Here is a 121,896-nt window from a genome sequence, read left to right as displayed (position 1 = left end):
CGTGGACGACTTCGAAACATTGTCGGACCACCGGTATATCGAGGTGGATGTAACGGTGGGCGGGGGGGGGGGGTGCCCCCGGGGGATGGGCGGACCGGCGCCGGGGCGCGCCCGGACCGTTTAAGAGGTGGGCCGTGGGAAAGCTGGATGAGGACCGGCTCCACGGCTTCCTCGCGGCCGGGACGTGGGCGGACGCCGGGGGTCCTCCCCTTGGGGCGGTACCGCGAGCACTTCGCTCGCCTTGCGCCTCGCTTGGGGAGGGCCGCGGCGGCGTTGTCGCGGCTGCTCCCCAACGTGGGGGGGGGGACCCGACGGTTGTACGCGTCGGTGATCCTCTCCATGGCGCTCTACGGAGCGCCAATCTGGGCCCGTGAGGGGAGGGGTGGCGACCTGGACTGGGCGATGGCTCCCCTGCGTTCGACCGAGCGCAGGGTGGCCGTGCGCCTGTCCAGGTCGTACCGTACGGTGGCGGCGGCGGCGGGTGCCGTCTTAGCGTGTGTCCCGCCCTGGGACCTGGTCGCGCGGGCTAGGGCCGACGCGTACTGGGCCCTCAGGGCGGTGAGGCTGCGCGGGGGCGGGGTGGCGACGGCGCGGGCCGTCAGTGAGGTGAAGGAGGTCGCCCGCCGGGAGATGATGGCGCGGTGGGAGCGCCGGCTCCTGGCGGGGGACCTCCGTTACGGCCGGAGGGTCATCGAGGCGGTCAGCCCGCTCTTGCACGGGTGGATCGACCGCGTGAGGGGGAGGATGACCTTCCATGCGGCGCAGGTGGTCTCCGGGCACGGGTGCTTTGGGGACTACCTGTGCCGCATAGGTAAGGAGGATGGCCCAGGGTGCCATCAGTGCGGGGACGCGGCCGACTCAGCGCAGCACGCCCTGTCGGCGTGTCCCGCGCACGACGAGGCGAGACGGGTGATGGTGGAGGCTATTCGCCCGTCGGACCTCTTCGCGAGGGCCGCGATCGCCTCCGGGGAAAACTGGAGGGCGTTCGCCTACTTCTGCTCCGTGATCACGGAGCGGAGGGAGGCGGACGAGAGGGTGAGGAGGGGGGAGGTTAGTCCGCCCTCCTCGCCCTCTGCGGGTGGGCGGGGCGGTGACGAGGGTCGCCGCCGCCGCCGCCGCTACCTCCGGGGGGTCCCGGCGCATCTTAGGGATGCGGAGATCACCCGGAGGGGAGAAGGATGACGGCGCGGGGGGGCTGCGGGGGGGATGGCCGGGCGCGACTAGCGTCGGGCTCCCCCCATCGTTTGCCTCCCCGCCGCCGATCGGATGGTCAGGGGGGGCCCTCGTTGCGTGAATGGGGCCCCGTACTCGGGATGGTCGATGGGGGGAGGAGTGGGGGTGTCTGGCGCCCGGGCTCGTGCGCCTCCTTTGTGGGGGGCGGGCCCCGTGCCTCCCCCCTCCTCTCCGCGCTGGGCACGCGCCGCTCCGGCCTGATGGGAGCGGTGACGTTGAGAGGTGGAACGGGCGGGGCGGCGCTGCGTCGATAGCGTCGACGACGGCGGCGCCTCCCGGCCCTCCCCCGGCCCGCGTCGCTGGAGCTTCGACGCTAGCCGGGGTGTGTAGGCGGGTGGACGGGCGAGCGCGTCGTGCGATGCCGCCCGTCCGCCCGCCCCCCTCCGCCCGGTCCCGGGGAGTTGGGACAGGGCGAGAGGCATGATGCTGCGCGCCCCCCCTCTGATTCTCTCCCCCCTGTCGGGGAGCGGAGGGAGGGGTGCGCGGTCGGGGGAGGCGGCCTTCGCGACAAGTTCGGGGCGGGGACCGGGATCCCCGCTCGGCCGACCGACCCCGGCGAGAGGTAAACCCGGGGGGTGGATGGCCCCCCTCGGGTTGGGGAGGGGCGGGAGGGGGTTCTGTCTCCCTCCCGTCCCTCCACGGGAGGAAGAGTCGCCGGACCCATGGGGCGCGGGCTCCCCGGAAGTAATGCTACAGCGGTTCCCGGGGAGCCCGATGAAACGCCCAGACGGCCATCCAGAGTGGTTTTAGTCGGTAGGCCTGCCCGTTGCACTCCGAGGGAGCGAGACCGCATAGGTCCGATTCGCACCCGAGGGGGCGGGAGTCCGACATACCCCGGGCTATTCCCGGAGGCCCGGGGATCCATGAGGATTTCCACTCCGTAAAAAAAAAAAAAAGGTTAGATTACCAAAAGAAAAAAAATGACAACAAAAAAAAAAGGTTTACGAAAACGACGAAGCGTCGGTCAATTTTGCGTGTTGCCATATGTATGTCACGACATTACACGTATGCAAGTGTTGAACTGATGAAATGTACTGTGTAACCGCCGCTCGCGAGCGACGGCCAACTTCGCCTCCGTCCCTGGTCGCGGCCCTGAGCCGCCCGGGTGTCGGAGCGACGATCTTCGCGAGGTTTCCCGACGTCACACTAAGTTGGGCGCCAGGTACGTTAAGCGTACCACTCTGTGTGAACCAACTCGCAAACAAATGTTACAATACTTGAATCTCGGGAAAGACGGGCGCACGCTAGGCGACCGGGGCGTTAGCGGCTCCGAGATCCAGCTGCTCAGCCCTCAAATGGCAGAGGGGGAGGTTCGGTGCGGGCGGATGGAATCGGGAAGGCGAGAGAATTACATACACGACACAAATGTAACAGAAAAAGTAACAGTTGTATTTGACCGTAAGAATTACAGTAGATGACGACTCTGCGGAGCGGTGGCGGCTCGCGCGCGTTACCAGCTGGCATCCGCTGGGTATCAAATGCGAGAACGGTATATTGAACGAGCGGGTTATGATGCGTACGCAGGAACTCTCCGACTTGTCTTACGCTTAACCCGGCGTCGTTGGAGGACGCCGACTCCCGCCAGGATGACCTCGCCAAGGGCGAACGGGACGGATCGCAACTCCGAGCCCGCGCGGCGCGCGACGGACTCGTGTTCTCCCGTGCTCTAACAATTCTCGCGAAAGATAAGCGCAATAATTATGAGTTATTCGACAGTCCGACGGTCTACGACGATTGCGTCGATAACTATCAGAGTACACTCCCCGAAGGGGCTCGCAATAACGGTGCGATCGACCAAATTATACAAAAGTAACAACTAAATTTTTCCACGACGCGACAAGAAACAGCGCGGGAATAACCCGCGACACGACGACCGGACGAAACGACAATTGACTCGGCTGCGGATCGGAACGCACACGCAACGCGAAACTATCACGAAATACACAGCACGTAGCGAAATCACGCGGACGGGCGCGATCGGGCGAGACGACGATGCCCCGTTGAATCCGCGAGTTCGGGATTCTCATAAATACGCCGAAAGATTTTGCGATAAGTACGCGATTTCCTCGCGGCTCGCCCAACCCGCGAAATCGGTGGCTTTACAGTATGTGTGACGCTCGTCTCACCACTTCGCCTCTCTCCTGCGGGCCTCCTCCGGGTCGGGATTGCTTCCGTCCCTGCGTCCTTCCGTACAATTCGGCTCGGGATGGTGGAACGCACACACAGTTTTTAGGTCTACTTCCGCAGCACGAGTGAGGAATCCTGGATCTCGCGGGGGCCGCTCGGCGGCGCGCCCCACCCTCCGGCGCTCCTGGCCCTTATTGGTTGATTTCGCGAAAATCGATTTTCGCGCAGAGCGCGGTGCCCACGCTGTCGCCGGCTGATCGATCCACGCACGGCGGTCGATGATTATGGGCCCCGGGCACGGGAATCCTGGCGCTTTCTTGCGCGCCCGACTCTTTTCTCCTCGCCCGGCGTATCCTCCGCCATCGGGGCGTCGTCTCCTCCTCGACGGGGCGTCGGCGTATCTTGAGTTGTCGTGATTCTTTTGCCGCACTTCCCGCGGTATCGGGTCTGCAATCGCCCCGTCGGGATGTCGGCATAATTATATGGATACGTATATGGATACGCATATCCATACATTTGCGGCGTATATTGCGGCGGCGGCGGCGGCGGCGGCTGGACCGGAGACGGTGTTGGTGCCTGCAGTTGATATGCTGGAGGAATATACGTAGTATGTGGATACGTATATCCTCCAGCATATTTTCTTCTTTCGTTTTGTATCGCCCGCCGCACCGCATGGTTAAGTTGCTGCAAAACAAAAAAGATATAAAATAAAAGGATGAACAAATAGACAAATATGTATAAACTAATGTTAAAGATTACTTACATTTCTTGTTACAAGGCCTCCTCTTCCTCTTCCTCCTCTTCCGCCTCCTCTTCCTCCTCTTCTACCGCCTCTTCGTCCTCTTCCACCTCTCCCGCCTCTTCTGCCTCCTCTTCCTCCTTGTCTTTCTTCTATTTCATCTTCAAAATATTCTTCTCTTTCTTCTTCTTCTTCTCCTTCTTCTCCTTCTTCTCCTTCTTCTATTTCTTTTTTTTCAGGAGGTGCTGTCGATTTGCGTACGGGCGCCGCGGCCGTCGATTTGCGTACGGGCGCCGCGGCCGTCGATTTGCGTACGGGCGCCGCGGCCGTCGATTTGCGTACGGGCGCCGCGGCCGTCGATTTGCGTACGGGCGCCGCGGCCGTCGGTTTGTGTACGGGCGCCGTCGACTGCGGCATCCTTGCATCCTTACTACATGTGTTGCAGTGACGGCTCCGTGTAATCACGGCACCGTCACTCCTCGCTGTAATAAGAAAAAAATTATTATTCTCTAAACAATAAATAATTGCACACACACCCATACACCAAAATGACACTGCGGTTCACTCATCTTGGCGAGAGTATCCGACTTTTTATCACTTGTCTCTCTCTCTCTCTCTCTCTCTCTCTATATATATATATATATATATATATATATATATATATATATATTCACTTTAAACCCAGTGACCTTGAGTCGGCCCTGGGGGGGATCAGGGGGGACATTGCTGCCGTCGAGCGCTGGGCCGAGCGGAACCATCTATTTCTAAACGCCCGAAAAACAAAGGCTATGCTTCTGGGCAGCGCCAAATACATTAACGGTATAACAACCTCCCACAACATCGTGCTTGAACTAAGCGGCAAGCTCATTGAGCTGGTCAATCAGGCAACCGACCTTGGAGTCACGCTAACTAGCACCCTCAATTGGTCAGAACACATTAAAGTCTCTGCCAACAAGATCAACTGTATTCTCTGGCGACTAAAGCAATTCAAAAACAGCCTTGCTACTCCGCTCCGCGTGCAGATGGTGTCCTCCATGATCTTCCCCATCTTCGATTATTGCGCTGCTGTCTTCACCGACCTAACAGGTCAACAGAGGCTCAGGCTGAGGCGACTCTTGAACGCGTGCGTGCGCTTTATTTTTAGCTTGCGCTGGGACGATCATGTCTCGTCTTACTACGACCTACTGGGCTGGCTGTCCGCGGATGATCGAAGAACATATCTGACTGGCTGCTTCCTCTTCTCTATCATTCACTCCGGCACCCCATCTTACCTTACTTCCTTGTTCCGTCCCTACATTCCCCCCCGCTCCCTCTCCCGCTCTCCTCCGTGCCTCATCGTTCCCTCCTGTCGTACCACTACCTACCAGCAATCTTTCTGCAGCGTCGGTTCCTCGCTCTGGAATTCCCTCCCATCTACCATCCGTGACTCGGACTCGCAGGGATCCTTCAAGCGCAAATTCTTTGATCATCTGCGACGGCGTGAGTCCGTATGAGTTGCGGCCATTGCCGTATGCATTGTGCTATTTTTCCCCCTGCCTGAACTATACCGTATTAATTTTTCTATAATTTTTCTTTAACGTTTCTGACTCGAACTTTTATGCGCCTTCTGTTCTGTGTTGCACCTCCGCCCCGGCTCTGCGTCTCATATGCTGACTATTTTAATCTTAATTTAATTTAATTTAATTTAATTTAATTTAATTAATTTATTTTATTTTGTATCATATTATTTCTACGCGCCGATATATTTTGCTCTGTCCATGCGTTTATACCTATAAATCTATTTACTATTGATGTCTTTTCGAACGTCTCCGTATAATCCGTATATACATTGTTCTCATTGTTCTCGTTATTTCTTTATTTGTTATCTCATTATTTTGTTAGTCTGTCTGCACTATTTGTCACAGCTCAACTATTACTTTGTATTCTCTGTCTGGTACGTTCTTAGAGGGCTTGCCCTAGAACGCCTAATAAACGCTTTTCTCTCTCTCTCTCTTTCTCTCTTTTTCTCTCGCACGCAAGCATGTATGTGTGTGTGTGTGTGTAACATATAATATATAATATATAACATATAACATATAACATATGTACTATAAATTACTTACTTTTACGTGTAATCGGTGGCGGTTTTTTATCCACCACATCTTCTTCACCTCGTGGCATTTTTTGATCCTCGTTCACGTTCTCCTCGCGAGACATCTTGCGAAGTTGCAACAATGACTACGCGACACTTAGATGCGAAAATCGCGAGGCCTACCCGAAAAACAAAAGAACATCGTTGCTCGGCCAGCTTGTCGAAAGTATAGTTAGAGTGAGAGAAAAAGAGAGACATACAAAAGATGTTATAATAAATACAGAAACATAAAATCACATTGTCGGAACGTAGCGGCGCGGTTACACTAATACTAAAATGTGTTGTATTTGTAACAAATATCACATAATTGTCGCAAATATCACATATTTTTCTAACAATGTTGGTGTATACTTATTATTATCGCGCAGGTTCGATTCCTTTTATGGTGCCATATAAAAGAATTTAAAAAAAAAAAATGAGAAAATATAAGGGAAAACAGATAGTATATAACAAAATAATATAATTAAATTACATGGATTATAAATTACTTTTTCTTTATATTTTTGCAATTATAATTATTTTATTTTAAAGTACTTTATTTTAGAGTATTATTTTTGTCAAAAGTTTATATATAAAAGCTTCACTGATAAAAATTTAAAATAAAAGTGTAAATAAAAAATTTTTTTTAAATAAAAATTAATGGTTTTTCTACCACAAAGTCATGTTTTTGTATTCTTATAAAACATTTATTTTAAACAATTATTAAAATAATTTTAAAAATGAACATTAAAAATAAATTTTTAAAAAATAAATATTTAGTTAAATTTAAGTTTTTTAATTTATGAATGTATTCTATTTACAAAAATATATTAAATTAATATAATATATTAAATTAATTGCATATAAAAAAATATTATTTTTGAAAATAAAAGACTAAAATATTTTGACTAAAATATATGTAAAAAAAATTTTTTTTTAAGTGTAATTATTATTTATTTAAATAACTTTTTTTTTCAAGAGACTATTTTTTAATTTAAATAATAATTACTTTTTTACAAAAAATAATATATTTATACTTAAAATTTGTATTTAAAAAATGTTAAAATAAATTTAAAAATTTTATAATAAACACCTTAGATGCAATTTTGTAAAAATTATGGATTCCGATTGTTCGTTACTTTTCCACATTTGTCTATAAAAATTAATTACATGCTATGAACAGTACGAAATATTGTACTGTATAAATGAATAACGCGAAGTTTTACGTGTATACATTTACATGCATACACGCTACTATCCAGGCAATCGATTCTGTATTTTTGAGTGAAAATGTGAAAAGCAACAATGATTGGTGTATATCGTTAATCCTAAAAGTATACACCAATCAGTGGAGACAATGCTGCTCATTTTTTAAATTGTCACTTTCTTTTGAAATCGACCTTCTAAGGATCAATCGTGTAATTTTCTATGTAAAAAGTTTCACGCGAACTCAACGATTTTAACCAATGAGATAAAAGTTTCACGCGAACTCACTGATTCCATTGGTTGACATAGTTGAGTTTAAGTGAAACTTTTCACATGAAAAATTACACGATCAATTCCCTGCTGTAACAGAGGGTGCGTTCTTAAATTCGCAACGGATGTAGCTGGATACACTGGTTGCGTTCAGGACACTCAACAGTTGTACAACAGTTGAGTAATTCGCTAATATAATTGGTCCAAATTTAAAGATTTAACAGTAAGGACCAATAATCACTGATCGCTCACTGATCACTTGTGTTTCCTGAACGCAACCACTGCTATCTTTGTTCAACTTTCCATAAGTAACAAAGATGGAATGATACTCTGGCGTGTCTGGCTGTATCTGTTGCGAATTTAAAAACGTACCCAGAGTGACAGCCATATATAAAATCTATGGTGATAGCAGAGTAAAAAGAGTCAGTTCACTATACGGTACGTATTGGCAACGATAGGAGCCGGCACTGACACAATTGGTCTGTTCGTTTTCGCTGCACTGCTGCACTATTGCAATAAGTTAGAATAAAACAAATGAATTTTGTCAAAACGAACAGACCAAATGTGAACCAACCCTAATAGAGTGCGACAGCGGCGTGGCGCGGCGCAACGCGACTTTACGTTGACAACAATCAGATCACATAGATCTGTCACAAAAGTATATTTATATTGAGTGCGATATATTGTGAAATAAAAAAAAAAATTATTTACAACGTGTACACAGTGCAAAAACAGTGCCTCTGTTTGCCACCAGGCTCTCCCGAAAAAAAAGATGGATATAAAGGTTAGTATATGAATAAATGTAATGTAAGATATCAGACGTTTGACAAATATACAGACAGATAAATAGATAGACAGACAGACAGACAGACAGACAGACAGACAGACAGACAGACAAACAGTCTGTATCACAATTTTTTTGTATAGAAAAATTTTAAATATTTGAGAGAAAGTATCCATATATCACATCTTTCAAAAAGCTTTCTGAAAGATATCTGACAGAAGACACCTGTTAGATATCTTGAAGGATTTCTGAAAGATATGTGCCGTGTGGGTAATGTGTAACAATCTTACCATAATTATCTCTCAAATTACTTGTTCGAAAAAATGTTTTGAGTAAATCTAACTACAGAATATTTTATTATTTGCACAAATATTGTTTGAGTAAAGTACAAGATTACAAAGAAATCTTTAACTTTTATATTAAGTTTTATATTTTATTATGTATGTTGATTTTTATTGTAACACACTTCTCTGTTTATTATTGTATATTATATGTTTATTTTTTTCGCAGGTGGCAGTTATTAAAGAAGATAAATACAATGGAGCTTTGGAGAAACTGTACTCAAGAAATAAGTAAGAATAAATATTTTAACCAGATGCATTTATTTATACGGCACAGGTAAAATTAATAATTCCTGAAGCATCTGTTTAGATGGTACAGGAAAAAGTATTTAAACCAGATGCATTTATTTAGAAGGCACTGGTAAAATGAATAATTTCTGAAGCATCTGTTTAGATGGTACAGGAAAAAATATTTAAACCAGATACATCTATTTAGACGGCACAGGTAAAATTAATAATACCTGAAGCGTTTATTTAGATGATACTGGAAACAAATATTTAAACCAGATGCATCTATTTAGAGGGCACTGGTAAAATGAATAATTCCTGAAGCATCTGTTTAGATGGTACAGGAAAAAGTATTTAAACCAGATGCATTTATTTAGAAGGCACTGGTAAAATGAATAATTTCTGAAGCATCTGTTTAGATGGTACAGGAAAAAATATTTAAACCAGATACATCTATTTAGACGGCACAGGTAAAATTAATAATACCTGAAGCGTTTATTTAGATGATACTGAAAACAAATATTTAAACCAGACGCATCTATTTAGACGGCACTGGTAAAATGAATAATTCCTGAAGCATCTGTTTAGATGGTACAGGAAAAAATATTTAAACCAGATACATCTATTTAGACGGCACAGGTAAAATTAATAATACCTGAAGCGTTTATTTAGATGATACTGAAAACAAATATTTAAACCAGATGCATCTATTTAGACGGCACTGGTAAAATGAATAATTCCTGAAGCATCTGTTTAGATGGTACAGGAAAAAATATTTAAACCAGATACATCTATTTAGACGGCACAGGTAAAATTAATAATACCTGAAGCGTTTATTTAGATGATACTGGAAACAAATATTTAAACCAGATGCATCTATTTAGATGGCACAGGTAAAATTAATATTTTTTGAAGCATCTATTTAGATGGTACTAGAAACAAAAATTTAAATCAAATGCATCTATTTAGACGGCACAAGTAAAAATAATTCTTGAAGCGTCTATATTTAGATGGTATTGGAAAAAATATTTTTTGTTTATATACAGAGCACAACATGTATATGTATATGCTGCTCTACATCAAGTCTGTCCAGATTCAGATTGAGAACCGAACACATTTTCATTTCTCGATAGAGACGGAGATAGTCTATCCTTTTTGGTTTACTCTCTCTCTCTCTCTCTCTCTCTTTCTTTCTCTATCTCACTCTATCGAGATTGAGTTTGGACACAAACCTGTTCTGCATGCATAATTGGAGGGTAATACAGAGCGGAATTAAAAATGTCAATAAGTTATCGAATTAAAAATGTCGATAAGTTATCGATTTTTTAATTCCGTTTAGGCGGCGCTGCAACTCCGTCAGAGTTCGGCCTCGACTTTAGGATCCCCTTAATTCTTTGTTTCACTCAGATTTCATAGGGTACACTGTCGATTGCGCTTTGTCTTTAGCTTTATAAAATTATCCGTTCCATTTATTCCTGCGATTTATAATAACTTTAAAATAGCGCGTATGCATGTACATGCAAAGACGGTATTGCGATCGTCGGCGCCGTAAAGCATCACTAGATTTTGATGCATAATCGATGTTTTGAAATTTGTCTACCGTACATCATACGTCAGAAGTATCTGTAATGTTGATGAAGTGTTTACCCCTAACCGTAAATTATAATGTAATGCATACGCTTGTCTCACCTACACAGTAGGAAATGTTTTGCTTTTCAAAGCATTTCCTACTGTTGCGAGTGGATACTTACCAACCCAAGTAGGGTTTTTTTTTATTAAATAAGATTTAGGAATTACTTTCAAATCTACTCGAAGTGCTCTAATGTAAAAAATCGTAAACCTTATGTAGCGTTGAACAGCAAAGTCGTTCCTTTAATTGATACAATGTTATGTTGGATTGTCATTTCTTAGAATTTTACAAGTATTTTAATTACTTACAGCATATTGCCTTGAAAAAAGCATAACATTTCTTACTGTTGCGGGTAGCATCGTAATCCAGCAACGGCGAGTATTTTGTTTCGTGTACCTCCGTTTTTTGCAATACCGACACTAACCAATCCAACTAGGATTTTTTTTTAGTTTTTCTGACAGTTTGGAATTACTTTCAAATACAATCATAATGTTCTAATGCCTAAAGAATATGTTATACTACTGGACCGCGAAATTGTTGTTTCCGTGCAAGTGATAAAATGGTAAAAGAAGGAAAAAAATTAATAGTCTCAAAAAATAAACGATTTGTATTAATAAATTATAATAACGTTGGGATATAATTTGCGGGCAATAATATGCTGAAATAAAATTATGTTTGTTTAAAAAAATAGTTTCAAAGTCGTCTATTATGTCCTATATTTTTTCATTAATAAGGATCATACTATGCGCATTGCGTGGTCCAATATAGTATATGTGATTTAAGTTCTTTAAAATAAGCATTAGAGCATTTCGATTGGATTATATAAGTATCTTGCTAACGTGAAATGTGGATATACACGCGTAGCGTGTATCCTCAAGAAGCTGTAATATTGGACTAACATTGGACAGTTATTAAAACTTATTTTGAATATTGCAAGGACTGATACAGTGAAAAAATAGTTGTTAATTAGTCTAAATTTTTCAACTTGATTAAATTTTTTCAATTCAATTATTAATGCATTTCTTAAATACATAAAATATTTAAACTTCAATTTAAGTACTTATACATTTAACTGAGATACATGAATAGTATTGAAAAAATGTAATCAAATTTTTTGAACTCAATTTATGCATTTCACATAAAATACTTGAACTTCAATTCAAGTATCTACATATTTAACTGAAATACAGTAGTTAAATTGAAAAAATTTAATCAAATTTAATAACTTTTTTCAGTGCAGCAGTACTTTAAAATAAGTAAATTACTGGTCAATTGCATTTTTATAACAGCATGCGATTGTAACAAAATCTGCGTTTTATCGCGGAAGTTATTCTTCGTTTTAGTCAGGTTTCATAGGGTATACTGCCGATTGCGCTTCGTCTTTAGCTTTATAAAATTATCTGTTCCATTTATTCCTGCGATTTATAATTACTTTAAGATTTCGCGTATGCATATATAGGATAGTATTGTAATTGTCGGCGCCGTAAAGTATCACCAGATTTTGTTTGCATATTCGATGTTTTGACATTTTTTTGTTGTATAGGCCACGAGTATTTATAATGTTGCTGGGGTGTGTACCCCACAATTGGAACTGTTCAAAAACCAAATTGTAATGTATATGTGATGTATATGCTAGTTCCACCACTAACAGTAGCAAATGTTATGTCGTGAAAAGTTTTTTGTAATAATAAATTTTACAACAATTCCTGAATGTTATAAAATTATCCCTTCCATCCATTCCTGCGATTTATTATTACTTAGATAGCGCGGTGCGTACGTATGTAGAGTGTAAAATTTGTCTTATTGATGTAATAGGTGTTTTTCAAATCTGAAATTTAAAAAAATAAAATATTTTCTATCTGTAACATTTATTTTCCTTTATTTTTTTTTAATGTGTGCAGGGTCTTATACTTGCTGCAAGACAGAACATTTTTAGTAATAATATCTTTTTTATTATTTAGAAAGTATAAATATATTATTTTGTGTCACATTTTATCATGATATCAATAGTTTCAGCGTATTGTTCCATTATATAATTCTTTTTGTTTTATTTTTATCCATTCTTGCTACCCGTACCGCTGGTGCGTACACTTAGAGTAAAAGCACAGACTTTTTTTGTATAACGCATAAAAGAATCAATCAATTAAAATCGTCTACTTCACTTTTCAGGATAGAAATAAATATATCTAATTTATTAATTCTTTTATGTGTTATGCATTATGCAGAAATCTGTGCTTCCGCCTTTAGATTGCGCTCCAAAATTCGCTAAAATGTATAGCTTATGTCATCTACGCTATAAGTTTTGAGGTACTAGTAATAAATTTTGAAACGCAGCTTGCAAAACATTACCGTATTTTTTCATATTTATACCTCCTTCTATCTTTATGAGGGTTGACCTATATATTTTCCGACATCTTGTATAGCGTCGTGTGAGTGCAGTCGATAACGCGGTCGATAAATCATTATTACCTAATATTTCTCGTCTAAATGCACTGCCATCTATCACGATACTCGGAAACTAATTTTGTGCTGTTTATGCTCTACTTTTATCAGTCTTTCACGTATGTAAACACGTATGCAAGCACAAATTTTCGTTTAACATTTATTTCTCAATTAGGCATCAAAACCTAATTTTCGAAAGTCGACAGTGTTTGTTCATGTCGTCTATCAGTCTGTGGATACGAATTTTGTAAGTACAAACTGTAGATCTTTTATATTAAGCAGATATGTTTACAATGTGACAGCTCCAGACACCACACTCGACTAAAAATACCGCAAATTAACAACTTTTTTTGGTTTTTGGTATAAACTCCACCCCACAGACTGGTAGTAATGCGTATATTTTCATTCTGAAGAAGGATTTCCAAATACTTAAAAGAAATAAAAAGATATTATTAAACAAAAATTATTGTGTTTTTGTCGGTAAAACAGACGACTCCAGCATCCCCTTAAATATATTATTTTCACATTGGTTTGATTTACATGATAAATCATGTGAACGTTGTGAAGGAAATGAATTGTTATTTAAAAAAGAAATAAAATTGACAAAACAAATAGTAATTATACGTTTAAGTCTATTTTTATTACAAAATGGTAGTTTAATAAAAGTACCACAAAAATTTAATTTATGCGCTATCCCGACAAGTAAAATAATAATAGCTGGACAAGTATATAAAGTTATGAACGCTATATTCCATCGTGGTTCATGCATTGAAGAGGGTCATTTTACAAGCATGTGTAAAGAAGGTTCGTATAGCAATTGGATTGAAGCAGATGATGTGCAAGTTACAAAAAAGCAATGGCCTAGAGGTGCTAAAGATATTTATATATTATTCTTAGAGAAAGTTGATGATAAATAATATATATTTAGCAAAGTATATATTTATTGTTAATTTGATAAATTATAAATACAAATTTTTATAAATATGTTTAGCAATGTAATCGTAATTAAAAATTTTGAAGCGAGTTTCTGATTGATATGTTCAGCAATGTAATTATAAAAAATTGATTCCAAGTTTTCGATTGAGCCTAGTTAGAAGTCGATCGGTTTAGCCGTTTCTGAGATCCGATAACCTCGGATGCTCGCAAGCCGCGTACTCGCGTAAAGAACACGGTCGATAAATTGAGAAATTTTTAAGAGTTTGATTGATTATTTGCATTATGTGTAAATGTTCTTTTTATTCACAATAAAATTGTATAAAGTTATATTTGTGCATAATGCAATTTATCAATCAATGATTAAAATATTCGCTTTAATTTAATGAAATTCAACCTAAGTGGTACATACTTTTGGATAGAAAAAATCAAATTTATTTATATATTAAATAAATTCAAGCTGATACTTTGATCAAATTTAAACCTAAGTGGTTTACAAAAACAATAAAATGCGTGATATCCAAAACAAAATTACCTTTTTAAAAAAGATAAAAAAGGCGTCAAGTGTATGGTTTTTCTTTGATCAAATTCAAACTAAGTGGTACATACCTTTGAATGAAAAAAATCAAATTTATTTATATATCAAATAAATTCAAATTAATACTTTTGAAATCAAATTTAAACCTGTGGTTTAAAAAAACACAACAAAATGCGTGATATCCAAAACAAAATTACCTTTTTAAAAAAGATAAATTCAAGCTAATACTTTTGATCAAATTCAACCTAAGTGATATTTTCTTTTAAGGAAAAAAATCACAAATTCAAGATAAAACTTTAATGATTTAACCTAAGTGGTACATATCTTTGGATAGAAAAAATCAAATTTTACATATTTTATCAAATTCAATTTAATTCAACTCAAGTAATATATGCTGTATGGGCTTCTTTAAGGAAAAAACCACATAATCTAAGATAATACTTTTGACAACTCAAGTGATATATATATATATATATATTTTTTTTAAAGAAAAATTATATAACCAAGGTAACATTAGTTATACTTAGACACAAATTAACTTCTCTACAAAAATAATGATATCTCTAAATTTTTTGCGCCAATTATACACTGAGGAAAAAAAAATATTTTTGATCAAATTCAACCTAAGTGATATTTTCTTTTAAGGAAAAAAATTCACAAATACAAGATAAATTTTTTTCAAATTCAACCTAAGTGGTACATACTTTTCTGGATGGAAAAAATCAAATTCATTTATATATCAAATAAATTCAAGTTAATACTTTTAATCGAATTCAACCTAAGTGATATTTTCTTTTAAGGACAAAAAATCACACATTCAAGATAAAACTTTTCTGATTTAACATAATGAGGAAAAAGAATAATACTGGATTCAAATAAATATTTATTTGAATGGTATTAATCATACATTTTATTAAAAATAAATAATGAATATTTATTTCAAACAAATAACATTTTTTTAATTATAAAAAGTATTACTTTTTTGAAATAAATATTTATTTTTAATAAAATTTGTGATTAGTACCATTCAAATAAATATTTATTTGAATCTTTTTCCCTCAGTGTAAGCCCACATAGTATATATATTACTTGGGTTGAATTAGGTTGAATTTGATTCGAAGGTATATATCACTTAGGTTGAATTAAATTGTTAGGAAGCATATCGACGAAAAATAAAAGAGATAATAAATGCAAAAACAATTGTCAAGAACTATATTGGCAAGAAATAAAGGAGATAATATTGAGCTGGCAAATAAGTTTTAATACAAATAAATTATAGATATTACAAATAAATACTTTAATACAAATAAATATTTTACTACAAAAACTTGGCGCTGCTAAACCGAATAATTTGCCAGCTCTTTTCCTTTTTCTCTTTTGTGTGTGTGTGTGTGTGTGTGTGTGTGTGTGTGTGTGTGTGTGTGTGTGTGTTTAGTATATAACTTAGTTTATAAGGAAGCGATTTACTTATTTAAGTTTAGTATGTAAATTTAGTTTATAAGAAAGCGATTTACTTTTAAGAAAGCGATTAATATTTGTCTCTTAAGCGTGAGTACGTTCGAATTCCGCACTCTCTATCTCTCTCCTCTCTCTCTCTCATGCGTGTGTATATGTATTATTTTAGTATGTAAGTTAGATAGATTGTAAGAATATGATTTTGTATTAAAGCAAATTATTCGGTTTAGCAGCGCCAAGTTTTTGTAGTAAAATATTTATTTGTATTAAAGTATTTATTTGTAATATCTATAATTTATTTGTATTAAAACTTATTTGCCAGCTCAATATTATCTCCTTTATTTCTTGCCAATATAGTTCTTGACAATTGTTTTTGCATTTATTATCTCTTTTATTTTTCGTCGATATGCTTCCTAACAATTTAATTCAACCTAAGTGATATATACCTACGAATCAAATTCAACCTAATTCAACCCAAGTAATATATATACTATGTGGGCTTACACTGAGGGAAAAAGATTCAAATAAATATTTATTTGAATGGTACTAATCACAAATTTTATTAAAAATAAATATTTATTTCAAAAAAGTAATACTTTTTATAATTAAAAAAATGTTATTTGTTTGAAATAAATATTCATTATTTATTTTTAATAAAATGTATGATTAATACCATTCAAATAAATATTTATTTGAATCCAGTATTATTCTTTTTCCTCATTATGTTAAATCAAAAAAGTTTTATCTTGAATGTGTGATTTTTTGTCCTTAAAAGAAAATATCACTTAGGTTGAATTCGATTAAAAGTATTAACTTGAATTTATTTGATATATAAATGAATTTGATTTTTTCCATCCAGAAAAATATGTACCACTTAGGTTGAATTTGAAAAAAATTTATCTTGTATTTGTGAATTTTTTTCCTTAAAAGAAAATATCACTTAGGTTGAATTTGATCAAAAATATTTTTTTTTCCTCAGTGTATAATTGGCGCAAAAAATTTAGAGATATCATTATTTTTGTAGAGAAGTTAATTTGTGTCTAAGTATAACTAATGTTACCTTGGTTTGTAAGCGAGTTACACGTCTGAAGCTTTTGTATGAGTCTGTCCGTGCGTATGTAAGTCTGTTCGTGTATGGGCGAGAGGCCTCGTGCGAGGACTCGAGAGAGGGCGCGGGAGAGAAGACGACAGTGAAGCAGTATGGCGGAACGACCGGCAAGACACAACGTGCGTCGATCTGACTCGGCAGCCCGATTATAAAGATAAAACTCACAGACGCGAGATTAATAAAATTATACATTACAGTTCTCAGAAGTGGGATCTGAGCTGCGTGATCGAAACAGTTCGGCGAGTCCGTGGGAGCTGTGTGCCAGCGGATGTTCGAAGGAAATCGTTACGAAGAAGAGAGAAACTTCTAGAACGCGGGCGTGACGCGTCGTTGCTGTGTGCATCGAGGACGGCGTGTCTCGTGCGTGTCAACTGTGTGCTTTGCGAGTCTGCTGTGTGCGTCGCAAGCGTTTTAAAAAATTCGGCGAATCCGTGGGAGCTGTGTGCCAGCGGAGACTCAAAGAGAAGTTGCGAGAAGGAGAGAGAAACTTCTAGAACGCGGGCGTTACGTGCCGTTGCTGTGTGCATCGAGGACGGCGTGTCTCGTGCGTGTCGACTGTGTGCTTTGCGAGTCTGCTGTGTGCATCGCGAGCGTTTCGAAGAGATCAGAGACGTTACAAGGAGGGTTTACGTGCGAAAGAGATAAAGTACATTCTCAAAGAAAGTTGTGTCAGTGAGAAACCGCCATTATGGACCCGAACAGTCTTACGGTGGTAGAACTAAAAGGCGTGCTGCGCGAGATGAACTGCTCGACGAACGGGTCCAAGAATGAGTTGATCGAGAGATTGAAAGCCGCAGATCCGTCCGGGGCATGGATGAACAAGGTGAGGAAGGGGAATCCTCACGACGAACAGCAACATACGCAAGGTGCAGAGAGGTTAGGGGACGGAAACGAAGCAGGAGGACCGAACCCTACCGAATGTACCACCATCCTGATGCGTGAGTTGGAGATACGTGAGAAAGAGAGGCGCCTGATGGAGCGAGAGTTGGAAATCGTCCGTCGGGAACTGGATATGATGCGAAGTGCTAACCTGCGAGATGTGTCCACACCTGTTGTGCCTTCCGGGTCAGAAGAGGTAGAAGCTAACTCTAGGCCCAGGGTAAATATCAATTCGGTCGCCGAGTTATTACCACCTTTCAGCGGAACAGACGTAGACTTTGATCGATGGGAGCGTCAACTGAGGTTGCTCAAAGCAACGTATGCGCTAGATGATAAAGCAACGAGATTATTGATTGGCTCAAGGCTCAAAGGTAAAGCGCTTGACTGGCTATTCTCGAAATCTGAATTTTTAGAGATGTCTTTAGAACAGCTGCTGGCGGAAATGAAGAGTATGTTTCGACACAAGGTTAGCAAGATGGTCCTCAGGAAGGAGTTTGAGAAGCGCATATGGAAGCATGGAGAATCATTCAGCGAATATCTCCACGACAAAGTAATTTTGGCGAATAAGGTTCCTGTAGAAGAAGAAGACGTCGTGGAATATATTATAGAAGGGATACCCGATACTACACTGAGGGACCAAGCTCGTATTCAAAAGCTCAAGTCCAAAGAAAGTTTACTGGAGGCCTTTGAAAAAATCACGATGCGACAGAAGACCGGACCAAATGTTGGTCCCGTTATCAAGAAGAAGTCGAATAATTCCATTGCCAAAGATGATAAGGCTAGCGGCACAGACGACGATAAGGCGGCGAGAGGGGTCATTCGCTGCTACAACTGCAACAGTCTAGGACACCTGGCAAGGAATTGCAGGCAGCCGAAAAGGGAGCAAGGTGCCTGCTTCAGCTGCGGTGCTCAGGGCCACATCTCGAAGAATTGTAAAGCCGCCGCAACCCAGGAGAAATCAGAGACCAAGGAGCAAGTGTCAAACGTAGAGGTTATGTCTTCAGAAGGAGACAACTATATACGGAACGTAAAGTACGAACTGTCAAACGAACCTAATTGCGTGAGTCTAGAACTTGATTCGTTATTCGATACCGGAAGCGCCGTAAGTTTTATCAAAATAAAGTCTGTACCCCATAATATTATGCGAAATGCGGAAGGGTTAAGTACCCGATTTTGTGGAATCAATAATTCTCAACTAAGAATTTTAGGTGCTGTAAGAGCGAGAATGTCCTGTGATGGTACAACTAAGGACGAGACTACCCTGTTGGTAGTCCCGAACGATACTATGAAGCCGACAGTAATTCTGGGACGTGATGCGCTGCGATCGCTAGGTTACACTCTGCAAAAGCGCCAGGATCAATTGGAGGCATGTGTGGAAGAAATTTTAAGTATCGATGTATCTGACGAAAGGGATCAACCGTCCCATGCGTTGAACGTCAACCCGGAATTGCCAATAACTGTACAAACCGAGATACGCGAAATTTATGAGAAGGAGTACGTAAGGCCAGAGCGTCCTGAAGCTCCAGTGGTAAACGCGGAATTAAAGCTAGAGTTAAAAGAACACCAACCCTTCTCTGTCATGCCTAGACGTTTATCATGGACAGAGAAAGAGGTTTTGCGAGATTTGTTAGATAAATTACTTAAAAGAAAGGTAATTAGGGTTAGTGAATCTGAGTATTCATCACCTATAGTTTTAGTCAAAAAGAAAAACGGAGAACATAGAATGTGTATCGATTACCGCGTGCTGAACAAGTACCTACTGCGTAGTAATTATCCTATGCCTTTGATCGAGGATCAGCTAGACGTCTTAGCGGATAAGAAGTACTTTACTTTACTCGATCTTAAGGATGGCTTCCACCATATAAAAATCGCGAAAGAGTCAATTAAATACACGTCGTTCGTGACGCCGTTAGGGCAATACGAGTGTGAAAAAATGCCGTTCGGGCTTAAAACGGCCCCTTTAAGATTTCAAAAATTCATTAATGACGTTTTACGTGAATTTATTGATTCAGGTGACCTGGTGGTCTACATGGATGACTTTATGATTGCGACATCTACTATTGAACATCATCTCTGTGTATTGCGCAAAGTGTTTCGGGTATTAGTCAATAACCTGCTAGAATTAAGAATAGACAAATGTAAGTTTGTATACACTAGGGTAGAGTATTTAGGCTACATCATTTCGGAAAAGGGCATAAGTCCGACGAAGGAAGGAGTCGAAGCCATACTTAACTTTCCTGTGCCTAAGAACGTCAGAGAAGTACGAGGGTTTGTAGGACTATGCTCTTACTTTAGAAAGTTTATTGAGAGGTTTTCCTTGATAGCTAAACCCCTTTATGATTTGTTGAAGAAAGATGTTGCTTTTGAGTTTAAGGAGTGCCAATTGAGGGCGTTTGAAGAATTGAAGGCTAAGCTGGCTTCTACTCCTATCCTATCCATTTACAATCCACGAGATAGCACGGAACTGCATTGTGACGCTAGCTCTCATGGATTCGGCGCGATTTTGTTCCAGAAAAAGCAAGACCTAAAGTTACACCCCATTTTCTATTACTCAAAGAGAACAACGGAAACCGAAAGTAGATACCATAGTTTCGAGCTGGAGACACTAGCAATAGTATATGCGTTGCGAAGATTTCGGGTGTATTTGCATGGTGTGAAGTTTAAAATTGTTACGGACTGCCAATCTTTAAAGCTGACCCTGGACAAAAGGGACATTAACCCACGTATTTCTAGGTGGGCCTTGGAGTTGCAAGAGTTCGACTATACAGTAGAGCATCGTAAGGGAACGAGGATGAGTCATGTAGATTGTTTGAGCAGATGCTATTTTGTTTATGTCGTCGAGGATAATACTCTTGAATTTAATTTATCAGTGAGTCAGAGTCAGGACGCCAGCATTAAGGAGTTGCAGTCTAAGCTAGAAAAAACCGAAGATAAGTTATACGAGATGCGAAATGGTATTGTATATCGAAAAAAGGAAGGAAAGCTGTTGTTCGTTGTGCCTAGTAGTATGGAAGCGAGCCTTCTGTATAAGTATCACAATGAGTTAGGACATATGGGGATAGATAAGGTGTGCGAAATGATTAACCGGAACTATTGGTTTCCAAAAATTCGAAGTAAAGTCGGAACGCATATCGCGAATTGTCTAAAGTGTATTGCGTACTCTCCAAAGTCGGGAAAAAGGGAAGGAATGTTACAAGCAATTCCCAAGGAAGGTCGACCTTTTGAAGTGCTTCATATTGATCACTTTGGTCCGGTAGTGAAAGATTCCCCAAAGAAGCATGTGTTAGTAGTCGTGGATGCTTTTACGAAATTCGTCAAATTATACGCCACCAAGTCGACCTCGAGTCAGGAAGCTACAAATTGCTTGGAACAGTACTTCTATAACTATAGTAGCCCAACAACTATAATCTCTGATCGCGGGAGATGTTTTTGTTCAAAGGAGTTCGACAATTTTATATTGGATCACGACATTAAACACATAAAGGTAGCGACAGCTTCGCCTCAAGCTAATGGCCAGGCTGAGCGCGTGAACCGAGTTATACAGCCTATATTGGCTAAACTAGTTGATAGTAGAGACCGGAAAAATTGGTATAAGGTGTTACCACAAATCGAATACGCGTTGAACAACGTACCCCATAAATCCACTGGGGATACGCCTAGTCACCTACTGTTTGGTACAAATCAGCGTATGAAACCTGCGGATAATGTGCGAGAATACCTCGAAAGTCAGTTTCAGAATGACACACGCGATTTAGATGTAATTAGAAACGCAGCTAAGATGCAAATTTGTAAGGCTCAGGAATACAACAAAACCTATGTTGACAAGAAGCGAAAGAAACCGCACGAGTATGCTGAAGGTGATTCTGTGATGGTACGGAACTTTGAGAGCACACCTGGTACCCCACACAAGTTGATTCCGCAGTTTCGAGGGCCCTATAAAGTCATTAAAAAGTTACGTAATAACCGATACGTTGTAGCGGACGTAGATGGTCATCAGGTGACTCAAAGACCGTATCAAGGCGTGTGGGAGCCTGCTAATATGCGTCCGTGGAAAAGAACCGATAGCGAGACGAACCATGAAAGCGAGGAGGATGATTAACATGTACACGGCCGAGGACGGCCTGCGGGTCAGGACTGGCCGAATCTGTAAGCGAGTTACACGTCTGAAGCTTTTGTATGAGTCTGTCCGTGCGTATGTAAGTCTGTTCGTGTATGGGCGAGAGGCCTCGTGCGAGGACTCGAGAGAGGGCGCGGGAGAGAAGACGACAGTGAAGCAGTATGGCGGAACGACCGGCAAGACACAACGTGCGTCGATCTGACTCGGCAGCCCGATTATAAAGATAAAACTCACAGACGCGAGATTAATAAAATTATACATTACAGGTTATATAATTTTTCTTTAAAAAAAAAATATATATATATATATATATATCACTTGAGTTGTCAAAAGTATTATCTTAGATTATGTGGTTTTTTCCTTAAAGAAGTCCATACAGCATATATTACTTGAGTTGAATTAAATTGAATTTGATAAAATATGTAAAATTTGATTTTTTCTATCCAAAGATATGTACCACTTAGGTTAAATCATTAAAGTTTTATCTTGAATTTGTGATTTTTTTCCTTAAAAGAAAATATCACTTAGGTTGAATTTGATCAAAAGTATTAGCTTGAATTTATCTTTTTTAAAAAGGTAATTTTGTTTTGGATATCACGCATTTTGTTGTGTTTTTGTAAACCACTTAGGTTTGAATTTGATTTCAAAAGTATTAATTTGAATTTATTTGATATATAAATAAATTTGATTTCTTTCATTCAAAGGTATATACCACTTAGGTTGAATTTGATCAAAGAAAAACCATACACTTGGCGCCTTTTTTACTTTTTTTAAAAAGGTTATATGCTACACAGAAAATTAATAGAAAATTTATGTCACAAAAAAGTAAAAAATGTAGCATTACTTACAACATGATGTAAATATTTTCATAATAGGATACTCCTCCCAAGTTGATTCTGGTTTTTCCATATTTTTTACTGCTTTGTCATATCTTTTATTAGTTATGTAATTTTTCGGCCATTTTGCTCTTTTTAAATCACTAGTCAACCATATCATGGGTATTATTTGAAGTCCATTTTTGAATTCAACAATAACATATTTCTTATTCTTTTCAGTCATTCTGTGGAAATGGATATAAAATTAATTCTTGGAATGCATCAGAGAAAAAACGGCAAATTTCTCATTTCCGTTTGGCAATTTCATATATTTTTTAACAATGTTTTTAAGTGGCCATAATTTCAAATCAGATAAATTATGAACAGAATAAATATCAAGTAAGGAAGATGAACAGGAAACATTAAATAGATCTTCCTTTTCCAAAAATTCGTAACCAATAATGACAGGAGCATTCTGTTCTGCGCAGTAAGCCATGTTTTCTATACATACAATTGTGCCACAACTTAAGCCACAACAACTATCAGCGACTGTCCCAGCTTTAAATGTCATTCCGTTGAACTTAATAGTTTTGTATTGTGGATTGCAACAATTCGGTATAAGCAGACCATCGTAATGTAACAACGATAAATTAGAATGTTTTGGAACAGAATATGACAAAGCGGTTGACGTGTAAAAGTTTTTCTCTTTTTCAATACATCTCCGTACAACTTATTGTAAAGGTTTTTCCGCTTTTCGTACATATTTTTTCAGTATCTACATATAGTTTTCAAATTTAAACGCACTAAAGTTGTCGAGAGGTCCAAATCTTTTGACATCATCGACAAGATGAACTAAACCGTGAACATGATGCGATACGTTTTGAATTCCGGACAGTTGTATAAATGTTTTAATAAAAAAATTAATAAGATCTTGCGCATAGCTTAGGTGTTGGTGTAAGTCCTCTGAAGATAAGATCCTTATAATGACATGTAATGTCATAAAATGTATATAGACATTTTTCTTTAATATAGATTTAAATGCCAATGGACCCGTATATAGTAATATTAATCTATATTCTGTGGCTTTCCATAATTTTACACGATCCAATCTTCGTGGTTTTCTCTGAAATTCTATAGGTATTGAGGGCTTTAAATTGGTAATCAAACGTGTAGAGATTTCGTCCACAGCTCTGTGTCGTAGTCGATATTGCAGTTCACCATAAAGCCACAAGTTTAATAATTTACGCATGATTCCTAAGCATATCAAATGCATGTAATCCAACGGAACATTTGTTACCGGTTTAAAATGAGGAATATTTAACAGACTGCACGTTGTATTTGGTTTGTGATAACTATCGTCTACTTTTTGTATAAAATCATCATCTGATCTAAGTGTTAACGTCAAGTTGTGGGAAACATATTCGACCTCTTATATGATCTCCTTCCGTAGTACACTTTGTACAACTAGAATATCCAGAATGTCCTTTGATACACAAAACAAATGATTTAGCTGGTGTATCACAAATCAAAGCTTCAATCCGGCATGCTATCTGTCGACCGTTGAAGTTAATTCCATTTCCGCATATTTCGGTAGCCTCATTAACAAAATCTTTCAAAAAATCATTGGTGTCCTTCGGTTTTTCATACCCATAATAAAGTCCAATCATGAAAACATTGCCATATGGAATAAATGATCCAAGTATAGGCCAAAACTGTTGTTGCGATGATTTTGTTAATGGCAATCCGTCAATGTTCACAGCTATTTTTAAGCAATCAATGTTTTCTTTTACAGAAGATAATATTTGTCTTATAGATTCTACTAAACCAAAATGATAATGTGATCCTGGTACAACTGTACGGATATCTTGTTGTCTTGGTGTTTTTAAAAGCGTTTGTGCATCCGAAGAGAGTGTGGAAAAACAAGAATGTTTTTTCAATGTTAATAGCAATGCTCTTAAAGCTGTATGTGTAATTTGATGCTCTACAGCCCAGACTGCAAGGTCGTCTTGAAAATCGCTTTCAATTTCATTTTCCAATGGCAGATAGCTTAATTCATTGCGATCGTTTAAAGATGATGGCTGTGAATCCGATTCTGATTGTTTATTTGCATTTTCATATTGTACAAATACGTCTGCATTTTTATGTTGTACAAAATCGACATTATTTTCACATTCAATGTCATTGTTGGTATTTATTCTGTTACAATTTATTCTATCATTGTTCAAATCTATTATATTACAATTAATTCCATCATTGTTCAAATCTGTTAGAGATTTACTATTTTCACGTGACAATGAGCATCTATTAAACAAATTTTGAGAAATAATATCTGCTTCTTGTGCAGCTATTCTCCTGAGGTGTCTCTTTGATACATCTAAAATATCTTTTCTTTGACGTTTTCGATTTATTTCCATGTCAAGTGTTATATCGGTACAATATGAAAAAATATATATCTATAGACAAAATATTTTTACTATATACCTGTAATTTATACAGGGTGTCATTTTAAGTTACCCACTCCAATAACTTTCTTATTTTTGATTACGTAGAAACATAGGTTTTAGACAAAAGTTGTATGGTTTAACATATGATTCCGCATTATGTTAGTAGATGTCGTCGTTTTCAAGAAATTTAAAAAACAATTTATTTCTAAAAAGTACTTGATTTTTTTCCTTCATAAAAAAGTTGCTGATCTCGTAGAGGTATTTTCAAAATCTTTCCTGAAATTGTCTTCTGCATACGTTGTTCTAAACATAAATTAAGAGAGGTTGTGCGTTGCCAGTAAATAAATTAAATCTTGATGCTGGTTAAATCGACCTAACTGGCCAAGTTTATTGTTTAAAAATTATAACATATAATTGTTATAATTGTTAAACATATAAATTAAGCTTCAAAGTTTACAGAGCCACTTACGATCTCAATAATTGTTTGTCAGAAGAAAAAGTGGTATAAAACTTTTTGACTTGATTTAATCTCAAAAATATATTGTTGCAATAGTACTTCTCCTTTCAAACCATACAATTTTTTTCTGAAACATTTGTTTCAACAATAAAAAGTAAGAAAATAATTGGGATAAGTAACTTAAAATGACTCATCCTGTATATTGTTTACAAGGTAAGCCAGTAATAGTGCCAGTATTAAAATTATGTCAAGTTATATTGTGTAACTATTAAAATAAATATTAATATTAGTATAAATTTATATAAAAATTATATAATCAATAAATTTTACACCTGAAATATATTTTTCAGACAAGACATTAATTTACTCATTTGCTTTAACTATTATATATTTTTATTTTTGTATGTTTATATTTTTATCATATTTTACTTTTAAGAATACTATTTAACAACAGTATCTATGCATTTATTCAAAATGTTATTTTTCATATAAAGGTTTTTTTTCATATAAAGTATATATATTTGCAATAAAAAAATAATTTTTATTATCAAAATTAAATATTTTTTTGAATTTTAGATTTAAAATGGAAGCTGAAGAATTTATCGATAACACATTAAGTACTCACCAAATAAAACTACCAAATTATATAAAGTTACTTTTAAAGTACATACAGGCCATGATAATATATCAATTTCAAAATTGGATGATGTTTGTATAATAGAATTAGAAAAATTTGCATAGAAGATTTAACTAAACTTTTAAATAAAAGTGAAATAATAGAATTATTTGCATATCATCAAAATCCGTCACTTTTTAAGATTGCTGATAGGCATAAGAAATTGTTATTACATTAAAAAAATATTTGTACCAAGGAAATTAAAAATATTTCAAATAAATTTTGTATGAAATGTAATAAGAAAAGTAATCCGTGTAAGGAAAAAAGTCAAAAGAAAAGATATCACGATAGGCAAAGAAAAGCGGAAAAAATAATTAAAGATAAAAAAGAAAGTAAAATAGATAGTGCTAAAAAACACGTAGAAAACTTGGCTAAAAAATATATTAAAACATGTATTAACAAGAATTGTAAAGAACACATTGAAGAATTAATTAAACAAATTGATAACTTAAAGGTTAAAACCTGGGAAAAAAAGTTTATATCTAATTATGCATAATTATATCATATTATATATAATTACACATAATAAGATCAATTTATACATTAATTTATATATAATTATATCAGGGATGGAAAAAAATGGCGCGGGTGAGTGAGGAAGTGTGAAAATGTGCTCCGGAAGAAAAAGAGGAAAAGTGAGTAGGGAGGAAATAGGAGGTCGAGGGATATAGTGATTTGAATGGAGGAGAGGAAGAGGCGGTGGAGATATTGAGGGGAAGACGGAGGATCTAAGAGGAAAGAAGTATAGCAAGATGAAAAATTGGAGTGAAACAAAGGAGAGAAGTGAAGAATGGAGTGACAGGGAGGTTACAATGAAGAAGAGGAGATGAAGAGCGCGCTGGAGTACGAGGGAAATGCGCAGAGGAAGAAGACAGAGGGAGTTAGTGGCAGGAGTGGAGACGACGCGAGCGCACGAGAAGTAGATGAAGGTGATTGGAGGCCGAGAGAGGGCACAAGAGAGAAGTTGATTCAGGTATATCGATATATCGATAAAGGCTAGGAGAGCTGTGATTGGTTGAAGAGGAGAGTTATGATCGTGACGAGTATCGACAGAGGAATCGAGAGAGACCGCAAGGCTGGTAGATGCAGTAATGGTGGCAAAAAAGAAATTCATGCCGGGAACGGATACAAAGAAAGAGGTACGAGAACGGTGAAAGAAAAAGAGATGGATATGAGCAGGGAGATGAGAGAGGAGTTGGCAGGGATAAAAGAGAAGCTAAGAGGAATCAAGGAAGGGGCAGCAGAGCTCGTCAGGGTATGCAGGAAGTGGCGCAAAGAAGAGGAGACGGACAAGAGAAGAGAGGAACGGAGAAGGGGAGAATGGAGGGAAGAAGAAGTGGTCAGCCGAGAAAAGGGAGATAGAGACAGAGAAAGAGATGGAGAAGAGGACTGGTGGGACGTAGTGAAAAGGGATGAAGAAAGAGAGAAAGAGGCTGTCAATGGGAAAGAAAGTGAGGAGGAACAGAGGTCAAAGAAGACAGCGTCAAAGGAGAATTGTAAGGAGAGAGAGAAGAAAAGAGGGGGGAGGCAGGATAAGAGGGAGGAGAAAAGAGAGGAAAGCAGAGAGTCGGGGGAAATCAGCAGTTCCGAAGGAGAGGAGCCAGCAGGAGAGGAGAGAGGAGAGAGAAGGAAGAGGGCCAAAGAGGAAGAGGTGCAAACCGGCAGGAAGAAAGCAGAAGAGGATATAGTTAGAGCGGAGAAAACAAGTAAGCAGGAGCGTGTGGAAAGAGAGACAAAAAGAGGAGTGCAAGAGAGAGAGAGAGGAGGAGAGAGGAGAGCGGTGAGTCAAGGAAGAGCAGAGACAAGGATAAAGGGGAGTCAGTAGGTAGAGATCCAGGAAAGAAAACGAGGCAGACGACAAAGGGAGAGATAAAGCAGACTAGCGAAAAGAGAAGGGAGGAAGGTGGTACAGACAGGACGGAATTAGAGAGGATAGAGAGGAGAGAGACAAGAAGAGAAGAGGGCGGAGAGATAAGAGAGGGAAGCAGTGTACGAAGAGAAGAAACAAATAGCGGATGGAGGAGACAGGAGCCAAGGAGAGCAAGAAAAAAAGAACGGACAGGAGGGAGGAAAATAGGAGAAGAGGAGGCAGAGCGAGAAGAGAGAACAAGCAGATGGATCAAGGAAAGAGAGGAGTACGGCAGGAAGAAAAGGGAGAGCAGCGTAGTATGGAGAGGAGTGGAGGGGGAGAGTGGGGAATTTAGAAGGGATTGTATAAGAGTGATCATAAAATCGGAGTTAGGAAGGGAAGTAGAGATAGGAATGGAAGAGAGAAAAGGGGACAAGGGAGGATGGGTGATCATAATAGAATTGAGAGAGGTAGAAGATAGGGAGGAGATATTCGCGAGGAAAGAGGAAATTAGGGAAAGATGGAACGTAGGAATAGATGAGGATTTGTCGATAGAAGAGAGAAAAATGAGGTGGAGAATCTTAGAAGCAGCAAGAAGGGAAAGGGCAAAAGGAAAAAGGGTAGGGTGTAGTAGTAGAGAGTTGTGGGTGGAAGGAAGGAAGTGGGAATGGGACGAGGCGAAAAAGGATTGGAGAGAATGAGAGATGTAGATGAGTGAGGTTTAGAGAGGGGGATAGGAGGTATATGGGGGGATGGAGTGGAAGGGGTAGGGGAGAAGGGGGCTGGAGAGAGGGGAGGGAAGGGAGGGGGGTTGGAGAGGGGGCGGAGGTGGAATGAGAGGTAGAAAGAGAATAATGAATTAATTGATTTTATTAGGAGGAGAGGCAGGAGAGAAGGAGAGACGGCGAGAATGCATGAGGAAAGGAGACAAGAGGCGGAGAGAGAGGAGGAAGACAGGAGAGAAGAGAGAGGAGAAGAGGCCCCATGTGGAGAAGAAGGAAAGAGGAAATCAAGGAGGAGAAATGGAAGAATGAGAGCGGAGATGAAGAGAGATAAATGGAAGGAGGACAACGAGGAGGAGGGGGCAAAGAGGGAGAGAGGGGGATCAGGGTTTGGGGAGGGGGGATAGGGGCGTGCGAGGGGGTGGGGGGTGTTAGAATGTAAAGGTCGCAAATGGCCAGGCGGTTCAAGAGTAGAAAGGATACAAATGTGAACGGTTCGGGAACGCTCCGTAGAAAAAGCGCCTTGTAACCCCATATTGGGACACAATAAAGTCTATATATATAATTATATAAAAATATTTATAACTTTATATCAAATTATGAAACGTTATATTTTTGAGTGGATAATTATATATAATTGTATAAAAATATTTATAATTCCATATTGAATTATACAACATTTTATTAAAATTACTTTTCGAGTAAATAAATATATATAATTATATCAAGATATTTATAAACCCATATTGAATTATACAACATTATATTCGAATTCTTTTTTGATTAAATAATTATATATAATTATATCAAAATATGTATAACTCCATATCATATTATTCAAAGTTATATTAAAATTTTTTTAATTTAAATTATATACAAATTTATATATAATTGTATCAAATTACAAGATACAATTATATATATACTTTTATATTTAATTAAAATATATATAATAATGTGTTTGCATTAAATTTGCATAAAAATACCATTATTTTTATTTTATAGAATAAGTAATTTTATTTTCATATGTATGTGCGTACAGAGTTTATTGTTCACATAATTGAATTTATTAAATTTGGTGCGTTACAAATATAATCACCTACTTTTATAACTTTATTAATGGTTTTAATGTTTATTAATTCTAATATAAGATATTGATCATCTATTTTTACAGGTAATATGTGCTTTACTTGTTTCCGTAATTCTTTATGATAAAATATTTTGGTATGAATAATTTTAAACCTTCGAAAAACAATGTACATAACATTATTAGCTTTTATAAAAAATCTTATCGTACCATACATTACAGAATTAGAAGAATTGTTTGTTATTTGTACTGTATAACTATTAGTTTTATTTTGTGTAGAATAAATTTCAGAAGTAAATGTCTCATTTTTTATGTTTGCTTTACCATAAATAAGAAAATCCTCAGCCAATACTTGATTTAAGAAGTTTTTATCTCGCTCTGTCAATAGCAAATCTGATATATTTTTATTTAAACTGCACTTAACACTTTTTTTTCTTTATAAAGAATAATGTTATTCTTTAAAATAATCACGCCATAAAGTATAGATAAATTACTAATAATTTCTTGGCCCATATTCTTAGATGCGTGTGATAAACTCGCTATTATTCCATTATAATTTTCAAATGGAAAGGCTGAAGTAGCCCATAAAGGACCCCAACTTTTAACGCAAATACCAAGATGCACTAATTGATGCACATTATATGTAAGTTGTCTATCATTATAAAGATCTGGAATTTGTTTTACAAACATTTTTAACATAAATTCTGCATCTTCAATATCAGATAATTTTATAGCGCGCTTTAGTAATATATATATAGACATAACAAGCAAAAGCCAATGTTGAAAATATTGTGTAGGCAAATAATTTTTTAAGATAGGAACGGAATAATATAGAAGCCAATTGTAATATTCTGAAGCTTTATAAAAGTGTATTAAATTAAGACTTCTTGGTAATCGATTAAATGTATCCGGAGGTTTAATTTGTAGTAAATAATTATCCATTTCATTTAAATATTTTTTTATATTCCAAGGTCCATCTTTATGCAACCATGTATTTAAAAACTGTTTCACAGTTCCAAGTAACACAGAATGCATAAATTCTGGAATTACACAAGTTCCAAGATCTAGAAACGGAAGTGCAGAAATAATAGTCGGTCCTTTTACACCTTAAACAGATATTTTCTCTAATGCTATTTGGCTTTGTTCAATCATTTTGTCATTAGTTCTCAATGTACTATTTTCTACAAAAGGATATATACGAATACTTTTTTTACCTTCAATTCTTAAACATTCTTGTGTTTTAATTTCACAGATATTACAACCGTATTGTCCATTAAAATTGTTTATATTTAGTATTTGTGCTCTTGCAGGCGCATCAGCTATTATTAATGGTACAACAATTTTTGTTTGAGGATGAAGCCAATTTATTCCATCTTGAAAACATTTGTATAATTTCAAACAAAAAGGACGTAAAAAAGTATTCATTACTGGTTTTTGATTATCGTACCATAATCCACCTATAATAATGAATTCTTTTCTCAGATGTTGAGGTACTTCCATTATTTGAAACATTAGAGGCCAACAATTACTTTTTGAACTCTTTGTCAAAGATAAACCGTCGGTATTTAACATTAACGTGAGATCATATTCTCCTCTATTTTGTCTGGAATTAACCCTTTTGTATTCAGATCCATCTATTATATCAGAAATTTCAAATCCGTTATTTAAGCCATTTTTCTCCGTTTTTAATATTTTAGATAAATTTCTATGTTCAAAAAGACTTTTAATTTGTTGCATTATATCAATCTCAAAAAAAAAAAAATTTCGCTTATTAAACATAATTTGCACACTTTTGATGCAGCTTTTACACTTTTATATAACATACATTTTTTACAATAGACATGTTTAATAACAGTAAAAGGAGGAACCATATTTTTAACATAAGAAAATAATTTATATAAAGTTTTTGGCATCAAATTTAGCTGGGAAAGCATATTATTTATGACTGTTAGCATATCCTCTAAGTTAAATTTTGTCATTCTATGTTTAATATAAAGATTTATTAAATTATAAACAGTTTCATCAACAGTTTGAGCACTATTATTAAATAAAACAGTATTATTATTAACATTACTATGAGAAGTGCAAAATATACTTTCATTAAAATCTGTGGAATGCTCATTATGATCATATAAAGATTCGCATATATCAACTACATTATAATTTATATCATCCAACATCGTAGTATCATCTTCATAATCTTGATTATTATCATTGACGAAATCATTAAATTCGTAAATTTCATAGTCATATACTTCATCTATGTAAATATCGTCGCTATAACTCTTGGAGCTTAAATGATCATCTGCATGGCTTGTATTCGAAACTTGTGTAAAATTTTGTTGATTAGTGTCATTGTCACTTCCATCTATAACAGGAATTGATAGTGCAATTTTTCTATCCCATCGTTGACGGTTTCTAATGGGAATCTATTTGCATAAAAACATTTCCATTATATATTTTATAATATTGTTGCGTGCGTCGCCCGGTATACTCCGCGACCGCGACTCAGCTGTTCGAAGACGGATCAATACTATTGATTTCCTGGACCGAGCGTTGTCAGCTGACGAGCGCTTGACAACGCGTGTAAACAACTAGTCGAATCTCGGTCTCGAGCCTTGTCGGACGCGTAAATAAAGCTGCTTGGTTTTACAGTTATAAAAGTGTCTTTCATTTCCGCGGTGCGCACGCTACATTTTGGGGGCTCGTCCGCTTGTCGGACCTTAAGGAACGCGCGCGGATCTAGTGATAAGTGCGCGGAGTGAACAGACGAGAAGAAACGGAGAATTCAAAGATGTCCATCCCCCGTTCTCCTATCGTGACTCGATCCCACGCCATAGAGGATGTCAACTCAGATGCACGGGATTTGGAGCGGGAGACGGGAGGGAGGCGCGCCGAGATTTCTGGACTTTCTTCGACTGCTATCGCTCCGGAGTTCCAGATTCTGATGGAGGAGCTTCGGCGGATGCGCGAGGAACAAGCGCAGCAGCAGCGGAAATTCTTAGAGACGCTGCGACAGCTGCAGTTTCCTCGAGGGATTGACGCCCAGCTAAGTCTTCCCAATAATATTCCCGTAACCGGAAACGTTAGCGACGCGACGCGAGTTTTAGGCGCGGGCGGGGAAACGTTTGGTGAAACGCGGCCGATCGTCGGACTAAAATTAAAGCCCGATACCTACGACGGGACGGCTCCGTTGCGCGAGTTCCTCGCTCAATTTTCGCTTATCGCGAGTGCGAATCATTGGAGCGAGTCTGAGAGGGCGGTAGTTCTTGCTTCCTGTCTGCGGGGGAGGGCGCGTTCACTTTTGGACTCGTTTCCGGCTGACGAGGGCTCCATTTCGTTTGCGGAGCTCAAGTCAAAGTTAGAACTTCGATTCGGGGAAAGTGAGCTTGCGCAAAATTTTTATATGCAGTTCACGAATCGGAAGCAAGGGGCGGGGAAAGATTTCGCGACGTTAGGCGCGGATTTGGAGCGCCTATCGCGTAAAGCGTATCCCGAGTGCTCGTACGAAGTGCACGATAAAATTTCTTGTTCGCAGTTTATCGCTGCGCTGTCGGACGGGTTTGTCAAACGCTCCCTTCAAGTTGAAGGGGTAACGTCTTTACGAGTAGCGGTTTAGCGCGCGAAAATGTTAAAGTCTTTTAATTTAAATAGCTTTTCGGAAAAAGGGGGGAGATGGAATAATAATTTCCGTTCGGAACGTAAGGGAGACGGAAATTCTCGATCGGAGCAGTCGGGAGTTTCAAAACGGAAAGAGGAGGACAAAGGAAAAAAGAATTATTTTAAAGGAAAGGAAGGAAACAGAGAGCGAAAAGGGAAAGAATGTTGGCAATGTGGGGCCACCGGGCACTTTCGTGCGGAGTGTCCGGCAAATAAATCGGGAAACTAAGTTCTGTCGGGTTTATTGGGGCCGGCTCGGCAGGCGGAGTTCGGGCTCCTGTTCCCGCGCGCGACGGGGCTGCTCTGGTTCGGCGATTTGACGGTGTGAGTGCGGCCGCGCGCAGCCGTTGTTATTTTACCGGATATTTAAATGGGAGAGTATGCAATTTTAAAATCGATACGGGCTCGGATGTATCGGTCGTGAGTGCTAGGATGGCTGCTTCTTTTAACCAGGAGCGTATTATTTCTTGTGATTTGAAATATCCTACCGGAGAAAAAGTTCCGGTAATTTCTCGAATTACTGTTGAAATTTCTTTAGGTAAATTTTGTGTTAATTTATTGTGTTATGTCGCGGAGATAAGCGACGAATGTATACTCGGAGTGGATTTTCTCTCTGAGGCGGGAATTCTTGACGGTCTGTTTGAAAGCGCCCTCGGTTTAACGGGCAGCGAGGCGGAGGAGCGCGGGCAAATTTGTTCTCGGATTGAGGAATGCCCTGCTCGGCTCTCCGATCCTCTTTTGCGGATTTTTGAAAAAGTTCTCAAGAACTTGAATTTTCTCAAAAGCAAATGTTTTCGAATTTCTTGTCTGAATTTTCTTGTGTATTTTCTGAAAAGATTATTGCTGGTAATTGTAATGTTTTATCGCATAACATAAAATTGTGTGATTCTCGCCCTATTAAGCAGGTACCTCGACGAATTCCCCTTCATTTACAGGCGGAAGTGAATAAAATTTTGGAAGATATGAAAGCCTATAAAGTAATAGAGGAATCAAATAGTCCTTGGGTTTCTCCAGCAGTTATGGTCAAAAAGAAGGACAGTACAATAAGGTTTTGTGTCGACTTCCGGAAATTAAATGCTGTGACCATAAAAGATTCTTTTCCGCTTCCAAGAATTGATAACATTTTGGATTGTTTAACGGGGAATTCGTGGTTCTGTACATTGGATCTTAAAAGTGGATATTGGCAGGTAAGCCTAGATCCTAAGGATCGTGAAAAGACTGCTTTTTCTATCGGAAATGGTTTGTGGCAATTCACAGTTATGCCTTTTGGTCTTTGTAACGCCCCTGCTACATTTGAACGCTTGATGGAAAGAGTATTGGAAGGATTAATTTCAAAGAAGTGTTTTGTTTATCTTGATGATGTAATTGTTTTCGGAAAAAATTTTAAAGAAATGATGCTCAATTTGAAAGAAGTTTTCATTCAGTTGAAAAGAGCTAATTTAAAAGTTAATTCTAGTAAATGTAGTTTCCTTAAAAGAGAAGTTAAATATTTAGGTCATGTTATTTCAGCAGAGGGGGTTGCAACTGACCCTGAAAAGATTTCTTCGGTTAAAGATTGGCCTCTTCCGAAAAATCGGAAGCAGGTACGAAGTTTTCTTGGATTTTGCTCGTATTATAGAAAATTTGTGAAAAATTTTGCTGTTTTAGCAAAGCCTTTGTATAATTTGACAGAGGAAAACGTTAAGTTCTTTTGGTCCTCTGAATGTCAACAGGCTTTTGAGAATTTAAAACGTGTATTAACATGTCCTCCGGTTTTGTCTTTTCCTTCGGGGGAAGGACAATTTATTTTAGATACCGATGCCTCGAATCATGGCATCGGGGCTGTTCTTTCTCAGTTGCAGGGAGAAGAGGAAAAAGTCATCGCTTACTACAGTCGGATTTTCAGTAAGACGGAGCGGAATTATTGCGTTACCCGTCGTGAACTTCTTGCTGTCGTGGATTCAGTGAAGTCTTTCCATCACTATCTTTATGGACGAAAGTTTTTAGTGAGGACCGACCATGTTTCTCTTCGTTGGCTGATGTCCTTTCGGAATTTGGAAGGACAGCTAGCAAGATGGGTAGAACGCCTTCAGCAGTACGATTTTGATATCTTTTATCGGAGCGGAAAGGTGCACAAAAACGCCGATGGACTCTCGAGACGACCATGTTTGGAGACTTTATGTCGATACTGCATAAAGGTGGAATTAAATGAGGAATCTTCAAAGGAAGAGATTTTGGGACGTTTAATCTTTTCAAATAAGGAACTTCAGGAATGGCGTTCAGAGCAGCTTTAGGATTCTGTTGTTTCTATGATAATTCATGCTAAGGAGGCTGAGACTCGCCCTAATTGGCAAGAAGTTGCTTCAGGCGAACCTTCCTTGAAGATTTATTGGTCTTATTGGGATTCATTGTTTTTGATTGACGGAGTTCTTCATAAGAAATGGATTTCCCCGAACTTGCGAAGAGATATTTTTCAAATTGTGGTGCCACGGCATAAAGTTCAGGAAATTCTTGAAGAAGCCCATGATTCACCTTCAGGGGGACATTTCGGTGTCAATAAGACCCTTCAGAAAATACGAAAGCATTTTTATTGGGCTACCAGCAAGAAGGACGTGGAGAGATGGTGTGCCTCTTGTAAGGTATGCGTTGCTAGAAAAGGGCCCATTGGGAAGGGAAAGTCTCCCTTGGAAATTTACAATGTGGGCGCACCTTTCGAGAGGATACAAGTCGATATTTTGGGTCCTCTGCCGGTTTCTTCTTCAGGAAATAAGTATCTCCTAGTGGTGGTGGATTGTTTTACTAAATGGCCAGAAGCTATTCCCTTAAAGAATAAAAAAGCTAGTACCATTGCAAGATCACTTGTGGATCAAGTATTTTCTCGACACGGAATTCCTTTGGAGCTTTACACGGATCAGGGAAGGAATTTTGAATGTAGTCTTTTCAAGGAGATGTCTTTGCTTCTAGGAATGAAGAAGACGCGTACGACTTCTCTTCATCCACAGTCTGATGGACAAGTCGAGCGTCAACATCGCACAATTCTTGATTATTTGGCGAAATTCATTTCTGAAAACCAGAAGGATTGGGATCGTTGGATTTCACTTTATCTTTTGGCTTTTCGTTCGTCAAAACAGGAAACAACTGGAGCTTCTCCTGCGGAAATGTATTTGGGACAAGACTTACGTTTGCCTCTGGATCTTCTTAGAGGCAACCCTTCTTCTTCCAAGAAAGAAGGGAGGACTGATTTTATTTTCAGATTGAAGCAGAAGTTAAATTTGATGCATCGTTTCGCTCGTGAGCGTCTTTCAATTAGCTCCAAAAATGCTAAGTTTTGGTATGACCAACGGACTAGACAAGTAAATTTCGAACCAGGGCAGAAAGTATGGTTCTTCAATCCTCGACGGGTTCCTGGAAGAGCTCCTAAGTTGCAGAGTTCTTGGGACGGTCCGTGGAAGATAGTCAAGAAATTGAATGATGTATTGTATTGTATTCGGAGATTTCATATAAATAAAGTTGTTCATGCAAATCGTTTGGCTCCTTTCATGGAGAAGGAGTGAAGCCGATGCGAGTTCAAACCGAACCGATACGAATCCGAGCCCGAATGAAATGGGGGGTTTGTTCTAATGTTAACACCGTTTTGAAGTTAATTTTAGTTCATGTTTTTATGTTTTTGTTCTGTTTGTTTTCTTGTGTGTTTCAGTTGCTCTTCGGAGAGCAGTTTCTTTTTAGAAGAAGGGCGGACGAAGAGGGATCTCTTTCGGAAGGAGGTCGCTGCTTATAGGGAAGAAGACTGCCTCATCCACGGTTTTTGACCGTGGTTTTCCCGTGGAACTTAGGGCAAATGCCGAGGCAGAGGACGGGGAGCTTTTTAAAGCGTTGGGTCCACGGAGATAAATTCCCCCCCGATCCTGAAAAGAGAAGAAGGAAGTGCACAAGATCCGACGTCGAGGGACAGTGTCGCAAGGGGAGTGGAGCACGGGGACGCGGAAGGATTCGGGAGATCCTGCGTGAGAGCTGGATGAGTTCGGCGTGAGAGGATGCCCGTGGTAGTCCTTGCAGGGGGCGAAAAACTTCGGTGGACGTGACTCGCGAACCCGTTGCAGCAGCTCGGGAAGAGCAGGAAATCGTCCGGGTACCGAGGGAGTCTTCTGCGGAAAGCGCTAAAACTGTTTCCCTGATTGTCGGGACGACAATCTAGAAGAAGGGGGGCAGTGTTGCGTGCGTCGCCCGGTATACTCCGCGACCGCGACTCAGCTGTTCGAAGACGGATCAATACTATTGATTTCCTGGACCGAGCGTTGTCAGCTGACGAGCGCTTGACAACGCGTGTAAACAACTAGTCGAATCTTGGTCTCGAGCCTTGTCGGACGCGTAAATAAAGCTGCTTGGTTTTATAGTTATAAAAGTGTCTTTCATTTCCGCGGCGCGCACGCTACAATATTAATCTTTTAAACATCATATAGAAAATATAAAAATTATAGTTTTTATACATACCGAAACATTTCTATTTTCTTCCCATAGTTTATATTTTTTTCGTGGAAGGGTATCATATTCATTGGCCATTATTTTGTCTAAATATAGAAAATTTCCCAAAACCGTATGTTATTACTTTGATTTTAATCATGTTTTTACTATAAATTATAATTATAAAATTTATAATTATAAAAATTATAATTATAATTAAGCTATAATAATTATGAAACTTTAAATATTTATTATATAATTTAATTATATACTTTTAAATAGGTATAATTTATGATTTTTTGGTGTATTGTTGATTACGTCAAATATTTAACATTGCGATATTGTGAACGAGAAGACATATATATACCGCTTTATAATTGGCTTAATTTGACACTGCTAATCACTGATAATTCAAACAGAAGGCTAGTAGGTAATGTATATAGAAATAAGATGCTACATTCAAGAACTGTGCGGAATGTTCTGCGCAGCACGTGTATTGACGTGTACTCGGTTCTCGATTGTGTATGACTAGATGTGTTCAACAGACGAAGCGGATCAGTGAGTGGTTAATGATTGGTTTTTGCTTCTAAATCTAACGAAGAACTAAAGGCAAGAACCAATCACTGAACGCTCACTGATCCGCTTCGTCTGCTGAACGCACTCATATTATTGTGTGTAATTTGATGGCACGGTTCGCGCTTTTTCTCAACGTCTCTACTGCAATAGATTAACGTGCGAAGTGTGGTGAAATTATCTCGAATTTCTTAACATATTCCGTGCATAAAAATGTTTATTTTGTACTGTGCTAGCGACAATTCCTACAGTTTTGTAGAAAATGAAAACGTTGTTTTTGACGAAGAAAATATTACAAAAAGGTGATGAAGTAATATTTACTTACAATAATAAACAATATACTGGGAAAGTGATAGAACATTTAGGTAAATTAAGTTAAAATAAATCTATATACGTCTATTATGTAAAAATTGTTATCAGTATAAAGTTATAAGTACAGAAATTTTATAGGTTATTCTTTACTTATATAAAAGCGTTGTCGAGCATTGTAAATGTCATGTGATACCAAATGTTACCTGCAAAAACAATTTGATACATTAAAATTACAGAAAAAAACTAAAAAAGGTAAACAATTCAATGAAACAAAAAAGTTTCATCGTAAAAGCAAAGAAATAGAAGTATCACCGTCTTTTAAATCATCAAAAGTAGTAATTAACACTTAAAGCACAAATAATAGAGCTAAAAAGGTAATAAGTTTATAATTTCGGTTTAATTTATTATATTGAGATTTATAAATTGCTAATTGAAATTTTAGGTCTCAAGAAAAATAGAAAAGACATAAAATTCTGCAGTTTTTAATATATTGAATAAATGTAGTAATTCAAAACTCCCCGACAACAGTGCTAGTAGTAGCAATCATCTACATGATACAAATAGCACGAGTTCAAATACAATGATTGATGATTACCACACTTCACAAGATAACAAAAAAAAGGTTTTTTAATAATACATTATTTTAATCAAAATATTTCAACAAGTAATATTTATCTATTAAATATGATTTGTGAAATCTTTGCAGAATCATAGTCCAACAAAGGAAGAATTAAAAAAAATGCTTTTAGAAGCCAGAAAAAAATTGAAAGAAAAATCTTGTAAGTTTGCTACATGCTGAAATTTTTATTATAATATAAGTTATATAAATCACGTTAATATTATCACTATACAATGTATATATAATAACTATATGTATATTTCATGTCTGTTTTATAGTTTTGAAGGAGATAGATAAAGATTCCTATCAATTAAATCCACCACAAAACACTGACAACCTTGAAATTGAAAATTCATTGTCAGATACATCTGATAAAATTATAAATCCTATAGAGAATGTTAATAATAACACAGAAAATCTTAAGGATAGTGATATTGAAATAGAAGAATTTGAAGATTTAGATATTCAGTTATATGGAAAGAACTTTGAGCCTAAGGTAAATGTTTTAAATGGGGCCATTTATTATGTACTGTAAATATTAATTTATTTTTTAGTAGATTCCAAAATAATTTATAAATGTAGAGTAAGTTATTGGACAAAACAAAATTTGATTGCAGATGGTACATTTGAAGAATAATTTCTATTGTAGAAATGTAATATATTATGCGGCTTTAGGGAATTGTCACAAAGCATCTCATATGGCTAGGAGACTGTTAACAGGAGTGTTTAAAAAAGAAGCATTAATTAACTCTACTCTGAGTGGGCACGCTCCTAGATCACAAGGAAAAGAACGACAAAATATTAAATTTTCATGTTTACATCCTCTTGCAATTAATGCAATAATTGGTAAATAATATAATTTTTTATATTATTATTATAATCAATTATAATAAATATAAATTCTGGTGTTGCAAACAATATTTGTTATAGATTTCCAAATTTATACAATTACAACAGATATATAATATTTTCAGATTTTTCTCTTGATTATGGAATCAAACATGGTTGGGTCACACAAATAAAGAAAGATTTATATTGAACTATTACACAAAGGATGGGAGAAATAAAAAGAGAAGCAAAAAATAAATAAAAAGAGTGTTTTAGTCTTCGTTTAAAAAGAAAAAACCCACAAAATTTTAATTTTTTGTATGTTTCAGTTTTTTTTAAATCTATTCATGTACATATGCGTTTACAAATTAAAGTTTACAAATTATATCACAAATTATATTAGGGCTGTTTTCCAGCTAGGTACATAAATGACACAGTGTAACACTGTGTCCACTAGTGGGAGTGAGACACATTGATATGTTCTTTCTCACACTAATGGACACAGTGTTACACTGTCGTCTGTGTACCTAGCTAGAAAACAGCCTATATAGCTATAAGTTAAAATTAAAATACATCAGCTGGGAAAACAGTTATTATAAATATGCTTGTATAACAGAGTTAATAACATAATAATTAATATAAACTTAATTATGTAAAAAAGGTTCTAATTAATAATTATAATACAATAAATATTTGAACAAAATTAAAACATTTTTATTAATTTAGAATTAATGTAATTGTAACGAAGTTAAAATCTATTTATAATATAATATGTAATACATTTTTACTAAAAATTATATATATTTCTTTTCTCAAAATAATAAATATTAACTAACAAATAGGCGTATCCATGAGATTTTTCGGGGGAGAAGGAAGTTTTAATTTTGTTTTAATATACAGCAGAAATTTAAAAAAAGCAACAAACGGAAATTCCAGAAATTACATAGTCATAATGAAGAGAAAACATTTTATATAACATAAAACATATATTTTACTCACAGTCAACAGTAAAATTGTATTCTATAATTAAAAATGGAAAATAAATAATAAATTTCAGGAGGGGAAAAGGGGTAAACCCCAACCCCCTTTTGATACGTCTGTGTAATAAATCGAAATGGTACAATATTCCCGGGAAATATCTAATTATATATAATTTTGTAAAACTTAGTAGATCTAATTATGTATAAATTTGATCTGATCTAATTAGATACAATTATATATAATTATAAGCAATTTTATCTATTTGTATCTAATTAGATCAGGTCAAAATCCATACATAATTAGATCTACTAAGTTATACAAAATTATATATAATTAGATATATATTTTTTTCCCGGGAATAGACAATAAAAATTTTGCAAAAATTAAATGCTGATTTTGCGATTTTGTCTCTACGGGATATTCAGTGAAAAATTTCCCAATTGAAAGAAAATGGATACTGTCCAATTAAAAAAAAAATTTACTTAATTTTATTAATAATACTCTAAACCTCATGAAATCTTTATTTGAATATAGAAAGCGTAGTGATTTCAAATAGAATTATTTAAATAGGATGAATATAATTTACTTTACTAAAAAAAAACATTAAAGTAAAAACATTTACTTGGTTTGAACGAAAATTTATCTCACTGTAGCCGGCATCTAACAAGTAATTTTCTCCAATAAAATAAAATTTTTTCGCTAAAAAAGAAAAATTAAAATTCAAAAAAATTTTACTTTATTCAAGGAAATTATTTATTACCTGGCTGTTAAATAATTATTTTGTCAAGTAATTATTTATTACATATCTGTTAACATTAAGATTTAAATATTCATTTCTCAGTGTATAAATTTTGAAAATTACACTATCTGTAAAAGAAATTTACTCAATAGAAAAAATTATTTTTTTCTTTAAAAATAAATGTTTACTTTTAACAAGATATAAGTATCCAAAAGTATTGTTACGTCCGGCAGAATCCACGATTTCCCTTCGTCAGAGGAACAAATAATTTTACAAAAGAAATTCCGTTTCAACGGTCTCCGATAATTTTTTACGCGTTTAGGATTAGTCTGTTAGGAACGTAATGACAAACTTAGATGGACGAAACGACCAAGTAGACAATTCCGACTCCTTTTGAATATTGAGTCAACAAATAATAAATTCTGAAGATAGAAATTCAAAAACAAACATGAGATCTAAGCAAAGTTTCACGTTTCCTCACAAAAAATGAGCAATAAAGTATCTAAACATAAGCAAAAAAATAAATAACCGTTTCCTCCATCTGCAACCCATACCGTAGCACGTCTAGCATGATAGAAAAAATTATTTATCTCTTAAACCCAAAGGAAAGATAACCTACGCGATAGGTCGGATCCCTTCGATAAAATTAAAGGAATGTGGGAGGAAACAGAGAAACTTTCGACAGACTACTCAACGTATGATTGGTCAAAAGAGAAAATTATTTTTTCAATAAGAAAACGTAGAATTCACCCACCACACAATCCTGAAAAAGAAGCCTACCAATTAGAATATTTGAACTACCTACATTTGGATCCTCCCCTTGTAAAACTCTGTATATATAATACCAAATCTTGAAGAAAATCAGTAAGTAATAATCAGTTAGTTGAGAGTAGTTAGTTGTGAGTTCAGTTTAGAGTTTTTAGTCAGTTCAGTTAATAAGAGAGTTAGTTAGTTAGTAATCATGTAGAATCAGTGCGCAAGTAAACTTTAGTGCCGTTCCATCCGGTCAAAAAATCCCTTCGATTCCAACGGATTTATTCGAGAACCAGTAATGAGTAAGTCCTACAATCACAATTTCTTTTTTTGTTTTTACGTTACTCATCTACTCCCTTCCGTTTTAATTTTTTAAGACACGTTCCTATTATTTTATAAATAATTTCCCACTTAGTGTTCCTCGATCTCCTCCTCTCCAGCTACCACCTTCAAAGAACTTAGTGTTCCTCGACTCTTCTCTCCAGCTACCACCTTCGAAGAACTTAATGTTCCTCGACTCTCCTCTCCAGCTACCAGCTTCAAAGAACTTAGTGTTCCTCGACCTTCCTCTTTGCCTTCAATTACTGAAGAACATGAACACGTTTCCTCAGATATTCCCAACATATTCTCTTTCTAGTTCACCTCCTCCTTCTTTAAGTTACTCTCCCATAAGTTCCACTGAATCCGAAGACATTCCACCCCCACTCTCCCCCGCTATGCTTTATCCTCTTATGACTCCAAGCATCTCTGTTTTCCCCATCTAACCATTTAATAAACCCTTCGTTTATTTCTTTGCTCCGCGTTTACCGTTAATACTGTAGAATTAAAAAACAAAAATCTTTGTTTCCCTTTCTCCGCCCACCACATACTTATTTAATATTTGTACAACTATATACATACTCACTATGCATTTTAAATTTAATTATACCGTTATTACAAAATTGTCAAATCACGACTTCAGCGCTTATTTGTATTTCTTTTTATTTTCATTTTTATTTGTTATTAGAATAAATACTTTTGTTAATTTTATGTGAAACTTTATCATTTATTTTAATTAATAACGACCTCGCCTATCCCAAACAAAGACTGCATCTGGTCCGATCCCGAGTTAAAGCGATTCAATTTGTTGACTCGAAACTTGGACCGACGGACGTACGACTCGAAACGGGTTATAGCGGGCCTATCGGCATGTTGACCTATATTTTTGAGTCATAAAAAGTGCGTTCGACCCGAGGCACATACCCTCTCTTAAACTGTGTGCCTACGGGAATTCTACACGTTTTGTTACGTTCTTCCTTGCCTTACCTGTTCTCCCTGAAATATCCTTTCTACCGAATAAAGAGTTAAATCCTATAAGGCTGGACGTAACAGTATATAATTTTAAATTTAAAAAATATTCTTTTTGATTCTATTAAATATTTACTAAGATGTCATTTTCGTTGCAAAGAAAATTGAATTTTTTATTTTAAAAAGACAATTTACTTGATTCTATTAATAGTACTCTAAATCTCATAAAATCTTTATTTGAATGTAGAAAATGCAATGATTTAAATTAATTTACTATATATAATACACATATTTACATGGAATTAAATATTTTTATTTAAATAAAATTATTATTTACTTTAATGAAATATAATAATTTCAAGCAATTCTATTTACTTCGTTCAAAAATGTTTTTGTCTCAGTGTAGGACATATTTATAACAATATAGGAGTTGGGTACAAGATAATATTTCTTTTAACTAAATTAATTTTTATTATGTATTGAATAAAGCATACCTGTCGTAAATTTCTACAGCGTTGATTGTCAAATAGCCAGCAGCCAATCCAAATAATACAAATTGAACTGCAAAAGCAAGCACCTTTGAAAGCAATTTTATGTATTGTTTGTTATAAAACATAATTACTAATAATAAGATCCGCGAGACATTCCGGACATTCTCACAAAAATAATAACAAATACAAAGACGGTTGATTGTATCAATAATCTTCAAAAATATATAAGTTCAAGCGAATATGCTGACTGTCGTATCACTTCACGTTCGCGACACTACTTGGAAACTGTATGTATATATTAAATAAGATATTTAACGCAAAACGTTTTAATTATTATAGTTTTACATCTTTTAGCATGAATAATATCTTTGCTAAATGCGGCTTTGTGACTAAGGATAACCTCTTAATCAGAAATTTTACGAAGTTGTACAAAATATTAAAAAATATCGCGTAATTTATATTATGTAACAATTGTTTCGCTAACTTTATCCAATATTTTATGAAAATTATAAAGAAAAATTACCTTTATACCAATTACGCTTCAATATAATTAATTCTGTTAACATACATATATCACTATGCGGACACATGCGGGTCCGTTGGTCTGCGTTGGTCCGTACTTCGTACCACTCCGTACTAGGACAGTATAATGATTCGACGTATGCAGATGTCGTTAGTATACGTACCGTTTCCGTATCTTGAGTCAAACCTGAGATTATACGCGCGCGGAAGAAAATCGAATAATACTGTAAAAGATATTATAGCGATGATCTCAACATTCTACGATGATCACAGTACATTGAGTATTAAAATGGGATGATACATAGGATATCATGTGCTGTAGGTTATTTTCACGAGTTGAACTTAGAATAATTTCAATTGATTCAGGTTGAAGTTGGAATATTTACGCGATCTTACTTTAGAGAGACTCGAGGTGGCAATTTCTCCCTTCATTTATTAATTAGTTCTGCTTTATAATTATAGAACGTAAGTGCGACCGTAGCGAGTGCATACGTGCGAATTCAATCTAATCAAACGAACACGATCAATTGTGAAGGTGCGAGTTCTCATTAAATACATAATTCTCTTTTCTTTTTATCATTAAAATTAGTGCAACTAAATCAAGTTCTTTTTCTTTTTTTCTTTTCCTCTTTTTCTCCGCGTCGCGAGTGAAACATCGGTGGTGCTTCAGTTCAGTTACCTTCCTTCTATAGTCATTGCGAGTGGTGAATCATGGCACAGAGTTGCAGTTCCGTACGGAACGCGGCGGCCCCCGTCACCCGCTGAGAGAGCGCGTTTCAGCGTTCTCTCGCAATACACGGGCGCTTTAGTTCTCTCTCTCTCTCTCTCTCTCTGTCGTTATCCATCCCGCGGGAGACACACAAGCCAACGGTGCGGGAAGGTGCGCGCTGCGAAGCGTACGACCTTCCCTGTCAACTGCCCCTACGAAGCAGTGTTGTTAGACGGGACGATTTTTCTCGCGCATGCACGTCAAATATAACATTATTAAGTATAAAAATCTGATTTATATAGGTTTTTTAGGAGCCCTACATTTTGTCTACATATTGAAACATTATATAAAATTTTTTTTTTAAGTCAAGATTGTACAAAATCAAATAAAATAGACAATTTATACTGCGAATTCTCGCGCATGCACGAGAAAAACCGTCCCGTCTAACAACACTGCTACGAAGTCGTAAGACTTTAGCGTAGGCGTAGGGCTGCCGGCGCGCTATATGCGTTCCGCCATAAGAGACAGCACCGGAGCGGACACCATTTGCCGCTGCAAACCAGACGCCTACACCCAAGTCTATGGTGTGAGGTATTCGTCTCCCGTCCTAGACCGATCCACGCTTTAGAGCGATCCAGCGCCCTCCGAATAAATTAAATCGCAATTTTTTATTCTGCGTATCTATCAAATAAAGAGAACTAAACAAAATGGCATTTCCCGCTACAGGATGAAAAGATCAATTAATAAAAAATATAATTAATTCAAATCAAGAGACACGGTAGTGTCTCGCGCCAAGTGAACGCGCAGCGCGAGACCGCTCCGTGTATACGCGAATACGCGACTTGCGAGCACCTGAGATTATCAGATCTCAATAACGACTAAACCGATCGAGTTCTAACTAAACTCAATCGAAAGTTTGGGTTTGATTTCTATAAGAAAACTATTTTTATTTTTACTCTACGTGCCCTACGAGTGGAGATATTTTGACGCAAATACCGAATTTTAAATTTTTAATTTAAGATACGTCATCATCGTTGATGCCCAGTACATGAATTTAACACCAGAGGGCATTAAGATTTACCTGTGACAGGTCTCTTCTAAAGTATTGATGTATGCTATAAGTATACTGATATGATGATAAATCGCTGTTATTCGCTTTGCGAGAGTAAAAAATAAATAAATATTGAGTAATATGTCTATAAATCATACAATTAATAATAATAATCTTTTATAAGAAAAGTCGTGTAGATCCGAAAAGTGCACGTTTTGTCATCGCTTTTCCACGTAAGTGATTGACGTTTAAATCCGCTACAAGTTTCACGGCGATGATGTGACAGTTCGTGGTTAATGACGCGTGCGAGGTTAATAGTTAGTTATTTGTGTTTTTGTACGCGTATTATATTGCAAAGGAAAATATGGCTGTGCTGAATTTGGAGATTGGTTAACGTACTGTGCGTTGTAGAATCAGGACACATTGCCTGTTTTTCATTGTGCAATAGGCTTTACTTAAAAATTAATTAAATTATAATTGTGACAATGGTAAGTATTATATATTTTAAATTTTCTTATGATATAATATTATTTTGTGTATGATGCAACTATATAAAATATATATAATTTTATAAAAATATTACACATTTACATACATTTTATACTTTTATTTAGGGTGCTTTTCATTTACTGACACAAGTCGACACAAGTGTCGTCCTGTCTTTGTCACTCATTAAATACAAAAAAGATAGAATGACATTTGTGTCGACTTGTGACAATAAATAGAAAGCACCCATAAATATTTATATATAATTATCATTAGGTGATATTAAATATGTACATAATGCAGGTGTATGTACAGAGTTATTTTTATATTATTTTCATATTATGTAACATTATTTCTTTTATTTTTATAGTTGCATTTACTGTTTCAAGAGAGAGAAAGACAATGTGCAGCAATTCATGCAAGCAGAATTTTAAAGCGAAGAATTCGAGACATGTCAAACCCATTTACTCTTCCTGAAAAAGAGTGGGTATGTATCGCCTAACACAACAATTAACATTATTTCTCACAGAGGAATTAAGTCCACATCTTCCTCCACGTATAAAAGTAACAGCAATTTCGAATGAAATCAAGGTAAAGTATTAGTTATAAATAATTCAATAGCTGTAAAGAAATGAAATATAGAAAAAATATTTGTTTTTTATCGTTCTATGAAAAAATTTTAAAGCAGTTTTATTTTATATAACTAAAATTTAAGTAAAATTGTTTTATTTATTTATAAAATTATATTTTTCTTTGAATTACATATATATATATATGTATAATAAAAGTTTTTAATAGCTTTTTTCAAATTACTATTTTGTTGACATTATTTTGCAAATTATCATTTTAAGTAATTGTGTATATCTTATGAGATTATTCATATTCTTTTTCAAATTGTAAACTTTTTTTTCAACTGCAGGTTTATAAAATTTAATTTTTCTAAAAAAATTAAATTATCAGTTTTTAAATTATAAATGAATTAAAATTAATAACTTATTCAAAATTTTTTGTACGCCTCACATCCATTGACAAAGAAAATTATTGCTCTTTTGTATAATGTCTAATAATTGATTCAGGTACTGTGTGCCTTGAATTTCTATGCCTAAGGAAGTTATCAAAAGGCTGTTGGAATTGATAGTAGATTGGGTATAGCTCAGCCTACTGTAAGTATCATACTTAAAGAAGTTATAACAGCTATAAATGAATATTTATTAAGGCGATGGATACAGTTTCCGACAACTCCACAAGAAATACAAAAAATTATACAAAAGTAAATAACAATTTATAAGTATTCTATATCAAAATTACTTAATCATTATGTAATTCTTATTAGATAAATGAAAAAACTTACAGCTAATCAAAATAAAATATATGTAGTAAATACAATAATTATTTAAAAATATAAAATAACCATAAAATTAATAAATCAGAAACACAAAATTAAAACGAAACAATCGTATTAAAACATTTTCTTATATTATTGTTATAATAATATTATGTTAATATTATTGTTATATTAATTATTCGACTCCATATCCACATCTTCTAAGTTCTCTGTTACCTGTAACAATTAAAACAAAAAATTAAAAACACTTATAAGTTATTATATATTATATTTTCCAGAAATTATAATAAGACTAGAATTCCAGGATTAGTAGGATTCGTAGATGGAACAAACGTAGCAATAAAAATTCCCACTTTACATGAAGGATTGTATGTAAACAGGAAAGGTTTTCATGCTCAGCATGTGCAAATTGTGAGTATAATTTTATTTTCTAATACTAGGGTGCGTTCAGAATGAACGCCCGAGCGACGATATTTCACCCAGAGCCGTTCCGTTTAGCGGGATGACTCGCTCGAGCGAATCGCTCAAGTACGTTCAGATTAACTTTTGATAATCGCCCGAGCGACAACTTTTCGCCCCGCTAGAAAGTACGACGAAAAATGCCCCGCATGCGCAGTTGACTCAACCGATTATTTTTGTTATGATTCCTCTAACCATAAAAACAAGCTTACACTCTCTGTCGAGCCGGGTACACAACACGTCATGTACGTGTGAGAGTCTTCACTTTTGTCGTCAGTTAGCCTTTTGTCGTGATAAGTCGCTTTTGTCGTTGTTGTTGTCTTTTGTCGTAAACTATTTTTCATTGACGACTTGAGGTGAGGTATACGCGTGGGTGTCAGATAGCCATAATTCCCTGCGGAGACTACGTATTAATTAATAACATACGCCTATTCTTCACAAGATTTCGGAGGAACAAACCTTCCCTCTTCCAAAAAACTTGACGTGCACGCAATTCTTGTCAGGTATGTATGCGTGAGAAATTAGAAATAATGACATCGATTGATACAACTACAATTTTTATTGGGAATTAAATCCAGTTATAATCGTAAATTATAATACACACATATTGATTAAGCATTAATTGTTAGCATGCGCGGACTTGGATTTAATTCCCAATAAAAGTTGTATCAATCGATGTCATTATTTTTGTGTATTATAATTGTGTTATAATGTGTGTTATAATCGTAGATTATAATACATATATATTGATTATATAAACTTATATAAACAGATCGCGTATTTGCGTTGAAGGCTTGGGACAACGTTAGTGAAAGAGGAGATATTTTTTATACACGGCGGTTATAATTCAAGGTATGTTTATGAATAATACTTTGAATTATAATAATAAACATGCATTTTTTATTTTAGATATTATACACTTCTCGCAAAAATTAAAGGAACAAAAAAATTTTCTAAATTTTTTGCCAATTTTCAACAGGCTGTATTTTAGTGAAAAATGGTCGTACAGGAAATAAAAAAACATAGCTTTTGAAGCTTGAAGACTCTAGTTTTAGAATTTTTTGGTTAAAAATTTTTTTGAGCACCGGTAGCCATGCAATTCTTGGATAAAGCACGAAAAAAAAATTTTTTTAATTTTTTACATTTTTTTTTCGCTCTACGGGCATGAAAAAAATTTTTCGAGTTAAACCAATGCATAGGTCGCATAGCCTGTTTATTCAGCTTCAATTTGCTTTTTTCGAAAGTCAGATACGACTATTTGTCTTCGAGATATCGAATTTTGAATGCAAAAGGATCCTTTTTCACTCAACTGCCGATATCTCTGAAACTACTGGTCGCCTAGCGAGCTGACGAGCGGTTTCGTCTTCTGCAGAAAATTTCTTACAAAAATCTGTCATGGTTGATTGAAAAAAAAATTTTGTCCCACCTGAAACGATAACGTGAAAAAAGAGCAAAAAAATGCCATTTTCCCCTTTTTTGGTAAATCGACTGTGTCTTCGACAATATTGGGGCAAAAGCTTAGGTTAGAAGAAAATTTTACAGTCTAATGTACCCCAAAGACCCCCCTAAATTTTTAGATCGATCGGTTCAGCGGTTTCCCCGGACCGATTGATTGAAATTTTGAAAAAATTAAGGGAACAAGACTTTGTTCCTTAAATTTGACCTAATCTTTTTAAAATTCAATAATTTCATTTTTTTTTACTTTTTACTCAATTTTGAGTTTTTTGAAGATTGAGTAACAAAAAAAAATCCAAAAAAATTTTTTCAAAAATTTTTATTCAAAAACATTACATTGTTGAGGCATCCTGCAATGAGTCCTGACCTGAATCCGATAGAGCACATCTGGGACATATTGGGCCGCCGATTGCGTCAAAATTATCCGAATCTGAATAATTTGGCAGCATTAGAGAACGCTTTGATAAGAATTTGGCGTCAGATCCCTCAACAGATGATCCGAAATTGCATTTCGAATATGCGACAAAGATTGCAAGCTGTGATTAGGAGTAGAGGCGGGAACACTCGATACTGAACACGAGACACACACACTTTACACACACACACACAAACACACACACACACACACTTTAGAAAATGAGTTTGGAGTCGCAAAATACTGTGGAGCTGACGAACCACGGGGTCTCATTTTTTTCGAAGAATCATTAACACACGTGCGTAAGCACAAAAGAAGCGTAAATCCGACCGTGCAACCTCCACGTGGTATGCTTTGGATAACGCTAATGCCGGCGGTAAATCAATCATCAATCAAAATTTTCGTCAGAAAGTTTGATTTTCTTAAAAACGAAAAAAAAGAAATTTTTTTTCAAATTTTTTTTTAAATTTTCAAAAAAAAATTTTTTGGAAATTTTCGAAATTTTTGAAAAAATTTTTTTGGATTTTTTTTTGTTACTCAATTTTCAAAAAACTCAAAATTGAGTAAAAAGTAAAAAAAAATGAAATTATTGAATTTTAAAAAGATTAGGTCAAATTTAAGGAACAAAGTCTTGTTCCCTTAATTTTTTCAAAATTTCAATCAATCGGTCCGGGGAAACCGCTGAACCGATCGATCTAAAAATTTAGAGGGGTCTTTGGGGTACATTAGACTGTAAAATTTTCTTCTAACCTAAGCTTTTGCCCCAATATTGTCGAAGACACAGTCGATTTACCAAAAAAGGGGAAAATGGCATTTTTTTGCTCTTTTTTCACGTTACCGTTTCAGGTGGGACAAAATTTTTTTTTCAATCAACCATGACAGATTTTTGTAAGAAATTTTCTCCAGAAAACGAAACCGCTCGTCAGCTCGCTAGGCGACCAGTAGTTTCAGAGATATCGGCAGTTGAGTGAAAAAGGGTCCTTTTGCATTCAAAATTCGATATCTCGAAGACAAATAGTCGTATCTGACTTCCGAAAAAGCAAATTGAAGCTGAATGAACAGGCTATGCGACCTATGCATTGGTTTAGCTCGAAAAATTTTTTTCATGCCCGTAGAGCGAAAAAAAGAATGTAAAAAATTTTGAAAATTTTTTCTTCGTGCTTTATCCAAGAATTGCATGGCTACCGGTGCTCAGAAAAATTTTTAACCAAAAAATTCTAAAACTAGAGTCTTCAAGCTTCAAAAGCTATGTTTTTTTATTTCCTGTACGACCATTTTTCACTAAAATACAGCCTGTTGAAAATTGGCAAAAAATTTAGAAAATTTTTTTGTTCCTTTAATTTTTGCGAGAAGTGTACTTTACTTTAAATATTATACTTTCCTAAATAAATACTTACCTCTTACGGAAAAACACCTTTGCAATTATAAATAATTTATTTTTTTTTTACTTTAGTATTTTGACACGATTGATTATCAATATGGATCCAATTATCGAAACGATAATGAGCGTGGTAACGCTATATTCATTCAATTTTAATGATGAAGATTCTGACGACGATGAAGACACCGAATTACTCGAATTGCAATTACATGAATTACGCAGACGTCTTGAAACTGAAAAAAATAAGCCTAATCGAGTGGAGATGTTTGTTGAACGTACAATCGCAAACAGCACAGCTTTGGAATTTCAAAGCCATTTCCGTATGTCTGTGGAGACATTTGAATGGCTATACAGAACTGTCGCACCTGAACTCCAAAGTGCTCGAATAAGTGGACGCCAAATGGTTGATCCAAAAACAAATACTCGCTGTGCTTTGGCTGTTGGTAACTCCTGATAGTTACAGGTATTTAATTTCTAATCAATATTCTAATATATTAATTAAATTAAAAAATAAGTATTTACATATGTCTACAATTCTTTTATTATTATATACTCAGTAATTTCTTTTACTTATTTTAGATCAATCGGCAATCGTTTCAATATGGGAAAAAGCAGCATATTTGTCAGTTTTGTCAGGGTGATTAGAGCCATAAATGGCCTGGCTCCTCGCCTCATAATTTGGCCTTCCGGGGAAAAAGCTATTCAATGTGAGAACAAATTTTATCACATGGCGCGTATCAGAGGGGTAGTAGGAGCTATCGATGGCACATATGTGCCAATTAAAGCACCATCGGAGAACCCAGAAACTTATATAAATAGAAAGTGCTTCCACGGTATAACTCTACAGTGCATCTGCGACAGTTCCATGATGTTCACTAATTGTTTTACAATTGCTATCCAAGTTCTGTCTCAGACGTCAGAATTTTTAGAAATTCCAATATATACAGAGAGTTCATGGAACGTCCGTATAATTATTTTCAAGGCAACAGATTTGTAATTGGGGATAAAGCATATCCCGTATATACATGGTGTGTGCCTCCGTATATTGATCGAGGTAATTTGGCCAAATGGCAAACTAATTTTAATTCTGCACATGCCAAGACAAGACAAGTGATTGAACCATTCGCATTACTGTTCGGAAGATTTCGACGTCTAAAATATTTAGACATGAATAGGATTGATCTGATTCCTGCAACAATAATCGCAGTATGCGTACTGCATAATATATGTTTACATCATTCAGATCATTTAGCTGAGATGTATGAGGCTGAGGGAAGAGCTTTTATGTTTGGAAATGAAAATAATATAAATAATGAGGAAAACGTTAATATAAATGATGGAGAAAACGTTAATATTGCCCAAGAAGGCATTAGATTCCGTAACAGATTAGCACGAAATCTAGCGCAAAATTTTGAATAAAGCACAGTACGCCTGTGATAATAATAAATATATGGTAACAAATATGTCGACGAAGTTAATGTATTTAAACATTTGATACAAGTAGTATATGTTACATTGTACATTTAACGTTTTTATGACATATTAGATTTTTTTAATTATATGTAATTAAACTTTTAAAATGTTAAATATAACAATGTTCAGTTGTATACTTTGAAGACATGTTAAATAAATAGAATTACAGCCTACAAATTATTTTAATATTAATATATTAATACTGTTTTTTTATCACGTTGTTAAATAGGAACATTTTAATTACATATAAGATACCACTATTAAGAATGTCGAATACGTTTAAAAATATAAAACATATCACATTAATATGAAACTTACAAAACAAAATATTTTTATTCCGCTTCGGTAAAAATGATTATATTGATCACATACAATCATGCATGATCATTTAAATACCATTTAAATATTCATAATTTAATATATTGTTTCATATGAATATAAAGCATACAAGATTGCACATAAACTATACCTATACCAACAAAACAAAAATATATATGACCATGCATGATTATAAATTTCGAAAACCGTGTTAACATTTTTCATTAAGTAAAAACCTCTAATCAGAGTATCAAAAACTATATAGCATCGTTAAAAAAACTGTTTTTTACTGAAAGAAACATGTAGTTTTAATTGAATAAGGCCTGATTGCACTAACATTATTTTGGTTTTAAGCGAGAATTGTATATGTGTTTATCTTTATTTATTTAGAAAGAAAAATAAAAATGGATAGATGTTTAAATCTTGCTTAAAGCCAAAATAACATTAGTGCAACCGAGCTTAATACTTTCAATTTCAAGCTGTAATTTGTGCAAAACGTTTGCATTTGTTTAGACATGAATAGGATTGATCTGATTCCTGCAACAATAATCGCAGTTTGCGTACTGCATAATATATGTTTACATCATTCAGACCATTTAGCTGAGATGTATGAGGCTGAGGGAAGAGCTTTTATATTCGGAAATGAAAATAATGTAAATAATGAGGAAAACGTTAATATTGCTCAAGAAGGAATTAGATTCCGTTTTTGATATTTTGATTGGACCGTTTTACTTAATAAAAAAGTTAAGTTAATCTTAATAAAAAAATTCTTTAAAATAAAATGACAGCTTGCCATGTTACATATAAAATAACAAAAAATAAATATACATGTGTATACATGTAAAAATAAAAAAAGGATACTTTTACGCAAATATAAAGGGGATACTTCTACCAATCTAAATGTGATCTGTTGGCTTCTTATTTTCCTTCTCGTCATTGGATCTAAAATGTAAACATATAATTAGCATAGTTAAATGCACTTTTTATATTATATATATTTCACAAAAATAGATAGTAGTTACAATTTTTACCTTTTTTTTCCAACGTAAATTGCAAAACATTCAGCAATTTGATTCAATGCAGCGATGGCTTTATCTTGCTGTTCCATTTTATCTTTATGTTGTTGTTCTCTTCGTTTTTCCCTTTCTGCTGTATTTGATTCGTAAGACATTAATTGCTTTTCAAGCAGGTTCCGTTTTTGCCTCTTTGGCGTGTCAAATGTATTTTTATCCTCCGTGGTAATTATCTTTTCATTCAACGATTCATCTATCAAGGAAACATTTTCTTGACCTTTTAATGATGAAGAGCAACGGGTTTTACATTTGCATCGTTGCCAAAAATTGCATCAAATTCTTCCAAGTAATCAAATTTTATTTGATCCGCACCTGTTTTTTTATTTGACATATTGTCTTTTTTCTTCATATATGCGGTTTTTAAATACTTAAACTTATTATTGCATTGATCACTGCTGTGATGTCCTAGTTCCGCACCAATTATTTGCCACACTTTTTCGTTCTTCATAACCGTGGATTGAAAATCTGGTTTGTGATTTTTATATGCCTCTATTAGTTGCAATATCTGTGATCTGTCCCAATGATTTCGATCAGATTGGGAGTTTTCTAAAAATGAGACAGGACTGGTTGATGGCATATGCACCATTTAGTCGATTGATTATCAAGTGAGATGGGACTGGTTGATGCAGTACATTCATCATTTGAAGAATTAATTTCAATATTAAAAATTCGTGTCGCAACTTTAAACTACATGTAGATTAATGTTCCATCTGAAGTAATAATGGAAATGTGATTTAATTTTCGTGGCATTTATTATTTGTATTATAAATATAATATTATAATATAATATATAAACAAATTGTATCAGACTCCACCAAAAATGACGAGATAAATGGTTTCGAGTTTAAAGCCTTTGGTTTTTCTATAACCTCAAAACGTAAAAGATATAAAATTACCTTGTGTATCTTGAACCAGTACGTCTCCCTTCTCATTTTGTATTGCAGTACCGTTTTCTGCGGTGACGAGAACATATTTAGCGGTATCACTCATCTTCAAATCAATTATCTTTTTTGGTCGCAGCGTAATAATTTACTCTATCATTTCTACCGTTTACATCAATCACTCTGGCCGTTCTAAATGAGCGGATGAAAACGTGACGCCATGCAACGCTCGCGAACGCCCTACCCAGAGCGATACGCCCGGCATTCTGAACGCACCCCTACTTACCCAGCTAACCATTTACTGCCAAATTGTCAGCAGACTGCTAAAAATTTCTTGCGGAATCAGGTTGCCAAAACCATGGCCTACTGTGTCCTCGAGTGCGCCCAAATTGCAAGCAAAAATTGTTATCAAATCCTGATGTTGGATTAATGCTGTTTTGAAATACGCGCCCACAACGCGTTTTCTGCAGCGTGCTTGGCCCTACTCCCCCGCCCTTTGCGCTGCGCTTATGCGCAGGCCACGCGCGTGCTAGCGCGCACTTGAGCGGCGTCATCCTTAGAGTGAGGACGAACTTCTTTAGGACAAACTTCTCTAGAACTTTCTTTGTTTTCTTATTGTGAAACTATAACTCGAGCAACCGTATGTTAACGTGTGTTATATATAATAAAAGTCTTTTTAGTACGTGGTTCTATTGTTGCTTGCACATATCCTTCCGTCACCTGATATCAAATTGGGTGCAGCACCAGAGCAGACCTGTCACTAGCAATACAATGACAGATTCACGCAGCAAATTGAGAACAGATGTTGCAACGTAAACACAGCAGATTTACGCCAAATATGCAACAGATCTGTATTCATAAATGATGACAGATTGGCGACAGATTTGTCGAATCTTTTCATTTCTTTTTTCATCACAGTTATAATTTTATTTGAGAATCGATGTAAGCAATCTCCTGGGAAGATTTATTAATTCAGGAGTAAAAACAGATTAAATAATTTACCCAATCCTCTCCTTAGCATCTAATATTTCCTATAGGAGGGCCTCAATTGACCTATCTATTTTCTCCCTTTATATCGCAGGTATATCATCTATTCTAGGTACAATTAATTTCATTAAATTTCTTTGTAGTTAAATCTCACTCCCCAAAAAATGAAAATACTACCAGTTCTGTATCATAAAAGTATAATGTGGCGGTCTTCCGTCACATCGGACTCCTCCGCAGGTGCAGCGAAGGAAGATAATTTTTGCTTACCTTAGTCGCGTTGCGAGTGGTCTTTATGTAGCGAGTTGACTGCATTTTACTCCCGAGAAAGTAAGCCGCCTATCGACGGTGCCGCACTTTTTATTGCCAATTTGACATTTCGACAGATCTGCTGCATTTCTGGTATCAATCTGTCGCGTACTTTGACACACAAATGTTGTTGCATTTCTACAGACAATTTGCTGACATTGTTTTCACTTTGGTGTTTGTCGTCAATCTGTTATCAATACTTTCAATAAATCTGCTCGCAGTTCACTATTATTTTGTCATGTATTCTGATGACAGACGTTGCTAAATATTTGCTGAATATCTGCTAATAGTGTTTGCAATGACAAGATATGTTTCTCATTTGTCGCCTTTTTGGCAACAGAATCTGTTGCCAACATTTGTCACAGCAAAAATGGTTATAGGGGTATATCATTATTGCTGTTCTCTTTTTGTCATTTGGTATCAATAACAAAAATATATAATATAAATTTTGATTTTTTTACAGATTTGTGATGCAGATTTAAAAATATTAAATATTTTAGCAAGGTAGCCCGGTTCCACCCACGATTCTTTCATATGGAGAAATTGCTACGCCCGGCATCTTTTCCAGGCATGTTATGAGGCTGGAGATCATTGTTGGTTCGGTAATAACAATTATAAGCAAACTACTTTATTTATAAAAATGACTGAAGTATGTTTCGACTATATATGAAGATAAATTATTGAATTTTTTTTTAAAGATTTACTTGTTCAAAAGTTAAATTATGATTTCAAATTGAATTAATTTTTTTGAAATACATAAGTTATATAATGCATTAAAATTTAATATAGATTCTATTATTTATATCTTTTATTTTCGAATTTTTTATGAAAGTTTTAGAGTAATTAATTTCTTTATTTCAATTTTAAGGTGATTATGGTTATCCTTTGGAGCCATGATTGCTAACACCGTTTTCAGAGCCGCAACCTGGCACAATAGAAGAACATTTTAATGCACGTCATAGTAGCACTCGAAACACCGTTGAACGTTGCATAGGTGTGTTGAAAAAAAGATTTCGATGTTTGCTTCGATATCGCATCTTAGAATACACGCTACAAAAAGCAGGTCAAATCATAAATGCATGTGCAGTATTGCACAACATGTGTATACAGGCTAAACTGCCTGATCCTGAGGATCCTAATGATGAAGTAATGGCTCTAGAAAATGATTTTTTAAATGATATCGAAATACAGCCGATACCACAAGGTCGAGCTATATTTAATGAAGGCCGACGTGTGCGTGATCAACTCGCTGTCCGATTAATATAAGTGTAACTACCTGTCTGTGGCTGCGGAATAGCTCACGGACGGTTCGAGCGGGGGGGAAAGAAAAGGCAGTCTTTACGCGGTTTTCTTTAGTAAGTCTTTATTTCTAATTCGAGATGTAAGAGAGGAATGAGTACAATCAATTTGGACGCGGACGATATTGTTTAGTGTATTTTGAATGCGGACGAAATCTGTACAAATGTTCTGGTGGTAGCGCGGAGTTTTATGCATGCGGAGCGGTATCGTGGTGATGTGTTTTACCGTCGTTTCGCGGTGCCAGGCATCGGGTACGCGTGTTTCCGAAGCAGCGTGGTTTCGCGGCTGTGGGCGCGGATCCCGGGGCGGAGCGCGGAAACTAGGCCGGTGGAGATATCTGTGAGACGGACTGCGGGTCCGCCTCTGGAGTTAGATTTTTCTGTGGATTTCGGGATGGCCGATCGAGTACGCTCGATTGAGGGCGAGACTCTCGTCCCCGTGTTATGGCCGGTGGGAGGGGAAACAGGCGTACATGAGATTTTACAAGCGGCCAAGTACTCTTGGCGGGGGCAAAGACGCTTTACCCCCACGTGCTTCAATCTATGGTTGTGCCCGACGGTAGGAGATACGGTGGTAGATTTGAAATTAGCGAGGACCGATCACCAAGAACGCTTGGTCGAGGCGAAGACGCTTCACCCCGGGGAATCGGCTTCCTGCTGAAGATGTGCTCTGTCGGATGCCAGGTACGGACGGTATCGAGGCGGATGACAGAAGTGTCACTTGTCGCGATTCCTCCCGGTTTTTATACCCGTGGAGGCGCGAGCTCGGGTACGGTCGTTGCGCTTTCGGTCGTCTCCGTCCTCCGCTTTCCCTACTCCTGTGGCGGAGACGGGCGCGTGCGCGGGGAGACATCGTCGACGCTGCCGTTTGCTCGGTCCTTGGTCGCGGTCATTAGCACAGCGTTTAGGTGAGAGCTGGCGCTTCGCGCCTTTTCGCCTCCTAGTTAGGGCGATCGGCGGCTCTCGCGCCGAGGGACGATGCTTTTCGGCATGCATCGTCACATAAGTACTATTACGTTATTATATATTTTTTATTATATATATATATATATATATATATATATATATATATATATATATATATATATATAAAAGAACAAGAACAACGGAGTCTATATATAAATCATACATAAATTATATATGAGGCTCATATATAATTTATATATAATTATACATGCTGATATGTATAAATCATACATAATTATATAAATTTGGATATAATTATATATAATTGTATGACGTCATATATAATTATATCTGAACCATTTTTTCGTGGGAATTAGTATGTATATCACTGAAAGTCAAAGTATTTCCATTGATTTTGTCGAGTTTTTACTGATTGTGATTTAGAGAGCGCATATGCTAACTTATATTAATTTACAATTTATAAACTATTACATTTTTATTTGTTTAATGTTTTATTAAAAATATTGAACAATTAAAATATTGAACATTATAATAATATAATTATAATTGAACGCAACTGTTAATATTGGTTTAATGATTTAATTTATCGTCGATACTGTCTTGGCCGTCCCCAGTTCACATGAGCGTGGCTTAATTGGAACAAAAAACGCATAAAGCGTTGCTGCTGTCGATATACGCCCGCTCGGGTTCCTCTACGTCTTCGATCTGTAATAATAATAATAATATGATTATAAGTAAAATCAAAGCAAATAAAATTAAATATAAAAATAAAAAAAGATAATTAATTTTTCCAAATTTAATTAATATTGCATTGTAAATTGGTTAAGACATTATTAAAAATATATTGAAAATATATTACTTGGAATATCAGGCAGTTGAGGATTTGCGTGAGAATCAGCGTCATTATTCTGAGGTTCAGCACAAGAATTAGCTCGCGGAGGATTACATGGTCCGGCGACGTCAGCGCGAAGATCTGTCCGCTGAAGACGGTCCGCGCGAGGAACATTGGTTCCTTTGGTATGAGGACCGGCTGTTTTATCAGATCATCCATCATTATCGTCAACACGGTTCGTTTGGACCTCTCCGCGTGTTCCAGTCGAGTGCGTGTTGCAGCAGTCGGTTTAACTGGACGTTCGTTTTCATCTTTTCTAACTGAGAATACGTCGTCTTCCATATCGGTATCAATCTGAAATTTTTAATAAAACAATTATTGTCATATAAATATTTCTTAATCAAATATTGAGAATTAAAAAGAATTACAAATGATTTACTTACGTCAGTAGGAATAGGAGGGTGGTTCTGACTACGGGGCTCCGAGGGGGGGGTGAGGGGCGGGAGGGGGGTATTTGCGAAGAGGGGTATGACGTCACAGGGGGGATGACGTCACGCGGGGGAAGGGGGATAACGTCACACAAACGGATGCCGCCGCTTATCAGTATAAACATTTATGTAAACTACAAGTCAGTTATAACCAGATATAAGCAATTACTTGCCGGTCACCGCTTATCAATATAAGCATTTCTAAGTAAAATAATATGCGAGTTGCAACCTGATATAAACAATTAGGCTCTGCGGCTAGGAGTAGTAATAATAGGTATAAACAATTTTTATCTATGGGTATGGGTCTTTCTGTCGCTTATCAGTATAAACATTTCTAAGTAAAATAATATGCGAGTTGAAATGCGAGAATATTTATCGTACGGAGCGCCGAATCGTCGGCAGCTGATAAATTTATTCGACAGCTCTTGGAATAGCTATAAACAAAAATCGCTAACCACATCCGGTAGCGGCTTGTTATAAACAAATTTTTTATCGCGACAAGGATCGCCGAATTGTCGGCAGCTAATAATTCGACACGTTTCTTCCTGTCGCGGTGTTATCTCCCTGCTTAGCGCTCTTGTTAGAGGTAGCGGCTCGTTATAAAGAAATTAGCGAATGTTTATCGCACGGAGCGCCGAATCGTTGGCAGCTTAAATTTCTAGATAATGAATCGGTAGTGAGCACCGGCAGCTAAAATATCTAAACATTTGATCGACATTTATTGCCCGGCAGCTCTAAGCGGGAAGCTATGCATAACTATAAACAAATGCATGAGACAAAGGGCTAAGAGTGAAATATAATTGGTCCGGAAGAGCCAACAGGTCCGGTGCCACAGTAAGCGTGAAGTCTCCAACCCGAGCGAATCAAAGTGAATTAATTTCTAAGTATCGTGAATTATAACTTGAAGAATGGCTAATCAGGTTAAATGAAGTGGACATTATAGATATCGCGGACGATACAGAAATTGTGGATATTGCGGACGATATAGAAATTGTGGATATCGCGGACGATATACACTAAGAAAAAAATTTCTTTCAATCAAGAAAATGCATTTTCTTGAAATAGATTTTTTTGATGCAAACAAATATTTTTTTACAGCAAATAATGTATGCTAGCAAATAAATATTTTATTCTTTTAAGTAAATCATTTCGTTTGTCTTTGATTTTGACCCTCTAAGTAACGATTTAATGACATGAATAGTATCATTATTAAACTGAAATAAATCATTTTTTTTGTAATAAGATAACCGAGTTTCGTAAATGAGTAAAATCACGTGAAATAAATGTTTTATTGGACATAGAAAATTATTTATTTGTAATAAGAAGCTTAATAAATTAAGAAATTTTCAAAGAAATATTTTGTTGAATGTCAGAAACAATTTACTTGCAATAAGAAACTTGAATGCATAAAGTGTGACAAATATATTTTTTCTCTTTTAAACTTATTGCACCAGTGCAGCAATGCAGCTAAAAAGAGCAGGCCTGTAGAGTACATAGGGTGTATTCCGTTTCACGCATGATGCGCATAAGACGTTATTCATCCTTGTTTTTTACGTATGTTTTTTACGAATAACAAGGATGAACGATGCATGCGGATCATGGAACGTATCCATACACAAGCGACGCGCTGAATTCATGGGGATACGCCGTGCAGCGGTATCCGTTCAGATGCTCACGATGGGAGACTGCGCGAGCGAGAGATCTGTTTTCTCATTCCCTCTCTAGTGACAACTCGAAACGAAGAGTAACAGCTGATCTCCCACTCCGCCGCCGTATCCACGTGCTGCCACACGTTACTCGGGCACCAGAAACCGGTGTCCTTTCTTTTGTTGTTAATTAATTCTTGTGTTGTTGTTAATTCTTGTGTCGTACGTTAGAGATTGTAATAAATATTTCATTAAAATGATTTGTCGCGACTACATGATTCGCGCGTGTAAAAGAAATAAAATTAACAATTTTTTCTCGTTTTTGGAGGAAACTCCACTCCACAGACTGGTAGCAATGCGTATTCTTTTATTCTGGAGAAGGATTTCCAAATCTATAAAAGAAATAAAAAGATAGTGTTAAACAAAAATTATTATTTTTTTGTTGGTAAAACAGACAACTCCAGCATCCCCTTAATGTGCAATCATATTTACTGCAATTATTGCATACAACGGCTTCCATTTAATATAGATGGTCCCTTGCCTGTTAATCACTGTGTTAAATGCGACAAGTGGAGAGTACGCTTTAAAATATGTAAGTTCGAAAGAAATATCGTATTTATTTCTGCTTTTAAATTAATATTTACAATACAATTTAAATTTTGTTGTAAAGTGTATAAAATGTGTATAAAAAACTTGTAATATATATATATATATATAAATTTAATAAAAATTAAATATATTTACAGAGAGATAATTACAGGGAATAAATAGAAAGATGAAGCAAATGGAAGCAAATGGAATGTCGGAAGAAAAAATCTCAAATGACATTTTCAATACGTTAAGAATAATTTTATTTTTACACTTTAATGTAAATATATTTTTTTACTGTACATTTTTTTACTCTAATGACATTTTCAATACATTAAATCAAATTTAAAAATTAAATTTTTTTATATTTTGGTAAAAAAATAAATATAATCTTATAAAAGCCTTCTTGTACTTTTTTAAATCAAATATTTTGTCATTCGAACATATCTCGTCATATTTTGTCATTCGAACTCTAATTAGAGTGACAAATCACTCAAACTTAGATATGTCCAATTTTTACTCTTTTAGAGTAATGTTTCATTCTAGGAAATTTAGAAAATATGTGCCTAGAATTATTATACTATTTTCCATGAGACTGATTAAAATATTACTAAAAAAACTTACAAATAGAAGTCAATATTCATGTACTTTTTGAATTTTTGTTTGCTATATTCAATCCGCCATTTTGTTTTTTTTAATTTTGATACCAAATTCAAAATTAGCAACCCCGAAAACCTTTATGTACCAAATTGTATGCGTATCAGTCGAGTCTTTGAGATTTTTCAAACCATGTCCAAGAATTTAGGCGTTTGGCATCACTGTGCGGCGGAGTGGGAGAACAGCTATTACTCTTCGTTTCGAGTTGTCACTAGAGAGGGAATGAGAAAACAGATCTCTCGCTCGCGCAGTCTCCCATCGTGAGCATCTGAACGGATACCGCTGCACGGCGTATCCCCATGAATTCAGCGCGTCGCTTGTGTATGGATACGTTCCATGATCCGCATGCATCGTTCATCCTTGTTATTCGTCAAACGTAAAAAACAAGGATGAATAACGTCTTATGCGCATCATGCGTGAAACGGAATACACCCTATGTACTCTACAGGCCTGCTCTTTTTAGCTGCATTGCTGCACTGGTGCAATAAGTTTAAAAGAGAAAAAATATATTTGTCACACTTTATGCATTCAAGTTTCTTATTGCAAGTAAATTGTTTCTGACATTCAACAAAATATTTCTTTGAAAATTTCTTAATTTATTAAGCTTCTTATTACAAATAAATAATTTTCTATGTCCAATAAAACATTTATTTCACGTGATTTTACTCATTTACGAAACTCGGTTATCTTATTACAAAAAAAATGATTTATTTCAGTTTAATAATGATACTATTCATGTCATTAAATCGTTACTTAGAGGGTCAAAATCAAAGACAAACGAAATGATTTACTTAAAAGAATAAAATATTTATTTGCTAGCATACATTATTTGCTGTAAAAAAATATTTGTTTGCATCAAAAAAATCTATTTCAAGAAAATGCATTTTCTTGATTGAAAGAAATTTTTTTCTTAGTGTATATCGTCCGCGATATCCACAATTTCTATATCTTCCGCAATATCCACAATTTCTGTATCGTCCGCGATATCTATAATGTCCACTTCATTTAACCTGATTAGCCATTCTTCAAGTTATAATTCTCGATACTTAGAAATTAATTCACTTTGATTCGCTCGGGTTGGAGACTTCACGCTTACTGTGGCACCGGACCTGTTGGCTCTTCCGGACCAATTATATTTCACTCTTAGCCCTTTGTCTCATGCATTTGTTTATAGTTATGCATAGCTTCCCGCTTAGAGCTGCCGGGCAATAAATGTCGATCAAATGTTTAGATATTTTAGCTGCCGGTGCTCACTACCGATTCATTATCTAGAAATTTAAGCTGCCAACGATTCGGCGCTCCGTGCGATAAACATTCGCTAATTTCTTTATAACGAGCCGCTACCTCTAACAAGAGCGCTAAGCAGGGAGATAACACCGCGACAGGAAGAAACGTGTCGAATTATTAGCTGCCGACAATTCGGCGATCCTTGTCGCGATAAAAAATTTGTTTATAACAAGCCGCTACCGGATGTGGTCAGCGATTTTTGTTTATAGCTATTCCAAGAGCTGTCGAATAAATTTATCAGCTGCCGACGATTCGGCGCTCCGTACGATAAATATTCTCGCATTTCAACTCGCATATTATTTTACTTAGAAATGTTTATACTGATAAGCGACAGAAAAACCCATACCCATAGATAAAAATTGTTTATACCTATTATTACTACTCCTAGCCGCAGAGCCTAATTGTTTCTATCAGGTTGCAACTCGCATATTATTTTACTTAGAAATGTTTATACTGATAAGCGGTGACCGGCAAGTAATTGCTTATATCTGGTTATAACTGACTTGTAGTTTACATAAATGTTTATACTAATAAGCGGCTACCGACTGGTATTTGTTTATATCAGGTTACAACAAGCATGTTGTTTACATAAATGTTTATACTGATAAGCGGCGGCATCCGTTTGTGTGACGTCATCCCCCCTCCCCCGCGTGACGTCATACCCCCCGTGACGTCATACCCCTCCCCGCAAATACCCCCCGCCCCTCACTCCCCCTTCGGAGCCCCGTAGTCAGAACCACTCTCCTATTCCTACTTACGTCTGAATTTTCTCCCATATTTATCTTTAATGGCCGTTTGTCACTTCTTCTTCTTCTTCTTTTTCTTGTAAACATATCGACTTTCTGCTGATTAATATCTCGCTGCGCTTACTTCGTATTGCAAGAGTAACTTCCACTATCAGTACATATCTTGACAGTTCACGTGATGTGACAGTTCTCGATTTTGACATCAAAGAATTTTGCGAAAATCTTATTGCAAATTGCATGTCAAAGGTTTTTTTATGCAAAGATCTTTGAATTATTTGTGGTAAGTGACTTTATTAATTAATTAATTATTCTATTATTAATATTACACACACACACACATACACACACACACACACACACACACAAAACATAGATCATTTACTAAATTTAACAAATATTACAAATATTGAAAAATTTATCGAACGTTATAAAGAGAAAAATATTGGAAGGATTCCACGAAATCCCGATGAGTTACATATTTGTTTAGAAAGTAAAAATTGGAATCAATTTTTACAAATAGATGAAGTACATATATTCGTTGTAGAATCTGTTATTAAAAATACAATAAAAGCAATTATTTTCATTAATAAAACTTTGTCAGATTTAATTTTAAATAATCTGAAAAAAAATTAGTAATTTTTGTAGATAGAACTTTTGTCACGGTACACCAACTAAAAAATTCTAATTGTCAGTTGTGGACAATTGTAATAAGACGTGATAATAGAGTATATAAAACAATTATTCCTTAATTTATTTTTTAAGCAATTAGTTCATTTAATCACAGCAGGCATATTATATTTTATGTAAATATAAATTAGGTATAAATTTATTTAGGTATAAATCATTCAAAATTTTACAGACACTTCCAAATGTATGCCATAATGGAAGGTCGTACAAGATTACATTAATGAATTAAATAAACTTATAAATATTTCGAAAATAAAATGACATAGCAATGTCAGATTTTGAAAAGGCTGAACAAAAGTTTTGCGTACAGTTCTCGCTAAAATGTTATTGGTTATTACTTTCATTACAGTCAGTCAGGTAATAAAAAATAATAGTACACTTAATTGACAAAAAATGCAAGTCAATTTTAATCGTATTAATTTCTTATTATAGGTGTTAGTACACAATGATGAAAAACATGGCATATTAAAAAATGACAAAAATAATGTAGGTTGGGATGGTATAAAATTACTGATCTCTATAGTTTTTTTATCACATACATTAAGAAGAAGGCTTCAAAATAATATCTACATTTATTTTCAAGAATTGCATGCTTTTTGCAGTCCTTTTTCCACTATTATGAAGAAACATAGCTAAACAACTTTAAGTCTGATTGTTTTTGTATTTTTAAGCAAATACACAGGACTAATAATGTCTCCGAAAAGCACAATCAAGAACTTCGATTAAATCTAAAAAAACACACAACAATTGTAAAATTTTTAGATATATGCATTGTAAACGTCTTATTTTTCAAATATGTTTTCCACTTTATACTTAGTATTTTTTAAATGCAATTATTTACAGTTTTTGAGGATCAGAAGCGTATACGCAATTTTAGAAGGAACCCGAAATTTTGGGTAGGCACAGAAAGAAAGAGCCTGAAGGAAAGAGAAGAAAAAATATTAAAAATTTGGGATGAAATAGAAAATAATGAAGATTTAGATCTTCTATCAATTTTGTATCAATTATCCCAATTAGTTGGAAAATAAAAATTTATAAATAAATACTTACATAATTTTAATAAAAATTTTAAACATTTTAATTTTTTGGACATAGTAACCTTAGGATTGGGCAGCCTAATTCGACAGCAAATTGTCCGTTTGTTCCAGGTTGTTAACATTTTGCAAGCAAATTAACTGCAAAGCTAGCTGGAACAAAAAAATTAATTCGAGATAAGAATCGACACATGATCAATTATGAAAAGCACATAGGATACATAATTTCATTTTAAACTCTCTGTGCTATCTGTGATCTCTTCTAGTTTAAACAATGTCGGTACATTGCTGGCACAAACAGCACATATGCTTTGTAGTACAAACAATTTCGACAAACCTGCTCTCAGTTTGTTGTATCAATGGCTACGTTCAGAAAACACAACCGTTGCACAACAGTTGAGTAATTCGCTAATATAATTGGTCTAAATTTAGAGATCTAATAGTAAGGACCAATAATCACTGACCGCTCACTGATCACTTGTGTTTTCTGAATGTAACCACCCTCTTACTGCACTGTTGATAAATCTACTTGATGTTACAATATAATTTCAACTTTTTTGCTTACAATTTTGACATACTCGAGGAAGTAGCAGGCTTAGAATTTGACAGCTTTACTCAACAAGGAATTGTTCTCTGGTGATCTAGCTGTCAACATTCTACGATTGGCTAAGAAGCTGAAACAAAAAAATTAATTCAAGAAAAGAATCGGTTCATGTACAAAAAGCACATATAGAATACATAATCTCCTATAAAGATATTAGCTACTTATCTGATATATATTTGTCTATTCTCTATTTATTTCTTTCCCTCTTCCTTCTTCATGCTTCTATTTTATTTTGCACAGATTTTGTTTCTCGGCGGACAATGATTTTAATACGGATAATCAGATTTCAATCATAAATCTTGTCTGTCAAGGCAGGTCAAAGAAATTGAAAATTATTTTATTAGTAATTAATTTAATATAATATAAATATAATTTAATATAGTTTAATATTAATATATTAATATATTATATAATAATTTAATTTCTAACATATAAATATATCAAACATTTGATCTTGTTCACCTCTATGTATTTTATTTTTAATTGTGTAACATTTATTTCAAATAAATGTCATAATTTATTTACTTGGTATTTATTATTTGACACATACGCGCGCACATATGTCAAAGCGACTCTGCAAACTCGGATTTACTACTTCGACAGTGTTACTAACCTGCGAAAATGAAAAATTGTATTGCCTAGAGAATTTTGCTGGTACCAACATTTTCTTATCTAGTTTTTCGGGAAAATGTCGTGTAACCAAACTACTCACCAATTTTATGTCGCTATTTGGTTAATGTGAAAATATTGGAAACGAACAGCGTGGAAAGTCGCAAATTCATGCGGTACTGTATAAGCGTGGTATTTAGACCGTGTCTAAAATACGTCTTAATGACGTCTTTATGTCCCGATTTTGGATGTGTGCTGTCTGGGAAAATAATCGTCAGATCATGACTGAAATATGACTTCGAAAGGACGTCATCATGACGTCAATTTTAGGTCATGTAAAAAAATGGTCATTTTGACGACATATGACCAGATATGACCATTTATTTCACGTAAAACATTGATATTATGTATCGTATTTATGAAACGTAAAGTAAATGACGTCCACGCTTGTACAGTACCACATAGGTTTGCAACTTTCCACGCTGTTTATTTCCAATATTTTTGCATTAACCAAATATCGACTTTAAAATGTGTGGATTAGGTTAGAAAAAATTACGGGGTGGGGATGCAGGGGGAGGGGCGGAGCCACTCCCCCGCCCACGCGTTCTCTGCACAACTCTTTGCGAATTTCCATGCGAAACGAGATTCTTATTATATACGTACTCATTTGAATTTGGCGCACTTCTGCCCAGAGCATCCCTAGCGGGAGGGTGCGGAAGGGGGGGGGGGCGAAGGCCCTACTTGCATTCCCTCCCTCCCGTGTGTGTGTGTGTGTGTGTGTGTGTGTGTGTTTGTTCTGTATACCACGCATTTTCTATACTTATTTTTTACGCTAATATTTTCTGAGATATATAATGAAAACTTTAAAAATTTTGATTTAAAAAATACTTTTTTTCTTTATAACAGCCAAAATAATAGGTGTACGTAAAAAATGTATATAAACTTTTTTGTAGAGCTTTTTGTGAGCTTAATTTTTTGTTTCAAACTTTTTTCTCTAAAATCAATATTTTCCGAGATATTTAGTAAGAACTGTAAAAACTTTGAAGGGGGCTGAGGGGCAAACGAGGCTTTGTCGCCAAAAATCCTTTTAGAGACTTCCCAGGTAGCAAGCCCACGTCATTTTGACGTCCCAAAATGGTCATATCTGGTCATATGTCGTCAAAATGACCATTTTTTTACATGACCTAAAATTGACGTCATGATGACGTCCTTTCGAAGTCATATTTCAGTCATGATCTGACGATTATTTTCCCAGACAACACACATCCAAAATCGGGACATAAAGACGTCATTAAGACGTATTTTAGACACGGTCTAAAGCGGTGTCTATACAATGAGATTTAAGGCGTAAGGCATAAGCATATTATATAAGCATATTGTATTCAACTTTAAGAGAACTTTTTTAAGAAAACATTTAGATATCTTGGAAATAATTTCAAAATGGTCAAATTAACGCTTCATTAATGGTCATTTGAACGCTTTAAAGTCTTAATGCTAAATAGATCGCAATTTCCATCAAATTATAAAGGTTATGGAAAAAGTTAAATTTAACAATGAAATTAATAAGTAAATAAGTTAATGCTATTTATTTTTAATGTTTTGCAAAATTTAATTGCTTTTATAAAAAATAATATAATTGCGACAGTTTATAACATATAGGTATATGTAGACAATAACAAAAGTACTTATATCGATGATTCAAACTGGCGTAGCAGATAGAGTACAAGATTTGTAATCCTAAGGTCCCGGATTCAAAACCTATCAGCGGCAAGTAAGAATAAAATAAAATAATATAATTTAAATTTAATTAATTAATAAAAATTTGTCCCAAATTTGGTATGTACTGTTGATAAAAATAATTTAAAAAAATGAAATTTTTATATTATTTTTTAATCTCTAGTTGCATTTTAAAGATATCCGATTTAAGAAATCTTTTAGATATTAGTTTCATGATATCTTTCTGTTCTAAAAAAACGACGCATTGGTTAACATTCTGACATTATGTTATCTTTTAGAAGTCTCTTTATGTTATCATTTTCAGAAACAGGATATCTTTTAGAGATCTTTTTGACAACATATTGTTGACGTCATTCTATGACGTCATAATACGGTACATTTCATGACGTCAGGAATTTGTGACATTTGACCGTCATTTTAACGTCATAAGGGCGTCATTTCGTGACGTCAAGAATAGTCAGTAAATGACCATTTTGGGACGTCAAAATGACGTGAGCTTGCTACCTGGGTTTCTTCTCTAATCAAGGGTGAGCTTTGGTTAAAATTTCAGCGCGATCGGAGGATTACCCTTTTCGGAACTTTATCCGTATTATTTTTGCTTAGCATTAACAGGCTCTTTATATTTGTTTGTTTTATTATAATAAAAGAATATTTAAAAATTTTGAAAATTTGTCCATTTTGTAAGATATGAATAAAGTAAAAGTACTTATGACGGAACAAATATTAAAAATAGCGGTTTGAGATTTCCATAAAATGTAAATAACTGAGTACATTGATGTTAGAAATATTAAAGAGATGCTGGAGTGACGGCCGAACTCCGACGGTCCTGCCCCGCCACCTAGACGGAACTAAAAATGTCAATAAAATTGATATGAATTTTTGATCAAAATGTCGATAATGTTAACATCCTTAATTTCGTACATTATCATCTAAGTTCTGCTTCTTGCATTTATCATGTTAGGATGTAACATGGTAATGCAGAATTAAAAAGTCATGTACAGGATGTTCCACTTGAATAATTCAAGTTGGATTGTCCCACTAGTCCAGTCAAATTAGCTGGAAAAAGGCCAAAATTTGAACTAATTGTAAGTGGCACTTTCTCTTCACCAAAATGTTCGGAAGGTGATAGAAATAAAATGTGTGTGTTTGAGACTCGCAACTAGTTTCGGAAAATTGTAAAAAAAGTCATAAAGGTGCGAAAAACAGGTTTTTTGCATGTGCAGCAAAACGTAAACGTTTTACAAAAAAAAAGTTTCAAAAAAAAAATAAAAAATAAATTTTTAGAAATGCAATTAAAAAACTACAAAGACTGAAATTAAAAGATAACATAAAAAACTATAAAATTTAAACAAAATAAAAGTTACAAAAAAGTTAATAATAAAGTGAAAAATAAAAAAAATAATTTTAATAAGTACAAATATTTTAGAAAATAAACAAAATAACACTAAAAAATATTTTTTAATAAAGATGTTGGAATAATGTGAAGGGCGACACTAACGCTCGTCCAACCTTTGTTACTAGTTGGCCTATCTATGTTTCTTTTCTATGGCTATACCACGTGCTTCTTTGTTCCTCGCTTACTTCTTTTCGAGCCTTGCGCTGAGACACATCATAAACTTAAGATCTGCGAAACAACCGACTACGAGTACGAAGAACATAGTATACTGAATAATAAATTGTGTATCAACATTTTATTACACACAAACCTAAACCTAAAATGACAACAAAAGATATAAAGATATATTAAAAAAATAAAAAAGTTATAGAAATGGAAGCTTGAAAAAGTTTGAAATAATTATAAATAATTTAATTATCATATATTATAACATACAATAAATTATTATATTAATATTAATTACATAAAAATTATTAATAATATAATGTAAAATGTAATTAATATTAATAAAATGTATAATCAAAAATACATAAAAATACTTTAAAATTAAATTAACTTAATTTTTATTATGTAACTAGAACATTGAGATAAGTAAATTAAAAACTTAAATTATAAAAATTATATTAATTAAACATTTTAAAAAAGCAATTGCAAAATGCCATGCCAAATTAATTATCAATCAAAAATGAACTATTTAAAAAATGCGCGTGCGCGTAAAGAAGATATATAGGGTAAGTTAGGATATGATGGCCATACAGACAAGATGGCCAATAGTTATAATTTCTCCAATAATTGCTAAATAATGTGTTCTCGTAATTATTTTCAAAGATAATCAATATTTACTCTAGTTTATGTGCATATACTATTCGAAATAATGATATTGTGGATGTCACATCATGTTTTTTCTTTTAACTGCCTGCAAAGTTTTTCACGTGTTCATTAGAAATTGCCACAATGTCGAATAAATTACAGTTGTGCTGTCGCAATGAACATTACTCACGTAACAAAATATGTAAATTGCAGGATAATGAAAATGCAAATTAAAAAATAATGCATTACTTAATAATTTTTTAATGAATAATTATTTCTTTACTCATTACTTATTTCAAAAGTAATGCGTAATGAAAAAAATCGCATTACTCATTTCAAAAGTAATGCGTAATTAAGGATCTTCGCATTAGTTATTAAAAAAAATATTTTTTAATAAAACCGTAATGCATTACAAAAAGTAATGCATTATTTAAAACCCTGTCAATTCGTGACCACATAATTTGAATTTTGTGTTACATTTTATTTTTGATTCGGTTTAAGTCAAGTGCATGCTCATCATTTCATATTGAATAAATGTATGAAAAATATCCGAAAATGTAGTTTACGGTTAGAATCATTGTTAATTATTATTCGATCTAATTGAACTCGGTCTGCAAAATATTTTAATACCGAATTAATTATTTAAAAAATAATGCGTAATAGGAATCCCACCAAAATTACCTTTTTAAAAAAAGGTATAAAAAGCGCCAAGTATACGCGCGCGAAGAAACATCGTCAAAAATGTATTTTTGTACAAAACAACTTAGATTTAACATTACAAAATGTCTGTACAATACAAATTATAACAAAATACTTTTTTTAAAAAAATACAAAATAATTTGGCATTATAAATGTGTGAAATTTTAACAAAATTATCTTATAAAAAAAAAATATTTTCCCTACAAAAGAAATAATATGAAGAAAATGCGCCAACTAAAAAAATGGATGTTTATACGAACTAGAACATCTACTTTATTATTATTATTCTTTGACTGGCGTTTATAGTTTGGTTTTTTATTAAGCCCATATGAGACTAGAGATTGATATTGGGATTGAATTGAATGAAATGTAACCAATCACAGGTACAAATATTCTTTAACTTTGCTTTGGTTGGTCTAATTTCAATTTAATCTCAATCTTAATCTGTAGTCTGATATGGCTTAAAATTGTTTTAAGTTTGTCTTTAGATACAATTTCATTGAAAATGAAGTATTTAACAATAACCTTAAGATTTTAAATATAAGATTAAACTATAAATATCAGTCTTTTATATTAAATTATTGGCTGTTGTGCGCCGATACAAGGCTGTTGCGCGCTTTTAAAAAACAAAAAAAAAAACAAAAAAATATTTTCTCTACAAAAAAAAATGATATAAAGGAAATGCGCCAACTATAAAAATAGATGTTTATACGAATTCTTTGGCTGGCATTTATAGTTTGATTTTTTATTAAGCCCGTATCAGATTAGAGATTGATATTGGGATTGAATTGAATGAAATGTAACCAATCACAGGAACAAAACAAATAATCTTTAACTTTGCTTTGATTGGTTAAATTCCAATTCAATCTCAATCTCAATTTCTAGTTTGATATAACTTAAGATTGTTTGAAGTTTTCTTTAGATACAATTTCATTAAGAATGAAGTATTTAACGATAAACTTAAGATCTTAAATATAAGATCAAACTATAAATATCAGCCTTTTATATTAAATTATTGGCTGCTGTGCGCCAATACGAGACTGCTGCGCGCCTGTAAAAAACAAAATTGTCAGGAAGCATATCAGCAAGAAATAAAGGAGATAATATTGAGCTGGCAAATAAGTATTTTAATACAAATAAATCACAAATATTACAAATAAATATTTTAATATAAATAAATATTTTACTACAAAGCAGCGCCAAGTTTTTGTAGTAAAATATTTATTTATATTAAAATATTTATTTGTAATATTTGTGATTTATTTGTATTAAAATACTTATTTGCCAGCTCAATATTATCTCCTTTATTTCTTGCTGATATGCTTCCTGACAATTTTGTTTTTTACAGGCGCGCAGCAGTCTCGTATTGGCGCACAGCAGCCAATAATTTAATATAAAAGGCTGATATTTATAGTTTGATCTTATATTTAAGATCTTAAGTTTATCGTTAAATACTTCATTCTTAATGAAATTGTATCTAAAGACAAACTTAAAACAATTTTAAGCCATATCAGACTACAGATTAAGATTGAGATTAAATTGAAATTAGACCAACCAAAGCAAAGTTAAAGAATATTTGTACCTGTGATTGGTTACATTTCATTCAATTCAATCCCAATATCAATCTCTAGTCTCATATGGGCTTAATAAAAAACCAAACTATAAACGCCAGTCAAAGAATAATAATAATAAAGTAGATGTTCTAGTTCGTATAAACATTCATTTTTTTAATTGGCGCATTTTCTTCATATTATTTCTTTTGTAGGGAAAATATTTTTTTTTTATAAGATGATTTTGTTAAAATTTCACACATTTATAATGCCAAATTATTTTGTATTTTTTTAAAAAAAGTATTTTGTTATATTTTGTATTGTACAGACATTTTGTAATGTTAAATCTAAGTTGTTTTGTACAAAAATACATTTTTGAGGATGTTTCTTCGCGCGCGTATACTTGGCGCTTTTTGTACCTTTTTTTAAAATGGTAATTTTGGTGGGATTTCACTCATTTTGTAGTGTAAGCTATCTCATTTCTTTTTATTATAATATATATGGAGATTCTTAAAACAATTTGAAAGTCAGTACCAAATTAAAGATGAAGATTGAAATTGAATTGAAATTTAATATATTGGTTTTGTTTTTTCTGCTTACATTTCAATTCAATCTCAACTTCAATCTCCAATCTGATATGGGCTTAATGGAAGCTTAAATTATGAATGTCAGCCAAAGTATGATAATAAAATAATAAGTAGGTGTTCTAATTCGTATAAAAATTTTAGCGCATTTTTCTGTATTATTACTTTTGTAAAAAGAATAATTTTTTTGTTTTTTATAAAGTTTATAAAATAATTTTGTTATGACAACATATTATAGTGTTAAATTATTTTATACAAGAATTTATTTTTGTGCACATATATTAATATGAAAACGTCTTCATCTTTGTTTTCTATTATTTTGCTTAATAAATATAAATGTTATAACCAGATCAATTAGGGTCTATGTAATTTTTCAATATGATTATTTTTATCAACTTTTTGTAAGAAAAGTACATAAAGATCTTTGGCACCTCTGGGCCAGCGGCTTTTTTTAATTCGCGCATCATCAATTTCAATCCAAATATTGGATGATCCTTCTCTACATATATTTGTATAATGTCCTTCTTCAATACATAAACCACTATGAAATATAGCATTCATTACTTTATACGATTGTCCAGCTATTAATACTTTAGTCGTAGGAATAGAAGATATATTAAAATTACGTATTGCTTTCACTACTTTACCTTCTTGTAATGAAAATAATGCTAAATGAATAATAATTATATCATTCGTCAATGTAAGTTTATTTTTAAACAATATATCATTTCCTGAACAATGTTCACATAACCCTTTATCTGATCGACACCAATGTGAAAATGTAACATGTAATAAATCGTTAAGATTATAGCTCTTTTTTTTCAAATTGTTAATAGATATTGAAATAACTAAATTATTATAACTGATTGTTTTAGTAATATTACAAGAATTACATCGAGTAGTAGAAGTTATTTGATGTTCTACTGATTGTCTTATACTGTCATAATTTGTACACAAAACTGTAAAAAACTCGAGTGCATCTCGTTTTACGTTCATTGAAAATAATTCTCCTAAATATTGTCGAACATCATTCAAATGTATTCAAATTACGCATTCCATATTCATATCGATGCATTAACATACGTAAAACATTTGATTTGTCACAATTAGACAATTGCTTTCTAATAGCACATAAATGCAATAGACATTGTATAACTGCATTAGCGTAACATGATACATTGTCTGTATTTTGAAAACCACGTAAAATCCAAGTAGTATTTATTTGTAATGTTTGATTTTGACCATTCTCCTGAACACAAGCGATTACTTTCGACAATGTCCATGGAATATCTTTCACTTTGCAGTGACGTTCTTTTGAAACAGAAATTGTTTCTACTTCTGGTTTGTACTTATATCTTAGCCGATTATATTCGTCAATAGCTTTCTATCAGCTGTCACTGAAGAAGGATCAAAGTTAATGAGATGCAACCCTTTTAGAGACGTTACTCGTGACAATGCAACGTAAACTTGACCACAATTAAATATAGAGTTGTCTACATCCATAACGGCACTTTGTAAGCTCAATCCTTGACATTTATGAATGGTTATTCCATAACTTACACACAGTGGAAATTGTTTTCTGATAACAAAAGCATTATCAACCACTTTAAATTTGACGCTCACTCTTTCAATTAAATATTCTAATCCTGATGGCAAAAGAAGTTTAATTTTTTCTACATAACCAGTAGACGTATCTTGTACCACCGAGACTACTTTAGCTATTGTACCATTCACAAGACCCAAAGTAGCATCAATATTACGTCTTATCATAACTTTTGCTCCAATCTTAATTACAATTTCTTTTGAAAGTCCAGCAGTTTTGGAATTATCATCATCATTATTTGACAACACTTTTAAAACTTTTTTTTTTACATATGGAGTACAGTTAATTGTATCTTCGGCAATTAGTAATATCTCTTTCGAAACAATACGATTTAACATAGCTGTATTAAGAACTTCACACATATCACGAGTAGGTAATAAACAAACAGTGTCCGATGGCAAATTGTCCATAAAATCACATATTTCCTTTAATCTCGATTCCATAGAATTACCTTTAAAAGATATTTTTCTACTTTCAAGATTGGCACAATCAGACCTTGTCAATGAACCGATACGAATTTTCGACAACAATTGTCGATAAGTATCATCCTCTTGCTGACGCATATTAATCGTCAATTCATCATAATGAAATAATGTAGTCCACAAATTAACGGTAATTAAAGAACCAACACATGTCTTAACTTTGTCATTAGATAATTGCACAAAAACAGGATCCTCACGTACGGGAGGTAATTGAAGCAAATCGCCAAATAAAAGAATGTGTTTTCGACCGAACCAACCCTCTTCAACATCATTAGTATCAAATATTTCACTCAATCGAAGATGTATATACATTAAAGTCAAATTCGATATCATTGACACTTCATCAATTACAAAAAGAACAACATCTTTGAGCTCTGCACGTAAAACTTTTAAAACATGATTAGCCAATGGTTTATACTTTGAAGTCTGACCGTGTTCAACAAGTAATTGGAGCAATCTGTGAACTGTCAAACCATCAATATTAAACGCTGCTATACCAGTAGGTGCCGCTAGAGCAGTATCTTTGTTAAGATTTTGTTTTATCCAGCATTTAATTGTTTTAATTAAGAAACTTTTTCCAGTTCCACCTTCTCCACTAACATATAATCGTAATATTGAATTCCCCAACCTTACAGTATCAATAACTCTATCGAATACTCTTTTTTGATCCGAATTTAATTTTGTTATCATTTCAGAAACATCGATTTTCTCATCTATTTTATCACCAAGATCTCTAAAATCTTGCATCGCTTCACCAGCTTCTATATTTTGAACACCTATCGGATTATCAAGGTCATCCTGAGACACATTTTTTTGTAATTTTTTATCTTCTTGTCGAACCAACTCTTTTGCATTTTCAAATGCTTTTTGCAACTCTTGTATCTTTTCGTGGTATTGCAATGCCTCCGTAAGATGTAACTTTTCTTTTTCAAATGCTTGCGCATATGTATTACAATCATCTCTAAGATCCTCTAAATTTCGCCATGGTTTAAACATAAGCAATAAAGAAAAGAAACATTCTTCCGGTCGTGTTTCAACATTGTATTTATAGTGATTAATAAGACATGCGCGTCGTCGCCGTTTAAGATAATGACTATTATTTATTTTATAATATTCAACATTGTTACTTCGCGGTTCGATCGTCGTAATATCATACCATTGTACGAATTCATAAAGAGATACAGACTCCAATTCTTGCGATCTATTTGGATAATAATCATCTATTACAGATGGACAAAATATATCTGTAGATTCACCATCAAGAGTTTCAATTTCTTTACGACTTTTTAATTTCCGCTGTCGTATGCGATTAACGTTTAACCATTTAATAGATTTAGAAACTTCTTCTATAGAGGATTCACCGAAAATCGGTGCATCTTTAATCCAAACTAACAAATGAAAATGTTGTATGCCTCTACCTTGATATTCTCGTCGCCAAAAATAGTGCGTTACTTCACCAATTGGACAATCTTTGGAACAAATAAAATCTATCATTGCTCGAAATTTATTATCAAAAAATCTCGACGTTGATACAGGATCTTTAGCAACAAGTTCACTGGTACTGAACGAAGAGTTTTGCCATCCATTAACTTCACGAATATAATCACCTAAATCGTCCCATAACCATTCACTAGGACTTAACGTTAAACCATGTTGCAGGTCCATAATGTCTGGTCATACAATCTAAATCATTTCTTGGTTGACGGCAATATTGCTCAGTATTTCGAAGTGAAGAAAATATAGTATTTAAATTGGATTCCAACGCATCTTTAGACATAGCATCTAAGTATTCTGCAGCTGTATAACGACTTCGTGGATCAGTTATATTCATTTTATGATAAATTCCACGACTTAACTGACGAATATTCGCTTTATTTAACAAATAGAATAAATATTGTTGATTTAATCTAAATCGTGGATGCCTAGACGTTAAACGACATTTAATAAATTCATGCTCTTGAAGTTTGACCGGTCTTTTTTCATCACATTGTCCATTCGAACCGAATGGATATAAATCTGGAAAACACATCAAATCCAAATTCTTTTCACGATTATCCAAAGATGAATCTTGAATTTTTAACATTTGATACAAGGCAGTCGCAGTTTTATTTTCTTTTTTTTCATACAATGGATATATAGTATATTGCTCGTAGTAACTGTCACTTTCATCTTTTTGAGTTAACATAGCCTCACGCTGATGCAATGTAACTTCCACGTGATCTGTTATCTCTTGCATTTGTAAATCTGAATTATTTAACGGTTTACATTCTTCATTAAATAAAACTTCTGTATCATTTTTTGTTTCTTGAATATAAAATTCTGCATTATTAAGATTTCCTAAATTTAATTTATTGTGAGTATTGGGCAATACAATACCAGAATATAAGAAATTATTAATTCTCAACCATTTTAAAGCTTCATATATTTTTTTAAGATCCACTAAATCTTCCCAGATGATTTTTGATTTGGTTGGAATATTTCGTACCAAAATACATAGTTCATGATTTAAATTTATTGGATCAGTTTTAGAACATAATTTATCAAAAGTCTCCTGTAAGGGAAGTGGTAAATGAAAAGTTGTACCTTTAACATTCTGTATTTTTCGTCTCTCAGGAATTTTTTTATTAAAAACTGTTCCCATTTTAACTACAGTTTGAAAAGCTTTAGGTCTCTGTATAAGCATTTTCTCAAATTGATTAAGGGACGATATTACCTCCGGTACATCATTAGCGAAGAGATTATTCAAAATGCAATAAGCAGGCAACAAACCGCTACGAAATTTTTTATCACAATAATGACATATATATTGCGGATTAATATTTTGTTGCTCTACGTATGCCATTAAATCTTTCCAAATTGGATTTTTTCTACGTGTCTGAAGTTTACTAATTTTAGAAACATTTTTTTATAACAAAGTCTCTCACATGACACACAAATATACCGCGATGTGTCCAATGAACGTTTTTTCAATGCTATAAACGCATTATGATATTTAGAAATAATATCATCATCACTTAAAATTGTATCAGTTTGCTGATGCTTGTACATATCTGCTTTCTCTTGTACTGAAGTTATAATTTGTTTTAATTTATCAACCTCACCAGAAGTTAAAGCTTCATCCAGCTCTAACATTTTTTTATAAAAGCTGTAAAGTTGATAAAGCAAACGTCTAATATTTCTTACTTTTGGGAAATGAGGTGATAATAATTGCATTGAAATAGACATAGCTTTACAAAGATTTAAATCAATATAACAACTATGTGCATGGCCCTTCTTAGCATTACCTAATTTCTTATCAAAAATTGTCACAGTGCATTCATAAATTTTTTGCATTAATTCTGGTATTTTTTTTAAAGTACATTTATTTATAGCTTGTAGGAATTTTTGATATCGATCAATTAGAAACGGATTCTTAACTTTACATAAAATACTGCACGACCACGATTTTTTTGCTCGTGCTTCTATTAAAGGTAACGCATTAACAATTTGTCCTCTTCTATTTAATATTAAAGGTTCACTTATATTGACTTCGGATGAAGTTATATTATGATACATGGAATCTGTGAAATAATTCTCGGACGAAGCTGTATGTCTAGATATATCACATAACGCACTTAATTTATCATCAACTGTAGAATATTCTGCAGCAACAGTTAAACATGTTTCCGATTTATTTTTAAGCAGACTTAGCGTTTTATATATATTACGAATATAATTATTTCTAATAATGAAACACCAGCGTACAATTTGTTCTGTTTTTAGTCGTTCTTCAATATAACCTTTACTACAATCTGTAATTTTTTGTACATGTAAAATATTTTTAACTAATGTGTCAAAAGAACTGGGAATTTTTATAAAATTTGTTGATCGAAATTTTGAATACTTTTTATTAACATTTTTGGCAATATTGTAATTTTTCTCTGCAAATGTGGACTCAGATTTTCTTTTCTGATAATATCGCTTATTGTAAAGCCACTTACGATCAGAAGCTAATTCTTTTTGTCTTTCTCGTTCACGCTCAGAATTGATAAAATAACGTATTCGTTTTTGTACACGTTGTTTTTCTAAAGTCTTTTTGTAGTGACATCGTTTTTTAATACGATTATTTTCTAAATGTTTTTTATAACGTTCTACTTTTTTAGCGCGATTATTTTGTAAGTCTCGTTTATATCGTTGGACTTGTTTAGCGCGATTATTTTGTAAGTCTCGTTTGTATCGTTGTAGCTGTTTAGCGCGATTATTTTCTAAATTCCGTTCATATTGACATCGCTTTTTAGCACGATTATTCTCTAAATCCTGTTGATATAGTCTTCGTTTTTTAGCACGATTAGTGTCTAAATCCTGTTGATATCGGAGCCGCTTTTTAACACGATAACTTTCTATTTTTTCACCATAATGCGCTTGGTTATTACTATGTTTATTGTTTTCTTGCTGATATGTTTATTTTTATTAATATGCCCTAATTCAAAATTATATTCCGAATATTTATTTTTATTTTCTGCATTTGTATTTTGAATGTTTATTTTTTCTTGCTTATTATCACTACATTACTATTAATAGTATTATTCATCTCATGATAAATATTTTCAATATACAATTCACTTTCTAATCCTTTATCAATTTTTTCAACATAAATATCATTTATTATTGATTGTACTTTTTTTTCTTTTAAACTTTGCGTTTTTATTAAATCGTTATTTAATTTTTCCTTGGTTTGCCGGGAATCATAATTTTTTTGAAATTGATTTAATTCTAGAGGAAAGTGCTTAATTTTATTGGATTCAAACATTTGTATTAAATGCGAACGCATTAAGTTAACGTCATATCTTACATTTTCTGGTTTAGTGTTAAAAAATAGCGAAACAGCAAATGCTATGGCAAAAACACCACAATCATGCGTATTCGGTTGTTCTTGCACAAAAGGAAATTTTACAGGACACTTAATAAAATCATACGTTGGAAATAATTTGTCCAAAAATTGTTTCTGACAGTCACTTAACATTTTTGAATTAAAAGAATCATAAATATATATATCCTTTGTATCATAATAACAACATGTCCAATGTAGTCCCAACCTCGTAACAGGTAATATCTGTATATGTCTTTTATTGGTTGGTATTGGTTGCACTCTATCTATTGTTTGTACTCGCCATGTTCCAACAGGTCTATAAGCTGAATACTTTTCTAAGAGATGATTAAAATGATCCATGTGCAGATCATTTAACCATTCACCTTGAGCAATAATACTCTTTTGTTCTGACGACAGCGTCATTTCTCGACGTTTCTTTTTATTGACTTCAAAATCGTTTTTATTTTGTAGATGATTATTAGCAAATTTATTTTCTATATCTTTGTTTACTTCGTAAATTTTCACGTTATTTTTATATTTATTATTAGAATCAGTATTTTCTACGCACGATTCATTTTGAGATTTATCAAACTGCTCAATATTTTTTGATATTAATATGCTTGATAATTCTTTTTTAGTTTGTTGAGAATTGCAAATTTTTTTATTCAATTTCTGTGATTGCGTTTTTTCACTTTGACGTTTGGTACGTAAACGAAACGCTTCAGCCTCTTTTGCTCTTATTACTGCTAATGGAAGCACTGTCTGAGGCACACCATACTTTAAATCTTGAGGAAAGTGCTCAATCTTATTAAATTGAAAAAGGTCTAATAAGTGCAAGCGCATTTTGCTAATGTTGTATCTTACTTTTTCGGGTTTAATATTGAATAATAACGAAGTAGCAAAAGCTATTGCAAAAACCCCACAATCGTTACAGTTTGGTTGTTGTTGCACAATAGGAAATCTTATAGGCTTTTTATCAAAAGAATAAAATGGAAATAATCGTCTCAAAACTTGTTCATGACGTTTGTGCAACTTCTTTTTATTAGACGAATCAAAAATAAATGTTTTTTCTATCATAGTAACAACACACCCAATGTCCATTAACATTTAATAGCTCATGTAACTTATACAAATGTAATGAACTAGATTCACAAGTATCTAAATCAAAATCAGAACTATGTAAAATCTGTATATGTTTTTCATTTTCTGACATAGACGGTATTGTATTAGGAATATAAGTTTGCAACGTACTAACGGGTTTATAACTTGAATTACTTTTTAAAAGGTGATTAAAATGCTCCATGTGCATATCTTCTAACCACCCACCTTGAACAATAATACTTTTTTCTTCTGACGAGAGCATTATTTGTTCTTTTGTTTTTATGGACATTTTTATGTAAAATAATTGTTTATAATAAATAGAACAATTTTGTATTAACGCACAGTTTATTGAGGCGCACAGCAACGTTTTTATATACGCGCACAGCAGCCGTATTTATATAAACGCGCGAAGCAGCCGTTTTTACGCGCACAGCAACTGTTTTTATATACGCGCACAGTAGCCGTATTTATATAAACGCGCAAAGCAGCCGTTTTTATGCGCACAGCAACCGTTTTTATATACGCGCACAGCAGCCGTATTTATATAAACGCGCAAAGCAGCCGTTTTTATATACGCGCACAGCAGCCGTATTTATATAAACGCGCACAGCAGCCGTTTTTATATACGCGCACAGCAGCCGTTTTTATATACGCGCACAGCAGCCGTATTTATAAAAACACGCAAAGCAGCTGTATTATATATGTATAAAAAAGGAAAAATAAAAAAGGAAAATAAGGAGAAAAAATAAAGAGAAAAAGCCTTACCTCTCTTCTCTAAATCAGTAGATAATATAAGATTTATGTGACTAAAATAACACGTAAAAAAGAAATATTACATATAAAGCCTCATCTACAATAGCAGTAGTAGTAAAGTTGTAAGGTCATTGGCCTTATATTCATAGTCAAATCTTATTTTAAGATTGTCTCAAGCAATGTCTTAAAATGCTAATACGACTCTGTGATTGGTTGATGACATCTTAGACATCTTAGACAGTACTTAAGATAATTTTAAATATGAAACCCGACTATAAATATTGGAACATAAAAGCTTTATACTCATTGGCTGTCGCAAATTACAACTACCTTACCACTATAGCTATTATAGACGAGGCTTAACATAGCATCTCAAAAGTCTGACCCACCCCCTAAAGCTCGGAAACGGCTTTAAAACATGATGAACACGTGGACTTGACTTGGGCCGGTATTCATAGGCCGGTACCGGTATTAATAGTCAAATCTTATTTTAAAATCATTTCGAACAATATCTTAACATGCTAATACGGCTCTATAATTGGTTGATGGCATCTTAAGACAATACTTAAGATGATCTTAAATATAATGGCCTGTTCTTTTTCACTGCACTGCTGTACTCGTGCAATAAGTTAGAGTGAGAAAAAATATATTTGTCTTACTCTAACAGTGCAACAATGCAACGAAAAAGAACAAGCCACAAGATTCGACTATAGCCAATATTCATAAATGTCTTATTTTTAATTAAAATTGTCTTAAGTACTGCCTTAAGATGTCATCAACCAATCAAAGTATTAGAACGGAATTTATATCTTATTCAAGACCCATCTTAAGCACGATCTTGAGACGTCAATGCTGTTATTTCATTGGTTAAGTAAGTCTTAAGTCTGCTCGAAGCTAGACTTAAGACAATTCTTGAATCATAGGACGGAATTCATAGACCGATCTTAAGCTCAAGAATGGTCTTAAGTCTAGCTTCGAGTCGACTTAAGACTTACTTAACCAATGAAATAACAGCATTGACGTCTCAAGATCGTGCTTAAGATGGGTCTTAAGTAAAATTCGACAATGAATACCGGCCTTAAAATAAGACTCGAATATGAATACCGGGCTATGAATATCGGTCAGGTATTCAATAACGACAAGATTACAAGATCACCTTAATATTTATATATTACCATAACGTCCTCCTGACCTTGGCAACATCAAAGTCAAAATCATATTTTTTCCATTATTAATATCCTATCTACAATTTTCATCTGAAACATTTTTCCATATCTAAATCTAAAGCCATTTCCGAGACTTAGGAAATAAGTTAGTAGAGACGTTCTGTTTAAAAATAAAAATATTAATTTTTTTCCAGTTTACACTATTTTAATTATAACATAATATAAAAATCAAATAAAGGCAAACGAGCATTGAGAACGCAGTACTTATATCCATAAATATACTTATATTTTCATAATAACTCTTCAAAATTGACGAATTAGCTTTTTAATACAAAAGGTTCTATATTTCTAAAAAAATTATTATTGCTTTTCACATTTTTACTCCTTCAGAAATACAGAATCGACCACCTAAATCTATATTTAAATCCAAAAGTTTGATTATTTCAATCAGTAGTAGAACAAAAATATACATTGCAACGAATATGCTCAAATCATAAAATGTTAACATATTTAATTGTAAAAGCATTGTTAAAATTCGGATTGTCAGAATAAGTATAAACGTGTCAAAACCTATAAAAAATAACATAACCGTGTTTCACTTTTAATCGCGCCGCTTGCTTTTATCTAATTTTGTAAAATTCCAAGAGTCTATTTTAAAAATAATTATACATTTATTTTGATACTTACTAAAATATTATTTTCAATACTTTCTTCTCACCTTTGATTTAATAATAATCAAATTATATTGATAATCTGTATCAATAATAAAGACAAACCGCGGCCATAAACAATCTGTCAACAATAAAGACATCATCCAAACGGCTATAAAATTTCTAAAGCTGTGTTCGCAAACGCTAGAAATAAAAACCTTTGATTGGATAATTCTCTTATGCGTTATACATTAGGCTAACATTTCATGTATCGTACGACAAGTTAATTAGACTTTTCAATTGGCGATAAGATAGAGCATTTCTAGAAACTCGGAAATCTCTCTAATCTATGACCAATCGAAAACGTTCAACCAGTTGGTCGTACAACACATGAAATATTAGCTTTATGCGTTATGAAAAAATTTGTGCCGGGCGGGCCGGGCCCCAGAAAGTGAAAAGATGGCGGTTAATGAAGACGTAATGTAAGTACATCATATTGTTAATATTACAAATATTTAAGAAATATACACATCCTTAGATATCTATACTAAACTAAAGAATAAATTTATTTTCAGAATGATGGAGACGGACTTGTCCGGAGACGAGATAATTGCACATGCAGCTTCTGAAATAGAGAAGCTGCATGTGCAACAAACGACGAATATGCCGCCAACGGCGGCGGCGGTGGCAGGACCCTCGGCATTGGCTTCGCTACCACCACCACCACCGCCGCCGACGGCGCTGACGACGTCGGCCCCACTACCATCGCCGCCGTCGACATCGGCTCCACCATCGTCGCAGTCGCCGTCGACATCGGCCCTACCACCACCACCGCCGCCGACCTTACTATCAACAATACCGTTCCGCCGCCGCCACCGCCGATGGCGACGGCGGCGGCGGCGGCGGCGGCGGCGTCAGCCCCACCGATGTGGTGGGCCCCATGGATATGGCCGTGGGGAATTATATCACCGTCGACATCGGCCCCACTACCATCGCCGCCGTCGACATCGGCCCCACTACCATCACCACCACCACCATCACCATTATTGCCACAGCAATATACAAGACGTAAGTAAAAATAACTTTTAAGGTTATCAAAATTAAATTAGAAAGAGATGAATGAGCCACTACAAGGTATTAGTGTAGAAAACGTGTATTATCTTAGTGTGACATAAATAAAGTAGACGTTTCAGTCTGTCGTGTAAAAAGCAAACCTATAGTATGTATATTATATTAATTAGATGCGTATCATGTGTCGATTAAGAGAATACATTGTTTTTTGAATTCACGCTAAGATAACACATGTTTCAATTTTATTCTACGCCAAGACCTTGTAGTGGTTTTTTCGCCTCTTTTTAATTAAATTGATAAAAATATTAATATTTTATTAATGTTTTATTTTTTCTTTTTTACAGCTCCTCGCTGGCAACGTGGAAGTAAAAAATTCAAAAAAAGAGGCGGCGGGCAAAACCGCGGGAGAGGCCGTGGGAGAGGCCGTGGGAGAGGCCAAAACATATATATTACGTACCAGTAAAAAGTAAGTAATATAAGTAATACGAAAACAATATGAGGCTTGTTCTTCGTCGCTGCACTGCTCTCTGGTGCAATAAGTTAGAATGAGAAAAATTATTTGTCTTATTCTAACTTACTGCACCGGTGCAGCAGTGCAGCGACAAAGAACAGGCCTATAGAAACAACACGTCACAATAAACGTGTATAAAATAATAATATTTTATTTCGTTTCAGAGCACCTGTCCTGGGACAAAAACCTCGCGCGCGTACAGTTGGCGCGAGGCACTACCGTGCCTCTTGATATATTTTAATTAACAACTGTATATAATATTTTAAAATAAATATTAAGCATTCACATAAACACATCACTGTGCAGTTCTCAATTCACGCGGCCCGCATTTTCTTTTCCATAAGTAATATAGGGAACAAGAATAGCTATTGCGGCTACTCCAGTCCACAGGTCTGGCGCAAGGAGATGGATCTGAGTGTGCCATGTGCAACCTGGAGATACGCTTACTGGAGGGTGAGATTAGTATTAATAATTTGCAACATCAGTGAACGCGAGTCAAAGAATTTTGATCTGTTCGTGCATCCATGTGGCAGGAGTATTTTCATGGAGCATTGCAAGTAAGCTATCGAGAGCAGGTATACCTTGAAAGTCCTCTGTGAAGGGAAGATCAGACCTTTGAAGAAGAACAGCAGTTGCGGTACAATATTATATTTAGATAGCATACAGTTTTACAACCTAACTTAAAGAATACTGTCAAACGCGTTGCCTCAGCTATTTAGTATCATATTAAGAATAGAATCTCGCAGCAATAGATTAGTATATTTGATAAAAAACTGCACTCATTAACGATAATATATCACTTCTGTAAATCAGTGATCATAGTATGAATCTATTTCTACCTTTATTTCTGTATATATCTACTATATAATTTTTTTCACTTTCCTTTATTTAAAATTCTACAGTCTTAAATTCGATCCCCAGCTGTTCAACGTTGAATGATGGTACAGATTTAACTATGTAAGTACTTATATAGTTAAAGATATCTGTGTTTAAAAACAGTATCTAACAGTATAAATCTATCTTTCAGAGAGGTGGTGTTTCTGATGATTATGATAAACTTAATTCGGAGCATAAGCCAATATAAATTCTAAAAACATTGTTTAACGCCGCTTAGCTCACCACTGACTATGCTATTATAACGTTGGTTTACTTTGAACACTTACTTATGCAGAAAGAAGATGCTGTAGATGCTGCAATTCAATATAAATGTTTCTTCCAGTGTATATACCAAATTACTTATTACTCTCAAATGTAATTTTTATGGTAAAAAAATAATAGTTTAAAGTTAATAGCATTGATTGTATTAAATTAACATAATCCGAAGCATAAGCAGATGTATAAATTTATTAAGACATTGTTGTTTAACATGCCATTATTACTATTATTACATTATTATTATTTATTTTAGTTATATTATATGCCAAATATTATTTCTTGTTTTATTCAATATTTACAGTAAACTGAATGAAAAGTGAAATGAAATATAGTAGAAACAAAATCTATAGAAAGTAATATTTGACATATAAGTAAAATAAATAATAATGTAATAATAGTAATGTTGTAATGGCGGTGAGCTAAGCGGCGTTAAACAACAATGTCTGAATAAATTTATATATCTGCTTATGCTCTAGATTATGTTAACTAACTTTATACTAAAGAATTTTCATTATTATTATTTTCTTAAATCATATAAATCATATAAATTACATTTAAGAGTAAAAGTAAAATTTGGCATATACACTGGAAGGAATATTTATATTGAATTGCAGCATCTACAGCATCTTCTTTCTGCATAAGTAAGTGTTCAAAGTAAACCAACGTTATAATAGCACAGTCAGTAGTGAACTAAGCGGCGTTAAACAATGTTCTTAGAAATTTATATATCTGCTTATGCTTCGGATTAAGTTTGTCATAATCATCAGAAACACCATCTCTCTGAAAGATAGATTTATACTGTTAGATACTGTTTTTAAGCACATATATCTTTGACTACAGAGTTAAAGATAGATACTTTTTTTAAGCACTGCATGATGTATGGAAATTTTTTTTATCTGTATCATCATTCGTTAAACAGCTGAAATGTTAGGATCAAACTTATTAAGACTTTGGAATTTTAAATAAAGAATGAAAAAAAATTATATAGTAGATATATACAGAAAAAGGTAAAAATAGATTCATACTATGATCACTAATTTACAGAAGTAATATATTGTCGTTAATGAGTGCAGTTTCTTATCAAATATATTGATTTATCGCTGCGAGGTTCTATTCTTAATATAATACTAAATAGCTGAGGCAACGCATTTGATAAGGCACGGTATTCTTTAAGTTAGGTTGTAAAACTGTATGTCCAAGTATAATATTGTACCACAACTGCTGTTCTTCTTCAAAGGTCTGATCTTCCCTTCACAGAGGACTTCAGGGTATACCTGCTCTCGATAGCTTACTTGGAATGCTTCATGAAAACTCCTGGTACATAGATGCACCAACAAATCAAAGTCCTTGCGTTCACTGATATGATTGCAAATTATTAATATTAATCCCACTCTCCAGTAAGTGCATCTCCAGATTGCACATGGCACACTTAGACCCATTTCTTTGCACCCGACCTGTGGACTGGAGTAGACGCAACAGCTATTCTTGTTCCATATATTACTTTGCATATGGAAAGGAGAATGCAGGCTACGTGAATTTGGAACTGCACAGTGATGTGTGCGTGAAAGCAGTACGTTCTATCTTGACATTAAGAAATTGAATTAAATAGCTTGGGCATCAGAGTACTGGGTACTACCTTTGCTTGCCAACATTATCCTCTTTTTTTTATAGATCATGATTTTGACTTCTTATCCATGGTAGTATACCCTTAAAGCGAGACACTTTTTCCTGTCTTTTTTAAAAATTTAATCAATGGTAGGACGTATAAACTTAGCGCGAGGCACTTCTTCCTCTCTTTCTTTTAAAACTAAAAATAAAACATAACACAAAGAATCAATCTTATTTCGGAATATTTATTTCATACAAAAAATGAAAATTTTGTGTAACTTATCTGATAATTTTCAAATTAGGCATAGCCATATTTTCTTCCATGATGTAATCTACGATGTAATATAAAAATATGCATAAAATTAAATTATGCATAAAATAAAAATTAATCGTCATTAACCTCGCTCATGTCAACAAGACATTAACCTCGAACTGTCACATGATTAACCTCAACCATTATTACCTCAATATACGGACATACGGACGGCGCGCCGATCGCCAATCGCGATACAGATTTGTTCTTTTTCACTGCACTGCTGCACTGGTGCAGTAATAAGTTAAAATTAGAACACTAGTGTAGCAATATATAGCTAAAAGAAACAAACCTATAATTACTCGTGTTCCGTGTCAATTCGTAAGCCATCTATCGCGCGGAAAGCAACAGTACAAAATAAAAACCGCCGCCATTTGTCTTGGCAGCCGGGCGACGACGATAATGACTACGACGTTTCTTAAACAGATTTACTCTTGAGCGAAAAACTTTAATCGCAATATCTTCGCTCGTAAGTCACGAGCACATTAAACCTATTTAGAAATCAATCGATTCAGCCGTTATTGAAAATCCGATAATTACAGAAAATTGCAAACGGCATCTCGCGTAAAAGAAGCACGGTGGTGCCTCGCTGCGCGTACACTTGGCGCGAGGCACTACCGTGCCTATTGACAATCGCATTAATTATTCCAAAAGTAATGCGTAATAAAAAAAATCGCATTACTTATTAAAAAAGTAATGCGTAATGAAAAAAATCGCATTACTTATTACAAAAGTAATGCGTGATGAAAAAAACGCATTACTTATTAAAAAAGTAATGCGTAATTAAGGATCTTCGCATTAGTTATTGAAAAAATATTTTTTCCGTAATGCATTGCATACAAAGTAATGCATTATTTAGAACCCTGGTAAATTGTAATGTGTAAATATATTTTTTATTTCTTTTTCTATTTCTTAAATAAATATTATAATTATCTTTTTCTCGCAGTTTGGGCAAGATAGCCCATGACCTTTTGGGATAAGTGTTCATGTATATATTTTATTAAAAAAGACGAGAATTAAGTTATGCACCTAATATTTTAATTTCACATATCATATATGTTTTTTTTTAGTAATGACAAAATGAGTTAAATTGAAAGTTGTGAAAAATAGCCCTAAAAGTTGTGAAAGATAGCCAATGTTCATGTTTCAATATTTTGATAGTAAAAAATTTTTATTAAGTATTTTCTTTTTAATGTCGATAGTTTTATATACTTAAATTAAAGCTTCAGTGAAGTAATATACCAAACGCTATTAAAAAATAATAAAAATAAAAGTATGTTTTTTGCATTTAAACTATGGCCATCTTACCCGAGTTTACCCTACACAAAAATAGGAATACAACAAAAAAGTATACGCTTTCACGGCATAGCGTTTCCCGATTGCTCTTTTAAAATGTTCAATTAATATAATTTTTATTTTCAATTTACTTATCTCAATGTTCCGGTTACATAATAAAAATTAAGTTAATTTAATTTTAAAGTATTTTTTTGTACTTTTGCTTATACATTTTATTAATATTAATTATATTTTATTCATTATATTAATGATAATTTTTATGTTAATGTATAATAACTTATCGCAAATTGGAGAAAATGGCATCAGAGTGTATGGAAGTGAGTGCATGAGCTCCGAAGTAAAAAGGAGAATAGTGAAGAATGAGGACGGAGAGAGAGTTGAGAGTCAGATAATTGGGAAGAGAAGATCGAGAAGAACGGAAGAAAATGGAGGAAAGAGAAGGAATGAAGAATTAAGGGGTTAGTGGCAGTCAATAACTTTGAAAAAATCGATTTTTCAATTTTGTTATTTCCTAAAAGTAAGACATTTCAAGAATATTTCCTGAAAGTTTCAAGCTGATCTGATTAAAAGGGACGGAGTTATAGAGCTGTAACGATTGCTCTGTTCGGAGCAGGCAGCCCAGCGCATTGGCGCCAGTTGCTCTCTGTTTTTGTAGGAATACTGATATGTGTGTATCTCTGCAGAGAGGTCATATACTATACATACAAGTAATATATAAGGTTTATACTTGTGTTAGAATATGTTTTGAAGCAGCTGTGATGCGAAATCCTAGTCGAAGACCTTCAGTATAGCTTCTTACTTCGAGCAGAGCAGATCAGTTATTTTTTACAAATATACCATGCCACGTGCAAAACAAAAATCTATCTAGAGAGAAGCAAAACTCTGATAAATCTCAAAAATCATGGAGTCATGGTACGAATATCAGCGTGCTAAGGCGACTAACGAACTTAACTCTTATAAACAGAGTTACACGCCATTACCTGCTGACGTTTTAAAAGTTATCAAGCCCATATATGAAAATTTAAGTAAAGATGAATTACTTACAAGATGTATCAAAGGATTCACGCAGAACAATAATGAAAGTTTAAATCAAATAATATGAAAAATAACTCCAAAAACGATACCTGCCAGTTTAACGATCATTGAAATTGCAGCATATATCGCTACCTGCATATTTAATGAAGGCATGGAAGGAATTCTAACCATTATGAATACTATAGGAATTAGTTGTGGCCTTACCGCGCATAATTATGCGGAAAAAGAAGACGCCGCTCGCATACAGCTCAGCAACAAGCGCGCGCGTGAGAGCACTCGAGAGAGAAGAATGCTTCGTCGCCAACAACAAATTAGTATTTTAATTAATATTAACTATCAGAAGAAGGTGCTCTGTATGGCCCTGAAATAGAGGACTCAGTGTAAGTTAAGAAAAAAAATTTTTAATTCAATCAAATTAGAACTTGAAACTGTAAATGCGTTTTTCTCGAAACAGCATTTTTCAAATCGGTGAGCAAGATTGCTGAAAAACGGTTTAACGTATAGTTCTGAAATTTTAAAGACTTCTTTCTAATTACAGGGTCCCTGATCGAAGGATTTTTTATTTCTTCATATACTTTTTTTTAATTGTTAAAACAAATGCTTCTTTTCTACGTAAAAATTCAGTTTTTACTTTCAATGTCCGCCATTTTGTTTCCAATTAATTTTTTCCAAAATCCTTCGATCAGGGACCCGTCAAACTAATATATTTTCTAAATCTATCCGTATTTTTGTTGATACAGATGATCCAGTCCCGAGAAATCTTGTTCACCGCAAGCCACCTTTTTTAAAGGGCCGTCCACGCCATCGGCTGTTATGCCCAAACGAAAGAACATTTTTGCGTAAAAATTTGTGTAGACATTCCTTAAAACTTATTCTATAATATATTAAAATTGTTTTTATTAAAAATATAAATAAGTCTCCGAAAAAAAATCGCAAAGAAGTGTTTTTTTAGCCTGCTGACTGCCACTAACCCCTTAAAGAAGCAGTGGAGAAGTGAAAATCGGAATAAAGACGAGGATGAGTAGGCGAAACACAAGGAACAGCAGAGGAGATCAAGAAGAGGGGGTAAGAAGAAGAGTGGAAGACGGTGGAGCGAAGCTGGTGAGATACGGGATATCGAGATATCGGGAGAGGACCAACAGGAAGAGAAAGGGAGAGTCATTCGAGAGTCGAAAGTCGAGTTGGCAGTACTGGGAAAAGGACGGTGGTAGCGTGTTTTGCGAACGCATTGTATACGAGCACGTGGTCCACCGGCAATGGCAACAAGTAAGAGCCACCGCACAAGCTTTTTCGTAACACGTTACGTTACGTTAAGTGCTCCATAAACCTAAGTTCGTACTTAAAATTAAACTTACATCAACGCACAAAGAAACTTTTAACGTAAGTTCTTAAGTTCTTACGTTAAGGATTTCTTTGTGCGTTGATTTAAGTTAAATTTTAAGTACAACTTAGGTTCGTATGGAGTACTTAACGTAACGTAACGCGTTATGGAAGAGTTTGTGCGGTGGCCCTAAGTGAGAAGTGACAAGAAGAGGAGGCTGCGGAGTGTGGGAAAGAGAGAAGGGGAGAGAGGAGAGCAGAGAGCCAAGGGAGAGCAGAGGTGAGGAAAGTGGGGAGTACTGCTCCGTCTCCCCGGGAACTCTCTCCGCCCGGGCGTCCGCCCCCGGCCGCCAGGCGTGGCGACAAAGCGCGACCCGCCCGAGCGCCCTCGGACTTCGGCGGTTCGTAGGCTACGCGCGGCACTGCAAGAAGTGCATTTCTTGCAGATTTCTGTCGAAAAAATGTCTTCTCTCTCGTTTGAAATAATTATCCCAAAATTAATTTGAACAATAAAAAAACCACAAACATGCAAAGTCATAAAAGTAAATTATGAGAAAAAATCTTTTTCCTAAAGATTGTGAGAGATGGCCAACGTTTCAATATTTTGATAATGTAAAATTTTTATTAAATATTTTCTCTTCAATGTCAATAGTGTTACATGGTTTCAATAAAGTGATATATTAAACGCTATTAAAAAATAATAAAAACAAGAGTGTTTTTTAAATTTTAAATAATTATGGCCATCATACCTGAGTTTACCCTGTGATTATTTTTTGCTGTCTATGTACCAAAAGTGATCTTTTTTTCACCTGTCAATTTCTACTTAAAGACCAACATTTCGATGCACAGATTACAAAAAATATTGTATGCGTCACATGTGAATTGACTATTGCTCACGCGTGCATGCACTCATCTTCATTTCCCGCACTTACGAGCAATTAGTCGAGACACCGCACTTGTTGCACAAATATTTATTATGCAATTATGCAATTGTAATTATAAACTGGTAAAGTTTTGGTAATTGAGCACAATGTAAAATTACATAAATAGTATGTGTAAAATTTATACAACTGATAATGAAGTATATAAAATTGTTCAATATTGTATTTTTATCTTTAATTGTGCAAATATAGGTTTATATTAAACAAAAAGTTATATTTGCACAATTAGAAATAAAAATATTACAAAATTTTATATATTTCCACTATAAATTGTATAATTTTACAGATGTTTTTTATAGTGCAGTAAGATAAGCAAACGCATTTCAAGCGAAACGAGGAAAAGAAGTCAGAAAGTTAACGTGGAGCTACTAATAGAATGTATTAAGAAAGATAAATGTGATATTGTAAACAACAATCAAATCTGCTCAAAGAATGACAATATTTGGCATGAGATTGCAAAAGAAATAAACGAAATAATCAAGCCACATTCATTATACACATATTCTGAGTAAAAAATAATTAGGGAAATCCTTATGTAGCATAAGGCCCCGATGAGGATTTAATAAAGATGCCATAAAAAGGGCTACCTCAATATTACCACATCAGGGCCTTATAAGGTATTATTAAGGATGCCTTAGATTTACTGAGTAAGATTTTGTTATGAAAAATTAACAAGGGCCTTATAAGGTGTTATTAAGGATGCCTTAGATTTACTAAGTAAGATTTTGTTATGGAAAACTAACAAGGGCCTTACAAGGTGTTATTAAGGATGTCTTGAACTTACTGAGTAAAATTTTGTTATGGAAAATTAACAAGGGCCTTACAGGGTATTATTAAGGATGTCTTAGACTTACTGAGTAAGATTTTGTTATAGAAAATTAACAAGGGCCTTATAAGGTGTTATTAAGGATGCCTTAGATTTACTGAGTAAGATTTTGTTATAGAAAATTAACAAGGGCCTTATAAGGTATTATTAAGGATGCCTTAGATTTACTGAGTAAGATTTTGTTATGGAAAATTAACAAGGGCCTTATAAGGTGTTATTAAGGATGCCTTAGATTTACTAAGTAAGATTTTGTTATGGAAAACTAAAAAGGGCCTTACAAGGTGTTATTAAGGATGTCTTAAACTTACTGAGTAAGATTTTGTTATAGAAAATTAACAAGGGCCTTATAAGGTGTTATTAAGGATGCCTTAGATTTACTGAGTAAGATTTTGTTATAGAAAATTAACAAGGGCCTTATAAGGTGTTATTAAGGATGCCTTAGATTTACTAAGTAAGATTTTGTTATGGAAAATTAACAAGGGCCTTACAAGGTGTTATTAAGGATGCCTTAAGCTTACTGAGTAAGATTTTGTTACGGAAAACTAATAAGAGCCTTACAAGGTATTATTAAGGATGTCTTAAACTTACTGAGTAAGATTTTGTTACGGAAAACTAATAAGAGCCTTACAAGGTATTATTAAGGATGCCCGACTAGAAATTAAAATAAGGTCCCGATAAGGTCCCTATAATGTTGGCCTGATTTAGTTGTCAGGGCCTGATACTATTGCCTTACCGGGACCCGAGTAAGCATGTAACGCTGTTTCCCTGCAAGGTCTTTATAAGGTAAGTATATAAGGTCATGGATAGGAAAATGTACAAGGTGCTTATAAGGAAAATATATAAGGTCATGGATAGAAAAGTGTACAAGGTACTTATAAGGAAAATATATAAGGTCATGAATAGGAAAATGTACAAGGTACTTGTAAGGAAAATAGATAAGGTCATGTAATAGGCAATTTGCACAGGACCTTATATGAATACATTATACAGACCCACACAAAAAAAGTGGTTGGTCCAGCGGACCAGACTAGTCAATCCTTATGTATTTTGACCCACTGAATCCGTATCCAATTCAGCAATTCTATCTTGGATTCGGATTCAGCGGGTCAAAATAACATAAGGATTGACTAGTCTGGTCCGCCGGACTAACTACTTTTTTTTGTGTGTGCCTCTGTTATTAGTAAAATATACTTAAATGTATTATTATATTAAATAAAATATTTATTATTTTTATTATATAATTTATTATATTTATTAACATTTATTAACTGTTTAATAACATTAAAAAAACATGTATTATATTATTATAAATTTATAATTAAATTTTAATATTTAAATACTATGAAAATATTATATGACATTGTAATTGTTTTTTTTATTCATAATTAATATTATTTTCCTCTTCAGAGGTATTACTATCATTATTTTGCTCTTCATTTTGCTCTTCATTTTGCTCTTCTATGTTATTGTTTAAATTTTCATTTTTTCTACGTTCCGTCCGTTTCCCATTCCAATCCTTTACATTATTTAACACGCTCTGTACAGCTCCTTTAAATTGTTTTTCATCTAATATAATTTGCTTGCTTTTTTTAAATCGCGATAATACAGCATCTAATGTACAAAGATAACAAATATTTATAAATATAAACATTAATTTCCAAAATTATTATATTAAAAAATCATAATTGTAATAAACACATCTTCTAAACATTTATGAAATTCCGTTTCTTTAAAAACCTTTTTACCGGCTACTTGTTTGATAGCGGTATAATTTTTGGCAACATCTTGGGACATATATTTACGCATTACAGTCCCAATATTACGGGATAATGCACGGCGTTCATCAATTGAACGTTTTATAAGATAAATCTGAAATATAAGTTTTTTTGTAAGAAATACATTATTATTATACACACTTTTTATTTATTTAAAAAATCTACCGTTTATAAAGAAAAACTATCAATGTCTTCTTTGACAATTCAAAGATATGCAACAATTTCTTAAAAAATGAAAAATAATAACATTTTGCTTTATACATTTTTTATTTATACATATATATATATTTATCATTTATTATTTTTTACTATTTTTTAATTTATTTATGTTTATTATGGTTGTTATTTATTATTATTTATTTATTTATATTTATTTATATTATTTGTTTATGCATATTTGTTATTTATTAGTTATTTATTAGTTATTATTTATAAATGTGTGAGTGTATGCGTATGTACTTACAATTTTTTTTTTGAATTTTTTATTTGTTTTTAATTTTTCATTAAATTGATCAAATTGATCCATATTATTGCACGGGAATTGCATAACATCTTGTTCGTCCTCTTCATCTTCTGACGAAGATTTTGTTTGAGCTCTATGGGTTTTCAAAATGGCCAAAATGTTTTCAACGTCTACCGTTAAATTTAAAATCGATCCTTTAATAAGTGCCAGTTCATTTTCTATTTTTTTAAATCGTTTTTCCACTTTTTTCCCAGAATTTTCTAAAAGTTTATGAAAAAACTAGATGTTTAAAATATGAATAAAGTAATTAGTCAGAGCAAGATGCCATGTTACTTTTTTATAAATTACCTTTCTTTGGAAATAAATTATTAGATTCTTCTGATTTTTCTGAATCGTCTGATGATGAAGATTCAGGCACATTTTCTTGAGAAATATGTGATTTATAATTTTTTTTTTCTGAAAAGTACAATATATTTGTTCAAAATTATTTATAATAATAATATTATTATTATTTATATTATTATTTATAATTATTTATTTATAATTTATTTAATTTTAATATTATCTAATTAATTTTTAATCAATTGTCTAGTTACCTTTATGCTCCCAATTATTTTCTATATATTTTATTCTTTTTAAAGTTGGCGATGTTTTATCCATTAAACGTTTTTTATTTGAATTTTGGGATAAATTATTAACTTTTTCTGAATCGTCTGATGATTCGGATACATTTTCTTGAAAAAAGGATTTATCATGAATTTCTTTCGAAAATAATTGTTGATTTTCATCAGTTATTTTTTTAGATTTTATTTGTTCGAAATTGTTTCTCGATTTACTCCCAACATCTAACTCACTGTCCGTTGTAAGGACGTATTGCTGGAGATTTAATTTTTTTAATTTTTCCTCTGCTTCAGAATACGTTCCTATATAATAAACGTACATTTAATAAACGTAATCCAACCAGCATTCATTTTACAAGCGTTTTTTATGATTTGTTAAATTATTTGAGTTGTAAAACAATTATTATCTCCGTTTTTTTATATAACAATTATTTGGAAAAAAATGTTATTTTACTTATTTTTTTCTCAATGTATAAATATAAATATGATACAAAGTTTCGTGTGTGTGTGTGTGTGTGTTTGTGTGTGTGTAAACATTAAAACTTTTTTTTAATTTACTTGCTTTTCCCCGTGACTGCACAATATATTTCGGCCATGAATAATCCGGTGGTTGACAATTTACTACTAAATTTCTTAATTTAGTTAATCTTTCCTTATTATAAGGCCGTGGCATAAAATGACAGAAATATTTATTTCTTTTATTATCCCACATAATCCATTCTTTTGGCACAATGTCAACACTTTTAATATTATTTCTTATGCCTTTAAATTCAATTAATCTGTATTTATAATCATTACTCATCTGCAATTGTAAAAATATTTTTATATAACTCATGAATTTTTAATGGGAAATAAAATAATATAAACAATTTTTTAAAATTTTAATCAAGACTTACCTTGAAAGAATGCAAAAATGTAAGAATTTCTAATTATTTCTATTATGTTATTTACAATGCGACAGACGTGGCATGATATATATAAAAGTACGTTTTTATAAACATGTGGTTGTTAAGGAAATATATGCCGAGCGCTCAGTGACGTCTCAAGTCCATAAAGCAAAATGTTTAAATTGTAAATTTAACTTAATTGTTTAACTTGTTTCTTTACATATGTAATAGTCCTAATACATAAATTTTTTCTTTCTCGACTACACTGAGATTTATATTTATCATTTTTTTCTGTATTTTATTTACTTTATATGTGCCAATCCTTCCATACCTTTTCGTTACAGACCACGCTGATAAATATTTTGAATCACATGGATGATTATACATAGATTTCTTTTTTTTTTAAATATCACCACAAATCTCTATGTGTTCCATATCCGTTTGATTCTCCGAAAAATAAATATTATTAATTTGCATTATACTTCCATTAAAAAGTAAAACTGTGTTATTAGGTGATTTTGTTGTTAAGAGCACATCTTTATATTTTAATTTTTTAATATTTATTTTTCCTGAATTTTGACAGCTTGATTTGAGAACTTTAATTTCAGATGATACATTTGATTGTGCTTGATGAATATCAGATATTTCATTGTAACGACGGCATATTTGCGATAAAGGTTTATTGCCATTACGTAATAATTTCTTCATTTTTCCTAATGCATTTTCGAATGAAAATGATGTAATGTCAGATAGAGGACATTGCATAAATGATACATCATCCGCAATGTGCAGTAGATTGTGGATGTTGCCAATTAAAAATTTCTTTCCATAAAATTTTGCTGTGAGATGTACAAATTTTTTTAATAAGTTTCAGGCATGCGTATAGTATTTTAGTGCTGTGTCTTTTCCCGACAAAATCCGAATAGCAGCGTGAAAAATCATAAAATGTTTATATATATCTTTCGGTAAAATTTTTTTAAAAATGATTGGTCCAATATACAATAAAAGAAAATGATATTCAGTAGCCTTAAATTTTAAATTCTGAAAGAGATCGAGTTGTTCTTTGGAATTCCTCTGGGATGTATTGTTGAATTTTTATTAACAAAGAAGATAATTGTGTTTTTGAATTGTACGATAATTTTTTAATATATCGTTTGTCCTCTGTACCTTCGAGCCAGCATTCTAATAGTTTCTTCGTAACTCCTAAATACAGGAGATGCATTGCATCAAGTGGAAAACTGTTTATCATATCAATTGGTGGGTAAATATTAATTAAAGGAGATATTCCATTGTGATGTTCTCTATTTACTTGTTCTCTGAAGGAACGATCCGTTCTTATTTCATAATTACCCTCTGGGTAAATTGTCCGATTTTTATACCGTTCGCCACGTACTAAACAACGTTCACATGCCCAAAATCCATTATGATTTTTTATACATTTTATAAATGAACGAGCTGGTCTATCACAAATAAAAGCTTTAATACGAACTTGAAATACTTTATTATTTACATTTACTCCTTCAGATTGGAGTAGATTGATTTCTTCAACAAACTTTTCAAAATATTTTTGGATATTTTGTGGTTTTTGATTTCCACAATAAATTGCAACTGGATATGGTTTATAAACATCGGGTTGATAAAAAATTTTGCATAAAATTGGCCAAAAACTTATTGAACTGGACTTAAATAGTGGCAAACCATCTACATTTATGACCAACTCTATTATATTTAAATGTAAATCAGGATTAAGATACTTTACAAGCTGTGAAGTTAAACCAAAATATACAAATAAACCATTATCATTTTCATCCAGTTTCTCAATTTTATAATTTTCACTTGTAGTTTGTAAAAATGTTTTAGAGCTTTTTGGTAATTGAGGTAAGATGAGTCGTAATATATTTAACAAACCATCTAAACGAGAATGAGGAAGTGGCGGAAATTGAAATGCCCATTCTCGAAGATCATTTATAATATTATTTGATTTTTCTTCGACTGACAAACCTGATGAAACTGAAGAAATATTTGCAACCTCATTTTCTGACACATCTAAATCATCTTCTGACACGTCTTCTCGAATATTACTTTCCTCAGTATCATCATTATCTAATGATATATTTGTCTCGTTTTCCAAATGAGAATTGTTTTGTACTTCAATCGCTGACTCGATCTGTATGTCACTGTCAAAATAATTTTGCTGTTGAAAATTATCAACTTGAAACAATTCCGATTCTTCAGATGATGTACAACTTGATGGCACTGTTATGTTGTTTTCCGCAGAATTTTCGTTTCGACTTTTTTTTCGAAGCATACGATGTTTTTGAACTCTTAAACGCGTTAAAACACGTTTTCTTGCTAATCTTCTATCAAATAGATCCATAATATTGCACTAGTATAACCTTAATCAAATGTAACTGTCAAAACATGCAATCTTAACGGTGACAGACATTCACGAAGTAAACGCATCGAGATAGTCACTTAGAATATCGATATAATTTTTTCCTCAGTGCGTCCACATATCGGGACCTTTTTCTTGTAACGATTAAACATTTGGCCTCTTGTAAATAAGATTAGAATTTAAAATATTTAATTCAACATTTGGTTTATTTTAGTGTTAAGGATAATATCAGGCAATCCTTACCAGGAAAAAAAAATTACCCGATAAGGTCCTTATGATATATATCGAGTCAATCTTAAGCAGGGTTCTAAATAATGCATTACTTTTTGTAATGCATTACGGTTTCATTAAAAATATTTTTTTATTAACTAATGCAAAGATCCTTAATTACGCATTACTTTCTTAATAAGTAATGCGATTTTTTTCATTACTCATTACTTTTGTAATAAGTAATGCGATTTTTTTCATTACGCATTACTTTTTTAATAAGTAATGCAATTTTTTTCATTACGCATTACTTTTGAAATAAGTAATGCGATTTTTTTCATTACGCATTACTTTTGTAATAATAATAAGTAATGCGATTTTTTTCATTACGCATTACTTTTGTAATAAAGTAATGCGATTTTTTTTATTACGAATTACTTTTTTAATAAGTAATGCGTTTTTTTTTATTACGCATTAATTTTTTAATAAGTAATGCGATTTTTTTCATTACGCATTACTTTTTCAATAAGTAATGCGATTTTTTTCATTACGCATTACTTTTTTAATAATTAATGAGTAAAGAAATAATTATTTATTAAAAAAATAATAATAATGCATTAGTTTTTAATTTGCATTTTTATTACCCTGATCTTAAGTCAGGGCAGAACTACATATCCTGATCGGGACCTGCTTATATAATCCTATGAAAATTTGCATATGTAATTAACATTTTCTGACAAGGCATGTGCAATAAATCCTTATCAGGACCTGATTATTTTACATGATTTAATTTTACTTTCGACTGTGCTACGGTTAGCCAGATTAGATAATGATAAGGACCTAATAGGGATGGCCTTAGTAAGGCATGCCTTACAATTACCCGATAAGGTCCTCATGATATATATCGAGTCAATCTTAAGTCAGGGCAGGACTATATGTCCTGATCGGGGCCAGCTTATATAACCCTATGAAAATTTGCATATGTAATTAACATTTTCTGACAAGGCATGTGCAATAAATCCTTATCAGGACCTGATTATTTTACATGATTTAATTTTACTTTCGACTGTGCTACGGTTAGCCAGATTAGATAATGATAAGGACCTAATAAGGATGGCCTTAGTAAGGCATGTCTTACAATTACCCGATAAGGTCCTTATGATATATATCGAGTCAATCTTAAGTCAGGGCAGGACTACATGTCCTGATCGGGGCCAGCTTATATAACCCTATGAAAATTTGCATATGTAATTAACATTTTCTGACAAGGCATGTGCAATAAATCCTTATCAGGACCTGATTAGATTACATGATTTAACTTTACTTTCGCCTGTGCTACGGTTAGCCCGATTAGGTAATGATAAGAACATAATCGGGTTGGCCTTAGTAAGGCATGCCTTACAATTACCCGATAAGGTCCTCATGATACCTCAGGCCAATTTCTAGTCGGGTGCCTTAGATTTACTAAGTAAGATTTTGTTACGAAAAGCTAATAAGGACCTTACAAGGTACTATTACGGATGCCTTAGATTTACTAAGTAAGATTTTGTTACAAAAAGCTAATAAGGGCCTTACAAGGTACTATTAAGGATGCCTTAGATTTACAAAATAAGATTTTGTTACGGAAAACTAATAAGAGCCTTACAAGGTACTATTAAGGATGCCCTAGATTTACTAAGTAAGATTTTGTTACGAAAAGCTAGTAAGGGCCTTACAAAGTACTATTAAGGGTGTCTTAGATTTACAAAGTAAGATTTTATTACGGAAAACTAATAAGGGTTTCATAAGGTATTATTAAAGATGTCTTGAATTTAAAAGAATAAGATTCCAATATAGAAAATTAATAGGGGCCTTAGGATCTTTTAAGGATGCCGTAAAATTGATTAAATTTTACGTAAAACTAATGAAGACTTTAAAAATTATTTTAAAGATACTGCTGATCTACTAACAAAATAAGTGACATAGAAAATTTTCTAGTAAAGTGTCATTTATTTACATTTAGTGTTATTTAATTAATTAATATATAAAAAATGTTTGTGTACACATATGAACACTGTAATTATTCGTAAAAATTTATATATTAAGATTTCTACATTAGTGAAGAAACGAAACGATAACAATAGTCTGTTTACGTAGTGGCAATTGAAATTGAACTAGTTTATTTGCCACGGATGTTAATGAATGTGTGCCATTGGTACCAGATGATGCTGTAGAAAAGCGCCATATATTTAAGAGACTTGAGTTGCATGGATATTTGTAAAATGATTCCTTTTTTGTCCAGATTCTACCTTCAATTGTAATGCTCGAAAGAGATGTATTATGCTTATCACAGTACATAGAAGAAATTTCCGTAATATTGTACCATTATTTAAAAGCACTGTATTATCTCGCCGTTTTGTTGTAATTGTAAGGCCATTCCACAGAATTTTACGTATCCAAAATTTATTATCATGAATTGATCCTTTAAGTATTTGATTTTCATTGAAAGGTTTATCTGTGTTCACAACATTTTGCTCATATATTCTGCGACACACTTGCGCCAAAGGTTTATTGGATGTACGAAGAACACGTTTAATTTGTCCAAGTTTGTTTTCGAATGGAAAACAACTTATTCTGCTTAAGGAACAATTAAAGTTTATCACGTCGTCAGCTACATGTAATAAATTGTGTACATTTATGACTAGCGAGTTCGGACCGTACAAATGTGGCATGGCCTTAACAAATACTAATAAACACTTCTTTGCAATTGCATTATGGATGATAGCGAATTCATCACTACATAAAATTCTGCAAGCAACATGAAGTAATAAAAAGTGATCATATAATTTAGATGGAAGAATTCCTTTTAAAACAACTGGGCCACAGTATAACAGAAAAAATCTTAATTCTGTTGCTTTCCATTTTAAATATTCAAAAATTGCTCTCGGTTTTCGTTGAAATTCAATAAGAATATAAGGAGTAAAATGTAAAATACTTTTTGAAATCTGTATTTTTTGTCGCCGGGATAGTCTAACATTCAATGGGCCCTTCATCCATAAATCTATTAATTTTTTCATAATTCCATTAAAAAACAGATGCATATGATCTAAAACAAACATTTTTACAAAATCTATTTCAGGAATTATATTAATCAGAGGCGAGATACCAGTATGATGAGCACGATCTTCTTGAGCAAGAAATGATGCTTTTGTACGTTCCAAACAATCTAAATCAGGATAAATTACTTTGGTAGATTTTCCTATTCTGATCAATTCTCCAACAATAGTGCAACGTTCACACGCGTTGTAACCGCCATGCCCTTTAACGCATTTTAAAAAAGCCCGAGCTGGAGTGTCACAAATAAATGCTAATAATTGAACTTTATACTTTCGATTTTGTATACAAATTCCATTTTGTTGCAAACTATTAATTTCTGAAATAAATGATTCCAGATATTTGTCTAAACATCGCGGTTTGCTTTGACCATAATAAATAGCGACAATAAATGGTTTGTATATATCCGGATAGTAATGAATTTTGCAAAGAATTGGCCAAAAAGATTTGCTTCCAGATGCAGATATAGGCATACCGTCCACGTTAATTAAAAGCTGAATAATATTTTGAGAGAAATTTTTGTTGATTTGTTGTTTTAAACCTGTTTGCAAACCAAAATAAACAAATTCTCCATTTGGATGTAGATCGTTCTTATCGTCCATTTTTATTACTTCGTATGTTGCTTCATATGTACTCAGGAAAGCTTGTGCAGATTTTGGCAAAGTAGGTATTAAGTCTTGTCTCAATAAATCCAGTAATAGCTGCAGGTGATTATGTTTAATATTGCAATTAACAGCCCAACGACGCAGATTATCGATTATAGAGCACTCATTATTTTGCAAAGAATCTGTTTCGATATCCTCTGTCAAAAAACGATGATCAAGAGACTGCGAGGTTTGAGGGTTGTCACAATCGTCATTTGTAATTAAATTTTGGAGATCACTGAAGTCTAAAACGCTTTCTTGTAGCACATTACTGTTGTTTGTAAAAATAATTTTATTTTTTATATTCTTAAAATTTGATATTATTTTACACAAAGGGCTCAAAATTCATCTTCCAAAAATTGAGTGAAATTTGAATGACGATTGTGGATTAACAAATAAACATACACAAGGGCCGGTATTCATAGTCGGATCTTATATTTAAGATCATCTTAAGTATTGTCATAAGATGCCATCAGCCAATCACAGTATTAAAAGTTCTCTATTGTATTAAAAGTTATGTATAAAAACTAAAAAAAAAACTATCTTAATTCGTTCATCCACGATCGTCGTTCAAATTTTATTAAATTTTTTCGAAAATTAAACCGTTCTAATTCTTATTAAAAATATATTTACCATAATTATCTGTGCCATTTGATACACTTTCATATACGAGATTAGATGTACCTACATTTTCCATTACTTCATCACGAACTCTGTTCTCTGTAAAAATATGCTTTGTTTATAAAACTTCCAAAATTTTATATTACTTTTATTTCATTTGAAAAACGTATATTTACCATGATCATCTATTGCGCTGGATGTTATAACTTGTGTATTAAATGAATTCGTAATTATGCCTTTTACTTGTTCAATTTCTTGGATACATTTTTTTTTTACAATTCGACATTTTTTAATACGATATCTTACTTTTTTATTCATCTTGTTTTTTATGCACAATTCAGTTTCAATCTGGTTGCACTCATACAGAGCATTAGTGGCGACGAGTAATATTCAATGAGAGCTCTTATTTCTTCTTAAAACAGATTTCTTATTTTTTTCCTGAGATTTATAGTGGCGTTTGTCGCCAATCAGCATGGAACGTTCTCGTACATGCATGCGCATAACGTTCCGTGACACCAGTTCGCGTTAAAACTGTTTCCACGTTAGCGTTACATTGACCACGTGTGTGTCTGTTGCAATTATTTTACTAAGTAACTGTGTTGAAGTTACTGTGATTAAATTAATATTTTGCTTGGTCTAACAAGTGGTAATAAACAATAGTATTGAAAGTGAGAAAAAGTACGTGAGTTAATTAAGAAACGTGTAAAACGCGACTTAACCTATTTCGTCTCACAGCACAAAACTTCCAAAGGAAGCTTTATTATGTTCTTTAGACATTAAGCGTCTTTTGGATGTTTGTGTGTCTTGGAATATTTATAATTTATATTTAAAGTTATTATTAGACGATGCTTGGTATCGTACGTATATTTTTTATACACATACTGATAGACACTGGCAAGCAACTCAGTTCCTTGTATAGATCACTGCAATTCAGTAAACAATCTATGAAATAAATTAATAAATTCATTGTCTTGCTATTATTTTTATTTCTTATTACTTATTCCTCGCCATTGTCTGATAGTATAAGAATACAATAAATTAAGTATCGTCAAAGGAGAACTTAAATATATAATTATAAATTATAAATTATTAAAAAGGATAACAGTGTTGACACCTGCTTACTATTTCAGTGAGCATTAAAAAGTATCAAATTGTTGAGTTTGTGGACGAACAAAAAAATGAAACATTTTTTTTTTAATGTGTCCCGTCCAAGTGGGTGACCTATGATCAGGCACAAAGATCTTGTGTATGCAAATTTATGCCTCCTCCATATAACGCTACATCAAGAATAAAATTAAATAAACTTATGAGTAATAATGCAGAGGCACCAGAATCTTGGTTATCATATCCGGTTTATTTGAGAGGCGAAGGAGGTAAAAGCAATTTTTTATATATTTGTGACTTTTAAAATTTAATTTATAAATTTAATTTATTGCTTTATTTTTCTTATCTTGCTTTTTTAATTTCGTTTATGCCATTTTGTTGTTTTATTTTTGTATTATATTTTTTTAGCTACGTTAAAAGAGACAAAAAAAAATTACGTGCAATTCTTACTAAGGAACAGGCATATTCTTACTCTACCGACAATGATGACTATGCGAAAGAAAAGGCAGTAAAATGTATGAAACTTTTTGAAGAAAAGGCGAAGAAAAAGAATGGAAACACGGCTGAGAAAATTTTATATGATGATGAAATCAAAGAGACATGTAATGAAACCTATATTTCAAATGAATCCTCCTGTACTTCTGTAACTTGTAAGTACTCCTTTGAAGTTCCTGAGTTATATATAAAAGCACATTTAATATAGTATAATTTTTCAGTTTGATTATCAAATGTATTTCTTAGATCTATGTTCTCACCTGTTGTCAGTACAGACTTCCCTGGAGTACATTCAATATCATCAGATTTAAATATTATGCTATATCAAATGTGCTCTTTTCTAAACAAATTGCAGATTAATATTTAGCCAACTAAGACTTCTACAGAGCACATTTGATATGACATATTTTAATCTGATGTATGTTTTTTTATTTACATGTATTATTTGTCCTTAATATTTACACAGCAAGTGACCAAAGTGGACATATAAGTAAATCATCAATTCAAACTAAACCAAAAAAAGATGTAAGAAGGAAGGTGGACGGTCAGGGAGATACAAAAGCTATTTCAAAACCTTATACTTCAGCAAAAAAACTTGTTAAAAACATTAAGTCGAACAGTATTCCAGAAACATCTAACACTGATGAATCAAGTGACGCGATTACATCCTCTGAAAATGAGAGGCACGCAGAAAATGAACAAAATGTCACACACATACAACATACAGACACAGACATGACATTTTCGAAAGGTTTTTATACATATCTTCTTCCATATTATAACATTGAACATACTGTTGCATTTATCCTAATTAATGCTCCTGGGAATGCCTGCCTGTTACACAATTTCTGTAAAAAAAGGAATAGTTGTAGTACCAACAAAAACCTCCATGTAAACTTAAATTTCTGCAGAGATTAGTAAAATATTTATTATTGTACATATGGACACGTATATGTCAACAAAATTCTCCTAATATCCCAGTACTTATACAGTTGCTAAAATTTGCAGAAATTTTATTTAAGTTACTAAGAGGTTTTTATTGGTGTTAACCAAAGTTTTTATTGGCTATCTTATCTTTTTTATGGAAATTTTCGTGTAACTCGTCTATCTATATGTACATTAATGATATGTTTGATCATGACAAAAGAAATCGCTTATTAAGAATTGTAATATATGTTGAAGCAAAAAGATACAGCCATTAAAGGATACTTCTGATTGATTCAGCATATTTGTACGCTGTTCTGAATTCTTTTTTAAAGTGACAATCAATAACGGTCGAGTAATAACGGTAAATTTGCTATAATAAAAAATAATAAACAGCTAAAAACTCAAATTATGTCATACTAATTCTTCAATTATTTATGGTCACCACAAAAATATAAGAACTTGGAGCAATTCACAAATTTGCTGAGTCGATTCTTTTATGACTATATCTTTTATTTCAACATAAACTGCAACAATTATTGGCAGGCGATTTCTCGTTCCTGATGTCATAAAATACATACATAGAGAAATATCTCCAGGAGCTTTAAATGTATAAATTTACCTATTAACTATTTTTTTCAGAAATTCTTTTACTTCATAAAGCAATAAAATCATTGACCGTCGAAGTATCAATGCAAACTGAGGAAATAAGGAAATTGAAGTTTTGCATTGACAATACATTGAAAGTAAAAATAGATGCAATAACTATAGAGAAGTTTGTTGAAAAACATAACGTAATGCTTAAATTATTAAACATTGAACAACTGGAAAATTTTAATGAAAAATTATCTGCAGGTGGAGAATTTCTTTCTGATTTTGTAAGTTTATATATATATATATATATATATATATATAAATATACTTGAAATTTATCGGACAAATATTAATATGACAGGATAAATTGAGACAAATTGGATTAATATAAATTTTGAGACATTGTCTATTTTTAGTATTGAACTAACTGTTGTTAATTGTTTAATAACTTACATTTGATAGAATACTCAATCGTTTGAAACAAAAAATTATTTATTTTGAAGTTAATACCAATCCGTTTTATTCCGTGATTTGATTTGCGTATGCTTAGATCGATCCTGAGTATAATAATAGTTAAAAGTAATGTTTAATTTACAGAAATCAAGTCTCGGTTATCTGGTTCAAGAAAATATGTACAAATCTATACTTGTTATTTTGAAGAGATTAATGGACAGAGGTTTGGCTGTACAATGTACTGCGGTTTGCCAACGCAAGAATAAATATGTTTTTAAAGATACAGAATTATATAAAATTCTATTTGGTAATTTATTATAAAAATATAACACATTGATGGTCAAATGTAACGCGTTTATTGAATAGTTAAAAAGTACAATTTATATTACAGCTTCTATTTGCAACAGTTGTGCAACCGAAGGCAAACTGGTAACGGAGAAAGAATTTAATAAAGCTTTAGGAAGTATCTTTAATAACGCCAAAGATTGGGATGGCCAAAGAAATGTGCGTCGACTTGCAACGTCCCAAGTATCTAATACAGATAATTAATATTCGTGTTAATTTTATTTTAATAATTTTATTTAAAAAATTTAAATTAATAATGCAATATTCGTTTTAATGTTAGCAATATATTTTATTTTAGTTTCTGATATTTCCTTATATTATTCAATTTATTATTTTAGATACTTAAGGAGACATAGGACTTTTTCAGTGTAAAAAAATATGCCTTTCTCATGATTGATTTTTGGAAAGGATCTAAAAGTACAAGGATCGGGTTTTTTTGGAAATTAAAGTATATATTTTTGACTATTAATCACAATTTGGTACTTTAAATTGCACTGAAAAATGTTCCTATAGTCCCTCCGCCTTAGACACGCCGCATTTTGCCATACTAGAAATATCTGCGACCTGACCTTGATCTGAATCGATCTCTTGATCTGAATCGATCTCTTGATCTGAATCGATCTCTTGATCTGAATCGAAAAGTATAAAAAGTGTTCTATAGTATATTTAAAATTCTTCTCTATTGGATGGAATTTTAAAATTTTTATTTTTAACAAAATAGCGGAGCTTTGAAAAAACAAAAGTTAGAAAATTAGAAGTTTTAAGGTTTAAAAGTCCGCCAATTGTTAAGAATCAAAAATTTGAAAATTTTATCTGATAGGGACTAGAATTTTGAATATATTTTAAGACCCCTTTTATACTTTTCGTTTCAGACAAACTAGGTCGGATATATTTCTAGTATTGCAAAATAAGGCATATCTAGGGTGGAGGAGCTGCACATACAGTATTTTTAAGGATAATTTAAAATACAAAATTGTGATTGATAGTCAAAAATGTTTGTTCACTACAAAAAACAATTCTTACAGCTTGTATAACATTAAAAAAAAATCATGGAAAAGGCACATTTTTATATTATTTTATTTTTGACTTTTTTTGATACCAAAAAGGTCCTGCTGACCTCTTAAAATACGTTTTATATGTTTAAAGATCAAATTATGTTGGCTAATTTACGTTAATATATGTATTGTTTATTTTATGTTTTTCTAATATAGTCAACATACAATTTGTAGTACAAATTTTAGTACAAGTTTATATAATACAAATATATATATATAGAGCATTAAAATAATTGTATATTTATTTACAGTACTATACAAAAAATTTAAATTAGCCTTGATACTTAATATATAAATAATAAGCTTTATTCATTAAGGGCAGAGCTGTAGTAATATTTTTAAAATAGAGCCTAAAATTATTAATTTCGGATATTTCCTTACAAGACTTTATGACCATTTTCTTCATCTTCGGTTAACTTTAACCGACGGTTAACTCTATTGGTATTGACCAATCGCACATTGTCATTAAGTAATACTTAATTGCCAAAAAGTTGTCAAATACGATTGGTCGATCCCAATAAAGCTAAGTATCGGTTAAAGTTAACCGGAACTGAAGGAAATAGCCATTAATAATATTTTCTTCTGAGGCACCTAATAATATTTTTATAAGGACCTAAAAATATTGCCCTTATAATGTCTTGATAATATTTCTTTGTAAGGCTCTTTTATATTTCCTTATAAGGGCCTGATATTATTTTGCTTATATAATGCCTTGATAGTATCTCCTTATAAGGCCCTGTTAATAATTTCTTATAAGGCCCTGTTAATATTTCCTTATAAGGCCCTGTTAATATTTCCTTATAAGGGCCTAATAATATTTTCTTTACAATGCCTTAATAATATCTGCTTATAAAGCCCTAATATTTCCTTATAAGGCCCTATTAATATTTTTTTATAAGGACCTGATAATACATCCCTTATAATGCCTTGATAATATTTTATAAGGCTCTAACAAGATTTCCTTATAAGGCCCTATTAATATTTGCTTATAGGGTCCTGATAATTTTTCCTTTAAGGTACTCTTAAACCATTTGTTTCACTTCCTTTTCAGGCCCTACTTATATATCCTTACTAGGGCCCGATTAATTTTAAGGAAGGCTAATCAGGGCCTTATCAGCGCTCTATTACATTTTTTACTCGGGATGCCATGAATAATATTTTTGATATTAAGAATATTCTATTCGACAAAGATGTTAACACGACATCAAGAACATCGGCGAATAATAGTATAATGTCATCGGTGAATAATAGTACGGCGTCATAAAAGAATTTATCAGGTAGCATAATAACAGATACAGAAACAGACACTTTCGAAGTTTCTGTTTCAAAGGAAGACTTCGATTTAATAATCGAAGAACGAATGCACAAGAGAAGTGGACGTAATATAAAAAGAAATATACATTATAAAAAAAATTTAAGATTTAGACCAGGTTTATATCAAGAATTTTTCGCGAGATTATTCTGGAAAACTAAATGATTGCAATCATGTGCAATAAACTTTATCAATCATTATATACCACAAGATATAAATGGAGGATATCTTAATGGTAAGTTATAATTGGAAATACTTTTTTTTGTTCTCGATGTTTCTTGTAATTGCTTCTATAATATATATATATATATATATATATTGCTAATTTTATCATAATTTCTTGTTGTATTATTTTTCTAATATTATATAGCATTCGTGTTTTTTTTGTTAGGATATTGTCGATGTGGTAGTGTTATGAAAATAAAGTTTGAGTTGAGGGACTGCGGTAATAACGTCATATTATTATGCAATTTCAAAAAAGGTCAAAAATCCAAAAAATACGGTCCGTTATATTTAAGAAGAGAAACTCGCAAAACTACGGTTGATACATTGAAACGAATGTTTATACTTATCGGGCAGCAGAAGCTGCGAATTTTACACTACCTGGGAATTCGAAATGTCCCTTAATTCGATCAAGTAATGTATTGCATGTTGCAAAAAATGAGAAAGTATGCGCTAATTACCTTGATCCTAATCCTATACAAGCGCTTGTTGTTATGAAAAATATGACGAAATATCGTAATTGCATTGGAAATATCGGTCTTAATCCATTTTATATTCATTACTGTGTAAATTTACAAATACAACACACGTATAAAAAACTTTTTGCTAAATACGGAGAAAATTTGGAAATTTATATTGATGCAACAGGAGCAAGACTAAAGAAAATTACCCGTACGAAAAAAAATTATAAGAGAATTATTTAAAAAATATTGAAAAACTTCTGTGGATAATATAGGAAAACTATTGAAATACTATTGAAAAATATTGGAATACTACTGTGTTCTTATTACAATACTATTAGAAAACTACTGAGAGCCTATACGTTAAGTATAGTATTATTCCTAATAGTATTTTCGTCGACAACTACTGAATTCTGATACCAAAACTATTTGTGAAATATTCGAACAAAATTTGTTTTTACATTTCAGTGATAAAGAACGAAACTTCTAACAAATTTGTGATGCATAAAAAACATCTTTCGAGTAAATTTCTCCCTAAATTTTCTTGAGCTCTTATTTTTATTTCAACTTTTCCTTTTCCATAAAAAAACTTTTTTTTTTAATATAAATTTTAACTGTAAATACATAAGAAATAATCTATAAAAAAAATGTGGATTTATAATTAAAATGTCTAAAAACTTTAAATTTTTGTAATATTTTTTTATTTTAAATACAATATATAACTTTTTAGTCATATTTTTTGCAAGAAACATATACATGTGTACATATAAAAGAACAAAATTTTAACTCATAAAGAATTACATTAGGATAAATTTAATAAACGATAAATTATTTAATCAATTTCCACTGTATTTACCAAAGGCACGATATGTAACTTATATATATCACATATATATCACTATTTTCGTAAAAGTAGTAATTGCACCGAGGAAAGTTATTTGTTTTCTTTGGTCTGGTTTTTCTTTGCTCGAGGTACAGCATTGTTACATTTCTGTCTGACAGCTGCTTTAAAAAGTTTTTGAGTGTCCTTATTACACTCAAATATTGAAAACACATGAGCTGTAATAATTAAAAAAATAAATTAATTTTTAAGAAAATTTTAAAAATATGTTAACAAAAATAACGCAATAGTAAAATAAATATATATATATATATAATATTTCTTGGTTGTAAGAAAACGCAAGACATAATATTAAATTTATAAATTATTTATATATAAGATATAGTCGAGGCATGAAATTCGTCCATAATTTTTTAGGTAAATTTAATTTATTCTTTATTTGATACTTACGGCGTCATTAATACTTAATCATATTTACTACAGTAGTGCAGAGTGTATGTTTCTTTTTCAATATACTTTCATATTAAAAAGAAAGATATGCTTTGAACTAATGAAAATTAGTATGGCTAGGCATCAATGACGCCATACTATGTATGTACACGGACCTTCAATGATAAAAAGAATTTTCCCATTGGACGAGAAAAAATTCACAAACTAATTCTAAAAAGTACAGACAATTATTTAGTCTACATTTTTATAAATGTATCTTATTATAGGCTGCTTTCCTTTTAGGGAACACAATCGACACAAGTATCGTTTTATCTTTGTTACTCATTGAACATAAAAAAAGATAGAACGATGCATGTGTCGATTGTGTTCGCTAAAAGGAAAGCAGCCATATTCTATTATTGATATATGCAACCAAATTTTCAGAATTTTAAATACTATAGATTAATGCAGAATGTTTTAAATTGCATAATATGTCTGATGCGTGATTATATAATAAAAAGTATTAGTAAAATCAAAAGAGTATAGGTTATTGAACCACGAGATCTTCATGTTTGAACAACCTACAATGTTGAAGTTAATTAATCTTATCAATAATATTATATTAACTCTAACAACATATTTATATAATTTGTTATATTAAATTTAATTACATATATAATTTATGCTATTTAAATTATAAATTTTATTAGAATAGTAATATTTAGTATTACAGTCTCTTTATTAACAATAAATTCGTAATTTATCCAGCTTAATTCTTGAAAAACGCTGTAAAAGTTAGAATTACCTTCAATTGCCTCAAGACGTTTTGGATTTAAATGTTCTTTAGGTGTTATATTTGCTCCTTTCATAGTATTAGCAATTTTTCCCGTTAAACTACATGATGCCAGTTCTTCTTTAGAAAAAACTACTGATAGTAAATCGCATGTGTATTGCGAAATACTATTTCTGTTACAATTTCGAAGACTAGCACTTACAAGGACACCTGTTTCACCAAGATCAATCATTTTTTCCTATGAATAAAAAAAAAGATCAATTATTTTTGTACACAAAAAAATGTAAAATAAATATATGAAAATTATACTTACATTATTAGATTCTTTATTTGATTCCATTTCTAATATGTTATTTGTAGTATTTATCTCATTTTTACTTTTCTGTAAATATATTTTAGAATCGTAAATATAAATCTTAATATCTAATCTTAAATATAAATTAAATTCTCTATAAATGTAAAAATATGACATTATATTATACATAAATAAAAAAGTTAAAGCTCTAGTAATAGATAATTTTATTATTTACAATGATAAAATAATTAATCTATATTTAACAGTTAAACGAATATAATTTTTAAATAGTTAAGACAGTTAAAAAAATATTTTTTTTATACAAGAAATTAATTTTATTTTGAATCTAAATAAAATATAAGAAACTCGTTATTTTTTAAGTTTAACATTATTTTAAAATAAATAAGATAAATTGATATTTCTATAAATAAAAAATAATATTTACTTTGAAGTCAGTGTAATCAACTTTGTCGTTAAGTTTCTCTGTTTTAAGAAGTATGTTCTCCACCAAATTGTTTATTCTCGGCAAATCTAAAAATTACATATAAAACAATTAGAACATTAACAAATTAAAGAGTGAATATGTGTAGTGAATGTATAATACGATTTCTCCTAACATAATATATACTTAAATTTTTATATATAGTTGATATGTAATATATTTCTATTTATATGTAGTATAATTAAATATATTTAAAATATATTTAAAAAATATATATAGTATATAGTATGTAAAATATACAATTTTATACAAATAAAATACGTACTTTCAATACAAGAAAGTGATATACGCAATGCCATATTTTCCTTTTTTAAATCATCATTTTCTTTCTTTAAAGTGTCGTTCTCTTGTATTAAATGCTGCGACATTTTTGAAGAGCTGTCATCATCTGAAGATTGTCCACAATCTATCTTTAAATTTAAAAAAAAGATAAAATATGTAAATGTGCCAAAATATTATATTATTTTTAGCAAACGTATAAATATCTTACTATACATACATTTTTCATTATCTTTACTTCGGTCCATAGTTTTGAGGATTTGGTTTCAGTAGTTCCACGTTTTATCCCACTTTTTTTGTATTTGTGCTTTAAAAAATAGAAATGGAGCATAAATAAATAATATAAATAATTTAAAAAAATTAATAAAGTGCAGTAAATGTATATCATATAATAACCTTTTTATTCTGACTATTCTCTTTTTCATCGTCACTCCATTGTTTTTTACACATTGATTTCCTTTGTCCTTTAGTTGGTTCTAAAACTCCATATGTTTCTAGATTGTCCCGTTGTTCGCACATTTTAGTCCATTCTTAAAATTAAATATTTTTAAAATAAAATATTGTACCATAAAGTGTGTAATCCATACCAAAATCAAAGTATATATATTTATTATATTTATTTTTTACTAGACACCACAGATGCTTTGCGCGCACTATTTAGCATTTTATTCTCTACTTTTTAAAAATAAATTGCAATGATAATTCTATAGATAACCATCTATACAAATTATTATTTGCTAACTCCGCAATGATAGTCACAAGTTCACAAAGTTAGCATAATAAGAGAACCAATCAGCATTGCAGAAAGGCTCTCACAACATGCAAAGAGAAGCGGAAGAAATAATTGAAGGTAAAAAAAAATAAAATAGATATTTAAAAGATAATAAAAACATTTTTGATATTTTGTTTAGTTTACGAGATATATCAAAAATATCCAAAAATCTCAACCATGAACGGTAGTTTCATCCCTTCAAACTGTTTTTGAGCCCAAACGGAAAATTTTTAAATTAATATATTTACCCCCTCTATTTCTCATTTACGTCAAGTTTCATTAAAATCTGAATTTTCGGGTTTGTGAGGTTCCTTTATTAGTACATTTAAAAAATCGATGTGTTCATTGAAATAATAAGTTCATGTCGTATATTATTTTATACTGTAAAAAATAAATATATTTATATTTGTACATATGCATACCACCAAAAGAAAGTATCTTTGCCGCAACTATTTTCCAGTCACACGTTCGTACTTTTTTTTTCATGATTGATGCTGGTGCAATGTCGCAATCAGGCCATTTTATTTCAATTTCGTTTTTATTTTTAATTATATTTAAGTATTCCTCTTCATCATTTATTTTATTTTGCAGCCAGTCTTCATAACCAACAGCAATTTTTTTATCTTCATTAACGAATTCCAGTAAAAGACACTTATTATTATCCATTTTGCTCTATAGAAAATACTTATTTAGATGCTGTAAACATGCACATACATATATACTTTACGTGTGTATGTGTGGTAAACTGTATGTTAAAAAATAAACATATGTATATATATATATATATACATATGGTATAATATAGATATTTTTAATAAAATCCTCTCTTCCTTTTTGACATTGTGTCGTTAAAAAATTACAATATATCAATCTTTATAAACACAAAATGCAAGATTAATTTTACATAAAAAATATCTCGGCACGTGCAATTTCGAAATTTTGAATCGGGTAGAATTAATGAGTACAAGCGATACTGCAGAACCCCCACATTTATTTAGTTCTGATGTTTTACGTGCAGCAAAGAAAAAGGTTGTAGAACAAGATTATCTGGACAAAGATCCTTTGAAAGCATTATTATTAACGCAATTAGGATCTTTACGAAATATTATACGCAGTATAGGATTAAATCCATTTTTTATACATTATTGGTCAAATTATCAATTAAATTTGTATAGAACATGCAAATTCCGAACCAGCTTGTGTATATATTGATGCAACTGGAAGTTTAGTAAGAAAGATTAAGAGGTCTGATAAATGTAAATCAAAACACATATTTTTGTATAATTGCGTTATTAATTGTAAAAATAATGGCCTTTTTCCAGTGTGCCAAATGTTATCTGAAAGTCACAACACTAATGCAATTCAATTTTGGTTAGGAGAATGGATCCGTTTAGGTGCACCTCCTCCACGAGAAGTTGTATGTGATTTTTCTAGAGCATTTTTAACGGCAGCCGCCCGTTCTTTTACTGGATATTTAACTTTAGATAAGTATTCTGATGCATGTATAAATGACAAATTACCGACATGTTACATTCGAATTGATGTAGCGCATTTTATTTAAAAAATATAGTAATTTTTTAAAAAATACACGACCAAGAATTAAGCAATTTTATTTATCTTTATTAAGACAATTTTGTGTCGCAATATAGAAATGGCAGAAGAAATTTTAACTTCCATATTAGTAATTGCTAGAAGTGAAACTGAAGGTAATACGACAGAAGATAAAATAACGACATGTGAGGAACATAAAATGAAAATGAAACGTTTGCTCATGTCGGATGCAGAAGTACAATTTTTGGAAACAGATAAAGATTCAAATTCTACCGATGACGATGATCATGACGACACAAAAAATGGATGGTTTCAATGGGCAAAGTCTATAGACGAAAAAAATTAATGAAGTTGGTGATCGAGAAAATGCGCATTTTATGCCTGCATTTGCTGATAAACTGATAGCAGATGCAAGATATTTACTTTTATGGTCTTGTGTATGCCGCGATAAATTTGGAATTGGAAGAATTCCGGCAAGCAGTGCGTCTGTTGAAGGAGAATTTAATATAATAAAAAATATATTTTTAAAAAATGAGACAACACCCAGTAAACACTGATTCGTAACATTTATGTGATCATTATGGAACAATGTTCCACTGTTCTCGTAATAGTTACGTCATTTTCCAGTTACAATTTGGTCAAAATGTCAGCACATTCTGGGCAACAAAATCGGAAAAAGAGAGAGGGAACATATACATAATGGTTTCGTATAAAATAACATTACGTATATGAAGTCACATTTACGTATAAAATAACGTTACTTTTACGTATAAGCTGACTTTTATAAATTAATGTAAAATGCTCGTATAAAATTACGTACCAGAAAGATTCTTCTTGTAACTATTATGTCGTTTTTACTTTATTTTTCTTAAAAAGGATTTCTTACCGAAGCTAAAATTTAGCCATAACAGCTAAGATGTGTTTTTAAGACGTAATAAAAAATACATATGCCCCGAAAGCTCACTATGATAATATAGATTGATCCGGTTTCTGTCACCGTTGGTGGTCTGTTTATGTAGCCTTTGGAGTGTAAATTGCATTAGGAGAAAGATGCCGCGTGCGTCGTCTAGCGGCAATCCGCGAACTACATACTTTTTAAATTTATATAATATAGAATAAGTTCTAATCGGCTGATATGTAAATAGATTTTACCTGGTTCAAGTAGAATGTTATTGATTTTAATAGATTGCGTATATACTAACTACAAAACTATTTTACTAAATGCAGTATGTAAACTAAAAAGATATAATAATTACAAGAGGCTATAATCAAAATTTCCGCATAATTGTAAATTATTTATTATTTAACAAATTATTATTTTTATTTTTATTTAATAAAATTATATTTCTTCTTATGCTTAGTAAATAATTAATAAGTAATAATAGTAACAGTGGGAAGTCCAGAATGGATTACAGTGATTCACGTGGCACGGAAGGTGTTAAAGATATATGATGTCGTAATAACATTATCACATTTATGCTACATTAACAAAACTTTTATGTTAAGCTCATTGAAGTCATCAAAATTACATAATTGTTACGTATTAAACATGATGTCACAATAACATTATCACATTTATGCTGCATTTACAAAATTTTTATATTACGCTCATTGACGTCATCAAAATTACGTAATTGTTATGTATTAAACATGATGTCACAATAACATTATTACATTTATGCTGCATTTACGAAATTTTTATGTTACGTTCATTGACGTTATCAAAATTACGTAATTGTTATGTATTAAACATGATGGCGCAATAACATTACAATAGTAACATCACATTTACGAAACATTAACATTTGGCTTATTGACGTCAACAAAATTATGTAAATGTTACGTAACTATGCAACGAAAAAGTGACAACACAGACATACGTAACAGTTATAGTCTCGTTACGTCAATGACATACTTGTCACATTATTAGTTCGTTGTGCTGGTCTGTAACATTTATGTGCAATATGTTTTATAAATGTTCCGTAAATGCTCACAGCGTGTTCATTGGGCACCTATGCGTGTTGATGTTTTTGTATCAAAACACATTAAATTTCTCAGTGGCCGAATAAAATTAGTATGTTACGTCCGGCGGGGCCAAGGATCGCGTCGTTCGTATTTCCTATTGAATTTTATTATTTTCTATTATTCTCTACTCCGCCGAGCGGAAACAG

General features: G+C 33.4%; 6 protein-coding genes and 2 long non-coding RNA genes across 23 annotated transcripts; 4 read left to right on the top strand and 4 right to left on the bottom strand.

Moving 5' to 3' along the window:
- Positions 1–4,266: 4,266 nt before the first annotated feature.
- Positions 4,267–47,024, bottom strand: LOC118644825. Of its 4 annotated transcripts, XM_036284456.1 has the most exons (5): positions 45,397–47,024; positions 44,877–44,943; positions 22,989–23,200; positions 6,202–6,349; positions 4,267–4,581 (listed from the first exon to the last, which is right to left on the bottom strand). In XM_036284456.1, the coding sequence occupies exons 1-4, from the start codon at positions 45,461–45,463 to the stop codon at positions 6,246–6,248; spliced, it is 450 nt and encodes a 149-aa protein (XP_036140349.1). In that variant the 5' UTR covers positions 45,464–47,024; the 3' UTR covers positions 4,267–4,581; positions 6,202–6,245. The 4 variants fall into 4 exon arrangements, 2 of the variants coding, with proteins under 2 accessions (XP_036140349.1, XP_036140350.1); XM_036284457.1 differs by lacking the exon at positions 4,267–4,581 and having other exon boundaries at positions 5,972–6,349; XR_004962611.1 differs by lacking the exons at positions 6,202–6,349; positions 22,989–23,200.
- LOC105839407 lies at positions 31,816–38,408 on the bottom strand. The gene is made up of 2 exons (XM_036284452.1): positions 38,321–38,408; positions 31,816–32,619 (listed from the first exon to the last, which is right to left on the bottom strand). The coding sequence occupies exons 1-2, from the start codon at positions 38,387–38,389 to the stop codon at positions 31,927–31,929; spliced, it is 762 nt and encodes a 253-aa protein (XP_036140345.1). The 5' UTR covers positions 38,390–38,408; the 3' UTR covers positions 31,816–31,926.
- Positions 32,657–40,889, top strand: LOC105832528. 8 transcript variants are annotated; one of them, XM_012673578.3, is made up of 7 exons: positions 38,941–39,228; positions 39,314–39,549; positions 39,618–39,797; positions 39,882–39,954; positions 40,073–40,290; positions 40,412–40,640; positions 40,769–40,889. In XM_012673578.3, the coding sequence occupies exons 3-7, from the start codon at positions 39,756–39,758 to the stop codon at positions 40,831–40,833; spliced, it is 627 nt and encodes a 208-aa protein (XP_012529032.1). In that variant the 5' UTR covers positions 38,941–39,228; positions 39,314–39,549; positions 39,618–39,755; the 3' UTR covers positions 40,834–40,889. The 8 variants fall into 7 exon arrangements, 2 of the variants coding, with proteins under 2 accessions (XP_012529032.1, XP_012529057.1); XR_003626709.2 differs by having other exon boundaries at positions 38,942–39,228; positions 40,470–40,640; XM_012673603.3 differs by lacking the exon at positions 40,769–40,889 and having other exon boundaries at positions 38,942–39,228; positions 40,444–40,616.
- Positions 47,025–47,201: 177 nt separating the features above from the next.
- Positions 47,202–54,342, top strand: LOC105838965. Of its 2 annotated transcripts, none has more exons than XR_004962613.1 (8): positions 47,202–47,643; positions 48,012–48,232; positions 48,718–48,804; positions 49,265–49,397; positions 49,888–49,948; positions 50,218–50,297; positions 52,769–53,159; positions 53,276–54,342. It is a non-coding gene; the product is annotated as an uncharacterized LOC105838965 (long non-coding RNA). The 2 variants fall into 2 exon arrangements; XR_004962612.1 differs by having other exon boundaries at positions 47,204–47,643; positions 48,718–48,911.
- LOC105840898 lies at positions 54,160–57,778 on the bottom strand. The gene is made up of 4 exons (XR_004962617.1): positions 57,162–57,778; positions 56,457–56,856; positions 55,519–56,270; positions 54,160–55,429 (listed from the first exon to the last, which is right to left on the bottom strand). It is a non-coding gene; the product is annotated as an uncharacterized LOC105840898 (long non-coding RNA).
- Positions 57,779–87,329: 29,551 nt separating this feature from the next.
- LOC118647454 (PHD finger protein rhinoceros-like) lies at positions 87,330–88,385 on the top strand. The gene is made up of 3 exons (XM_036292439.1): positions 87,330–87,585; positions 87,933–88,054; positions 88,264–88,385. The coding sequence occupies exons 1-2, from the start codon at positions 87,399–87,401 to the stop codon at positions 88,049–88,051; spliced, it is 306 nt and encodes a 101-aa protein (XP_036148332.1). The 5' UTR covers positions 87,330–87,398; the 3' UTR covers positions 88,052–88,054; positions 88,264–88,385.
- A 19,403-nt stretch (positions 88,386–107,788) lies between these two features.
- On the top strand, positions 107,789–112,498 carry LOC105834469. Of its 4 annotated transcripts, none has more exons than XM_036287098.1 (7): positions 107,789–107,976; positions 108,429–108,671; positions 108,863–109,052; positions 109,364–109,648; positions 110,464–110,699; positions 111,013–111,175; positions 111,260–112,498. In XM_036287098.1, the coding sequence occupies exons 3-7, from the start codon at positions 108,920–108,922 to the stop codon at positions 111,415–111,417; spliced, it is 975 nt and encodes a 324-aa protein (XP_036142991.1). In that variant the 5' UTR covers positions 107,789–107,976; positions 108,429–108,671; positions 108,863–108,919; the 3' UTR covers positions 111,418–112,498. The 4 variants fall into 4 exon arrangements, with proteins under 4 accessions (XP_036142991.1, XP_036142987.1, XP_036142993.1 ...); XM_036287094.1 differs by having other exon boundaries at positions 107,791–107,976; positions 108,857–109,052; XM_036287100.1 differs by having other exon boundaries at positions 107,791–107,976; positions 108,811–109,052; positions 110,464–110,567.
- A 2,501-nt stretch (positions 112,499–114,999) lies between these two features.
- Positions 115,000–121,287, bottom strand: LOC118646625. Of its 2 annotated transcripts, none has more exons than XM_036289937.1 (7): positions 118,597–121,287; positions 117,623–117,932; positions 117,389–117,533; positions 117,067–117,152; positions 116,640–116,708; positions 116,339–116,564; positions 115,000–115,322 (listed from the first exon to the last, which is right to left on the bottom strand). In XM_036289937.1, the coding sequence occupies exons 2-7, from the start codon at positions 117,788–117,790 to the stop codon at positions 115,198–115,200; spliced, it is 819 nt and encodes a 272-aa protein (XP_036145830.1). In that variant the 5' UTR covers positions 117,791–117,932; positions 118,597–121,287; the 3' UTR covers positions 115,000–115,197. The 2 variants fall into 2 exon arrangements, with proteins under 2 accessions (XP_036145830.1, XP_036145836.1); XM_036289943.1 differs by having other exon boundaries at positions 117,389–117,529.
- Between the last annotated feature and the right edge of the window lie 609 nt (positions 121,288–121,896).

This window comes from Monomorium pharaonis, chromosome 1 (genome assembly GCF_013373865.1).
Source record: "Monomorium pharaonis isolate MP-MQ-018 chromosome 1, ASM1337386v2, whole genome shotgun sequence".
NCBI classification, from domain to species: domain Eukaryota; kingdom Metazoa; phylum Arthropoda; class Insecta; order Hymenoptera; family Formicidae; genus Monomorium; species Monomorium pharaonis.
The sequence above is the reverse complement of the archived record's forward strand: the minus strand, read 5'-3'. Positions and strand labels throughout refer to the sequence as shown.

What these genes read in the sequence shown, in the direction of transcription:
- LOC105839407 (XM_036284452.1), bottom strand. Translation starts at nt 38,389, where the DNA reads ATGGCCAATGAATATGATACCCTTCCACGAAAAAAATATAAACTATGG. An exon ending in AAGAAAATAGAAATGTTTCG is followed by an intron (nt 32,620 to 38,320) that starts GTATGTATAAAA and finishes TTATGCAAATAG; the next exon opens with ATTCCCATTAGAAACCGTCA.
- LOC105832528 (XM_012673578.3), top strand. Translation starts at nt 39,756, where the DNA reads ATGATTGATGATTACCACACTTCACAAGATAACAAAAAAAAG. An exon ending in AAAATTGAAAGAAAAATCTT is followed by an intron (nt 39,955 to 40,072) that starts GTAAGTTTGCTA and finishes TCTGTTTTATAG; the next exon opens with TTTTGAAGGAGATAGATAAA. An exon ending in GAAAGAACTTTGAGCCTAAG is followed by an intron (nt 40,291 to 40,411) that starts GTAAATGTTTTA and finishes ATTTGATTGCAG; the next exon opens with ATGGTACATTTGAAGAATAA.
- LOC118644825 (XM_036284456.1), bottom strand. Translation starts at nt 45,463, where the DNA reads ATGTGTCCGCATAGTGATATATGTATGTTAACAGAATTAATTATATTG. An exon ending in GAAGCGTAATTGGTATAAAG is followed by an intron (nt 44,944 to 45,396) that starts GTAATTTTTCTT and finishes TTGCTTTTGCAG; the next exon opens with TTCAATTTGTATTATTTGGA. An exon ending in GCTGTAGAAATTTACGACAG is followed by an intron (nt 23,201 to 44,876) that starts GTATGCTTTATT and finishes CCATTTCCACAG; the next exon opens with AATGACTGAAAAGAATAAGA.
- LOC118647454 (XM_036292439.1), top strand. Translation starts at nt 87,399, where the DNA reads ATGGCGACGGCGGCGGCGGCGGCGGCGGCGGCGTCAGCCCCACCGATG. An exon ending in GCCACAGCAATATACAAGAC is followed by an intron (nt 87,586 to 87,932) that starts GTAAGTAAAAAT and finishes TCTTTTTTACAG; the next exon opens with CTCCTCGCTGGCAACGTGGA.
- LOC105834469 (XM_036287098.1), top strand. Translation starts at nt 108,920, where the DNA reads ATGAAACTTTTTGAAGAAAAGGCGAAGAAAAAGAATGGAAACACGGCT. An exon ending in CTCCTGTACTTCTGTAACTT is followed by an intron (nt 109,053 to 109,363) that starts GTAAGTACTCCT and finishes ATATTTACACAG; the next exon opens with CAAGTGACCAAAGTGGACAT. An exon ending in ATTATATAAAATTCTATTTG is followed by an intron (nt 111,176 to 111,259) that starts GTAATTTATTAT and finishes TTTATATTACAG; the next exon opens with CTTCTATTTGCAACAGTTGT.
- LOC118646625 (XM_036289937.1), bottom strand. Translation starts at nt 117,790, where the DNA reads ATGATATACATTTACTGCACTTTATTAATTTTTTTAAATTATTTATAT. An exon ending in ATCACTTTCTTGTATTGAAA is followed by an intron (nt 117,153 to 117,388) that starts GTACGTATTTTA and finishes TGTAATTTTTAG; the next exon opens with ATTTGCCGAGAATAAACAAT. An exon ending in CAAATAAAGAATCTAATAAT is followed by an intron (nt 116,565 to 116,639) that starts GTAAGTATAATT and finishes TTTTATTCATAG; the next exon opens with GAAAAAATGATTGATCTTGG.